The 144,179-nt window shown below is 37.3% G+C and overlaps 5 protein-coding genes across 12 annotated transcripts; 4 read left to right on the top strand and 1 right to left on the bottom strand.

Moving 5' to 3' along the window:
• Window positions 1-52,987: 52,987 nt before the first annotated feature.
• Window positions 52,988-90,157, top strand: LOC306845162 (serine/threonine-protein kinase N2). Of its 2 annotated transcripts, none has more exons than XM_079377798.1 (22): window positions 52,988-53,406; window positions 66,785-67,085; window positions 71,602-71,756; window positions 76,240-76,363; window positions 76,459-76,613; window positions 77,647-77,860; window positions 79,240-79,425; window positions 80,366-80,475; window positions 81,986-82,129; window positions 82,231-82,306; window positions 83,230-83,395; window positions 83,687-83,807; window positions 84,973-85,094; window positions 85,207-85,282; window positions 85,466-85,557; window positions 86,393-86,569; window positions 86,672-86,734; window positions 86,821-86,897; window positions 87,000-87,142; window positions 88,434-88,541; window positions 88,739-88,819; window positions 88,917-90,157. In XM_079377798.1, the coding sequence occupies exons 1-22, from the start codon at window positions 53,386-53,388 to the stop codon at window positions 89,118-89,120; spliced, it is 2,916 nt and encodes a 971-aa protein (XP_079233924.1). In that variant the 5' UTR covers window positions 52,988-53,385; the 3' UTR covers window positions 89,121-90,157. The 2 variants fall into 2 exon arrangements, with proteins under 2 accessions (XP_079233924.1, XP_079233923.1); XM_079377797.1 differs by having other exon boundaries at window positions 83,687-83,813.
• Window positions 90,158-92,768: 2,611 nt separating this feature from the next.
• Window positions 92,769-101,185, bottom strand: LOC306844679 (kynurenine--oxoglutarate transaminase 3-like). 7 transcript variants are annotated; one of them, XM_079376986.1, is made up of 14 exons: window positions 100,790-100,830; window positions 99,806-99,860; window positions 99,669-99,733; window positions 99,443-99,587; window positions 99,216-99,365; window positions 99,023-99,109; window positions 98,809-98,937; window positions 98,618-98,738; window positions 98,443-98,519; window positions 96,102-96,191; window positions 95,831-96,017; window positions 95,672-95,745; window positions 93,322-93,408; window positions 92,769-93,127 (listed from the first exon to the last, which is right to left on the bottom strand). In XM_079376986.1, the coding sequence occupies exons 3-14, from the start codon at window positions 99,725-99,727 to the stop codon at window positions 93,071-93,073; spliced, it is 1,263 nt and encodes a 420-aa protein (XP_079233112.1). In that variant the 5' UTR covers window positions 99,728-99,733; window positions 99,806-99,860; window positions 100,790-100,830; the 3' UTR covers window positions 92,769-93,070. The 7 variants fall into 7 exon arrangements, with proteins under 7 accessions (XP_079233112.1, XP_079233110.1, XP_079233111.1 ...); XM_079376984.1 differs by lacking the exon at window positions 99,806-99,860 and having other exon boundaries at window positions 100,790-101,185; XM_079376985.1 differs by lacking the exons at window positions 99,806-99,860; window positions 100,790-100,830 and adding an exon at window positions 99,922-99,984.
• Window positions 101,186-105,359: 4,174 nt separating this feature from the next.
• LOC306845227 (volume-regulated anion channel subunit LRRC8C-like) lies at window positions 105,360-114,455 on the top strand. Its single transcript, XM_079377899.1, has 3 exons — window positions 105,360-105,596; window positions 109,164-109,305; window positions 110,843-114,455. Exons 2-3 carry the CDS (start codon window positions 109,168-109,170, stop codon window positions 113,081-113,083), a joined length of 2,379 nt encoding a protein of 792 aa, XP_079234025.1. The 5' UTR covers window positions 105,360-105,596; window positions 109,164-109,167; the 3' UTR covers window positions 113,084-114,455.
• A 7,349-nt stretch (window positions 114,456-121,804) lies between these two features.
• LOC306845226 (volume-regulated anion channel subunit LRRC8D-like) lies at window positions 121,805-129,253 on the top strand. The gene is made up of 2 exons (XM_079377898.1): window positions 121,805-121,943; window positions 125,923-129,253. The coding sequence occupies exon 2, from the start codon at window positions 125,925-125,927 to the stop codon at window positions 128,448-128,450; it is 2,526 nt and encodes an 841-aa protein (XP_079234024.1). The 5' UTR covers window positions 121,805-121,943; window positions 125,923-125,924; the 3' UTR covers window positions 128,451-129,253.
• Window positions 129,254-131,923: 2,670 nt separating this feature from the next.
• Window positions 131,924-137,505, top strand: LOC306844676 (DBIRD complex subunit ZNF326-like). Its single transcript, XM_079376978.1, has 12 exons — window positions 131,924-132,091; window positions 133,030-133,076; window positions 133,202-133,274; window positions 133,544-133,901; window positions 133,972-134,141; window positions 134,335-134,396; window positions 134,492-134,573; window positions 136,022-136,169; window positions 136,267-136,366; window positions 136,529-136,659; window positions 136,772-136,867; window positions 136,952-137,505. The coding sequence occupies exons 1-12, from the start codon at window positions 132,087-132,089 to the stop codon at window positions 137,045-137,047; spliced, it is 1,368 nt and encodes a 455-aa protein (XP_079233104.1). The 5' UTR covers window positions 131,924-132,086; the 3' UTR covers window positions 137,048-137,505.
• Window positions 137,506-144,179: the final 6,674 nt, after the last annotated feature.

Below are 144,179 nucleotides of genomic sequence, written 5' to 3'. Positions count from 1 at the left end.
AGTGAAAATGCTGAAAAGGATGTAGAGGGAAAAAAGGTTAAATGCAAGTAAAAATGCTTCAAAAATGTATAAATGTATCATCGGGTTGTGCTATCCGTGCTAAAAGGCATATTAATTAGATTTAGATTTGATCGGTGTTAATTTAAGAACATCTGAGAACTTTTCCTCCAAACACATCCTTTTCACCCAGGCTCTGCTGATGCTTGCCGTCACCCGTGTTAAAAGAGCTTCATCTCAGAATGATAATTATGCAAATTGGTGGCTGGAGGTAATGGAGAATGAACACACCCCTGCGCAAATGAGACAATAACTATTCCTGAGGAAAAAAAGGAGAGAAAATTAACATCTTATTTTAAAGCTGATCTAATGACGTTCAGGTACGCCTTGATCAAAGCCAAAACACACTGCTGCGAGAGGCTGATTTTAGCTTCAGCACTTTATCTGACTTCCTCTATCTCATTCAAGCACAGGTTCAAAAATTTGTGAATCTTAAACACATACTTTTGTAAAAGTTTCAGGTATTTTTTGTGCCCTTCATCAAGACCAAATGCAGATCCCATGTATTAATACTGATGCTGGATACAATGTTTATTAATCCATTTTCCTTGTGAACAAACATCTATCTATTAATTACTATTAAATCAATTCCTAATTGAATTTAATGGAACAATGATTTAGAAATTTTAAACATAACAAATTCTCCTAGTCTGGTCTAAAAAAAAAAAAAACACTTTAAAGGTTCACTATGGAACTTTGGCCTCTCTGTCCCCATCTGTGGTCAAAACGTTACCTGTAGAGCTGGACATTTGAGCTTTGGCACTGCTTTTTCGTGGATGAATCAGATGGTCAGAGGTACTTTATCTTTTTCTGTTTGTTGACAAGAAGTAAAGTCATAAGGACAGATTAGATAAAATTGAAATTCCCTACCAACTCTCAAAATAAAAATCGCTATTGTAGCTCTATCGTGTTGAACTGGCAATCCAGTTTACTTAAAAGGGTCATATAACGTTGCTAAAATAACATTATTTTGTGTATTTGGTGTGTAATGCAATGTTTACGTGGTTTAACGTTCAAACACATTATTTTCCTCATGCCTTATATTATTGTTGCTCCTCTCTTCCCAACCTTTTTGATTTTTACTATCAAGTGTGTTGTGATTGGCCAAATACCTCAAGCGTGTGATTACGCCCCTTACCATATTTGGAATCACACAGCGTCTCCACGACATGTCAGCGGCAAAAATACTACAATGAGAATAAAAGTAATGCCTTCTTTCAGTTGCATAGGTTATACATTTGGGCTGTGTTATGCAAATATTCCCACACAGTGATATAGATTTGTGGGGGCGTGTTTGAATGAGGTGTTTTAGGAAGGTGTGGACGAGTCTTAAGTCATCACTTTTGGTTTGAGTCTTCAATCTTTGCGACTTTTTTACAGATCTTATATATGCACGGACAGCTTGTAACACTCCAAAGACAAAGGAAAACATGAAATCGTGTCATATATGACCCCTTTAATAATACAATTCTGTCATTTTTTACAACTACAACAAAAACGCTTCCCTAGTGCAACTTTAATGAATATGTTTCACTTAGATACCACTGTGGAATATCAGCAAGATGGACTACAGGACAGAGGATCCACATAAGCAGAGAGAGAAAGAGGTAGTGCAGGTGTATATGTCCCATACAGCTCCCGGCACTGACTAATTGGTGCAGTACTCATGCCTCAGCAAGATGAGCACCCTGAAGCCAACAGCTCTCAACACACACAGCTGACCATATCCACTATGATGACCCCTTCACTGAATCACGTGACTGAAAGTGTCACCAATTACTTGGCAATAGGTCAGTCCTCTGACACAAATCGCAGAGATATAGATATTTAGAATGATTCTTAGTGGTGTTTACAGGTATAACACTTTCTCTAAAGTGTAAATCGCTTGATGTGGCCATGATGTTGAGTGGCTGGAGAAAGCTGAATCTTCACAACTGCACGAGGGCTCCGTTGATACATTATATATTTAGACTAAATGAAACCATTAGGCATGTGATCCTGATATAAGTCAAGTGTGGCTGGAGTTGGAATGCAGATTTAGAAATAGCTTGTAGTGAAAAATAAAATCTTCTGTCTCCTTAAAGCAGGAAAAGAGTGAGCATGCTAGTGTCATTTACCAACAATCCCAATAACCAATGTATATTAGACAGACAGACAGATAGACAGATAGATAGATAGATAGATAGATAGATAGATAGATAGATAGATAGATAGATAGATAGATAGATAGATAGATAGATAGATAGATAGATAGATAGATAGATAGATAGATAGATAGATAGTGGATGCTTTGCTTTTTACTTGGGCACCATTTGAATCACTGGGCCAGATGAAATCCTAAATTAATGAAAAATTTTAATAAATTGGCAACTCAAACACCAGAAAATGAGAATTTAAATCCCCATAAGATACCTTCCTAACCAACAATCCTTCTCTCGCTTTCCATGTGCACACCACAAAAACAACACTCACCCCTTCAGTTTCCAAATAGATAAACTTCACTTCACATGTGAGTTTTTACATGTGTCCACGACATCTTTATCAATGAAATCATAAATGCTAATAGAAATGCAGGCCAACACAACTGTAAAATTGTTGATTGCTGAGACAGTACAGGTGCTTGCTCTCTGTTGTTCCAAAAAAACAATCGCAGTATCATTTTGAATCAGAACTCCTTCTGATGACTGTCATTGGCTGACCTGAGCCAACATGAACAAGATCAGAGAAACACTCTTTCGTGGTGGAAACTTGAATTGTCTCCAATCCTACTTATTTGTGTAAGGACGGCATATTTGCAAGAGCCATCAAATTAATTTTGTTAACATAAGTTACCATAAGTACAAGATTAAACTTGTAAAATGTGGTCATGTTCTTGCAAAACTCTTAATTACAATTTATGCACTCCAAATGTTCACTCTGAGAGTTTCTCTGTGTATCCAACCACTCATCCGGGCAAGTGACACTGGTATTGCTTTTACTGTAAGTCTATCGTATCCCACCACAAATTTCATACAAATGAAATTAGCATCACCTTGTGCCTCATTTATCAAAATTTCCTAAGAGCAGTTTTTTCTTTCTTTCCTTCCTTCTTTGTTTGTTTCTTCAAATTCTGTCTTTTACTACTATATTATTACTACTATATGACTGTATTACTACTACTGTAATATTGTTGCAGTGTTCATCTTTTTTCTAGGCTGATAATTTGGACATTACACTAGTGAAGGTATAAAGATACAAAATTATTTCAACTCAAGTGTTACAGTAATTTATTTGGTAAAGAGCCATGTAGTAAGTAGGTTAAATGTAGAGCCAGTAGCATATTATTCATAACATACTGGACAATATATCATTTATCAAATTAAAAATATATCTAATCATTGGTATCATCCAAAAACAGCCTTAATGATACAAAATCTATATTGCACTTTCACCACCACCCTGAGAATTCCACGACCCATCTTATATCTTTAAGCTGCAACTGAACATGGGGAATTAATTTTAATCAAGTGTCTTGTTACATTTCTAAAACAGCCGCCCAAATCCCATCCTATAAAGTCCTACACAACAGCTCATCATGAAAGGAAAGAGGGTTTTGGAAATGAGGAAGAATGTGTCTTTGTTTTGCAGTGGGATGATGAAAGGGGGTATTTCTTCTCAAAAATATGAGTGGAACAGAGGAACAGGACAATCATGAAAGATGTGTGTGAGTGAGTGAGTGTGTGAGTGAGTGAGTGAGTGAGTGAGTGAGTGAGTGAGTGAGTGAGAGAGAGGGAGAGAGCAGCAGAGAGTGGGACATGTTAATGCAGTGTAATTTTTTCTCCTTCCCTCCCTCAGCTTGATCGATAGGCAGGGGTAAAGTGCTTACAAATTACCAAAGGCGAATGCAACTCTATTAGCACGCAAGTGGATTTCACAACATTCGTCAGTCTTTTCATTTCTCTTGCACCACTCACTCTCTCTTTTTGCACTCTCTCCTTTGCACTCCCTTTCACACTCTTTCTTCTCCATGGAAATCCATTTGCTAAAAGGCTCTTTTTTTTCTACCTGTCATAACCTCGGACCATTTCAAAAGGCTGTGTTTGATCATAATTAGCCTCAGGAAATATAATTCTAATATGATGCCTTTTAAAAATCTCACACCTCCCTACAGCACTTTCAGCCAACCATGCAGAAACACACAGCTCTTTTTCAAACATATATATATATATATATATATATATATATATATATATATATTTGTATCATTCATTGCCTTTATTGTATTGTAACATTATTGGCATGGATGTGCTTTATTAAATGGAAACGGTCCTATGAAAACACAACAAAGCCAAACGCAAAGGATGGTAACATCACACACACGCATATACACTCGCTAATTCTTTAAAGTTTCATTCATTAAAGCTTATTGTGTGTCACCACGGCTAAGCCCTTATTACCGTGCGTTTAGGAAATGAGGCAAAGAGTGGAGGAATAAGAGACCAATCAATAGCGCTTTTCATTTCGCCTCTAATGGGTCGCCTCCACTTTTTCCCCCAGACGACGGAGAAAAAAAGTAAAAGAAAACATGGGAAAGATCGGTGTAACAGCCATAAAATGTAATTTCTTCTTAGAGGCACAGACAATAATGTTTTCTGCCCCCCTCTGCATATTTTAGTGGCATTTTGCTAAATTGAGTATGGATTTAACATCAAAGGTTTCATGAATTTTTCAAATGAGATATTAAAGTCAATATTTCACAAGGCGGATGTTTCAATTCGAGATGCTTACACAATAATGCAAGGAGCATTTGCACTGAGAACGTGCAGACAAAGCCACATTAGTTGAGCCCGGGAAATTATAATGAATTCAGTGGAGGGAAAATAAGGGATGGGGGGGAAAAAATCAAACCAAGAGGTTTCCATTTGACAAATGGCAGTTATTGGATCAGAGAAACTCTTAAAGGTCTCTGCCGCACAAAGTGCATGGAGTTTCTCCAGGTAAAGATCAGACTGAACTACACAGATAAAAGGATGTAGAAGGACTGATTTACAAGTCTGTCAGGCCTCTCAGTAGAGTATTAACCGCTAGGCCTTTATTAGTTAACTGAGTAGTGTCCTCTTGAGGCTTGATTTCAGATGGTTTGACTGTCCATCAAGCCTGCTGACAGTAATTAGGACATGGGAGAAGTCTACTGACAAGTCTCAGCGGTTTGCTCAAGGCCTAGTATTTTATTTCACTGTAGGACATTTTCAAGGCATCAAAGAGAGAGCGCAAGCTCACGTAGTGTCTAGGTTTTACTTGGCGTTAATGTTATCTTAAGGTTTATGGGTGTTTGTGTCAAGCCCCCTTCACCGTCTTTACAAACAAGTGCAGTTTGTACCTTCATATCCCGTCAGTCCTCAATCCAGCATAAACCGAAGACTTTGTGAAGAGCGTTTTTCCCCCAAGGCTGGGTACAGGTGGATCTCTGAGGCTGGGAATAATGGTCCTCGCTAGGTTCCGCTGAGCGTCGTCATGCGTGCCGCTTCCTCTGATACAGGGAGACAGTGCTTAGGCATGTTTTAGCTGCCTCCGTGTGATTCTCCCCAGGGAAAGGCTGTCGTGGTGTGTGTCTGAGGGACCGGCTGAAGACAGAGACACTCTGCAGTCTGCCTGCCCCATTAGACATGCATGACTCAGCATCAAGCTGTGGTATAATGAGCGAGAATGGAGTTGGACAATAACCATCTTCAAAAAGAACAACTTAGCCTGTTGGTTGGTCTTGTTTGCATGCATTGAAGACTCTGAGTTAGTACTGATAGTTTATAAGGACAGAATATGGATTTGACTGGAAGCGCTACTTCCCACAATTTTGGGTCGTGGTCAAGTATTTTCACCAGGAATTTCAACAGTGATCTACCAAAGTAGTCAGTTATTTGATATTTAGGTCTATGCTAAATATTTATTCTATTTTTTATTTTATTATCATTATTTTATTATATTCTATCTTGTTTTCTAGTATAAATATAAGTATAAAAATAATACAATGTAAACTTACTTGAATAGCAAAGTTGTGTAAAATATTAAATTTTTTTAATGTTTGTGTGCTCATTTGTTTTAGTTTTTTTAATGTTTTAAAGATTAAATGTTTCAATATTTTTACTGGAAAATAAGACATTTTATATTTTTAATAACTGACATATTAGTTCAGGGTCAAATGAAGAGCATGCTGGGGGTCTGCAAAATATTAGAAAATCAGAACATGCTAGAAAATAGAAAAAAAGAACATGTTAAAAAAGATAAGAACATTTTAACTCTGCTCCAATTATAATTATATAAAGATATTAAATTAATATGTTTAAAACAATTCTTTTTAACACATTTACAGAATTTGATGATGTTATGGTTTTATTCTGTTTTAAATATTGCTTTTATTTAATAATAATAATATTAATAATAATAATAATAACCATTAGATTTACTGGGGTAATTTTATTCTATTGACAGTCCTAGTCTGTAGAAACAGAAATATATCTACATAATATACAAATATGCATATACTGAAATATGCATTTAAATAGAAAATATTTCTTTTTTTTAGGTGTATACACACAAACATTTATCTGAAATAGAAAAACTTTATAAACTTTATAAAAAAGTATATTTCAAAATATTAAAAATTCTTTATTGCCACTCTATATTATGGTTATTGTTGGCTCTTTGACAAATCGCTTTTTATTCGCTTCGAATAAAAAAGCTAAATGCATAAATGTAAAAATTTTAATAAATTTGCCTTGGTACAATGACAACATAAAGGACACTTATTTAATTATGAATAGAAGTTTCCTTTACAATAGTACACTTTTTATATTTTACTAGCGGTCCTTGAGGGAAATCACCATATTTGGGGGTCTTCGATATTAAAAAGTTTGAAACCCCCTGCATTAGGCCGTAAAGAAAATGTCTCAACTTTTATTTTATCAAAGTGCTGAGAATGGATCTTTAAGAGTTAAGAAGAAGTTCCACCTGTAGAAGTGAGATAAAAGATCACCTTGAGACTCAAGATAAGTGATCTTGATGAGTTTAGCAGAATAGCAGGCCTTGCATTTTCATTAAGGCCGTAACGAGCTAATTAAGGCAGCAGAAAGTGATCACGGCACAAGCGGATTAGAAAGGAAAGTTTCCCCTCTTCCTGATCAGTGGGGGTGCTCTTGAGGGAGCGACCAGCAGGGTGCAGCTCTCCCTGAAATCTTCTACGCCTCATCCTTCATCAGCCCCAACTCATCATGTCCCATCGCCGGCCCGGTTACACCTGAACACTCCACTGCTGCCAAACACCTGGCTCCATCTCCTTCTGTCCAAATGAAAAATAAGCATAATCTGCTTTCCTCAGGATCCAGCAAATGAGGGATTTTATGACAAATAGTGTGGGGGGTATTGTCTCTATGCAGAAAAGAGAGAATCATGCAAGGGCCAAGAGAAAGGACAGCGTGTAAAAGAAGCAAACAGAAACAGGTTCCCCTTCAGGAACTCGAGCTGCGTCTGAAGACGCTTAGGGAACGCCTTCAGCGTGACCGCGCTCTGAATCATCTGTACAATCAGTCCAATGGAAGGGCGAGGCGTCACGGGCGTGTGACGTCAGGACCAGGAAGCTATAAAGGCACGTGCGGCAGAGCCGGATTCAGCTTCTGTCATTCAGCAAGCGCTCTGTGTGTTTGTCAGTCCGATATTTGTTTTGTGAGTCTTATTTGGTGTTGTTTGTCAAGATAAAGCACTATGTCCAAGGCCACAAGTAAATCAAAGCATAAGGGCGATCTTGGATCACACTTCAGGCTGTGTGTTCCTTCCTGCTCTCGTTACAATCACGAGCGGGGATAAATACAGTTTGTGCGTGTTCTGCCTGGGAGCGAAGCATGCGGAGTCGGCTCTCGAGGGAGCTATGCACGCTTCGCTCCCGGAGGGCTCTCTTCGAGAAGGGAGCCTTTGCGAGTATTCCTCACGGTGCTGGCCCTGTGGCTGCCGAGGCAGAGCGGCGGCTGCACTCGTGGAGCTCACACATGAATCAGGTGGAGGGGATGAAGACGGGCGAGCCCCTATCTTCTCCCTTTCCCATCAGATCCAGCGTCCGCTCTCTGTGTTCGGAAGCCCACCCCGCGGTTTCTTCCCCCAGAGAGAGAGCTCGACGCTCCGCTTGTCTTCCTCCGAGGAGGTGGACGTGAAAGACGTCGATGAGCTTTGTAAAGCTGCAGTATTTGCACAAGCATATTATGAATGACGACATCATTATATTCATGCTGTCAGCTCTAAGATAAAGGGCTGATTGTGCTTCTCCCCACCGTAAGATCTCGCGGTTCCGGTCCGCCACTGCTGAGGCATGGCAGCGAGTGAGATCGCGGGGATCACAACATGGATCTGGCGGATGGGTTGGAGACGGGTTCGCCCTATCTCCACCTGCATTCCCCAGATCTAGCACTCTCGCTCAGGGCTGGAAGCCCGCAGTGCGGTTCTTCCCCTTTGAGTGAGAGCTAGCTGTTGCCGAGGCGACCGCGTGCATTACGTCATTCTCATTCTTATTATGAATCCTTTTCATATCAGACCGTGTTCACTCGTCTGGTTGTCTTTCTGCATTTAATTTTTGAGGAATTAAATGATGTATTCATCTAACTAGGAGAAGTTAGATGTGTATATATGTATACACATACATATATGTGTATATAGGAGCCTCTTGGGACTTTTCTCGAGTGAGAGCACGATGCTTTACCTTTCTTCCTCTGAGGAGGTTGAGGTGATCAGCAGCCCCAACCGTGTTCCAGCTCCTCATTTAGGGAGCATCACCTCTCGTGCTCCCGATAATATTGGAGTCAGAGTCGCGCTCCCAGGCCAAAGGCTTCTAGCAGAAGGCGGATCTGCAGATCGTCATTCTCGCTGGATAGTCTTTGGCTAAAACGTCCTGCTGCCTATGACCCTGGACTTCTGAGGGCCTGCCCCTCTGGGGAAGAGTGGCGTACATCGCATTACACGGTGCCCGTCTCTCCTCAGTGCCTTTGGGAGATCGGTCTGCCAACCCTGCTGTGTTCCAGGGTGCAGCGGTCTCCAGCGAGCGCTTCTCTCAGTTACTTCCGCCCGGAAACGTAGTGGGAACTGAGAAGCTCGCCACCCCTTCAGGGGTCTCTAGAGCAGCTAGTTCGGCCGTCTCCTGCCGGTGTGCCGTTCCAGGACACCGAACTAGCCGCTCTGGGTATACCAGAAGCCAGTCTCGAGAGCTATTGCCAAATGTGTCTCCATGGGTCCTACATACTGTAGAGAGAGGCTACAGAATCCAGTTTGGTTCTCCTCCGCCTCAATTCAATGGGGTGAATCCCACTCAGGTGGGCCCTGAGCAGGCTCTGGTAAGGGAACGAGAAGTAGAGTACTCTCTTGAGGAAGGAGGCCATCGAGGTGGTCCCTCCTCGCGAAAGAGAGTCCGGGTTCTACAGCCGGTACCTCATAGTTCCCAAGTAGGATGGAGGATTGTGTCCCATTTTAGATCTGCATCAGTTGAACCGCTCAGTCAGCAGAGTGAAGTTCAAGATGCTCAAAGTATCTCAGATCAAGTCCGAGGACTGGTTTGTCACGTTAGATCTAAAAGACGCATACTTCCATGTCTCCATCCTTCCCATTCTCAGGAAGTCCCTGCGGTTTGCTTTTGGGGGCAAAGCTTACCAATATCGGGTTCTTCCCGTTGGCCTTGCACTCTCACCCCGCACTTTTACATAAACGATTGGTTGATTCTAGCTCAATTGGAGCAGCTGGCAATTCGACATTGAGGTGTCGTTCTCGCGCACTTGAAAGAGCTGGGGTTGAGACTGAACGCCAAGAAAAGTGTGCTTTCTCCAGTACAGAGAACCACTTATCTAGGCGTAGTGTGGGATCCGACCACGATGCAGGCATGCATTCCCCTGCTCGAATTGTGTCGATCCTCACGTCTGTCAAGAGAGTGAAAGAAGGCCAGTCACTCACTAGCAGTTTCAGAGACTGCTGCGTCTGAGGGCAGCTGCATCCAATGTGATACTTTTTGGCCTGCTGTACATGAGACCCCTACAGTGGTGGCTCAAGACCAAGGGATTTTCCCAGAGGGGAATCCACTTTGCATGATCAGGGTCTCTCGACGGTGTGTGCGAGCCCTAGACATGTGGAGGAAACCTTGGTTTTTAAATCAGGGCCCGGTGCTGGGAGCTCCGTGTCGCCAGTTATCGTTAGCGACGGACGCGTCTCTCACTGGTTGGGGAGCGTTCATGAGTGGCCACCCTGCCCGCGGTCTGTGGAGTGGCCGCCATCTGACATGGCATATCAATTGGCTGGAGATGCTGGCCGTGTTTCAAGCACTCGAACACTTCCTCCCAGACCTAAGAGGTCACCACATGTTGGTGCGCACCGACAACACGTTGGTGGTCTCATACGTAAACCACCAGGCCCGGGGAATGGATGCTTCACCCCGAGGTGGTGAAGCAGATATGGAGCGTTTTTGGCCAGGTGGACCTGTTTGCGACTATAAAGTCAGCTCAATGTCCCCTCTGGTTCTCTCTGACTCCTCCAGCTCCTCTGGGACTGGATGCTATGGTGCAGACTTGGCCCGAGGCTTCGTCTGTACGCTTTTCCCCCTATCGCTCTGCATTCTGGCGAGAGTGCGCCGGGACGAGGTCAGTCTACTACTGGTAGCGCTGTTCTTGCTGGGCCGAGTATGGTTCTCAGACCTGATTTCTTTCCTCGACGGCACTCCATGGGAGATTCCCGTCAGGAGAGATCTCCTCTCACAGGCGGGGAGCACTATCGTCCACCCTCGCCCAGAGCTGTGGGTGTGGCCACTGAGGGGGCACAGCTCATAGCTACCTGTCTCTCAACCGAGGTTGTCGGTTTAACCCACTCCACCATTAAGGTGTACGTGGCGGCCAATGCGGCCTACCACGTTCCTGTCTGTGGTCAGTCAGTGGGTAGACACCCCCTAGTTACACGTTTCCTCCACGGTGCGCTGAGGCTTCTGACCTAAGAGGGGTCTTCCTGCTACTAAGCAGACCCTCAGTAGGTGGATAGTGGATGCTATTAATATTGCCTATGAGTCCTCTCAGCTCCCCTCGCCGATGGGAGTCAGAGCTCACTCAACCCGAGGTGTGGCGGCCTCCAAGGCCTTCCTAGCAGGTGTGTCTATGCAGGACATCTGCAACGCTGCTGGGTGGTCCACGCCCCTAACTTTTGTAAGATTTTATGACCTCGACATTCGAGCCGCTCCAGGCTCTTCTGTCCTCTCGTCCTAGTACACACTAGGCAGGGACTTGTCAGTCCCGCCCGTGATGCCCGTGACGCCTCGCCCTTCCATTGGACTGATTGTACAGATGATTCAGAGCGCGGTCACGCTGAAGGCGTTCCCTAAGCATCTTCAGACGCAGCGTCTCGTTCCCTTCGGGGAACCATGGTTACATATGTAACCTGAGACGTTTTCCTCACACGGATAATTGCACTAATGAAAGAAGATTCTGCTAACTCCAGTTAGCGCGCGCCAAGAAGACTAGCTACACATACACAATAATGAAATGAACAGTTTGCTTAGCTGACATACCCCAAAGATGGAACCAAAAACTAGTTTTGGTGTTGTTGTTGTTTGTTTGTTTGGTTTTATTTTATTATTTATGAACCGCAATATTCATTTTGAGTGCTCTCTACTTTATATTCATATGTTAAATATAATTGTCTCAAATAAAGTATAACAAGAGCATTGTGTTATAAAGCTTTAATTTATGAGCAGTATGAAAAGAAAAGGGTTGAAGCAATTTATTACTTGTCTTTAATATTTGTGATTGTAATCTGTAATTTTACTGATTACTATGTAAATGTGTTCTGCCCAGTAAATGTCTGTAAAAACTGGAATAAATTAAGTTAAATAGCCCATCATTCATTTCCATATGCAAGTAGCCTGAAGTACAAAACAAACTGATTACCAATTAGACGGCACATAATTTCTCATTCTTCTACAATTAATATCAGTGTTTTCTCATTCGTCACATGGATTTGGCACACTGTAATTAGTTTCCCATTTAACTGCCCCATTCAGACACTCAAAACTGCATTTTTAACTGTAAAGCTGCTTAACTAAACACTTAACTAAACAATAAATGCAACATACCTCTATCTACATTTCAACTCCAAAAACCTGTATATGCACATACAATTCACTGTAGTTTCCAGCTTAAATGAACACTAGTGCCCATAAATCACCAACAACTATTATTCTTTTGCACACAAATTATGATTATAGGAGCAGATCATCAATTAATAAGGACTTTTTTTTCATTGTGCCTTGCACAACTAAAATATAACCTCAAAATACTTCTACCATAAAGCATGACTTCTAAGCAAATACATTTTAATGTTTGCGTCATATTTCCTCCCCATATTTATAGCTTTTCTAATGTAGTATTGCTGAGTAGCTCACCTAGTACAAGTTGCACTTGCGATGCAAAGCACTTTGGCTAAAATTAGATGGTTGACAATGCATTTTTCATCTTACAATTAATTTTGTTAACACTATCAGTTAGGTTTAGGGGAAGCATTTAATGTAGGTATGTTATTTTATAACATGAAAGAGCATTAAAGGGATAGTTCACCCAAAAATCATTTACTCACCCTCATGGCCTTCCAAATCCATAAGATCTTCCAAAGCCTTTAAAACACAAATTAATCACAAAATTATATTTTAATGAAACCTGAGACGGCTCTGTCCAGATAACCAAAACATAAAAGATCCAAAAAGTTCATAAAGGTGTTGTAAAATGAACCCCTATCTTGTGTAGAGAAACAATTGTTTAATATGATGGGCAGTTTTCGTTTAGGCTTTTAAATATTTGGGTTTGGAAATGACATTGGGTAATATAAGTTAGCTCCAGTCATCTGGCATTTTGTATCCAAACTACATACAACAACCAACACAATGAAATGTTGTTATATTCACATTCATCTGTTTCTGAGAAAAGTTTAACTTGCTCTTGTGCCACTCATCAAACATTTCACTTTAAAAATTGCCACAAAATGTACAAGCAACGTAATATAATTTTGCAGAAATATCACAACAGGCACATTTTTTCAATGAACCTGGGTTGCATAAATGACAAAGAAAGAATTAAATATAACCATATTCATTTTACAGTACACTGAGCTAGGAAGCTGTACTGTTCATTCAGAGAAACAAGGAGTTCCTTGTATTACTAACTTAGGTCCTTCTGATTTGTTCTGGTGGCTGAAATGACCTTGGAACATAAACCACGATACCCTCATTCCCCCTTCAGTCTCACACTTCATTATATAGTACCAAACAGCAGCACTCTAATGAAATTACCCCAACAGAAACAGTCACACAAAGGGAAGTGCTGGGGGACCTCCTTCACAATTGTCCACGGCAGGGGGATTTTTCTGGAAGCATGTTTTAATAGCATGTGGGGTGAGCGTGCTTCAAGTGTGGCCATGCCAGCTGCAGCCCAGTAGGAAGGAAAAAGCGAATGACATCGCTGAAACGATGCTCATGTGAATTCCAGTGATTCGGGAAGGGAATACAGATCCAGGAGGCAATGGCAAATTAACTGCCTCAATAGCTTGATGGATGTGTTTCTTGAAACTTAATTAGACTGAAGTTCACTTGGGATAAGTGGGTGTTCCATAAATGTCTGGTAATTCAATACAAATGACATATTTCAAATCGCGTCCAGTTCGCAGGCAGCTGTCACACTGAGAAAACAAAGCGATCTGATGTCTACGGTCAGAGCAAAATCTTAACTAAACAATAGAATTAATATCGCATGCAGCACGGGAGACTTGGGTTTTACGCTATTGCTAGTGGTCATTATACATAGCACTTTAAAAAATAAACAGGGTTATGCTTGTGGTTTATTCTGGAACAGACTATGAGCACGTAATATCAGCTCCATCTCGAAGGGTTGGGCATCCATGGAGGGAAAAAAAAGGGACAAAACAATTGTTAATGTGTAAGTGACAAAGTGACTTCAGAAGATGTATTATGCAGCCTCTGAAACAAGCGACTAGGCCTTAGATTAAGACAGCTTTAATGAAGTTAAACAAAGCGGCAGGATTAAAGCCCAACAGACTGTGACGCCTTTATTGGATGAAAAAGAAATTGGGAGATCTAAGATAAATATATATTAACTCGAAGACGACTGGAGAGGGAAAACAAACAAACCAGGAAAAAGCATTTTGGTCCGTTTAAAAAGTGCTGACAACCTTAAAGGCCGAAGAATTTTCATAGCATAAACTTCCATCTTGGGAAGAGAAAAGCATCCACCGCAGGATTCATTTAATATTTAATAAATTAGAAACAGTGGCTGCTACTAATTAGAATTTGCGCGTTTACAAATCAGCCCTGATAGCAAAACAAATTATGAAATATATGGGTGTTATACGGCCTACCGAGGGAAAATAAGCTGACAGACACAGTTAATGGGGTATTTCGAACAACAGGCCTGTCAGAACACATCACACAGCTAATCAAGTTAGGTAGAGACAGCGATAGAAACTCTATTTAAAATATTGATATGCCACTTGGAAAAAAGCTTTTCCCCCTGCAAGTACATTTACTTAAACACTTGCTTATTGCTCACGAGTCATTAGTCTCAACCCTTTCCGTCTTTGAGAACAGAAAGCACTGTGATGAAATGAATGGAAGTGTTTTCTGTGTTATCGTCCTATCAGGACAGATCTAAGCGCCTGCCACTCCGGTGCCTCCATTAGGTGCACAAAATGTATGCTGCAGAAACTGTTGGTCTATTTATTATCAAATTATATCCCAGGCCAGCGCTTTTTGGTAACAGCCACAGAATCGCTGTCAGGCTAAAGTGAATTAATACACTCTGAGGAACAGCGGTTATTTGACGATCAAGGCTGAGATGAAACCAGACGCTGTTTTGCATGTAAGAAGTGAGCGTCATGTGCAATCATACCTTTTGGAGGCGCAAAGACACTCTTGAGGTCTGTGAAACAGCTTCTTTTCAGCGCTGGTTTAGCTCTATGGGTTCTGACATGGTGACAAAGTTGTTCATCTTGGCTGTGTTTTTGTACTAATGCAATTTTTACAGTTTTTCTACCTGAATCTGATGGAACAAGGCAATGAGGACTCCAGTCTTTTGGTCTAAACAGGAAAACATTGACACTGAGTGTGCATTATGAAAATTTCAAAAGCTTGTACGGTAGCATAGAAAATAACTACAGTATTTCTTGGAAACAACTGCTAATATAAATTATCTACTTTCATAATAACAATCAATATTAACATAATTTGGCAAGCATTGGCCAAATGGTCTGATTTTTCATAAATATATGACATCATTCCTCTTACCAGGCCAGAAAATTAGACCAAATGACGTGATGTTCACAATGAGAAAATTAAATTAGTTTTTTCCACTATCTGTCTTCCAGAGGTCAGAATAGACAATAATGGCTTACATGGCTGATAGAGCTCAAAACTTTAAAGGTGCCACAGAATGCATTGATACAATATTTTAAATTGTTCTCTGATATCTACATAGAAGGTATGTGGCTTAGGTAAGGGCAAAAATTCTCCAGAAACAGTTTTACTTGTCCGTTTACAACCCTCGGATTTGTCTCTAGAATGATATTTGTCCCTAGGTCTGATATTACCTTATTTGGAAGGGTCATGAATAATAATGTTGAGCTCTGCTCTGATTGGCTCATTTCAGTAGCTCACACAGCAAACAGATCTCTACTGTCCGGTGTGAACGATGGAGAGATAGCCATCCAACCTTATGTTTTAATTTCTATTATAAAAAAAAAAAAACTGCCTTTATACGTCAGGCTTTATGAACAGTTTGTCACTAGGGTTTTTCAATTACTATGCCTTCTTTTACAGTTCACAGTTTGGTCACGTCTTCACCTGTGGACATCTGAACACAATGTTCTTATCTATCATTACCTACCAGCCCAGCAAATCTAGATTGTGCACAGTATATCAAAACGGAGACAAAAGATTAAAGGAGACAATGCCACAACACATTTCTGTTTCAAAGGCCATTATTTGATCTCCCGTTGAGGCAGATAAAAAGGTTTGCAGAGCAGAGAAGTCCTTATATAGAAGCAAGTCTGTCCTTTACAGCCATGTAGAGCACTAGTAATATCAGTGATTATCATGTCCCTGTAGAAATATGACAGCACGTCCACTTAAAACAGCAGGGCACTCCATACTTGATGGGTGAAGAAGAACACACAGAACCTACTTACAAAGGAGCCTGACAGAGGAGCATAAGGGCCACATTTAAGGTAAACGTTGTACAAAGTTAAAACTAGACTTTTGTTTTTGCCTCATACTTTGTGCGCAAGTTGTGCCATGGCCTGCCTTTGCAGGCACAAATAAGAAAGATTGTGTTAGGTGCTCCAGAAATTGGATGAGCTTATCAAAGAAGAACTTGGAAGAAAATAAAATAAAAATGCCTATTGATTTTCAAAAGATTAATAATCAATACATGGAACCACGCATACATGGAACCATCTTTCTGTCTGAAAAGGCTCAAAGTCATACATACTATTTTTTCGGTATGTAGGTGCAAATAAAGAAGATCGTGTTAGGTGCACCAGAAATTAGAAAAGCGTATCAAAGAAGAAATAGGCAGAAAGTAATAGCCCAAAATTTTTCATAACAACATAACTTATTTTTATATGTTTTAAAATGTAATTTATTCCTTTAATTGAATAAATCTGAATTTTCAGCAGCCATTACTGCAGTCACATGTGTGACGGTGCACACACGAGGAAGATACAGGAACACGCAGATGAGGATGTAAACTCAAATAACAGTCTATAATCAAATCCAAACAAGACAGGGCAAGACAAGGCAAGGCTGACACAGACAGGGACACCAGGGAGTCACGAGTAGACCAGACCACACGAAACTGAACAGGCAGGAACTTAAATACACAGGCTAATTACACAAACACAGCTGGAACAGAATTAACTAATAATCACACTAAACAAGGACAGGAAACAAACCAAATAAGGAAACATGAGGCGGGAACACATGACACACATGACAGAGGACTGACAACATGTTCAATCAGAAATCATTCTAATATGCTGATTAATATTTTTGTGGAAACTGCATTTTCAGGATTCAGTGAAAAATAGAAAGATATCCAAATTTAGTTTCCGTTCAGAATTTATATAAAACAGAAGTTTTTGTAACATTACAAATCTCTTTACTGTCACTTTCAATCTATTTAAGGTGTCCTTCCTGAATTAAAGTATTAATATTCTTTAAAGAAAAAAAAAATCTTACTGACCCCAAACTTTAGAACGGTAGTGTATGTAGTGTGTGTTTATACATAGAGTGTTTATCTAAGCAGTGAATCTCAGTGACATCTAAGCAGTGAATCTCTCAAATTCAGTGATGGTGATTTCTAAAGAGACCTTGTTTAAAAGTATCTGAGAGGATAATATAGTCCTTGTGCCATCAACACTGAGGCCACTGTTTTATTTTAGCGATAAAAGACAGAATAAATTTTGTCCCAGAACTCACCCAGTACTTTTTCAACAAATCACATACGAGCCACCACGGATCTCTAAAGGTGATCGTGTGTCCAAGACACACCAGTACACCTCAGTCAGTCATGTGATTATTTTACCCACCATGTTGAAATAAATCTCTCACACCTGACGTTCTCAAAAAGCCAATGTTTTCAGCCACAGAAAGAGAGAACGATAAAGATAAAGCAAAATAGAGAAAGCTGAAGCATCTCATTCACTGAAATCCACTTCCCATCAGAGGCTGATAGTGACTGTGTGCATGACAACTAATGCCACTTTGACAGCTAAAATCAACAGCGAGTTCATTCAAAGGTCACTGCGAGCATAAACTTACATTACCATTTTAGAGAAGACAACACAACAAAAGTCTTTGTTAAATTGACATATTTACTCATTTCATTTCATTATTCTTGTCACCATGTCACAAATTTTACATTTTTTCCAAATTCTTCAAACGGTGCTGCTAATGCATCCACAGTGCAAATCTCATTCATTGATTTAGAGTAAATTATCAAGCCAATGCCCAGAGCAAACATCACTACTGTACTGTTCAGAATAGTAATTACAGCTTTTGTGTGCTGTTTTTATTATATCCAAGTTTCAGAATGTACATAATTCTGATGTTTAATGTTCATAGCTCCAGAATCTATTCCTGGTGCATGTGGTCCAATGAAACATGTCAATAGAAGATAAATGTTTTAAAACATGAACAGCACTATGAATGCTTGACCTCTCTGTGAACAAGATTTTATGTTGGAGTGCCCTTATTACACATGTATTTACTATAGTAATAAAAGTAAACATTAAACCATCTACATGTTATTAATTAATAATACTCAGTACTTATTGGTGTAATTACACTGTAACAAGGACTTATAATATAGTGTGAACGTGATGGGCAAGAAAAGAAAAGAAAAGAAAAGAAAAGAAAAGAAGATGATTCACAATGATCAAAAGATGAGAATACTGACAGTTCAGTGAACATTGCGGCAAGCACCACCTGCTGGTAAATGAACTCATTGACTCACTCTACTGCTGTTAATAATCTCTGACATATTCATGCATTCTACTAACAGTTTACAACTCTCCCTTGATTAAAGCATGGTAATACAGCAAATAAAAATGTATTTAAAATCATGACAGTTCACATTTTAAGTTAAGTTAAATTTGATGATGCTAAAATAATATTGCACAACAGAGTCACAGTGAAAAGCTGTACAGGCAGCACCAAAGAAAGAAAATGTGTGTTATTTATGACATGAATTTAATTCCAGAAATATGTACCAATACATATGAATGATTTCATTACAAATTTGAAAAATTGTAGAAGTTCTTACAAAAGTCTACGGAATCAAAGTATGAGTACATATAGTAGTACACGTTGTATAAAAAAACAAAATAATCAATATAATTATTTAGGTATTGAATTTTATTTTATTTTATTTATTTTTTTCTTCTTTAACTGGGGTCATCTCTCTGTGATGATTTCCTGTTTTGTGAAACCTTTATTATTTACTATTATTTGACATACTTTGACTTAAAAATACATTAATTGCTTTTAATGTTCATCATAGAAGGGGTATATTCAAGTTATTGTCAGTATGAATTGCATTTTAATATGTTTTAGTGTAAATTATGCGGGGAGGAAATCATGCTCAATTATATCCTTTTTATAATTTTTTACTAGTGGCTGACAACAAAGCTCTTCAAATAATCTTTCAAATATTTAATGCCATGAACCTCACAAAACCAGACTTGGGACGCACTTATCTAGCAGACTGGCACCTTGTCAACACAACTTTGTTTCTCTCCTCCTGTAATACCATAGAAGCTATAAACTAGAGCTTGTTATTCTGGGGATTTTGGAAATGTCTTGCCACTCTTACATGCAATATACATTAAATGGTCTGAGGCTGAACAAACTACTAGGGGTGATCAAAATTTTTCAGCCTTTGGAGATATTTAAGAGAAGCCACACACTGAATTGATTCAAATGCTTCCCATTTTTACAAATCACAGCTTTTTGAGCTGTACTCAAAAACAGCTTGAGAGCTGAAACTGTGTGTCTGCTTGATTTCCGTAAAATGAGGTGGTATCTTGCTTCCTATCCCTCCAGACCACAATGGGTATGCTATATCTGCTAAACATTGGCAAAACAGTATAGCTCAACTGTTTTTGAGCGATCACTTTCAATGTCCACCTTTTGTCCTCTAAGCGTAGCAGTCTGTACTGTAAGATGAGCTGCTTTAAAGTCACAATGAAACACAAGTAGCAGCATATCTTTTCTTCTGTATTGTGACATACATCAAAGGTTAACAGAATTTCGAAACAGAAAAGTAGGGTGGGGACAAGATTTTATGCTTCAGTTTTCGATTTGAGTAGATGCTTGCATTACACTAAAATAAAAAAGCAGATGAATGTATAGGAGTGGAGTTTAAGAGGACTAAATGATTGGAGAAATCTTGCACACATAAAGAGAAGTCAAAATAACCCAGCATGTGTTCTGTCCAATATTTACCCAGCGCTGGGTTGTTTTTAACCCATGCATTTTTGAAAGTGTACAGAGTTCATGTTCCATAAGCACATATTATTACCTTAAGTGTATATAGAGCAAATGGTACATATTAGTATACCTATTGAAAGGGTAACACCCCAGTGACAGCTTTTGTACCCTTCTTTCTTAAATTTAATGTCATGCTGACTTTAAAACGGCCCCAGTTTCACATTAACTTTCAGAAAAAATACCTGCAAAAGTCTTATGAGAAACTCTTTAGTCTTCTAACTCTTTTTTTAACTCTTTTAGTCTTTTGGTCTCTTCTAGCGGTCTTCTAATGAAAATGACCGAAGTGATTTGGAGCGCTGGCATGTAGCATGATGAAATATGTATCATTAATACAGAATACTGAAAAAACATACCAATGTTTTTGCTCCCTTCAGAGAATCTCCTGATTAGAACCCTAACTTAGTGAAAATGTTCTTCATATGCAAGTGAAGACTTGAAGACTTTGGAGTTAAATAATCAAAAATTCCCTTGATTCTGCTGATGGATTTTTTTGATGTTTTGAAACTCTTTTGAAACTGAAAACCACGAAAAAAGATCAGGGAGTGAAAAAAATTTGAATGAACATCAAACATCTAGCTTTAAAAGACATGGAGTCAGGGCAACTACAGGGACCTCACAATGTTTCTCTTTTAAAACAGCTAGGGAAGGGCAAGGGGAGGAATCACACACAACATTCATTTAAAGGGCACATTTATTTGATTAGCAGCCATGTAGTGAAGCCCCGGAGAGAGAGAGCCGGCCCTGATCAAAAGGGGAGAGCTGGGGCAATAATTACGGCACAAGGTTCTCTTCTCTTTTCTCAGGTGCCACCCTGGCAACAACAGGAGAGAAAGACTGAGGCACTAATTAAGTACAAGACGAAACGAGACCTGCCACTACAACATTGCAAGGAGATTCGTAATTCCCTGCCGTAAGGGATTCAGGTTTGATCGCATGTGCAAACATACCTACTCTATGCTAGCACACGTACGCAGACACGAAGGCCTGACTAACGCAAGGGTCCCGCTGTACATACTTAACACACACTGTTGCATTACTATGGTGATCCCGAGCGCTCAAGGAGGCAACTGAGTTACCTTTAAATGTATAGCATTGAACTAGATGTTACTATTTAGGTAGAACATGTTTGGGTTTCTTCTGGCTTTTTATTACAATCTTTTATTTCATTACAATATTCTTATATATATTTATCTTACCATTTTGTTCACATTTAAACTAACTTGAAAACATGAAGTAATTTACTTTTAATTATTTTTCAAAGGTCTTTAATGTATATCCTACATTTTTTAACTAAAGGCCCGTTCACACCAGGAACGCTAACTATAAAGATAACGATAAAGATATAGTTGTAAAAATCGTTCTCAATATTGAAGGATAGCAGAGTCCAAACCACAACTATAACAATAAAGGCCTAGAGAAACGATATTGTTGGAATCACTTTCAGCATGATTTTGTCCGGCTGATGAACGATAAAAATATGGACAGCCAATCGTAATCAATCCTGCTGTCACGAGCTCAAGAATTTAAAGAGGTATGCATGTGCTGAGAATAAACAGACGAGATTGTCCACTGGTGTGGACGCTAGTTATCTTCACAGTTATTTTTATAGTTATCGTGCTTGGTGTGAACGGGCCTATAATCATTTTTAATAAGTTTCAAAAAATGATGAAACAAAAAAGTTTAATAAGAGTAAACAATGTCAATATTTTATTTATTTGGTTAGTTAGTTAATTTTCCTTCCCTTCCAAAAATTCCACAGTTGTGGCATCATTTCCAGCACATCAAAAAAATTTAGGCCAGTTAGGTTTTTTTTTCTTCTTTTTTAGTATACGTATTTACCATGGAACCAACACTGGCAGTTGATGCATTTCTATTACAGATTTGTGCAAATCTTTTGTGATACTTTATAAATATTGATTAAAAACCATTGCAAAATGGCGGCGTTTCCATTAACTGATGTTATGCGACTAAAACTTTTTTACTCTTGTGATAAGTCTCGGCACTACCCATTATTTTTTATCAAAGGAGATGTATGCGTGTATCTTTTAGCAAAGTAACATAGATAGCCTCCAAGTATTAATGGAAAGGAAAGCCCCTTATACTTGAGAGCGGCCACATATGAGGTATTTCTTGGAGGTTATAGTACATTAAAGAATGATCACATTAATTTTAAGTAAGCCAGGTGACCAGTAAATGCGAAAAAACATTCCCATTGCAGTTTTGTGATATATTCCTTTTTCAAATTGCCTGAAAAACCTCCTCATGCCCGTGTAAAAAAAATGTTTTACTAAAATTGATAACCATTATTAGTGTTGCATTTCCAATCAAACAAATTTAGTCTAATTATTCTAAAGTTTTACAATTATTTTATTTAAAAAATATATATATATATATATTATATTACAATACATTATTGTATTATTATCTTAAAAATACAGTATGTATTTAAGATATATAAAATGCTAAATGTGAAATAGCAAGAAAAAATATCAACCATTTTATTAAAATAATTTCATGTCCACCACAATAGACACTACAATATGCTAGAAAAGACAAAGAAAATCACCCGTGATGTATGTATATTAAGTCAAGTCACATATAAGAGTATATTTATAGTGCTTTATACAATACATATTCTTCAAAGCAGTTTTACAGTAATAAACAAAAAAACTGTCAGTTGCAATATTTCTTGCATTATGAAAATACGAATTCAAGCTATGTTTTCACATTACTCTTGAAGAGTATATTTCAAGCTTTATACTTTCCCGCTCTCAGAGACACAGATGTGAACATTTTCGAGTTGTTATTTCCAAGTTTCAGAGTGTGACCTGAGCTGTTACAATGATGACTCTTCCAGTCTTCCACTGATAAGTAAAATCCGGCCTCATACAGGTGAGACTGTAAAAGGCATCATTATCCCACCCTGACAGAGAGGTGAGGGACGTGGAGAGACACATAGGTTATCAGTGTCTGGACAGAGTTTAATTTGTGGCTTCCTGGAACTGCAAACAGCAAACCCTGAGTGAGTAATACAGTCAGGAGCTGACATCAGGCTATCATGTTCATCATTCCACTACCACTGACAATGACACAAAGTTCATCTATTATTAATGCAGAACCTCATGCTCAACAAATTGCAGGAACTGTGCGAGTGTGTTTGTGTTGCAGAATATATGTGTGAGAGTGAAGGTTCCAGGGACAAATAAACTACCTCCTCACACTTGCTGTACATCTGCACTGTTTGATACAAATTGCTGTGATTGGATTGGCGAGGCATGGTGGGCCAAGATGCCACAACTGCACTGGTCTGAGCCCATGAGGAAGAGCATTTTGTCCTTCATCCCAGAACTGTCTTTCGGCCTCTCCCCCGCGTGCCAACGTGTCAATCAGCAATAATTGCTATCCTGGAGGAACAATATCAAGCCTTGGAGCTCTGACCGCACGGATTCCTTGCAACACCTAATCTGTTAATGAGAGCCGCTCTGCTATTTTCAGCCCCGCCGCAGACAGAGACGCCATCACTGCCGTCGAAGAGGAGGAGGAGGAGGAAGGACCCACACAGCTAACAGTGACAGCAGAGGACAAGAGGACCGACGCTGCTGAGAAATGCAGCATCCAGCTGCATAAACCCACTCTCGTCATCAGCACCTACAAAAATGTGCCTCTCACCAAGATAAGACGTGTTTCTTAATCTAGGAACCAGTGTACAATTTTTATATTTAGGAAGAAGCCATATATTTTTTTAATTATTGATATTTATCCTGGTCCAAATATATCTATATTGTGTTCAGTAAATTGTTCATGTATTTTTACCTCAAAGCAACAAAGTTGTACTGTAGCTTTAAGGTAAGTTATGTGTGACTTGACTAATAGTAATAGTAAACTTTGCATCCAGTATAGGTAAAAAAAAATATTATACATTGGTTTCATTAAGATACTGAGAGGACTAGGAAAGACTTGGAAAGACTTGAGGACAAGGAAAATATAGGGGTCAAATTACTGGAGGAAAATATAGATTTCAAAGATAGTGATCAATAATTTCCTAACAAAGTTAAGCACTAAAGATGCCCCACAAAACTGTGGAAGAATTTGTGAAAGATAGCAACATTTCCTATTTCGATTTGATGGTTGTAATAATGCCTTAAACATGCCAACAAATAAACTGTTGTTGTTTTTTTCTATCAGAATTTAAATCGTAAAATGAGAAAAAAAAATGTTGATATTAAGACTCAAAAATCTAAATTCTGTAATCACACTGTCTGTGACATATAAAAGTCAATTATTTTGAGACATGTCTTAGTGTGGTTTATTTTTCCCCATACATTGAAAGTCAATTGCAACCAAAACTAATTTTGTTACCAATTTTCTTCAAAATATCTTCTTTTGTTTTCTGCAAAGGAAAGTCAAAAAGGTTTAGAATGAGGGTCAGTAAATGTATTATTATATTATCATTGTATTAAATGTATTATAATTTATAATTTATTCATATACTGGCATTTAAACCATGCAAATATTTTGCAGTGATTCAACAATCCCTAATACAGGGCAAGTTGTGCCACTGAAGTAATTAATTTCAATGGTTTTTGCTATAAAAGAGGACAGTTTAAATAAACAAGTGCCACATCTCAGCCCACACACTCCTGTTCACACTCGAGAAGTCTCTGTTCAAGTCTCTTCAGAGCGATGCACAGAATATATTTAATTTCTCTAGCTCTTTGCATCCTTTTCTACTTGTACTGGTGATCAATAGATGTTTTATCAACTTATTCAAGATTTGAGCAAATACAAGCTCTTTCTATTTTTCTTACACTCAAATTTATAGTAGTTTATAGTAGTAGATTTATAGTATAGATTTAAAGTTTACATTTAAAGCTGTTTAATCAACAAATCATTGTCCTTTAAAACCAAAATAATTGTATTAAATGCTTGAAAAAGAGAGAAAGGTGACAAAAAGACAAAAGCTCACGGGATCCTCAAAGCTTTTGCTTTCCAACAGAGGAATAAGTACAAGGCACATGAAAGAGCTACACAAACAATCCTTAATGGAACAGATACAAGGCTTTTTAATTATCTAACTCAATCAGCGAGAGACCAGTGGATCAATGAATCCCCATTACACTGGCTGGTGGAGCATCAAGACAGGGCCAGTTTACATCAGTTCAAACGGCCAGCCAGGCTGCAGCTAAGTGACAGATTACTGTTTGTGGCTAATCTGAGGCAGTCACAGCGCTTGAAAAGAACACATCTTTAATTCAGGCGGTGAGGCGAGTGTGGACTGCTGGCCCTGTCACCAGGCCCAAACAACATCTCTGAAATATGTATGGCCCCTGACCTCACACTGGACATGATGCCATGTGATGTGGAGAATTTGGGTGGAAATGTAGTCATTTCTGTTCCACAAATTATAGGCTTTGGTGAAATAATAAACAGTTGGTGTGCTTTATGACTCAGGTTTTGCAAGCTGGCATTCACTTGATGTTAGTGCCCCCACTTTTCATGGAAACAGTATTTAAGATGTGTATGAACAACAATGCAATACATTTACTATTGACACAGATTCTTGCTGTTTGCATAAGACATGTGAATTGTGGGTAGCTCATTAAAGGGACAGTCCAGACCATTTTGATTCCCATTCACTTTCATTGTATTTTTTGTCCATACAGTGAAAGTCAATGGAAACCAAAATGGTTTGGTTATCAACATTATTCAAAATAGCTTATTTTATGTTTTAGGTTCTTTTTAGGTTTGAAACAACATTAGGATGAGTAAATAAAATATTTTATTTATGTATTTATTTTTGGTGTACTAGCCCTTTAAGACACTACACAGAAACTTCAAACTTGAAATCTAAGCAATAACTAAAACCTATTTTGATGTCACATGATACTTTTTTGTGTAATTAGTTACTGTGGATAGCAAATCTGTAAATGAGAATTACCTGAGCATAAAGGAAATACTTTAAAGTCCATATAAATTCAAAATGTATATCATTTACTTTGTTAGCACACATTGCCAAGCCTGAGGTGAATAATTAATCAGTGTTAAGTTAATACACAGAAAAAAAATTGTTTATCATGGTAATGTTTAATCAAAATCTAAAAATTAGCTTCTGCTCTAGAATGGCATTCCTTCTCTGATGACATCCGTTTGATATCTTGGACAGACTCCCCTCCAATCATTAAGTTGCTGCGAATGAGAGATGGAAGAGGAGTGCTAAAATAAAACCCCACCTATTCAATATTTCAATATTTCAGTTTTAAACAGAAATAGTTCCCAATACAGAAGTCAAGCAACTTCCTGTTCATGCAGACTTTAACATTTCACACTTACATAATTTAGAAGGGAAGTTAGCATGCACTTTTGTGGGGTTAATCCATTAATGCATTGACAGAATTTTACATTTAGATGCTTAGCAACAGATAAACATTCAGAAATTTAACAGTGCCTCATATGATGCAATTTGTTCAGTCACAGAAACAATGCACATTTGTTCCTGTGATGGCAAAGCTGAATTTTTAGCAGCCATTACCCAAGACTCTGTTAAAAGATCTTTTAGAAATCATTCTAATATGCTGATTTGGTGCTCAAGCTCATTTTCAACATTGAAAATATTTGTGCTGCTTAACATGGAAACATGATAATTATTATTTTTTTATATATAAATAGAAAGTTCAAAAGAACAGCATTTATTTAAAAAATATATATTTTGTAACATTATAAATGCCTGTACTATCACTTGCTGAATAAAAGTTCTTCAAAAAGAAAAGAAAAGAAATCTTTGACAGCAAAACTTTTGAACCAAAAAAAAAATTAATAATAATAATAATAATTGTGCTTCATTATCAAAGATTTTATATTTTATCAAAAACCTGACTTGGTACATAACAGCATGATTCCTCTGACTATAATACTAGTGCTCTGCTACTGTGCAGTATTTCTTTTCTCTTTGTACATGCTTTTAAAGAGGTATTATTTAAGCCTTTCCTGATTAACAATTGTTTGATAGAGGGAAAAGGGGAAGTGGGGGTCCAAAATCATCAGTAAATAGAAATTGACCACCATCTGTGTCACATCATCTACCTCATTATGGAAGGCTGATGACCATTGATCTTTCTCAACACACTCTGATCTACAGAAACAAGAGGGAAACAATCTCATTTCCTCTCGTGGGTCAGGGTCACAGTCAGATCATTTGGAAACGAAGAGAGCTTAAGTGCGAAAAATAACAGAATATTTCAAATCATCCTGAACCACAAGACATGAAGAATTACTGAATGTAGGCTAAAATATGCTTTTTAACATTTGAAAAGATAATATTGAGGGATTTTTCGAACGAACCCCTTTCCTCTGAATACCCTCTCATTTCCTGATAATATTATGAAGCCACGCATTGTTTCTGTGGGATTAAAATTACCAATGGAAATAGGTCATCATTAGTGTGCTTGTGCAATTAGCAAAAAGGCGTGAAATGGTGAAGAACAGCTGTGCCGTGGCTTAGTGTGGGATGCGGCTGGCACAAGATAAAGGATGTGCGATAAATAACCTCATTTCATAACACCACATGTCAGCTGGGTTCATTTACAATCTACCATCCAATATGACAGATACAGACTAGACATGCCTCTCCTTCATCAGAACGCATTGTGCCAAAAACTGTCTGATGAGATTTTCTAGCATACCACTGATTTGAATGGAAAGCCAGTTTGGTTTAAAACGACATTAATCGTCAATTGAATATGGCTTGGAAATATTTGTGATTGCACCAATCATTGCATCACCTTCATCCCCAAAGAGGATTTGCTGTACATCTCGCAGTGTCTGGGATAACTGCAGCGTCATTTATTTCCAACGATTCCTATTCCTCAAAAGTTCACGCAAACCTATTCCAGAGTGCAGGGGGATTTTAAATTAATTGACTGTACGGTGCTCATTCTGGAGACACAGAACTTCTAGCCAATTTATGTTGCCTAAAATAATGCACATTTTAAAGAGGTGTTTTTGTACATGGTTCATAAGAAGCCAATTAATTAGATGCAGTTGGGCCACACTTTCTTCAGACAGCGTGAAAGAGCTCCGTGTTCGCATCTCACCCTCTCCATAGAGGCCCGTTGTTTAATTGTTGGCAATTTACCCTCTGGATCGTATTTTCAACGACAGAGACTTGAGTTTCACTGTGTCGATCATGTGTGGAGAGCATTTTCTTCACAGCGGACTGGAGTCCCAACATGTCGATCATGTTTGGAGAGAAAGCAACTCGATATATTTGTGCAGAAAGTGAACATCCACAGAGTGCAGTTCGAAATTTCACTCGTTTTGTCTCTCTCACCTCCCAATTAGTAAGTGTAACATACAAGAATATCGTTGAGGGATTCATAACTGCTCTATAGATGGCAATAGCGCAGACAGATACCCAAACAGCCGATCACGCTGGCACCTTTCACGTCTCATTTCCTCTCTCTGGAGCCTTGGAAAGAAAGGAAGACACTGACAAATCTAAAATGAGAGATAAATTAGAGTCAGATGTGGCTGGTGTTTTGTTATTATGATGAGGTTAGCCAGTATCATATTTTCCACGTTTGAAATAAGGCAGTCTTGTCTAGCGAATGGAAAGCTCAGGCAGAGAAGTCGTTTGTCATTCGTTTTCCGCCACATAATTATTTTGGGTCGCGTCGATTGAATATCTGATTCGGCTAATGAATTCGGAGGATTAATTTCACTGCAACAAGGCATCAATTGTTTCCAGTAAAGGGATGCTGAGTACAGGGACGCCGCACAATGTTTTTTGTTCAGTAAACTGATCATACACTGTTGTGTACTAATGGTGTTTGTGGAGGGCCGCATTGATCTGCAAGCTCTCTACTTTGCATTGTCCAAACGATATCCGAGATGCCGATGAGTAATAGCAAAGCATGGTCCCGTCTCTCCACCGCAACGATATGTTGTGGCCAGGTACTAATAATTCTGGATTTGCAAAGTGAGTTTCATGGGACTCGGTTCCACTGTGGGCTGCTGGTCTGAAACCTCAGCGGTTGATGTTTGTGTTGTTTGTGTCGCTTTCCATCACTAGCCTAGACGAGCGGCTTCACTGGATATGACATAACAGGTAGGAGGGAGAGGAAAGTTCCCGACATTCACTGTGTAGAAGGATGGTTACAGACAGTACTGTATCCATTTGAATGAATAGCAAGTATCCAGGTTGCAAGAGACAGTATACAGTAAGAATAATTCTTCAACTAAATTATTATTTGCTTCAACACATTTTATAATAAATACAAAAGCTTCTCCATGACTTTAATCCCATAAGCGTCACTAATGGGTTTTTTTTCAATGGGAAGAAATGAAAAAAGTGCCCACTTGAAATGATGTGTGGAATATGACCTTGAAGCTTTAATTTAGAGCTGAAACAAACAAAACTTTTACAATCTATTATTTCATATTGTTCTTTAATGGCAAGGTTTTCATATTTTGATGCCAAGGACCCCTAACTAAGATGATTCCCTTCCCTTCCTAAAACACAATAAATGTATGAATATAATAATAAAATACATAAATTTATTTTATTATATTTATTATAGTGCTGTCAAACGATTAATCGCGATTAATCGCATCCAAAATAAAAGTTTTTATTTACATAGTATACTGTATGTGTGTGTACTGTGTACATTTATTATGTATATATAAATGCACACACATACAATATATATTTCAAAAATATTTACACGTATTTACATTGATGTAATTTATATTATATATACATATAAAATATTTCAAATATAAACATATACATGCATAAATATATGCATGCATGTGTGTGTATTTATATATACATAATAAATATACACATTACACAGGCATATATTATGTAAACAAAAACTTTTATTTTGGATGCGATTCATTTGTCAGCACTATATTAATATATATTCTACTAATATACAATATTAAAATGTAAAATTTTATTTTTATAATAGTGCTGTATTATATTGTTATTTTACTATAAAGCTCAAATAATTTTTTTTAAATGTTAGAAAAAAAATCATATTATCAAGTTACCAGCATGTGGTTTTCAGCCATATAAAATAATTGTGATTAATCTCATGATTTCTGACAAGTCTTTAGAAAGCAAGCGCTAATTAATATTGCACATTATCATGTTTATTTTGACAGCCCTTAAAAAAAGTAAAATACCTGTTTTATTTGTTCATTTGTTACCCATGTAGAAGACAAAAAAAAGTGTTCCCTTTTGGTTAGGAAAATGAGAAGTACGTGATTTTGTGATTGCAGGAAATTGAATGGAAGAAATTTCAGTGATATTTTTATCCTGAAGAAAAAGAGGGAGAGCGAAAAGACAAATAAAGAACAAAAGGTAACATACTGGTCATCTTTTAAATTCAGTGCAACATGCTTGCTGATTTCTAGTTATGTTATGTTTTGCAGTAAATTCAAATCAATATATTTTATAATTATCCCAGATATACCGTATGCTCATATTTCCTGTATAATTGATTAGCATTGTTTTATTCAATAAACATTACACACATCCTCAGTACTACTTCTGTACAAACAGATCTTAATAAACATGGGAACTAACAAAATCACTCCAGTCACATTTTCAGTCAATTTCACAGCTCTTCACGACCCTGAATGTGCATTCTCAGACAGACAGCCCACTGGGGAATCAGTCTGTGCTGGTTAGAGCCCAGAATACAGGCCATATACACTCAAACACAAACCAGAAGAAGTCTGTTAGTAATGAAGAAAAGACTTGAGTTCCTTGGGCAAACTGATTCCACACTGAAAAAAAGAAAACTGGGGAAAGCAGAAAAACGCAGCTTACTATCAGTTTTTTTGGATCTGTGTTGGATGTGGGAGATGAGATCTGGGTATTGAGTCCATTAAAACCAGAGTATCTGCAGATTTTTCCTGTTAATTAAGGAATATCACACAAAATGAGGAGAAGCACACTCGAGGGGTAACTCACCCTTTGGAGTCTCCCAGTCTTCATTCAGCTTTTATTACAGTTTACAGCTGTTATTCAGGTCAAAAGTACAGTTGAGATGACTGACCATTGCAACCAGTGGCAGATTCCATTATGCATTCCTGAATTTTAATGTACAACCAGTTCTGCTCCTGGTGGGCCACTGTCCTGTAGATTTTAACTCCAATCCTAATTTAACACAATTAAACCAGCTAATAAAGGTCTTCAGGATTAGTTGAAACTTCCAAGAAAGTGTGTTTTTGGCAGGTTGGAACCAAAATATGCAGGAAGTTGGCTCTCCAGGAGCAGGATTGGACTCCTATGATCTACTGTAAATAAAAAAGGACAGTGGAAAGCGGTTGACCATGAGACTCAAGATGTTGGATAGAACATTTTGGACATTTCATGCACACTGCCCAGAAAAAAGATGGTTTTAGATTTCAGATACTTAGTGTTATTGCATTTTCATTTCCTCCTACGACACACATCTCATCCTAATTTTGTTTACTGTCAACCGATTTCTACTTGTGAAGTTTGTAAGAGTAAAGTTTGGGCTTCCCATGAGAATACTGGATCAGCCAAACATTTCTTTAGAGAACTTACCAAATTTATGCCAGCGTAGTGCCAGCGTAGTGTAGTGTAGGACTCATTCTACAACCACAAGTGTACAGGTTTTTGTCATTGGTACAGAAGGACAGCCTCCACACTCCTTGCTTCTCCAAAAGACAAAAAGAAAAAAGAAAACAATTAGTGTGTTACATAAAAAGGTTTCACCGTACTACACAAATCTAACCTAACTGCAACCAGTGCTGACCATTCGGCCAGATTTGCAAGGCCTATTATAGAAATTTACAGTAGCCTACAGTCTCCTTTCTATGCAAGCATATAATACAACCTCATACAATATGGTCTAGTTTGATGTGTATGGTAACACTTTAGAATAGGTAACACTTGTTAACTATTAACTACAACTTTTCCCTCAATAAATTCTTAATTTGCTGCTTATTAATAGTTAGTAAGGTAGTAGTTAAGTTTAAGGAATTGGGTAGGATTAGGGATGTAGAATAATGCATTAATATGTGGTTAATTAGCACTAATACATGGCTAATATTCTAGTAATATGCATGCTAATAAGCAACTAATAGATGTAACCGTAAAATAAAGTGTTACCGTAATTAGTAATACAACAGTTAGTTCTGGGTCTCATTTTTGATTGGTCAAGGTGTGCTAAAAGTGTTTATATCGTCAAGCGCACATGTCATGCAATTGTAAAAAATAATTCTATAATTAAAAAAAGTTTTTAATGAAAAATAAATTTTAAATAAGCCTAAAGTTTTCTATTACATTTATTTTATATCATTTTCATTTTCACTTTGTGACTTATTTATGCATGGTCTATCAAAACATCTGCATAAAGCAGGGATACTCAAATCTGGCTCACAAGATCCACTTTCCTGCAGAGTTTAGCTCTAACTCTAATCAAACACACCTGAGCATGCTAATCAATGTCTTCAGGATCATTAGAAAATCACAGACTTTGATAAGGATTGGAGCTAAACTCTGTAGGAAAGTGGATCTCGTGAGCCAGATTTGAGTATCACTGGCATAAAGAAAATCGTATAATGTGAGAGATGTTGTCTATAAGATGTTGTGTACATATAATTGGCATACTTCACGGCGTAAAAGAATCCTTGTCTCTTCTTTAACCTTTTTTTTTCTTAATTGTTCAGAAGAACCGATTCGCGGAATTAAGCCAGATTTTCTCATCACTACAGTGGCGTGGTGTTCCTGAATGAATCATAGTTTTTGAAAGAATCAGCTGAGTAAATTAATTAATAGTGGCTTGAAGAAACCCGCAGAAAAAGAAAAGAAATACCCACCAATAACGCACTAACTGAAGCTCAGAGTGGAATTTTTTTCCACTTCACGTAACAAAAAGGCATTTCTTTGTTAAGAACATCCACAATAAATACATAAATACAAGCAGCATGCATTTAAATAAATAAATGGTCCGGGGCGCGAGGGGCGGCGGCTTCCGCTCGCGGCTTCGTCCTCAGCTGGCCACGGCACTTCTGGGGGACTCTACGGCCCGGCATCCTGGCCCGTCGGCCGTATCACGAGTGCGGCGTCATCTGGACTGCGGGTCCGGCGGCTCGCGTCTCTGGCGGCGGCAGGAAATCCCTCAACGCTCCCTTCCTGGACCCACGAGGACACCAGCGTGCATGCACAGGGGAAGAGACCGGTCTCCCGAGGAGAGGCGCGCTCGGCATTTAAACGGCGGCGGTGATGAGGCTCTATTCACATCAGGTGCACCTCATCACACGCCACCAGCCCTGGCTGTTTCAGCGCCCCTCCTCTCCCACACACCCACTCCCGTCGGGAGCCTGGTGAAGGGCGGCGAATACGGGACGGGGTGGTGATGATGGACAGGGGGGAGGCAGCCGACTCGTCACATCCCCCCCCCCAAGCGAAATCCCCGTCCTAGGGTCGCCGCCCACGCAGGAGTGCTACCTTCCTCAACCAGGCTCCAGCGGTCGGAGTGGGCGGGGCAGGGATTCCTCTCCGGGCAACGCTCCCTCTCGCACCACGCCGGAACCCGGACAGAGAAAGCGGGTATTAGTTGACAGCCTCAACCAACCACGGGGTAATGATGACAAAGACTGAATGTCACTTACCCCATTGGTGGCTGGGAGGCTGTCCCCGTCCTTCCTCCGTCCCCGTACGGGCTCGACGGCTTCTTGCGAGCGAGAGGGGATGACGTCATCAGATGTTGCCCAACTGCGCTGTCTAGGCTCCGCCTGCCCGCATTCTCCACCACTGTGGCGGGAGGAGCAAACAACAGACACAGTGGGCGTGGCGTCAAGCCTCGGAGAGGTTTTTTATTAAACAAAATATTTATCGTTTGGCTCTGTTCGAAGGCGGTCGCATTTTTTTTCTTTCCCTCCCTCCCTCCTGAACTTCCCTGCTTGCTCTCTTGTATTGTCCTGTCCTTCTTAAGAGACTCTCGCTGCACTATTTACAAAACCGAAATTATGGATCTGATCAACTGGTCTCTAAATGCAATTGACACCATCTTCTCGACTAGGAAAGCGGGATCTGGAGAACCGGAATGTCCCGCTGGGACGTTTGCTGCTGGCTACACGATGGACGCATGGGAGAGATGGCGGGTCGTGTGTCTGGCGGCTCTCTCCGTGGAGGACATTGAAGACATCTTCTTATTCGGAACAATGATAACTGGGTTTCTGCTATTTGGATTAGGCGTTGCCCTAAATTATCAGAAAATTAAGGAGACGGGACTGGCTATCCAAAACCTCTCACGGCTGCCCGTCATGATGGAGTCTGTGGGCAGAGCGGTCGCCTCGGAGACAGAGGCGATTAACCGCAATATGGATTTGATCACGGCTAAGCTCTCGGATTTGGAAAGGAAAATTGGACAAGCAGATCAGAATGGACAATGAGAATAGCTGTGAAACTGGAAGACAGCTGTTCGCACTAAGACAAAACAATCTTATCTCTTTCTGGCTTCCCACAACAGAACGGCTTGGCAAGGCCGCTCTGGTATCAACTCTCCGGTGAATACTGCAGGGAGACGCTCTTTCTTCCATTCCCTCCTCCCAAAAACACCTTGTTATTGTCGGGCGCTTGTGCTCTGTCCAAGGTCGTTTCCATGGCAATTGCTATGTCGCATCACAACCTGCGAACTGAGTCGACTGGTTTGGAGTGCTGGCGAAACGGATTTCAAGGCATACGAACACACACGAACTTACACATACACACACTCATACACCTCCCTACCCCCATCCCACGCCTTCGTCGCTTCATCCTGTCAGGTGTTAACGGGTCCGTGTGTTTGCGCTGTAATGGCTGCTGGCCGGATGGCTGTTTCGTCTGAACTAGGATTACTATGCAAGTTATGTTCCTGTGTTGACTGTGCTTTATGCTGAGGTTTTTTGTCTGTTCTCACACTGCACTCTCGTCCAAGAACGTAGTGTGAGGACACTTTTTTTCTCCTCTCTTTCCTCATGTTATGCTGTATTTCTTCTTCTTTATTGCATTTCGTTGCCTTGTACCTACATGTGCAATGACAATAAATTGAATCCAATCCAATCCAATCCAATCCAATTTAAAATAAAGTGTCCAAAGGGGGAAAAGTGTCCAAAATAAACAGGGATCTGGTGTCCTCGTCGTGCTGCGGGGCTAGTGAAGGAGGGCAGTGTTCAGAAGGGAAGGGTCCAGGGAAGGGGCGGAGTCCGGTGGCCGCACGCGCTCCCCTCCTGGTCCAGGGCGCGAGGGGCGGCGGCTTCCGCTCGCGGCTTCGTCCTCAGCTTGCCGCGGCACTTCTGGGGGACTCTACGGCCCGGAATCCTGGCCCGTCGGCCGTATCACGAGTGCGGCGTCATCTGGACTGCGGGTCCGGCGGCTCGCGTCTCTGGCGGCGGCAGGAAATCCCTCAACGCTCCCTTCCTGGACCCACGAGGACACCAGCGTGCATGCACGGGGGAAGAGACCGGTCTCCCGAGGAGAGGCGCGCTCGGCATTTAAACGGCGGCGGTGATGAGGCTCTATTCACATCAGGTGCGCCTCATCACACGCCGCCAGCCCTGGCTGTTTCAGCGCCCCTCCTCTCCCACACACCCACTCCCGTCGGGAGCCTGGTGAAGGGCGGCGAATACGGGACGGGGTGGTGATGATGGACAGGGGGGGAGGCAGCCGACTCGTCACAATACATACATAAGCAAAAGCAAATAAATAAAAATAATAATAATGTTTTGTTTTGTTTTGTTTTGTTTTGTTTTGTTTTGTTTTGTTTTGTTTTGTTTTTTTAATGGCACAAAACTTGATGCAACTTTTTTTTTAAATCTACATTTTTCTAAATAAATTTAAAAAAATTATAATAATAAAAGATAAAGAAAGAAACGGCAAACTTAACAATGTGATTATCAAAAGCAGGTATTACATTCTTTTAAGCTTATACTTATGCATACATGTAGGAACATATTTTTTTAACAATAATAAGTTATTATAATAAATGTGTCTAAATAGATTTTGTTCAGCTCATAAAGAAAAAGATGTTCTTAAAATCCCAGTAGGCCTACATGTTTTGTTTGAACATTTCTGCTAGATTTTTTTTAGCTTGGTATCCATTCTAAATTCTCAAACCAGCACATATCCAAAAAAGTGCATTGTTTCATGTATATATATTAGACCAGTTCTTGAACTATTTCAATGTAACAATTAAGAATATCAGACTCTTTGCTTTATTTTAACATGACTGGAGTGTGACATTTGTTCAAGGGTTATGCTCAAAGACATAACACAGGATTGAATTAAGAAAGAATGGAATTGTGTCAATACAAAACAACATTGGCATGCAGTATGATGCACTGTGACTTGCTCTCCCCTGTGAGCCGTGCGTTAGTCTGCTGCGATGCATGAGCCATTGTGAGCATGGCAAACGTTATACCAAAACAAACAGCATTCAGGTTACAGGCCAATCGATCTCCAGTCATTAGCCATGTGCGTGTGGCGCCACTGGATGACCAGCAGAGCTTAGGGGTAACCCAACCTGTCCCTAATGAGACAGCACCCCAGCAAGCCACAGATAATTGATTCTGGTCAAAAAGGCTTTGTGTCACAGGAAACGGGACAAAATCTGGAGGCCAAGGTGGACGCAAAGATTTAGAGCAAACTGATAAGAGCTCAGGACAGGACATAATCTATTATTCATCCCTCTGTGCTGACATTCCTGGAATATGTGGCGCAAAAATACTTTTTTTTCTATCTAAAATTACTGGACAGAAAACATTTTATGCATTGTGAAGTTAAGTGAATCACTCTTCTCGGTAACAAAGGTAACACTTGAAATAATTTCAGTGTGACATACATCATTCATAAAGAAACTTGGCTAGTTCCAACTGAATATATTGCCCATTAGCGCTACACCATACCCATAACTCTCGGCTTGTCTTTGCCTGACTATGTAGAGCACACGGACACACTGTCTACTAATAAACCCCGAATGGCAATGAGGAGGCGCATAGAACAAACTGTCAGACCAAATTGGAAATCATAAAGTATTCTATAAATACAAGTTGTGTCTTGTCCTCACCTAGCCTAATTTATTCCATTTTCTACATGGAGTTAGTGAGTCCTCCTCCACATTAGGACAGTTCATTTACAGTTGGAGTCTAGTGAGGACTGGTACATTACCATGGGGCAGAAGCCGGATCTCTAATAGACGGGAAGAGAACTGGAGGGCAGTTCCCGCTTGTGGAATACTGATGATTAAGTCTGTCCTGGGTCCTAAGAGGAGAGTAAGTGCTCAACAGCCAGCCCGAGCTGGAACACGCTTGTGCAAGCAGGCAGTGCAGAAGACTCAATGAGATAATGATGTACCTGTCCTCCACTATAACTCTAATCATGTCTCACCTCCAGATCAGGCCTTTATAAGGTCACAACTAATTCGCTGCAAGGAATTAGATATCCTGTATTGTTTTAATGAAAGGTGCATTTTTAAGAAGAAAGAAGAGGAAGATAAAAGGAAAATGGAAAGAAGCGTGCTATAGGCGGAGCACAATTATCTACCACAACTTTTTTTTTCATGTAAGCTAACATGTCTAAATATATGGGGGTCAATGACAAAGAAGAGTCTCAGTGATAAAGAAAGAAAAACGTAAAAAATATACACACGTGCCATATTTTTAGAAATGCACTCCTTGTATCAATTGTTTTTTGTGGTTTTGAAAAAAAATGTCAAATTTAATTTTAATGACTAAAAATGTCACTTGGGGGAGCTATGAAGTAAAAGGCAATAATATATTTTCCATACACTTTGAATAAATGTTAAGTGTACACAAATGAAATAAATGTGTAAAAAAATTGTTAAAGATATTAAATAAAAAGGAAAAAAAATATAGTAAATATTATATTTTCCTGATGATTTGAATAAACAGGGTTTTTTGTTTTAAATTGTTTACCTGGAAACACATCACATGACAACCTGATATTTTCCACATCTGATACTTTAACTGACTTGTTAACCGTAACACACAATCACATGGTTTTCATGGGGGAAAAAAATACAAATATATAATGTAGCTAGGTCTTTTAGGTCAATAATGTAGAGATTTTTCTCATCACTGAAGAGGTAGTGTTCATGTCGTTTTATTGTACAAATTGCATTTTAATGCACATTTTAATAAATGAATTGATCAGACAAAAATGAGCATCACAGCATTGACCCTTCCCCCTTTTACAAGCGAAACATTAGACAAACAAGCATTAGGCCTAAGATATTGCACTGGTGGGAATGAGTGTCTATTTGTAATGAATGTGAAAGCCAGTCAGAGTACAGAAGTAGGGTTACACTGCCCAATACGGTCTGAAATTACAGCCTTTGCGCAGAGAAAATTAATGAAGTCGACAAACACTGCAATGCATGCGACCAAGCTTTAACGAACATCTGTGATGGTACGTGGCTCTGAGGGGAATTCCTCATAAAGGGGCCATATGACTAATTTTATGTTTCTTCCTCCTATTACCAGACCTTTAAATAATAGAGTAAAATAAATAGCATCCATTAAACTGATCGCATTGTGCTAACTCAAATTGTGTTTATTATGCTAATGGTACATGAAATTAAGAAAAAGACCTTGATGTCAGGAGAGTTAATTAATGGACTTTCTGAGAAAGCGCAGAGATGTAATTCATTTCGGGGTAAGCGAGTCTCATTTGCAGTTGCATGGGTCCGAGCACTGCTGATTGCATGAGTTATTCTTGCAGATGTGCCACTCACAGCGAATTCTCTTCATTAGAAATGAACACCTCATTATATAAAGCAGCTAATTAAACATAATATAGCCCTGCAATGACTCATTAATACACGGCTCCTGTACATAACCGCTATGACTTTAGCATTTCAATGCATCTCTATATTTAAGCAAACAATGTTATTAAGAACACTAATAGAGAGCTCAGCACCTTTTTCTCAATCCGTTTTATTGTTTTTTAATCCACCTGACATTTTTCTTCACCAGGTGCACCTGTTATGGTTTCAGTTCACATTCAGTGAATTTGTGCAGCCTTGGTTGTTAATGCACTACACATCTGTTCTTCAAGGGACTCGTAATCAAATTCACTACAAATCATAGTTAGGATATTGTAATTATAATAATGTAGGACAAAACAAAAGAGATTGGAAAACCATCCAGGCCACTCTACTGAATCTCAGTCACACAAGTTCCAACTTACCCCTTCCTATACAAACACACACTTTATACCATCACTAAGCCCCATAATTCATTGCTAATTAGAAACGCTCCAGAATACACACATGCTCCAAGAGAAGGGGGAAGTCATCAATCGAGCACTCTAAATGTAACACTTTATTCCACTTTATTCCAGTGTGTGTTTGTGGGCACAAAGACAGCCAGCCATTATGCCACTAGTTGGCGACAAGTGACTGTCATTGAATCATTCATTCAACCAATCATTTCAAATACATTGATTCATTGTAAATGATGTGTTGCTCATATATACTGGCCAGTTTATCATGTTTTGACTTCATATGCAACTGTTTTACTTGCAGAGCAAAACTAGCCCTGCAATGCTGTGCCTAAATTTACTCAATGACAAAAATACACATGAAAATTATTTTGCTGATGCTTCACACCCAAGGCAACTTTTACTACATTTATAGCAGTATAGTCTCCATTGAAAAACTTTTTCTCCTCTCACTAACTCTAGCCGACACCATCCGATGTAAGAGGTATTAGTGTGAAAACACTAGTGTAATTCTAAGTTTGTACTGCTGTGGTTTAACATACACATATACTTAACCTATGATTCATAGCTTTCATTGCTCCTGGCACAATGTTAATTAAAAAAAATATAGCTGGTTCATATCAGCTCACAATATACATGTCACATAATTAAAAGCGTTCAATACACCTTGTTCAAACAACACTCACTTCCCAGGCTCTGTTTTATGGAAAAAAAAAAAAAACATTTATTGTCCATACTGTGAATCCGCAGGAGACAGTTCAGAAAAGGCCTCTCGGTGGAGGTTCAACTCTGTCTGCTTCTGTAACGCAAAACCTTCCTGAAAGTCTGAAGAGCTGACAGTGGCTTGACGTTGAGCTGTGTTAATTACTGTAATGGCACACATACTCATTAAGACATTGTTTATGTGTCCTGGGGCCTCATGGAGTCCAAGTGGCGGTCTTGCTCACTCGTATGCCACCGTGCCATTTTGTTCATCATGACGACGATGGCCTCGTTAGTGTAGACAGCTGTTCCTCCCAGCCAAAGACAAGGCCATGGCAGCGAGGGCAGGCTCCATTGAGTCAGGACAAGCAGCGGCGCAACTCGGGAAAGGGGAGGACATGTAAGCGTGTGCCCCCACTGCATCAGAAATAGCAGCATGCCACTAGGCGGGCTAATGTTAATGAGTAATCAGAGGAAGAGGAATAGGAAGAGAGTGCCTTAGGACACATCATTCCCACAACCCCCACCCTTTTCCCAAGATACCCACTTACTAAGTCCATGTGGTGGGATCCCACAGACCCTCACCCTTTCCTAAAGCAAACATGAATGCTACCAGAATTGAGGATTGATGCCAGAAGCATCAGCAGTGGAATTTGTATCTCACACACAAATATGCCCATACATTGCCTTCAGGCGTAGCCTGAAATATTATATTTATGAGATCCAAGCACATGAACGATCAAGCGAAGTTTGCATTCTTAAAAATAAAGGTTCCAAATGGTGCTTTCTGAAGGAATGTAACAGAACCATTGTGGGTTCCCCAAAAATTTGCTTTCTTAGAATGAAGAGCATTTTAATAATTCAAAATAACCATTTTTCACCATATAAAATTTAAATGGAAAGGTGCCTTGAATGTTGAAGATTCTTCATGGAACCATAAAAAAAACTTTATTTTTAAGAGTGTGTATTTACTACTTGGAATCCTAGATGATCCCTAAGTAATGACTTTGGAAGGGGCATATTGATGTTAAACATGCTGGCAAAGAAGTCTTGTTAAGGAAAATTAGTGATGCAAAGTTTTTTTTTTCCTTGATATATTTTAATAATATCGAGATGCTATGTAAGAATGAGCTTATGAACAATAAATACATTTAAAACAATAGTTCACCCAAAAATGAAAATTTGCTAAAAATGTACTTACCTCAGGCAACCCAAGCTGTAGGTTTGTTTTTCCATCTGAACAGACTTGGAGAAATGTATTATCACATCACTTGCTCACCAATGGATCATTGAATGGGTTCCGTCAGAATAACTCCAACCAGCTGATACTGTAAAAACATCACAATACTCCATGCATGAGCAATCCACATGACAATTCCTATATTCACTCACCTTCCAATGTGAAAAAAGTTTTTAAGCATGCACAAATAAGCAAAAGAGAAATGACAATATCAATCTATGTAAAATATAAAAATTTAAAATAAAATATAGCTAATTACAATTATAGTAAACTTCACTTTTTTAATAATAATTAATCAACAACAAATGCTCATCTCGGAAGCAGCAGCTTCCCAAGTGCACTTAAAGGCAGCAATAGGTTCTGGCAGAACATGCTCTTGATTAGCTCATCAGAGAAGCATTCTATGCCTACTCATTAACCTTTGCATTAACCTCAGGTGAGAACATAGGTTTATCCTCTACTCCACTGCAGACAGCAAAGGCAGAGGATATTAGAAAGTAGCTCTATGCTCCCTCGCCAAAATACCACCAAATCTGGGAAGAACTCTCTTTCACTCACTTCCGTCTGCTGCTCTGAATGCCAATCAGCACTTACCAACCTCCATTTTTAGAAGCTGGTATAGTAATCAAACCAGATGACGGCATTTCTGCTCTCTCGCTCTCTCTCTGGAAGAACAGTAATGAGGCAAAGCAACACAACTCCCACAACCTTTGGATTTCATCACACTTTCAAACTGTGAAATAGGTTCAATTAGGAATTTGTTTAAAAAAAAATGTATAATCATTATCAGTTGATGGTATTTAGGTACAATTTGTCTGTGTCCATAAAAATGTGGCGAAGGCAAAAAAAATAAATAAATAAAAAAGTCTAGTTATTTAATTTGAGTGTGCTAAACTATAAAGCTTTAATTTCACTATCATCTCTAGGATCTAGCTGAAACTGGTATTATTTGTTGGGCACCCTTCTGTTGCTGCCACAGAAAGCCTTTGAAAAACAAATTCCAGTGAATAAAGGAGAAAAAGATTAATTTGTCATTAAGGCAGAGCCTAATTGCAGTCAATTCTGAGCAAACTTAAATTCAATTTATGCTCATTAAAATGAATATGCAGTGCGTTTCTCCCCATCATTGCTTTGAGCTCGCAGATGATAACAAGGGAATAACTTCATCCTTATTAAATAGCGGGGAGTTTATTTGGCCCTATTGTAGCCGAGCCACTTTGATTTTGGCACAGATGGAAGAGAAGAGCAGCTGGAGGAGAAATCAAGTTGAAACCAAGCCTCGGAAAATTGACGGAAACGTGAGCGTAATAATATTTAATAAGCAAATTCGCACAAACAATGTCGAGCGAATAAAGTAATCTGCAAAAAAACACGCAAATGTCATTTGCATAATTGACACTGGTCCCCCCTCACCATACCGTCATCCCCATGCAGCACACCCCATCCCCCCCATAAATGAATAATGAAGATAATAAAAGATGTTGCTAAAATTGGGCACAATAACAGCAAAATTTCATCAAGGCCCCCGCGCTCTGATTAATCTGCTCTTGCAAATCAGCACAGTGAGGAGAGAGAGGGCGGGAAGCGCGTGATTAACAACGCCGGGGACCGTTGCGCTGGGCACGCTGCCCTGCGCGCGAGCCGCCCCTCCGCGCGCAGCTGCTGCGCTCGCGCTGTCTGGCGGTGCAGCCGCCCGGAGGAACATGACCAACTTTCCGCTGCCGTAATTTGTAATGTCGTTAACCCCTCGCGTACCGGTCCGTGGTTTAAAGCCTCATTAGGCCCTTTCCCGTTTCGTATTCCACCTCGAGCGCACCTCTCGCTTAAATTAGCCGCGGTGTAGCCTACCTTGGAAACAAATGAGGAAACCCGAGGCTTTTTTTTCTTTCTCTCTCTCTCTCTCTCTCTGTTTATATGGGGGTTTGCGGTAGATAACTCGAGGCTGGTTCTTTAAATGATTCAGGGAGTGATGAAATGGAAACTAATTTAGGTTATTAGAAACTGGATTACAATTCGTCTGATGTTTTGTTGGCATTAAAGATTATGTTATTACCGCGCTCTCGTTGATTTAAAAGTGCTTACACAGGCTGCTGTGTCCTTCAAATCATGGAGGCTGTATGAAATACTGTTTGAGTGTAATAGAGCATAGGTGTATCCCTGCCATTTAATTTGATGAGTAAACACAGCATGAAGCCATAGGCTACACAGACCTCCTGTGTGAATGCTAAAGGAAATATGACTGGACAAGTGTTTCTCTCCCTCCCCGCTCTCTTGGTCAAGAAGCTGACACTACTGCCATCATTTAGATAATAACTGTGCTCATTTACTAATGTTTATCAGAAATGAAAAGCAAGCAGAGTCGTATATTTTCTCTTTTATACTCCTAATTAAGTTTAAGCTTTAATAGTCAATTAGCTTGATTAAATTCATAACTGGGGAATACAGTTTAATGTGGCTGAATTGAGACTCGACATGAAGCGTCATTGTCCATCCCCTGCAAAACTATTTGCATATTGTCCCATATTTTTAATGTATTTATTTTTAATTACCTCACTTTACAAGGACATTTCTATATATTCTAGCATCATTTTTATTCATCATCAATTTAAATTAGTGGCATTTTTGTGATTAAGTGCTGAAATTATTGTTAATGGTTAGTTGGTAATTGCAGTAGCAATAAGGTTGAGTTATGCATTTAGTATCAGATAGATCCCAAGCCCCCCTCCTCACTCTCCACCCCATAATCAAAAAGACAACAAATGAAAAAACAACAGATGGGCGATGAGAGCACTCTCAATGTGCGAGTTCTCAGTTGCCATTCGCCCAAGTGCTTCAACACATTAACATAGATTAACATAGAACACACATTCAGAGCAACTCTATGAGTCAGATATGGGAATGAGACTTCAGAGGAAAAATACTAAATCACTTTCACTCTGTTTCATCCTCCCACTGATTGTCAGTCTGCGATTTACTACGACAAAATATTTAAAAGTGTTTCAGATGTTCAGTGAGCCCACATCAGTTCCTTGAGATATTAATAAAGATATTAATATCTGTGACAATTACACCCAAGACTCTTCTAAAACAGAGAGGTTCAGAGGGAAATGAACCTCCGGTTGCATAAAAGACATTCCAGGTGATACAATGTTACAAAAGATTTATATTTCAAATAAATCCTGTTCTTTTGAGCTGTCCATTCATCCTTTCTAAAAAATTGTATCAGTTTCCAGTTTCAGTTTTTTAGGAAAAAAATATTTTCAACATTAATAATAATACAAAAATGTTTTTGAACACCAAATCAGTTTATAATGATTTCTGAATGAGCATATGACACCAAATCCTGGATTAATGTCTTCTAAAAATTCAGCTTTTCACAAGAATATTACATTTTAATATACATTAAACTAGAAAACAGCTATTTTAAAATTTTAATAATATTTCACAATATTTATTGTATTTTTTATCAGATAAATGTGGCCTTGGTGACCATAAAAAAAAATATTTTAAAAGATCTTATCTTTGCTGTGTGTGTGTGTGTGTGTGTGTGTGTGTGTGTGTGTGTGTGTGTGTGTGTGTGTGTGGTTTTTTTATATTATCACTCCAATAAATGTATATATATTTTTAAATATGAATATACTGAAAGTAACTCAGAGCTCAGAGCTGTGCAGAACAATATCAGTGTCAGTAACGGTTGGACCTCCAGGTTTATCTGTGCTGTTATTTCTGCAGGTGGATCTGACCTCAACTCTGTCCATTGTGGCATTAACACCTTTGACATCATTAGCACTATAATTCCTCCACTCACTAGTGTATTAGTAAAAGCTATGAACATCTGTGATGTTCATCTGCACACAAAGCACATGTATGAATGACACTTTCCCTTATTTAATGACAACAGTCTCCCTCAAGCACCCAGCAAAGATCACTCATGACTTACTATTCCCGCAAGCCAGCCAGTCAGCCTTGTAGCCTTACTTGTAAATTCTGTACAATTAGTGGCCTCTTGCATAGCCGGAGACATCATTTGATTTTAACCTCCTCTGTCCAATTAACAAAATGTAGGTTGGAAAATAAATGGCAGACGCTGGGGCAAATTAATTATGTGTCCTGCAAGATGTTAGCCAGCGAGCACCATACTGAGCTGCCATTGGAGGCGAGGGGGTGTGTGTATGTGTGTGTGTGTGTGTGCCATATGGCTTGTGTGAGAACGGACATCATTCGGGGTGCAACAGTGAACCCCCTGGATGTCTAGCAGATCTTCTCACTTGGATTTCTCACTTTCGATTGGACTACATGCAGAATTGCTTTGTCTCTTTAAAGAAGAGCAACATTCTATTTTGTTTGTTTGGAGAGAATGTGAAAGTTGAAAGCAATTATGAAAGCTTTTCCAAATCTGGGTACCATTATATTGTTTGTTCTCGTATGTCCTTCCAAAATTCTCTTTCTGCAGTATTTGTTTCATTTGTTTCATTTCCACAATCAATTTGTGTTACTCACTGTGCAATATCGCCCTCTAGAGATTAAATTAAGAATGTTATAAATCATATTTCTTTGTTTCAATCAGTATTTGTTTTGTGTGTGTTTTGCTCTGCTTTTGTTTTATGTTTTGTTTTGCTTTGCTTTTGTTATTTGCTTTTAACTCTAATGGTCTGAGAATGTTGCAAAACGTATTTCTTTGCTTCAATCAGTATTTGTTTTGTGCGTGTTTTGCTTTGCTTTGCTTTTGTTTATGTTTTGTTTTGCTTTGCTTTGCTTGTCTTTATGTTTTGTTTTGCTTTGCTTTGCTTTTGTTATTTGCTTTTAACTCTAATGGTCTGGTTGCACATTTCTTTGAAAAACATTTGGGGCAGAAACCATTTTCACTCAGGAATTGCTAGTAAATTATGACAATTAATTACAAAGTAATCACAAGTAAAACATTAAATAAACAACAACAAAAAATGAGGTAGAGAAGTTGAAGTAGAATTTTTTTTAAAAACTATTAATCTTAATAATCTGAATTTTTTTAAACTTTGAAAAACAGCCAAAGCTGACATTTGCATAAAAGGAATCTCTACAGTATGAAACCATAAGGGTGGAGAAGGTGTTATATTTTTATTATATAATCAATGTGCATCCATTGAGGCCAAATTAAACGGACCAAACAAATATTTTTCAAGAGAGGAGGCCTTTCAGAGCTTTGCCTCAGCATGGAAAACATCAAAATGCATTAATTCCCCTGGCAGCTGAATGCACTGAAACAGATCTGCCTTAGTCTAAATATTTGATGCAGTTTTTGGTGGTCTGGGTTGACTCAGTGTGTATAAACATGAGGTGTGTTCTGTGCGTCATGGCTCAGGTGGCGGATTTGTAAGCTAGAACTCATGAATGTCACAACATCCTTGTTCGTACACTGGTCCGTACTGTGCTTGATAAACATAACTACTGCCATCTGCTTCAGACTGCAAAAGGAAATGGAAGAGAAATCTGTGATTACACATTGTGTTCTCAACCATTTCAAAATATGGCACATACAAAACTGGAAAAAGACTAGATCAGAACAACAATAGCTTATTCAGCCCACCCAAGGAAGTAATCATCCTGTTGAACAGCAGATGGGTCAGTGACAAAAAAGAAAAAGAAAAAGAAAACTCTGTTTTAAAACACGTGCTAGAAATGTATTGGACTCTTGTTAGTTTCATATGCTTTTGAACAACGTTTATCAGATTTTTTTCAAGAAACATTTAAACATTTAGACTTGTTTTGTTTGTTATGTTTTTGGGAATTCACACCTCATAACATTTTACAACCTGAACTACCCTTGCCTTGTGATAAAGGATACAAAGCCAAATTATCTGTAGGGACCTTCTTTATGATATATTTTTCTTGTTTTATGGTGGTCACACTGCATGACTCTCGGCAGAGAAAAAAAAAAGAGAATTGATTGTCAACTCCAACTCAAGGTTTTCTTTTCAAAAATTTAATTACCAACATTGTTTAGAATTTCTTCTTTTATACAGGTTTGGAATGACATGAGAGTGAGTAAATCATAAAATAATTTAATTTATTGGGTGACTTATCCACAAAAAAATAAATAAATGAAATGAAATAAAATCTAAAATAATCATACAACAATAAAATACATTATTTTCTACATTCAATTGATTATTAAAATTAGCTTTAAAATAATGTATAAAATATAAATTCTGTCAAAAAAAATATTTCTGGAACCTTTATATTAGCAATAATACTATCAATAAATAATAATGTAAATCTGTCTATGAATTACAATAATTATAATATCCATAATATATTTTATGTTTTATATCAATAATATATTATATATTTTATACTTTTTTCTTCACAGATACAATTGTATCTTGACATTTTTGACTTTATGTAACTAAAATGTTAAAATGATTTTTTAATGGAAAAAAAGATTTTTCTTTGTCAGCTTATAAACACATTGCAAAGTGACAGGTTTTGCATGTTGTAATCATTTGTGGGATTTAATTCATGTTATTAACGCGTTCAAATCAGAAATATCTCAACTTACAGGTAAAAAGAAACATGAACAAGGAGCTTTATCTGGTAAGCCAGAGCTTGCTTACCTTATTTATGAGCATCTGAGGTGACACGGGTAATTATTTACATTTGTTATTTGCTCTGGTTAATATGGAGATTAAATTAGGTGCTGCTCCCTTTAACCCTGACATTGACAGCTGTGCTGTTTTAAAGTTGATCCCTCACTCGCATTCACAGGAGATTAAGGATTGGAATGGCAAACGGTTTGAATGTGTATAAAAATTGATATCTGGGATAAGCTATGGATAAATGAGCTGGGAAAATGGTTATGAAAACCTCTGGATGAATGGTCAACACCTGCTGTGGTTTAAATGTCTTTTTTCCTATTGGTGGTTGTTTTGCTTCAGCTCTTTGCCAGATGCAACATTAATCCGAATCAAATTAGAATCACTTTCATTTGCCACATGTAGAAGAATGTTAAAATAAACCAGAAAGGTGTATAACAAAAAAAAAAAAAAACTATTTTCAATAAAAGCTCAATTAAAACAGCGTTTCGGGTGCTATAAAATGACACCGGATTATAAAATTATAAAATGATTATATCGGATTATAAAATTACACCCTAAATTCAAAAGTTTAGAAACATAAAAATAGATTGTACTTCACATGGTGTTTGCAGAAGGCTTGTTACAATGTAAAAATCATGCAAACTCTATAATATAATAAAACAAAACCAAATGTGATATATGATGTGCTCTGAGAGAACATAAATACATATCATGCTCTTCCTGCATAATGTAATTGATCATGATGAATGCCTTTAATTGTTTGGTGCAGAGACCGTCATCATTCTATTCAAGCAGGCTGTGTGTACATCAGTTGGGGCAACTTTGTCTTAATTAAGTATCTATGTGTGCATAGATTTCAAATGGGGGGATGGGATGGAGTGGATTTGGTTCAGATTATAGTGTAACAGTTCTGACGGTAAATGCTAATATAGTAGAGTTAAGTAGAGTTTATGTATCTGAAAGATATCTGAAAATTATTATGATTGTTTCTGTTTCGACGCTGCAAAGGGTATATAACTGAATAGTGTTTCAATGTAGTTACTATAATTTATGATTTTGGTTTTAGTTTATTATAATAATCCTGGTCCTGAAAACCAAGTTTACAGTAGATAGACTCATTGTTGACATACTGAGAGAAGATAAATGGAGGAAGCATACAATCCTGTGTCAGGGTGCAATTGCTTACTGCATGATTGCAAGCAGGGCATCAAATCTATACAATGTGTGCTTTATATCACAAAGTGTAGATTTAAAGGAATAAAAATGGAACGCCCAAAATTGGAAGTCCACATAACAGAAGTCAAAGGTCACCAAAAGGGTTTGATTACTAACAATCTTCAGAATATCATCTATTGTGTTCTGCAGAAGAACGAAAGTCATACAGGTTTGAAATGGCAAGGGGGTCACTACAGAATTTTCATTTTTGGGAGCACTATCCCTACTGCTTTAAATTTCACAGCCACAAAAAAAATTTGTTGATAAATAATTTGACTCTTTATTGTCTGTTATATTCAACTGAGTATTAATACTAAATCAATACCTGTAATACTATAAGTATTACCAATATTTTTGATTTAATAGAGGTAAATAATATGTTTAACAGTATAAATACAAATGTAAGAATTTGTTGTTTTTTTACTTTTATATTAATAAAATTCATTTAAAACAGCTAAAACTATAACCAACTAAATCTTAATTGCAATATTACAAATTACCACTAGATGGGGTAAAATACACGGTAATACTGGACAATTAGCTGTAGAAGTTTATACCATGAAAATTCAAGGCAAAAGCTTTGTATAATAATAATAATAATAATAATAATGATTGTAAACAATAATAATGACATATCAAGAATTATTAATTCATAAATCAGTCATTCTTGAGAAGTGGGACAAAACAGGGTGCAAAACTGAAAAAAATAAAACCTTGTACTCAGACAAATGCAACTTATGTATCTTATATGTACTAGGCTACTGAGCTATGCTTTGATACAACCTCACAACTTTTATTTTTTTAACAAAATGTGCTTTTTACCTTGGACTTTGTAGCTAATATCATTTCAACTTTTAACATTCTCATGTTAGCAGACAGATTACACTTTCACATGTGACCAACAATTCCACAACAAATATAAAATAGGCCTATCATAATGAAATATTATCAAAATATTCAACTGATGGAGGTGACACATCTGACGGTGGTGACGAAAACCTGAATTTGTAGTATTTTTAACTATCAAATACATTGAATCAATAAATTAGTGTATTAAAACATACTCAACAGTGAGTATGTTATTGTTTATAAAGCTTTTATTCAAGAGGCACATTTAAGCATTTTGATATATTATTGGAACACAAAATCTGACGGTGGTGACAAATTTGGCATTTCTTTCACAAAACAAATGGTGTTCTCGAAAGTAGCCATTTTTTTCTGTTGATACTAGATGCTAATAGAACCTGCTTCATGAGAATAAAATAATCTAAATATTTCAAATAATTTCCTCAGAAATTGGAAGATGGTGTTGACAAATCATGGTTGTGACCAGGAAATATTAAAATGAGGATTTAAAATATTCTAAAACTTTAAAACTGACCAGAGTTTGTCTGACAGTGATTTACTCTGCGGAGGAGGATGTGGCAAGGGGTCCTTTAGAGTGACAGCTGCCCCTGATATTCCCTGACTTTATTACATTTTAATTCATGTCTGACGGTGTTGACAAAAATTGGGCAAACAAGTTTGAAACCTTATGAAACATGCATGTGTCACTGAAAATCAACCTTGCTTTGATATGAGATATTATTAAGTGTTACTTTTGATAAAACAATCATTATTATTATTATTATTTTTGTCCATGTTATATCATATGAATGATTCAACCCTCTGTGGACACACTGTTTTAGATGTAGTGAGAAGACAATAAGTGTCATAGATTTATCATAATAATGATCAAATTAAATTGAAGGGGGTAATTGTGTTAAATACATTCTATTATTTATCCCCATGACATTTACAATTGAAAATATTTTTAATATTTAAACCTGATAGCAGTTACATTTGCTGGACATGTTTTGTCCCATGTCTCAAGTATGACTGAAATATCAACTTTGTGTGCATTTTTATCATATTTATATGAATATAAAGAAATATAAAGAAAAATACAAATAAATACTTAAAAGATTATACAAAACTATTAAGGCTTAAGGTTCTCTTCATTCATAATAATATTAATAGTTTATATTTCATAATGTCATTTAATACAGCTAAACATATAACCAAAAAAGGTCTATGAAAAAACTTAAGTGTACAGTTTACCACTAGATGGCGTAAAATACATGGTAAAAGCCAGATGGAAGTATTTAGTCCTCCAATGGGAATGTCTGATGAATATAGCCTAGGATTCAGCAGTGTTTATACTCAATGCATGTGCTGCAGCACAGTTTAATACGAGTCTGATCATATTTTGTGTGTGTGTGTGTGTGTGTGTGCGTGTGTGTGCGCGCGCGCGCGCGCATGATGCAATGTTTCAATCAGTCTCTCAAACAGCCGTTGAGAATGGCAGCTCTCAGTCCATTTTTTGAATCATACTAAATTATGTGGTTCTTCAATGTACCTTTATGTGTTACTAAAAAAGTGTGGAGGGCAAAATATGTAAAAAATTGTACACATCTAAAACCCTGCATTGAATGTTATCCCTATTTGATGACCACACACATCTCTCTCAGGTATGACAGTATTGTAAGAGAATCCCTCCTTCACACACATATGACGCATCTCTGAGCTTGCTTGATCACTAGTCATGAGTCATGAATCATGGCCAACCTGCTCACATTGCAACAGAACAAAATCAATTGCTATTACTACCCAATTGCCCCAGAGACTGGTTTTACTGGTTTTCCCTTGTGTATGTAGAAAGCTAATATTGCATTTATGTTCGTTCCTCCATAAAGCTGATAAAAGCATCTTATTACAAATTGATTAGAACAGCGAATTCATTAGAACTGTATGTAATGCATGATTTCTCATATAGCAGAGCAGTGAGTCTTTATATTAACTGGTCCATCAAAGTCTATGATACTCGGTCATTCTAAATGAGGAACTCCCGGGATGCTATATTGCCATTTCATGCTTTAGTCCAATATCTTAACCCCTGTACTGAGCATATTGGTGCAACCTATTATAAAAGCAACAGCAGATTATCATGGATGATAGAGAAACACATGGTCTTACACAGGAAGCTCAATTGTTACCACAGGAAGTGTCTAGCTCTTAGCTCCTTGGGAGCTGGGAAGTCAGAAAGCCAATGGTGGTTTCAGAGGTTTCAAACAGGAGATGGTATCAACCAAATTCAAACCAAAGATAGAACAAAAAGCAGGCCGAACAGATTTATGAACAATGTATTGAGGTATCATAATAATTTATGTAAACTAAAATAGCATTCATCAAATAAAATATAGCTCATTAATAAAGAGGAGAGAAGAAAACATGATGAAATCTGAGAAAACATGGCAAGATTTGCACATCAAGATTACAGTCCTTACAATGAATGCATTATGATTTGTTCTTATTTCATCATGTAGCTGTCAAACCTAAATGATTTACATACATACTATATTTGTGTCTAAAAAAGCAGAAGAGAAGTACTGCTTAAAAGATATTTTAAAAAATAGGGTGATAAATAGGCCTAATATTAATTCACATGTAAATATGCTACTATATAGCTTTATTTATAATTAATAATGAGAATGCCATTGTATTATATCATAAGAGCCTATTGTAATACAATATAGGCTACTGTATTATCATTATTAAGCACTATTTACATGAATGCACCCTGCTTTACATAAATCCCTGTATAAATACAGCCTATAAAGCACCTATTCCTACATTTTGACAGGTTGAAGCCTACAGAAATGTAAAATTGCAAATCCACAAATGCAGAGGAAATACTCTCTGATGTATTTCTGTAATTTTCAAACATTAGGCGCTGATGTAATCTGATACGAGGTAAATCTACAAGAATGATTTGAACTCTATATTTGGCAGTGTGCATGGACACTCATGGGAAATAGAGTTTCTGATCACATGACTGGAAGTGTAGGATTTGACTCCAGCTGGGAGAGCGGAGAAGAGGAGCGTGTTCAACAATACACGCATTCAAAACACTCGCATTTCCACGGCCGTGTGCGTGGATCTGTCACGTATTGGTTTCCTGAAACTTTTAAAGCTTTTATATAATTGCTTTTTATATATCAAACAAGGCTATTTCGGCAGCGTCATGGGAATTGGGAAGTTTACCGGCTGCGCTATGGAATAGCCCAAGTCGTGGATCCGATGTGTTTTTCTTCAGAATCAGGAAGAAATACGAGCTAACTAGGAGAGAAGTGGAGAGGTTTAACTTCTTACTGACATTCCTCCTTTTTGCTCCCTTGAGTTTGATTCAAAGTTATTAAGAGGCAAGATGGCGGCCGATCCCGTGCAGGTGAGAGAATTATTTAATCTCTTATTTACTGACCGCGCGCTTCAACACTGTCAACTCACTTTGATCGCATTACCTTCTAATCACTACTTTAACATTTCAACACTGTTCTTAAGCATTAGATAGTGACTTTTAACTGTGTCTGAAAGGGTTAAATGTGGCCTAGAAATATTGACACATAGACCAACTGCTTCAATCCCAGCCCATTGATAAACTATGCATTTTTACTACAAACGAAGTGTATTATATGTATAATAATATTGTATTTACATAACTTCAGTAGCATTCGGAACTGCGGTTACTTAATGTTTTGTACCTCTTTGTGCTGCTTCGCATAATGTTGCTTAATTTACTGTTTCTTCAACGTAATATTTACGATATATGTTAGCCTAACTGTTTGAAAACAAAATGTTTCCTTTTTGTATACTGTCTAAAATGCACTAATAATGCCCTTTCGTTTTCTCAAAAACCCTGTGAGCTGTTTTCATGAAGAAAACATTAATATTTTAAAAAGGAGTGTATATATGCAAACGAAATAATGTAGAGCAGTGCCTGTGTGGTGAGGGGAAATCTGGAGTAAAATCTATTATTAGTAACATATCCTGAACGATTCCACCCTGGCAACTCCCTGAAACACTGCTGAATACTGTATGAGGCAATGTCAGTGTTTGTTTGCCTGCTTTTTATTAAACACGTTTCTAAAAAACAAACATTCCGTTTAAAATTATATAGCAAGTTATATGAAGAAAATGTAGTAGGCCTACTAAACTTTACAAACAACTGATGTCAAACGCCAGCACTGAACAATATGCAAGTTTTGATTTGATTCAGAATTAATTTAGAGAAGTATGAACTGGCTTTTTGCAAACTGAAGGTCATAAATTGATATTTTGACTTATGTAAGGGTTTTAGTCCAGCTGTTGCCTAATTTGATGGTCTTTCCATCATTAGTCATGTAACGTAATTCTGTGTCTGATTTGCATCTGTTGATCTCTTAAAAGGCATATTTCCTCAAATAGTATGTTATATTGTGCTGTTTTGGCTTTTTAAACTAGTTCAACCCTTTGTTTATTTTAGTTGTGTGACATGTAGGTTTTGTACTGTCACAGTTCTCAAGAGACAAAATGTGATTTAAGTGAAAACAATACAAAGTAAAGAAAATGTCAATGGTTGTGAGTCAGGCCTTTGTGAAAGGATCATTTCTAAACTCGTGTCATTTTGTTGCTTTGTTTGATTGCTGTGTTTGGGTTGTCTCCTCCCCACCTAATTGCAGTGAGGCTCAACTGAAACCCAACAAGTTAACTGATACTCTTGGCTGGAGTGTTGGACCGGTATCCTCTAGCCCAGTGCTTCCCAAACCTGTCCTGGAGGAACCCCTGCCCTGCACATTTTGTATGTCTCCCTAATCAGACACACCCAATTTAGTTCTTGCAGTCTCTACTAACGAGTTGATGAGTGGAATCAGGTGTGTTAGATAAGGGAGACAAACAGAAGATGCAGGGCAGGGGGCCTCCAGGACAGGTTTGGGAAGCACTGCTCTAGCTCTTATCTGCAGCCAAATCACTGAAGGAGAGAGAGGCATTAGCTCAGAAATGCCACAGTCTTTGGGTAGGAAGTTTTTTTGTGTAGCTAAGGGAAGAGGATGTAAGGATAAGCACATTTTATTTTCTTTAAAGATTAGTTTAGATCATTGTCAAACACACTGGCATAAGCAACTGAGGGCACACTTCCTTGGAAAGGAATTTCACTGCAGGTTTTGGGTTCTTCCTTTCTTGTTACTGTGAATAGTGCTTTGTTCTTTTTTTTCTTTTTTTGTAATTTATTTAACTATAATACAATGTATTTCTTGAGAAAACAACAGAAAACAAGCTGTGCACTCATTGTTGTGACAACAATGGTTTACATAAAACATGTTATTTTTTACCGACAGAACTATGTTAAACATGTTCATATTCATGTCTTTGGCCATTACGTCTCATTGTTTTGTAAAACCTTTGGTTTTGGTTTCAATCCACTTGTGCTCTGGCTGTATGCAGACTTTATAATATACACACTAAACTCATACATAAGCTTACATGCATTAATATTGCAGTTCCAATTCTACTGGGTATTTTCTACTGAGTACTCCTGTCCAATGTGCTATTGTAGCCCATCAAAAAAAAGGGCCTATAGCTGTACATAGCAGTTTGCAGAATGCATATGCTATAGGAAGTTATAATAAAGAAGTACCTCAAATGGACTTCTGTACTGATAAATAATCAGCTGAAAGTAACAGGAAAGGGTAATGTTTCATCTCAACATTGATACCAGTTCATTTCTATCACAGATTGCTTGCAGATAAATTTCTAGTTAAACCAAGTACCTGTATAAAATAAGTCTCTTTTTTTCCCTAATTCCATGGCTAAAAGCTCATGTAAAAAAATGTCCTAAATCTAAAATGTCGAATACTAAAAAATATTTGATGGCTTATGGGTCAATCTGTAGGCAAATATTTCCCCATGGGGAGTGAAAATCTCATGTGAATAGTAAATAAATATTAATTCACTATTTTTTAGATATTTTAAATAATTAAATACAACTATTACTACTAGTAATAGTTTAATTACTACTATTGCTACGAAAGCATACATCCCATCCATCAATTAGTCACAGACTTGTCAAGAACCTCCCAGTTAAACAGGATTGGGCAGATTGATCAACGTGTAGAATGACAAATAAGATTTTTAAGTCATTATTGTTAGTTTGTTTTTAAATGTGGCATTAAGGTGGAAAATCTGTCTTTCTGTTAATCTGTTTACTTGGCAAGTCACCTGACATATGTTCCCATTAAATCTAGTTCTATATTTCCTGACTGGTCTGTGCTAGAGCACAAGGTGTATTGGCTTATGTGTTTGCTGTGAGTGCGAGTTAACTACAGAATGGTAATGGAACAAATAAGGTAGTGGGTTAGAGGAAAGTCTTTTCACTGGCGTGGGTGCTTGGGGTCATGGTAAAACCATAATAGGATGAGCTCTGAGATAAAACTCCCAGGATGATGCTCAAACCCTCATTGGCTCTAAGCTCATTCATGATTCTCTTCAGTGGGTGGAGTTTCAGAGAACCGTCCAGTCACTGATGTCATGGAGGCCCAACATAGCTCTATGGAGGGCTTCACATGTTGGGACTCCTTTCCCCTTTACCCATTTTGTACTCTAACTTACAAAAGTAAATCTAAACACATGGACGCTAGAACTTGGGTATTTAGCAAATAATAATATAGCAGTAATAGTTTATGAAATTTTATAAATTGTCGTTTAGTATTTTTTTATCATTTATATTTAATATATTATAGTTATATGCAATAACAATGACAGTAATATACAGCAATATTAACCTGCAGTATTAACCTGAGCATGTAATGCAAAATATTCAATTGATTAGACTTCAGTTTTGATTCACTTAAACAGAGTTATGAATCAAATACTAAAGTTTTTTTTTTTTTTTATATATGTTTATAATGCAATTTAAATAGATGCATCACTAAACAAGGAGAAACCCTGAAACTAGTGACAAACTAAAATGGTCTAGGAAACTCGTTGATGCATTAAAATCATTGTAGTTTTAATAATAAATAATAAAAATAAACAATTATTATAATAAACAAAGTGCTGCACAGAATATAATAGCGGCATTAAAAGAAACACTGGCAAATACAATTTCAGTAGTTTTCTCATAGAGAGGAACAAGAATGTCAAGGGGAGAGAGTAAATCTGCAGTATCGGTTTCAGTGTTTTTCTCTCTGTTCGCTTCACTATTGTCCAGTTGTGGATTTCATTGAAGCAACTCTGACCGCACTGAGGAACACCAGCTTCAGAGATTCCTCTTATTTAAATACTTATTGTACAGTTAAAAGGTTGATCTACACTAAACCCTACCCTAAGCCTAACCAATAGTTTGATTAGGCTTCAAATTGACAATTCAAAATACAATTTCAAATTTTTTCATGCAATGCTGTACCAGGTGAGCTACTGAGCAAGTTTACTACATAAAATAAGCTCTACATAAAGACCTGTGACGCACATTTAAATGTATTCACTTACTAATCATTCACAGCTGTAGAAGTGTTTTGAGGTCATAACATTGTGCAAGAAACCACACTAAAAATGCTTTATTAATCTATAATCTGGCCCTGTAATCACAGAAGTGTGAAAAGGAATTAAAGTTGTTGGTGTTTTAGTACCTCTAGTGTTCATTTCAGCTGGAAACCGCAGTGAAGTCTTGGTATAGTACCTTTTTGAAGTTTTGCAGTTTGCTTTAGTTATCTGATATCTTGTACAGGTAGCCTAAATGATCTTTCTGACCTCAGTGTGCCACAAGCCATTTGGCAATCTGCTGTCTGCTGTGTGGGAGTTAGGTTGTTATGCAATGTGGCCACTGTGTTCCCTGTTAGTGGATTTGTTCCACAGACAGGTCCTTCTCTCAGGGTGGGGCATTTATTATGGGAGAAAAACCCAACCAAGAGTCTTGGCCAATGTCTTTTTGTTCTTAATTTCTTCCTTTCCTCCTATACAGTTGCATATGTGTCACTGACTCATGTTCTTGGCATTGTCTTTCTTCAGCGTCAATTCCTGGCTTCTCTGTTAGCTGCATTACTTTCCGTGTTCAGCCAGCCAAAGCATTTACAGGACTCGCCACAGACGGGACACAGACGTTTCCCTGTCTCTCACTGCTATATATCAGAAAGCTGAGGAGGAAAGTGAGGTTGTTCTCCAGCCACACTAGGTTCTTGGCTCTTAAAACCAGTTTACATCTTCCATTTCTTCCTTATGACCCTTAAGGTGGTGTCACATTTACTTTTTGGCAAAATCTAATAATTTCAATAGAAATCCACTAAATCACAAATTTCACATCAAGGCAAAAAATTTCCCCAGGCGGATATCTCAACAGGCTCACACACAGGGCTTGGTACTGGTTTCTGAACAATTACCAATTATCTGTTTTAACAAAATTACATTACACACTACCACAAAGTTTATTTTTATTTTATTTTCAGTTTATTTTTTCGTATTTGAGCCACTGCACAAAGGAACAAAAATAACCAAATCAATAAATCAGTGCACTTCCACATTCAGTTCTGTACAGAAACCCAGGAAAACATTTCCACGGATGAAACATGAAGCTAAAAAACATATGATTATGACAGTATATGATTTGTATGTGATTTTCATGAGATTCTGCCTATTTTCATTACGATAGAGGATGTTTATATGACAAATTCTAAGCAGGTGTCTGAGCTGCTCCAAAGCACCTGCTTGTTTCCATACAGCATGCATTACATTGCCGTGGCTCATTGTAACAGGAGTCAGATTTCACTGATCACATGAAGAGAGGCGCTTTCAGTGTGAGTGCTTTGGGTGTAGAGCCTGGTTTTGCCGCATCAGCACGAGTGCGAAGATGCGCACGGCAACAATGGCGTGAATATTTGTTGACAGACGGAGGATTAGGTTTTCTTTTACGATAGTAAAGTAAGAGACCACTTCTTAAACCAGAGAAGGTGAATGTGTTGGTTTTCTTGTGGAAAAAAAAAGAATAAGTCTTAGAGCCCTGAGTGCGCATGAATGGTCATGCAACAAACATTTTGGGTCGTGTAGTGTGGACTGAGATCTTTTCTGAAATGCCAGTATGGACGAGGATCCTTTTTATTTGAAAACACTTTTAAAACTAAATGCACTAGTGTAAACAGTCTTACATTTATGGAGTTGTGACTCTTACACTCCACAGCATCACGTGTGAGCCACGTCTCTTGTCTTAAAGGGTACTCCACCCAAAAATGAAAATTTGAGAGAAATTTGCATTTAGTGGATACTCTCCAAAATGGCGCTACGGTGATGCGGAGGAGACAAATTTTTGAATAAAGTAATTATTTTTGTTTTCTTTGCTTACATAAAAATCAGATTTAACCACTGATGGCAGATGGACTATTCTGACGATGTCTTTCATACTTTTTTGGGCCTTGACAGTGTTAATTCTTTGGCAGTCAATGGGTCACAAGCCTCCCGGTTTTCATCCAGAATATTTTAAATTGTGTTCCGAAGACGAACAAAGTTTTTACGCATTTGGAATGACATGGGGGTAAGTGATTGATTAATGACAAATTTTTTGTTTTGGGATGGAGTAACCCTTTAACAGGTGTAAACTAGTGTTTTTCCTTGATGCTTCACCAGAGCCAATCACCAGCACTTGATTTTTTGATACTCAATGGTATTTGATGCAATTCGGTCAGTGTCTAAAAAGTATCAAACTCGATACCCAGCCCTAGTCACACACATTCGCAACGTTGACCAACAGAATGCTGTTTGGTTTTAAAGTGACTTCTGTGTACACTGTGCTTCATGGACCTTTTTTGCCTTTGAAATCTAAATTTTGATAGTGTGACAGCACCTTTATGCTAATGCGTGGAGCCCTGACTCCTGGAGGTTTTTAAATAACACAGCAAACTGAATGAGGGATTGTTGGTGTCTCTTGCTTTTTTTTTCTAGCATGTGAACGGATTTAAATTAGTAATAATTTGATGCATGGTTCTGATTGGCTGAATTTGAGGAAGGCAGCTGGAATTGCAGTATGCTTGATGTCTTTGACTCTCGTTATTTTATGACCACCATGACCTTAGTCTGAGTCGCCATCATTCAGCAATAGATTTACAAATGGCTTATCCGACATCAGGCTTACCTTGAATGGAACTCTTCCCTGCCAAAACTAGCTTAAACCTGGACTGATTTCCACAATTTAACAGGCTCCCCTTGTTAGAAGAGCTTTGTGCTGCTTTAAAGTTTTACATTTAGTTTGGCAATGTATATTTTTGGAGAGTTCTGGAAGTCTAAGTTAGCTTGAGGGTTTTGTGCTATTAAGAGAGAACAATGTTGGGGTCTGTATGCACAGCTGGAATCGTCCATTTCTTGGTAAGAACCAGTTCTATATTGTGTGGTACATAGTCTTTTTATTATACACACATTTTTAATAACCCTTCTTTTTTCTCAAAATTGATTCTGTTTTGATCCAAACAGTCACAAATCACAAGGAATCGATTTTTTTTTAACAGCTACAGTATGGGTGCAAATAGTCAGTGATATTCTGTTTAATATTCTACATGGAAGCCTAAAATAAAATAGTCTATGCATGCATATTTACCTAGAATCAGATGATTTCATTCTGTGCAAATGTCAAAATGTTTCCATATACTGAATATCATGTAATGACTGTCATGAGGTGCTGTGCTTGTGTAATTGCATAGTTTTAACATTTGTTATTATGCCTTGATCTCGATTAGAACTTACTTTTCAGTTGACTCTCACGAAAATATTTTAATGAATTGAAAACAATGGAAAAAAAAAAATCTACAACTAGGGTTGTGCCGATAGACGATACTATCGTCTATCGACGATAGTCAGTCATATGGACGATAGCTAAAAAAATGACGATAATACGACTTATTTTCTAGATGTCGTTTTTATTTAATTATTTTATTATTATGCAATTATTATTATCAAAGTACAATTCATTGGCCCTTGCATAGTTTCTCACTGTCATCGTCGCGTAACCGTCACCCACCAGACACTATTATGTAATGCAAATTATGTATGATTTTTAAAATATATTTTAAAAATCATACATAAATTTATCAGTGTTAATATACAAAATTATGTAATATCAAATTTTTGTTATTGTATAGTTATGTTATTTTTGTTGTTTACACTTTATGCAACTAAAACAAAACGAAAATAATGCCGTTTTGCCGTTTTTTTTAACATGGCTAAAATAACAGCTGTACAAGAATGATGTCTCTTTATAACAAGCAGGCTTGACATAATTTGTGAATGAAGGAAATTTAGTTTTAAAGTCGCTTGTAATACGTTTTCAAAGAGGAGTGATTCTCTTTTAAAAATCGTCATATGCATTCATTGCAAGCCGCAAATGTATGATGCGTATTCAGAATAAATGCACAATAGTCAGTCGGCTATGAAAATGAAAAGTAGGTTTATTTCAAACTCCAACTTGTTTAACATATTTAACATAAAAGAGTGTTTATCTTGTCGCTAGTAGCCAAACACGTTTCAATAAACAAAAAGCAAAAAAATAAATAAAAAATAAAATAACCAAGAACTAAAATAATGCAATCTTAGTTACATTTGCTTACAGATTTAAAATAATATGACTGTTTATGATGCAAGAGTAATGCTTCCGTCTACAGATTTTTTGCCAAAAAAACAAGCTGGTTAACTTTTTCTGGTTTGAGTAGGCTGCGAAGGGGAGTAATTATGTTGCCGGCTGCGCTAAACACACGCTCTGAAGGGGTGCTAGTTGCGGTAACACACAGGTATTTTTTTGCCAGGTTTGCCATTAAAGGAAAACGGCATATATTTTCTTTCCACCAGTCCAGTGGCTTGTCATCACCATCAATTACTTCCTCTTGTAAGTAAGACGTGATTTCAGATTTTGCTCGCTGGTCTACAGGTGTGGATGTGGACACAGACGGCTTTGCTCTGCCAAGAAGACGACCCAGTGTCTTCTTGATCCTCTTAGCCGGCTGTTTCTCACCTGATGACGTACCTGCCGCATCTTTTTCTTCTTCCTCCTCCACTCTGATGGGTACAGGTGGCATATTTTTTTCATTCCAGTATGCCACCATCTCAACCTCAAGCTGTGATTTGATCACATCAAGTTGTGCGGCATCGATGTGGTCGCCCTTATAGCGTGGGTCAAGGAGGGTAGCTTTGCGCATTAGTTGGAGGGTACTGTCGTCATATTTCGAGTCGAGTTTCTCCAAAATCCTCCGTTTAATTCCTGCCGTCATCTCCACATCAGTCTCCTCCTCCTTCAGGATATCCTTTGTTAGCTGCAGCATGGGCAGCAGAGATGAGACTGTCACGTAATTTTCAGCTGATAATATATCAGTAAATTCTGCGACAGGCTTCAACCCATCCCTGACAGCCTCTAGTACAGCAATGTCCTGCCAGGTCACGTTTGGGAGTGTTCGACGGCTCTTGTCATCAGCAAAAACCCTTTTGATGGCAGGAAGCTGTTCCAGAATTTTTACTAACATGGCATATGTTGATCCCCAACGAGTTGTACAATCCTACAATAACAACATATTAAATGACAATTATGCGTCGATCGTTAATGTTGTGATCATTTAAATTAAATAATATTATATTTGATTTACAAAATGTAATTTTTCTTATTTTTCCCTAAGATGGTTGTGCCACAAGATAAATATTAAGCAAATAAAATATAATAATTTATGTACCGTTATCAGCATATGTTGAGGTAAATTTAGCTGTTCCTGCGCCTTGCGGAGCTCTCGTCGCCTCTTCCAGCTGTGAGAAAATGCCGCGTTAATATTGCGACAGATTCCAAGAGCTCGATCAGTTTTTGTTTTCTCCTTTTGTAGTGAATAATTCACTGCCACATTCAAGTTATGGCCAAAACAGTTCAGCCATGGCCATCCGAGCCCTCGTATGGCCGCAACAATATTGGCCCCGTTGTCAGTTGTAATGCATGAAATTTTACTCTGTTCTATGTCCCAGTCATGCATGGCATCTGACAGCGCCTCAGCCAGTACCTCTGCAGTGTGATTGTCCGGAATAAATGTTGTTTCCAGGCATTTTGCTTCTAGCTTCCAATCCTCCGAAATATAATGGACTGTCACAGACATATAGGGGGTCATGTTTATGCTTGACCACATGTCTGTGGTCAAAGCAACAAAGTTAGCAGCTTTCAGATCTTTAGCAATGATGTCCCTAGTTTCATTGTACAAGTTTGGGATAGCTGTTTCGGTGAAGTACTTGCGCCCCGGCAGCTCGTACTGTTTATCAAAGGTTTGGAGCAGGTCTTTAAAGCTTGCTTTCTCGACTGTATGATAGGAGACCATTTCCTTCGCAATGTACTTCGATACAGCTGCAGTGCACTGAGCCCACCTTTCACTGTTTCTTTTGTACTTTGTGCTTTTTGCAAAAGCTCCGATGATTGATGGCTGACTTCGATCTTTGCTAATCGCGCCTTCTCTTGGCGCTAGTTTAGCAGCCTCAGCAGGATGGTGGCCACGCAAATGTACGTACATGTTTGTGGTTTGTGATTCTTTTACCGGCACAACCTTCGAGCAAAGTCTGCAAACTGCCTGCGTGACATCAGCGGGCTCACCTTTTTCATCTGGTGTAAACCCGAAATATTGCCAAATAGGCGATGTGGCATTTTTCTTTCCCACCAACTCCATCCTCCTTGTCAGAATGATAGACTGTCCTCATTTCCCATGTGTCATTCCGCGTGATAATTAATAATTACGTTAATATTTAAATAAAAGTGTAAATAAAAAAAGTAGACTAATAAGTAAATAAATGATCTTATAAATAAGCAAACAAATACATAATCAAACATTTGCCCCTCCCCCCGATACTATCGTGTATCGGCGATCTTACAGGCTGACGATAAGACGATATGACAATTGGCATTATCGCGCAACCCTATCTACAACTGCACAAGTTTTTTCCATTTTGCATAAATGCTTGTCTTGACAGCAGGCAAGTCTTCATTAAACTTCACTGGCTTCCCGCAGTAGAAAGGGAGCGCAGTTATTCCGATTAAAATACATGTTTTGTTACATTAAATATACACATTGTTTACATTTAAGTGTATGTTTAAAAATGTAGTTCTATTTTTTTTTATGAGAGCAGTACTAACTCTAAAGAAATTGCTGTAATGGGATATAAATGTAATCTAATTACTATATTAATAGTGAATGTGTGTGTTTAGTCTATGCTTTTGTTTTTCTTTACTATGGTACATTTTAAAATGTAAAATGTAGCCAATTTTCACATAGCATGTATAGCACACAGCATATATATAGCACACGTAAATACATTACTATATTTGTATTCATAGCACGTTTTTGGAAGACAATATTGAGCATTTTATAATAACTTTAAAAAAATACTGAGGATAAAAGTTGGCTTTTTATAAACTTGATTATTTGATTAATCAAAGATATAATCGAAATATTAATCAATTATCAAAATAAACATTGGTGAATGTATTTTTTTTTCTTTCACCACCACTAAAACTTATATGATTTCTTTTGGATATAGGCTATAGCTTTACGATTTATGGACTGTTGCATTTTAAAGCTTGTGGTGACCTTCTATGTTGATTCTTCTTTTTTTTTTTCAGGAAGCCTCTATTTTTAAATCACAGCAATTGAGTTTTTTCGCTCTGTGTGGTCACATCTAGTTGATTTGAAGCAGTTGGGCTGCTCAGTCAGTGATCTCTGTGTGCTGACCCCACCATGCTGATAACACGCGCTCTGAATGCCAAACCCTGTGTTTGCTGTGTCTATAAATCTTTCTCAGGAGGGGTCTTCTCATTCACCACGCAGGCATGTTTGTGTGAACTTTGAGAATCATGTTGTTGTGAGAAGGCTGTGCACTGAACTGACCTAAGGGTTCTCAGTTGAATTTTTTTCATGTATGATTTAACCTTTCAAAACGAACACTTGCATCATCCAAGAGGTTGTTGGATGGATGAGGACAAACTGTCCTAAATGTCTTATAAATGGTGAATTGGTGCAGATCTCTTAAAGGGATAGTTCACACAATCATGTATCACCCTCACATTGATGAGTTTCTTTCTTCTATTGAACATAAAAAGATATTTTGAATAATGTTGGTAACCAAACAGTTGCTGGTGGCCGTTGGCTTCCATAGTATGGAAAAGATAATATGGAAGTCAATGGGTACCAACAACTATTTGCTTACCGTCATTCTTCTTTCAAATATTTTCTTTTATGTTCAGCAGAAGAAATAATTTCCAGTTACAGTTCAAAGGTGTCCTTGTTACAGTGTAATTATATATTCAAGTATGGAGAAATATTAATTAACTAAATATACTTACTATATGGTTAGGATTAGGGTTTGTCTTAGGGTTACTTGCATGTAATTATCCATAGTTTATTGTTATTATAGCATGTGACAAGGACACCGTAAAATAAAGTGTTACTGAATTTCCTACATGAGATTTAATGTAGCAGGGTTGCTTGACATTATTTGACCACTTGGCATTTTTTCTGTCAGTGACATTCATTTTTGATGCCTGATGCTTGGCATTATTTCATTTCGTCAAGTCAATTCACATTTATGTAATAGTGCTTTATACAATACAGATTGTTTCAAAGCAGCTTTCCGGTAATAAACAGGACAATAACAGTATTAATATTGCAAAATTCATGTTCAGCTGTAAAGCAGTTCTGCAGAAGACAATAGTGACATTATTTAGCTCAATTCTGATTCAGTGTGAAGTCAGTTCAGTTCAATAATCGTGTCACTGTCAGTATGGCTAAGGTTATTAATTATGAAACCTCTTCAAATGCAGGTCTACAGAGGACAATGAGTTCATTATCAAGCTCTGTTTAGTTCAAATTTGAGAGTTCTCATCCAATACTGGCAGTACAGTGAGATTGACTATTTTTTTCTGAATAGTTGTCTTTTAAGCCACAATTGACCAAGCCAAAGACAGATAATTTCACATTTTAATACAAAAAGATAACTTTGCCCAAATCAAAGTCATGTGGTGCATTCAGGGAATAAGTAAATAAATAAACACGAAAATTAGGCAAACCTTCTTGACTGTTTGTCAATCAATAAGTCTCTTAAAATTTGCTTAAAAAAAATATAGCTTAATATTTTATTTATATTTGTCAGGCTGACACCATAGCCTTTTGGGCAAACATATGGCACAATTGCACTTGCTCCTAAAATTAAGTCCTGTCTCATGATCCTTTCATGATCCAATTCCCCTCACTTTTCTCCAAATGTTTCCTATATATTTATTATAAGTAGTAGTATTAGTATTATTTTACATGTTTGTTATTTTTTTTATAGTTATTTTTGGAGTCATTAAAATTACACTTTCCTTAAAAATGGTATAAAAGTGCTTTCAAATGAAACCAAATCCTGGTTTACAGGGTATATTTCTAGAAAATTTCAACTAGATTTTCTTTTTTCTTTTCTTCATCGTGTACAGCTCTGTTTGTCCCTGACCCTTGTGCTTAGCTGAAGGAGTTGCATTGTTCTTGCGAGATCTCTGGGCCTCCTCAAGCTGATTAGCTGCTGCTTTATTCCGTTGCATAACAATCTGAACAGGATCATACACTCTACCTTGCATGTGAAAGTGAATTTGCATCATTCTGCAGCATAGAAAGGATATTGCTCTCATAATGCAGACAACTTATTCTGAGAACTTGCTATTGCGTTGCATCGTGAGAATGATGCTTCATTCCAGGATGCATTCCATGTCTCTGAATGCCTCGGATAATTGTAAACATTTCTGCTATCTCTTTCTCTCTCCTGCTCCTCAGAGTGATACTCAGGGTCAGATGGTTTCAGAACGTCTTGGTCTTGGCCAAAATCTGGACCTCTCAGACACCATGGTCCAACAAAAGCTGGATGAGATAAAGGACCAGATAAAACGAGAGATCCGCAAAGAGCTGAAGATCAAAGAAGGAGCTGAGAACCTCAGGAAGGTGACCACAGATAAGAAGAGTCTGGCTTATGTGGATAACATGCTTAAAAAGTCCAACAAAAAGGTGGAGGAACTGCACCAGGAGCTTCAGGAACTGAATGCACACATAGTGGTGAAGGACCCAGAGGAGGTTGTAGGTATGGCTGTTTCTTTAGCTTTTCGATTTATTGTAGATTTGTTTTTAATCACTGACAAAATTGTACTTTAAAAAAAAATACCATATTACTACTACTAGGTTTTTTTTTGGTTTTTTTTTTTTAATGGATTAAAAATTCTATCTTGACATTTTTCAGCCAAATGTTTATTTGCACTGTAATTGCTTGAATTTATTTTTATTGATTTTAGTCATTTAATGACAAACCATCATTTCTAAGATTAAAAATGCTATAAAAGTCTAGTTAAAAATGTTTTTCACTAAATGAACATCAAAAGGAACAATATTTAATCATAATCTTATAGATGCACCAATATACCAATCCATAGTAATAAACAGCCATATTTACCAATGTTTATAACACTTGGGGAACAAGTGAAAACAAAGGTTTGAATCAGTTTTAAATCAGGTAGGCAGATAAATTGAACCAATACATGGAAATGAATCACTTACCAACTCTTTTGCGATTGTTTGCTGCTATGGCCAAATTAAAAATAAATTAAAAAAATCACTGAGAATATATATCTCAAGCCTTCCAAAGGGCGCTGTGGTAATAAACTGGTTTCATGGCAATGCCATGTTTTGGACTGAGGTAATACCATAGCTTTCTTTGAACTATGTTGAGGTACATTGTAAATAACATGGTACATAAATATTGTTATCATCAGTATAATGGTATTCATTCAAGTACCATGTTATTACCATCTCATGCTGTTACTGTACCGTGGTACCCTGTAATATACTGTTGAAAAAAAAAATCACCACAAAGAACAATAATGATTTGCCAGGGGTTTAAGGGATTATCCAAAATAGAAGGTTTTGCATTTGAGCTTTTGGTTCTACAAGAGGCTTGCAGTTGAATTTTGATATTGTTGTTCATTTGAACCATGAGTTAGCTACAGAAGGAAGAACACTTATTTTTGCAGCTGTCTTCATTTTCCTGTGAACTTTATTATCTATAATATTATGATAGTATAATGTGACTCAGAAACTGTCAAGTTAATCATAAATGAATGCAAAGAGGCAGTATGATAAAGCATGAAGTCTTTCTGTGTGTGTAAGTGTTGCATTATGCTCATGGCATTGTGGTTTATGATTTATATTATAGCGTGACTCTTTGTGGACTTGGAGAACATGATGAATGCAAACTCATGATTACAAGGCTGTAATTTCTTTGCTCTAGTGCTTCAGGGGACCTCTGTTGTTTGAAATAATGTCTTTTAGTTTCTCTGAATGCACATGCATGTGTCTCGCCAGCTGTATGCCTTTTCTTAGTTAAGACCCGTTCACACCCAGAACAATAACTAAAATTATATTAGTATCCACACCAACAGATGATGACATTTGTTTATTCAGCACACACTTTAAAGTAGGAAGGGTTTTGATTGGCTGTCAATGTTTGTATCATTTATAACCTAAAAAAAAATGCAATGTGAAAGTGATTCCAATGCTATTGTTAATACACATAGGATATACTTGGTGTGAATGGATCAAGCCAAAACATTTCTTGACTCCTTTTTGTTTTTTTAATTCAAGGCATGTTTACTGTATGGTGCATTCAGATGCACGTTTTATTGGTCATGCAGAAGCAACCTGTGGCCTGTAGCACGAAGCGAGATGAACAAATTCAGAGTTACAGAGTAAGTTTTGAGATGACAAATCCCAATAAAGCCAGCCTGGTTTAGATCAGGTTCACTGGGCTCGCAAAGCTCAACATAAACATTCTCTGTCAACTCAGAGTTTGATCCAGGGTTTGCGATTAACCAATCCACCTTCTTGAGCCCGAAAATTCCGAGTTTGATCCAATTAAACCTGAATTTACCTGGGTAAACACCCAAAACTGGCTTCGTGCTACAGGCCACTGCTCATCTTTAAGAGAGGGAGGGTGATGGAGGGATTAGAGAAGAATTAGGACAGGAAGCATGTCTTTCCTGGCACTTAGCGTTGGGGAAACCCATGGCAAATGTAAGACTTTTCCTGCTTAGTTCCACAAATGCTTCATTGAATCATTGTACTGTGTGTTTATAAAAGCAGCAGTGTAATGGTATGTATTTATGTACGCATTTATTTATTGCTGCAATCCATTTTCAGCTTTTCAGATAGGAACTAGTTCAATTGCAGTAGGTTGCATGTTGATTAAATGCATATAATATCTCTTGGAGAGTTGGTTTGCTCTTTTCTTGATTCAGTTATTCACTCCCAGACTTCAGCAACTCTTCTAGAGAAGGTTATAGGAATACTTTAAATCTCAGTATAATTAGCGGAGTAATTCCCATTTGCATTTTATATGTTATTTATATATTTGTTTTGAATTTGTAATACTGAAGTCGAAAGTTTCACTACTTCAGTTCAAAGTGAATGCTTAAGTTACTTCATGCCTGTTTAGATTGTTTATGCATTCTTTGGAATTGAACCCATGATCTTCATATTGTTGTTAGCACGGCTCTTAAGGGTATTTTGTTTGTTGTTGTTTCATACTTTTAATATGCGGTTTTATCCTGATTAAAGCTTTAATACCGAATGCTCGCCCATGTTTAATGCTTCTCATAGCTTTCTGAAAAATTGAAAAATATCAACATTACACACAAACTAACATTTAAAAAAAGTTAAATCGTAATCAACCGCCCCTTTAAATCAGTATACCAAAACAGTAAAGGAAGGCTATATAAACCTGTCCGTAACACTTTTTTGCAATGCAGTCGGCTGGTTTTGTGTGCTGATAATTTAACAGGACATGAATGAGAATTTTTCTTAAATTATTGTGCAGAATACATGAAACAAAATGTGAAAAATGTATAAATGTTACTGGTGAACATCTCCAGTATTTCCATAAGAGAGTAGCAAAAAGAATAAACATTTATACAAGCATAATCTGAATTCTGACTCTATGTATGTGTTAAAAATAAATCTGAAATAATCACTTTGCACTCAATTACAAAAAAGGAATACATGGGAATTCCCAGCATATGAATCATGCAGGGAGGCGTCTTCTGCTTGGAGGAATTAATCGCATTCCTGTTTGGTCTATTTCTAACAAGGTCAAGTGAAATATTTGAAACCTGTCAAATACTTAGGTCTGTGCATTTAAGCCTGGTTTTAATCACAGGCCTTTTTTAATAGTCAAACTGCAGCAGTATTATCTAGCTTGTCTTCATGCAATGATGACTGGCAGTAATTTAAAAAGTTTCATTTATATAATTGCAGGGAAATATAAATTTGCATATTTTGTGTGTGGGTAGTTGACACAACCTATCAATGGGCCTTTTTTAATCGAGATCAAGACAAGGAACAATGAATTTTGTTTAATTGTATTTAAGGTATTGTAAGTGGTCGTCAAGTTTTTCACAATTGTCATGTTTTTAATGAATTTGAAATGGTCCTGTGTGGTGTGACACATCCGCCATTAAGCAGTAGTACAAAAAGTCCATATAGTCCTTTGATATCAGGTAATATAAGCTGCAAGTCTAATTCGCAGTATGATATTTAGTATTGCATGTCACAATTCAGCTATCAGTTTTCTGGTGTTACTGACTATTATTGTTTTATTAATATTAATGTTTTGCCTTGGTCCTCTATATGTCATGACAGAGCTGTCAGAAACAGGGCTTCCACCTTACGTTTGCAGGTGTATAATTTGTCGTTGGTGTTCTTGTCAGGACATGAGTAGATGATCTCATCGTTCTGAACCTCAGCTAATCATAAAACAACCCTGAAGTGCATGGCATATAGTGTGTGTGTGTGTGTTTCAGAGCAAAAAGGGACAAAATTAGCCATAGGTTATTTGTTAACTTGATCAAGTTCTAAATTGCATGCATATTTTAATAGTTTAGGTATTACTTGTTTTGGTAAAGATGAAGCAACTTTAATGCTGGCAATCCAGTTTTACTCTCTTCTTTTAGTTTTTCTCCTAAGGTGTTTTTGCGCATGTTTGTGTTTGCTCAATCTTGTGCAAGTCTTTCCATGATGGCCTGGTTGTTCTCACAGAGAGTCTTTGAGAAACTGGCTCACTGTCACCCGAGAGAACATTTGCATTTTTCCTGCCTGCACAAGTCCTTCACTGGGTGTCATTATATCATTGTCATTTCTGTTTATTACACAACTCCTCAAATGCTGAAAAAAAAGAAAAGCCATGTTATTTCAGAATTACTTATGACGTGGACCGGACTTTATTTAAAAGCCTTGTTTTTATCCAAATGTTTACAAACAAAAACAAAGATTTTTGCTTAATCAAACTTTTAGCATCATCTGTCACATCAGCCACACTTTATTTTTCAGTGTAGTTGTTTGTGATTTATTATCATAAAAATGACACTGTGCTAATGCTATCTGTCCTGCATTTAGCATTTTCTACCTGCTCTGAAGGATCAAGTGTGGTTTCACTAATCTTGTGTGTATTTCCTGCCCATATGTTTAGTCACATTTCTCCAACATTCCCAACAATGTATTGTTGTTTTAGTGTTTTATTAACTCTTTGTTGATTTGTGTTTGTCCAATATCAGAGTACCCGCTAACCCCAGACACCCCCAAGAGTGAAGCACGGATGTCCACCAACAGTAGCAGACTGGCCGCTCTGAAGAAACAGGCCGACATCGAGCTCAAAGTGAAACAAGGAGCGGAAAATATGATTCAGATGTATTCCAACGGCTCTTCCAAGGTAGTAGTTTGTCTTTAGAGGATCTGTGGTGTGTGGTTTGTAGTGGTGTGCGATATATATCATTTGCAATAAAATAATAAATCAAATAAATAAATCAAAGTATGGGAAACACTGGTAATGTATATTGAAATATCGTTTAAAATGTGTTTAGAAATCATATCACTGTTATTGAAAAAACATATATCGCGTTATGTATATTGAATTATTGTCCAGCCCTAAATACAACCACACAAAAGTGTTTTGCATTAGATGTAAACAAATTAAAATAGTGGCCAGTAACACGCTCTTTCTGAAACCATCATTTGTGCTGTGCAGTGGGGTAGCCTATGTGAATAATGGCAGTAAAAAAAATTAACCACAATTCTTAGCGAATAATGGAAATTGCATGTAAACGGGAGTAAGAGCTTTGCTCTTGACATGTAAACATCATAATGCATCATAAGTCCTTTCTCTGATTATTGGAAATAATCGCATTATTCGTGCGCATGTAAACGTAGTCAATGACTTGCTGCCACCTGCTGGCAGTTTTAATTTCACATTCAAAGTGATATCTTTTATTATTTAGATCATTTCAAATATCAGTATTCAACGTTTTATGTTTAATATATCAAAATATTTATGCATTTGTAATCGCAGGTTAAATGCATTCATGTCTTGTAATAAACGCCACTTCAGATGCAGCCTCTGTGCTTATTTCATTTGCTTGGTAACAGCCCAAATGTCTTATTATTTTAATTCACTAATTAAATGTAAGAATGTGACTCAAAAGATAATGGGCACTTTTAGAAAAAATGGCTTTTATAGAAGTAAAAATGACCATAAAATGTAAAAATCAGTTTAAACTTATTGGAAAAGATTGAATGGAACCGCTGATGTAGCCTATTGTAGTAACGTTGTCTCTGGTATTCTGGTCTGTGAGCGTATATGCGTGCAGGGGGCGTGGCTTTAGACGGCAATTGCAGGGAGGTTGGGACGTTCGCTTTCAGGGCTATCAGGCTAAAGTTAGCATTTTCCAAGATCTCCTACTGCACCTTTAATTAGTTCTGCCCCAAACTCATACAACTGGTTGAACCAATGTTGCAGTGTTCAGCTGTTAAGAATGCTTTGATGGAGCCACTGTTTACATTTTTCAGTTAAATCAACCTTAAAGTGTAAACTTGTAACCTCGACATATTAAGTTGGAATAGGAAAAATATTTAAAAAATACACTTCCTCTTTATATTACACTACATACTGTACTTTTCTTTTACTCCCAGAGAGGATAAGTCATTTGATCTCTTAAAGATCTAGGGAGACTAGATTCATCCCAAGAAATGAAAACGGATGATAGCAAACATGTTCCCTAAAATTGAGTGAAATCTCCTCTCCTTTTTCCAAAAGAGGTAAAGGAAGCCAAACTTGACTCATTTATACACATATACCAATGTCATGGTTGTAACCCCCTAGGGTGCAGCTGACATTAAGGAGAACTGGAATAGAACAGTTGAGCTATGTTTCTCCACCCTCCCCCTCAGGAAATCAGGCTTTGGTGCTGTGCATGTAGTGTGTCTGAAAACATACATGTAGTATCAGCAGAATCGCTCTCATGGTTTGGCTTAGCTTTGGTCTAAAGTGTCTGACCCTCCTTTCCTCCCTTTTATCAAGAACGACGCTGTTAATTAAAGAGGCTCTGTGGCTAAAATTAGCATCTAGGACTCACAAAGGAGGTCTGTTAAATCAGCACAGTCTTCGGGGGAATATACGGAATGATAAACACAGGGAGACAGAACTGAAGACGGTCTGACTTATTTCCAGATGTATGAAAAAAATGTACAAAAAACCTATGGCACATGACTTCATTTGACTCACACTGATTAAGTGTTACTCCTACATTTCTTCTGGCCCATGACTGCTCTGTTTAAGAGCTTTAAAGCTGCATTTTTGTGCCGCTTGTGGCACCAAAGCGAATTGCTAAATCTGTCTTTCAATACTGGGCCAAACAGGTATTCCCTTCCCAAACTCACACCATTGGTTGGACTGTGGGGAAAGGAAAAAAAAAAAAAAAAAAAGAACACAAATCAACTGGTATGTGTTAAAGTGGTGAGTCCTGCATGCAGGTTCCCAGCTACTTTAGACATCCGGAGGAAAGGCCTCTAAGGTAACGTCAGCCTCTAATGGCTGCTTACAGGAAGTTTAGTCCATAGAGATTCCTGACTCAGTCACTTGATTTGAATGTTTGGTGTGACGAGGAAATATCCCTTTACACTTCAAACGAGTTTTGGATGGTTTTGTTTTTAATTTGTGGGTTTCACTTTTAATAACTTTAATATGATATATTAAGAATATGAATTAAGACTAAAGTCATGCTATAGCCTATTGTGAATACTAAAGAGTGTGTCAGGCAGCCCCTTCAGCTGTGACTATATTCACAATGGAGTATGGCCTCAAGGACCATTTTTTATAGAACAGTCAATGCATAAATATTTTCCTTTTTTACATTAAGAAAAAAAGTCCTTTATAGGGTTGTCAAAATTGACAGGTGTTTGAGGGAAGTTTTAGGCTGCCTAAAAAAGCAACTTAGTGTGTTATATACAAAATAATGTGATCTAATGTTAGAATACTTAGGGCTGTATACAATTGTTGTCCTTTCACTGAAAGATATAGTCCCTGATATGCAGACAATAAGAGAATGTAGTGTATGAGTAAATCTGTACATTATTAATAAATGGCAAATTGAATGGAATGAATGCATTCCATTCAACAAACTATATGAGGTGAATCCAGTAGTAAATGAAAATTACTGTTATGAAAATAGATATGACCAGGTTGATAAGATGTTGATTTAGACATTCATTCATTCATTCATTCATATTTATTGAAAGGGGAAGAGAACCCAGTTTGTCACTTTTGTAAGAATTTTTGATGGTAAAACACATTTTAATTGAAAGTCCAATATTAAATTATATTAAAGGGTTAGTTCACCCAAAAATGAACATTAGCCTGTGATCTATTCACCTTCAAGGCACCTGTAGGTGTATATGACTCTTCTTTCAGACGAATCCAATCGGAGTTACATAAAAAATTGTCCAGGCTATTCCAAGCATTATCATTGCAATGGGTGGGTGTTTCTGTTCAACAGTTTCTGCCTCACATGGCTCTGGGGCCTCCTGCAGCGAATACATGCGTATTTGTAAGAACAATAATCAGATGTTTTCAAAAGAAATAAACACTTTTCTCTCACTTCTGCTGACTGTTGTACGCAGAAGCTATTCCGGCGGATGACGTAGGACGTATGCCTCTGAAATATGCTAGTCTCGCGAGTTTGTTTACAGGAGCAAAGGAAGCAAAGTTTCCTTACTTTAGCAAAGGAAAACCAGTCTCCTCTTGGCTTATATCGAAATCTACTGGCATTTTTCTTTACAAATCCTCGGTTTGTACTTCTAATTCATGACCAGTATTTTGTTTTGTTCTCTCTCCGCGTTCCTCACTAATCACGCTACACCGACGCTCTACGTCATCCGCCGGAACGGCTTCCGTGTATGACAGTTAGATGAAGTGAGAGAGAAGTGTTATTACGTTTGAAATATGGATATTTTTCATACAAAAACGCATGGATTCGCTGCAGGAGGCCTTTATTCACGCCCCAGAGCCGTGTGAGGCACCTTTTATTATGGATGCGCACACTTTAGTTGACGCGTTTTGGACTGTTGAACAGAAACACCCGCCCACTGCAATGATAGAGCTTAGAATAGCCAGGACAACTTTTAATATAACTCCGAATGGATTCGTCTGAAAGAAGAAAGGATGGCTTGAGGGTGAGTAAAACACAGGCTAATTTTCATTTTTGGATGAACTAACCCTTTAGCGTTTTTACTCAGACAATATGACACATTTTTAAAAAGGTCTCTCCTAGAAGAAATTTTGAATTTTTATCACTGATTAAATTGAAAAATTCTATATGATTTTTATTAGTACTATTGTTGTTACTTGTTACACAGTAATATGTTTTGAAATATATAAAGCGATCATTACTTAATATACATTTAAATAGAAAAGACATGAAACATTGATTCATGCACTTAAGTCTGCAAGATTTTTTTCATGTTTTTTAAAGCCTCTAATGCTAACCAAGGCTGCATTTGTTTGATTTAAAAATATAGTAATTTTGTGAAATATTACAGTTTAAAATAAATAACTTGTGTTTAAAATAATGACCGCAAAGTGAAATTTTTAGTAGCCATTATTCCAGTCTAAAGTATCACAAGACCTTTTGGATTCTTTTAATAGAAAGTTCAATAGAACAACATTTATTTGAAATAGAAATGGAACCGAAGTGTGTGTATATCTCCTTTTGTATTTCTATTTGAAGGTTTATGAACTATGGATCTGAAATAAGTAATACTTGTCATTACAAAGTGCTATTTGTGCACTTTTTATTCCTCTGTTCTTTTCTGAACTCTCCTCCTGTTTTTTTTTTTTTCTCCTCCTGTGGCTTCATCTGTAGGACCGCAAACTGCTCGCAGCAGCTCAACAGATGCTTCAAGACAGCAAGACAAAGATAGAGTTCATTCGAATGCAGATTCTCAAAGCCAGCCAGACCAGCGAGATGAACTATGAGAACAATGATGGTATGTGGTGTAGCAGATTTCCTCTAATTATATCTGTGATTTGCAATTTAAATGGGCAGGAGTGTGGTAATAAAACATAAATATGATGTTTGAAGTGACTTCAAGCAAGCCTATAATCAGTCCTCTGGACTTGAGGATAGAAGAGCTTCGACATCACTTCCGGATAGAGTCTGCTGTGGCAGAAGGTGCCAAGAATGTGATGAAACTGCTGGGAACAGGGAAGGTGACGGAGAAGAAAGCTCATTCAGAGGTCAGATCCATTTCTAAATTATAATGATTTTTATAGTCGTTTCTCATCTTTTTCCTGTGCTCCTCATATCTGTATCCATTTAATGCAGTTATTCATTTAACTATATACTTTTAATAGCCTACATTGCCTCAAGGGCCAAATGTTTACAGCTTTTCTCACTTTACACCATAATTGTGGTATGACACAGAGTGGTTAAATGGTCTTTAGAGCCATCATGCAATTGTTTTATTCCTGTGTGAGTTATACTCAGTTTTCCTATCTGTTGGAGGATTTTAAAATGTCCTCTTTCTTTTCTTTTGTAATACAACACACACAATTTTCACACCTACTGCCTGACAGAAACCAGTTTTCTTTAACAACGCTAAAGAAAAAAGATACAGGGAAAAAGATTGAAGCTATTGCCGCATGATAGGAGTCAATCAGAATACTACCTGATGAAAGAATGCTCTCTGCCTCTGAATCAAAATGTTTATTTGAAGTTGTTCCTGTTGCTCATCTGGTAGAACAAGGTAGAAAAAGAAAAATGGGTTCACTTTAGGGCTGCATGATATTGGAGAAAACTGATATTGCAAAGTGTTGTTTTTCTGCAATATTGCAAATATAAAAAAAAAGAGAGAGAATTTTTACCAGATGATTTGAATAGCTCTATTTGGAAACAATTAAATGAACTTGTAGGCAAGTGCAGTCCCATAGAAAATAAATTCCGAAAGCTGAAAAACTGACTTTATGCTGAAGACATTTTAATGGGATTAAATGGTAGGGTTTAATTATTTGGAAAAACAATGATTTTTTTTTTTTTTAAATTTATTGTGATTTATAAAATTTTAAAATTATTATTTTACATTAAATATTTTAAGTATTAAAATTATTATTTTATAATAATTATAAAAACATGATCTACAACAGTTTCTGGAATAAAACCATTTGTCACAGAGAAATTTAAATCCTTATTCTCTGAGGCAGCACTGTCACATTCAAAATGAGAGTATTTATGTCTGTATGTATTTGTAAGCATTGTCCAACTTTCTTGCAGGCACAAGCCCGTTTGAATGAGTCCAGTCAGAAGCTAGACCTGCTGAAGTTCTCTCTGGAGCAGAGACTCAGTGAGCTGCCCAAAAATCACCCGAAGAGCAATCTGATTATGGAGGAGTTAGCGATGGTGTCCTCCCCACCTCTCAGTCCCCGCCAAAGCATCATGTCCACCAGCAACAAGTACAGCACTGTGGCCAAACCAGCTGCTCTGACCGGTAATAAAACAATTCATAGTCACACGGTATTTACTGTTCACATTATAGATTGGTTTTAGAAATTAGACCGCTTGTAATGGGGTTAAAACCTATTCACACTGGGAGAAAAGTGCAAAAGTGAAGTGAATCACAAAACAATCCCATTTTTAATCAAATATTTGTCAGAAAACCAAATTTACTCCAGTCCAACAGGTGGCACAATGCATATTTTAGATTCTGTCGTTCATAAAATGCAGAGGTCCAAAACCAAAAATGAGATATTTTTAAAGAAACCTGGGAGATTTCTGTCTCGCCATTGAAAGCCATTCCACCAAAAATATGATGCTTTGGAAATTTCAAAAAGAGCTCATAAAAGTCATCTTTATGAATTGAGGATTAATTTAGTTTAGGCTTTTATTCAAATAAAACATTGATCATTGCACATCAGATATAGCCATGGAAGCTCAAAAGCGCTTGTCGCAAGAGTAACAGTGGCGTTTGTTGTCACTTGTCAAGCAAGTATGTTTGAAATGCCGTTGACCATGTTTGATGTGCTCTATGCACGTGTGTTGATCAGTATTTATATGTGAATTAAAGGCTAAATTAAATCTGTTTATCATATAAAGGCTTGGATTAAAACTCCTAGTCATATGGTTTACTTTTATCTCCTCTTTATGAACTCCTGAAGCATCAGTTTGTTAAAACTAAAAGAAAAAAAAAAAGAAAGCAAATGGATTCCACTATAAGCAAAATTCTTCTTCATTTAGCATTCGGTACTAGTTGGTAAAATAGCACCCCCAATTGTACTGGAGTATGTAGGAGCAATTCCAAAAATCCATATGCTTATATAATTGATAGATATGTTTTGGCACTGGTAGAAGAAAAAAATAACCCATACATGGGGAAGAAAAATTCTTCCAATGTTCAGACAAATTTAGTCTCGGTTAATAGATCCACGGGAATTCGTTGTTTCAATTTATAGTCTTGTTCACTGCAAATATTATCTCCCAGTGTGAACAGGCTCTTTAGTCCTTTATCACAACACATGGTACTGTATAGCCTCATTTGAGAAGGGCAACAGCTGTCTGGGTATAGGTATGTAGGAACTGCATTCAACATTTCACACTGTGTCAACAACACACTTGGCCCCAGTGGTCCCCTCCCCAACACACAACTTTGACCTTCACTCTGAAGGAGAATGAGAGGGCTTACGTCACCATTATAGACTCATAGTGCTTTCCATATATGGCTCTTTAACCACTGCATGTGTCTTGAAATAGACATTTGCAATTGTTTGCACTCTTATTATCTTGTTAATCAGAATAGATGTGTTTGGTGATTTACATCTCAGATCACGCAGCGTTTTGGCTCTGAGTTGGGTTTCTGTTGTAAATCCACAGGCACATTAGACGTGAGGCTCATGGGCTGTCAGGACCTCCTGGAGAACGTCCCAGGTCGCTCTAAGACAGCATCTGTTTCTCTGCCCGGCTGGAGCCCCAGCGAGGCACGATCCTCATTTATGAGCCGAGGAACCAAGAACAAATCTGGCAGCAGCCGAACGCTCTCAAAGTCTGATGATCTGTCCAGTTGAGTGGCTTTATATTTGTTTTAAATGCTTGTTGAAAATCCAAGTTAATATCATTCATGAGAGTCTTGCATGGCCATTGTGCTTCACTGTTTCATTCTGAAGCAGAGCAAATCGGGTAATCGCTGTAAATTAAACAATTCAGACACATTAATCTACATTTATGTGAAACGATTTGCCATCTTCTTTCATCTTCGCTCATTGTCTCCACCGGTAAATTGATTTTATTCTATAACGTTTGTTAATTACACTTGTTCTGACTTGGAGTCTAAATACACTACCGTTCAAAAGTTTGGGGTCAGTATGTTTGTTTTGTTTTTTAAGATATTATTAAATTTTTTATTCAGCAAGGACAAAATTAAATTGATCAAAAGCGATTGTAAATATATTTATAATGTTATAAAAGATCTCTTTCAAATAAATGCTGAGATTTATATTTTTCAAAGAAAAATCAGCTTTCACAAACATATAAAGCTGCACAACTCTTTTCAGCTACGATAATATAAATAGAAATATTTCTTGAGTACCAAATCAGCATATTAAAATGATTTCTGAAGGATCACGTGACACTGAAGACTGAATAATGGCTGCTGAAAATTCAGCTTTGCCATTACAGAAATACATTACATTTTAAAATAGAAAAAGTTGAATTGTAAATGTAAATTTCAGAATGTTACCGTTTTTGTATTTTTGATCAAACAAATGCAGCCTTGATGAGCATTTTTTGACCCCAAACTGTTGAACAAATGTTTTAAATTCTTTGTATATGTATTTTTGTTATTTTGATTGTATGCAGACAGACATGTTTGGGGAGTTTTTTTTTTTTTTGTATTTTTATATAACACATTAATCAATGTATTAAATACACATCCCTAATGAACTTATATTCATGTTTTTGTTCTAAAGTAATAGTTAAGAGATGTTTTGTACTATTATGACAGATGAAATCAGTGCCGTTCTGAAGCTGGACAATACAGTTGTGGGACAGACCTATTGGAAGCCAGTTAGCAACCAATCTTGGGATCAGAAGTTCACACTTGAATTTGACCGGGTAATGGAAGAAAAATTGCATAAAACACACTTGTCAAACCACAGTCTTATCCCATAATCCTCTTGACACATGAGTAGATGGGCACACATATGCACACATGCTCTCCATTCCAGCCTCTGTCAATTAACTTTGGAAATGTTAATCCCAGATTTGACCCAGTTCTTATAGAAACTCGGACAAGGCGGATCAAAAGTCATCATTCGTAATCTCTTCACTCTCACATATATAATTGTCCCCTTTCTATGATGCTATGTGTTTGATTCACACTCTTGCACAAGCAAACGTCAGTTTAATTTTAACGTTCATATGTTTACAATAAGCATTAGTTCCCGGTTTTGTTTTCCAAACTTGTCCTTTATAATGTATCTCCATTCCTCCATATTAAGAAATGGGCTGATTTTGTATTTGCTTTTAGGCGCTTGTTATTTTTCTGTTGATAGAATATCTCAGGTTTCTATTTGACATCTCCCAAAGGAGCAAGGGTTAAATAAGAGTTAATTAAATAACTCCTTCAATAACTTCATTAGTGATTCCTGTAAACCTGATATAGAGGCTTGCTTGCTATGTTATTTTATAAATTTTTGAGGGTCGATTATTATTTACACACGTCTATGGGTTTGGACTTGCTTTTGACTGTGTGACAGCATAAGCGTTTAATCTCATGACAGGCAATGTGAGAGCTCTAATCAGCAGTTGTGTAATGGCAGACAGACTCTGAAAAGACCTGTAAAAGGCCTGTAAATGTCAAACCGTTGGCTGTGAACTGTAGTAAAACTCATAAGTGGTAACTGTTGGGCGTTTTTACTTGATCAATAAATTAAAAAAAGAAAAGAACTTGACTGTGGTACTCTCTCAAATACAATTTTAAACTGGCATTCAAAAAATGAGTTATAAGTATCATTTATGTTTATATAACATTTAAAATTTTAATTGAGCTGTCTGCGCCGATAGCCTCGTGACAGCGCACCAACATATAGCGCCATTGTGCTACGGGCGTCCAGATTTTGAAATGGACCTTTCCCTGAATCTGCCCCCCCTCTCACCCACTTCGTTACTGTTCTATGAAAATAAAGTCAAAAATGGCAAAAAAAATAAATCGTTATTAAATATATGTATGTATATATGTATGTTTTTTTTTTTTTTTTTTTTTTTTTTAGTTCACAATATTTGTCAATATTTTTTGTCAATTTTAAATATTATTATTTTTATTTTAATATATTGATAATTGATTGCTCAGTTTTATTTTTTATTTTGACTGGCACTTCTATACTCCTCCATATACATTTATTTGGTGGTGGTTGAGGAGAGATTATTATGATTATAAAAAAGTGCTTTAGGTGTCCAGCAATACACAAAGCGCTATATAAATTCCTCATTCATTCATCCATTCAACTACCCATAGCTTTCTAGCATTCACATAGTAAACCCTGGAAACCACTCAATACAATATCGTAATGAAACTTTACAGAATATTACATTTTTTTACATGTTTTTTTTGGTTGACCTGTAGTCTCGTGAGCTGGAGATAGCTGTGTACTGGAGAGACTGGCGCTCACTATGTGCTGTTAAGTTTTTACGGCTGGAAGACTTCCTGGACAACCAGCGTCATGGCATGTGCCTTTACCTGGAACCGCAAGGAACACTGTTTGCTGAGGTACTTTTAATTTTTTCATCAAGCATAGCATGCAATATACAAATTTGATGGCCTTGTCGGAGACATTTATATTGATATTCTCTCTACCTCTTTGGATACAGGTTACGTTTTTTAACCCAGTTATTGAGAGGCGACCTAAACTACAAAGGCAAAAGAAAATCTTCTCCAAGCAGCAAGGTAAGGTTATGAAGTGGCAAATATGCCTCAGTGTTGAGAAGGGTTGACATGTTCACCTAAACAGATTAGATTAAGCAGCCTACTTTTGACACAGTACTGTGGTTCAATATTGCACTGCTGTGGGGCCTGTGTGTACACAGTGAAGTCAGAATGAACTTTGACCTTCTTGTCTGAACTCGTTTGAACCATTTATAGACAAAGAAGGTGAATAGCTCATTTAGAGACTTAAGCTCTGTTTCAAAATTGTCCCACAAATAGTGCTCTGTGTGTCGAGTGAAAAGTTTCCGTTAGCATTTTGCTAAGCTAACAGCACAGTGCTGTTATAAGGCCATCTCAAGGCTGGTTACATCAATATGAATCTGGCATTTAAATTTGGTCTGGTTTTCGCATGTGATTTGTCTGTTCAGACTAATGCCTAAAAACTACAGACAGGGCTGAATGAACATGTAAATTCAGTTTCTGACAGTAGCAGTACACAGTACACAAAGCGCTGCGCAACTTTCTGTTTACATGTTTTCAAACAGCTGTTCAGATTTTTTGATGTTTGCTGTGGTGCTTATCAAAGAACAATACAAGAGTACAGAGACGAGACAGTCTGTCATTCAAGTTTAAATGTTTATCACACTGCATTTTCACACAAAATATTTGTCCTGGTGTGAACAGGCTTTCACAACACATATTTAGCCATTCAGGATTTGCTTTCTTATTGAGCTTGTCACAGAGCATTCTGGGATTGCATTGTACATGAAGGAATAAATGCTATGTTGTCTCAGAATTTTGCTAAAGTAAGGTATCGCATGTCTACAGTACATTAAAAAAGTGTCTACATAAATGGCATACTAGGTTTTGGAACTAATATTATCTGCTGTTCAGATGTTTGCTTCCGCTTTCTTCATCTCATACATAAACCTTGTTCCTCTCAGGTAAAACATTCCTGCGTGCCCCTCAGATGAACATTAACATCGCCACCTGGGGCAGATTGATGAGAAGAGCCATTCCGTCAATCAATCCTCAGGTGGCTGATCTAGGCTCAGCATTGAGCCCTGAAACGGTACCCATCGGCCACCCAGATGCCCACTCTTTACCCAGGTACATATGTGTTCAAATGCATTCCAGCTCATCCAGCCAGACTAATTTCCTTAAAAAGAGCATCTGGTAGCAGAAAGCCCTCAAATTATTCTGCAGTCTTTGATAAACAATGACTAATCTGTCTTATTATTTAGATAATGAGATGACTTAACATTCCTGATCCATATCCCAGTGTATGCATTCCATAATGTAGCTTTTCTGTAAATCTCCAGACCCCCAAACAAAGCTGCTGGACTGTTTAAAATGGAAACTGGCATGTGGTCAACTTTTGATTTGTCTTCTCTCCTTCAGCGACCCCACTGTGACCAAATTAGACTTTGACAAACCAGCCACCCCTCCCTCAAAACGGCACTCCATCGAAGTTGAGAGAGAGGAAACTGCATCACCGGATAAGATCCCAGATGGAAAAGAGGTGCAGGTACAGGAGCAGTTGTTTTAAAGGAATAGTTCAGCAAGAACTCGTGCTGATCCAGACCCATTTGACTTCTTCTTTTTTTTCTGTTGGAATGCAAAAGGAACAGTTGAGCAAAATGTTGATGCCATTCTTTTCCATACAATGAAAGAGGATGGGATGAAAATGGAATTGGGATGGAAAGCTTTGGGTGATAAAGTAATTTAAGTTGTTGTTCACTGATTATCTTGGCAGGAGGTTATTTAAATATACGTGAAGGTGAATGAGATTTGGCCACCTTCATTCATCTTCACATTTTATTAAATATGGCATGACAAGTTCTTTCAAATGAAGTTTGCTGCCAGATGTTGTTGGTTCTGTCTTTTAACAGATGATGTGTGAATGTGATGTGTTCAAATTGAACACGCATATATTCGTGCTATCTTACCAAAAGTCCAAAGATGATTTGAAAAATCAAACCAAGCTTTAAAAAAGCAACTAAACAACTTAAAATCCAGATATTTAAAATTTGAATGCACCAACAACTGTGATTTCTGCTGTAATGGGATTTCTTGCCCTGAAGAAGACATAGAAATGATTAAAATCTTAAAACACTGTGGGCATTTTATAACAAATATATTTTTTACAGTTACGCTAATCTCTAAAATATTTTATTGGGTAGAAATGGTGAGTAAAGATTTTTTTTTTTTTTTTAATCCTTATCCTTTTTAAAAAATATATATCCAGTATCACTGATGACAGGAAAAGTCATGTAAATTCATTGGTTAAAAATAATTGGATGACTGAAGATCCTGTAGCTCTTAAAACCTCTGGAATTGTAGTTACTTATTTCAGTCTATGGACACTTCTAGTGCCTGTAAATAAAGATAGCTTGAGAACCACTGGCATATTCAATAATATAACTGGATGAATAAGATTACAGAGCTACAGCAAAGTTGCCCTGGTCACCATTCACATCCTGCCTTTCATGTCCTTCTGTGTTTGAGAAAAATTAGTCATATGGGTTTGGAATATAATGATGACAAGTAAACAATGACAGACTCTGTTTTTTTTTTTTTTTTTTTTTTTTTTTTTGTCTGAACTGTCCCTTTAAGGCAAGTGTTATTAATAAGGGGCGTTCTCTTGAAGTACTTCAAAATTACTCTTAAATGCCTCTCGCCTACAGGATGCCCTATCGACCTTTGACTTCCTGAACAACACGGTAGCTAAACCAGATTATGACAGTCTAGTTGAAAATGAGCAGCCTGGCCTGGAACTGACTGCAGTTCAACGAAAAACTGAAATAAGGTACGATAGTTTTTTCCCCTTTTTTGGATGACTGACATCACGGCTACATATAAACAGCATGCATATGTTAACGGTAGTCAAATGCTCAAAAAGTGTGTGGTCATGCCTTTAGGGAAGAAGAGGAAGTTCAATTCAGTTTGACAGACTTCAAATGTGTAGCTGTTCTGGGCCGTGGCCACTTCGGAAAGGTAAACTTAAACTTGCTTTGACATATACACTAAGGCAAGCTCTGTAAAATGTGCAAATGTGTCATGAATGTACAGTATATGAACCATTTATGTAATACTAGCAGACTGTCTCTGCATGCTCCCACTTTGGGATGTGGCTCCTGCAGACAGTTTCATTGTCTCATCCCTTTAATTATTCAACAGGTTTTACTTGCTGAGTACAAGACCACTGGGGAAATGTTTGCCATTAAAGCTTTGAAGAAAGGTGACATTGTTGCAAGGGATGAAGTAGACAGGTAAAGGCTATGTGTGTTTAAGTAAAATAAAGGAACAACTTCATGACGATGCTTGGAAGCATTTGTAGAGGCATCGGTTGTCATATACTGTGGGGACTGTTCTGCTCCTGTTTTACTTCCTGTTATTATTAAGGCCAAAGCTGTACTCTAGACATGGTGGAGCCACCATGCATAGTGTTTATTTAAAATATTTTTTAGTCAGTATTTTAGCATGTCACATTTATTAATTTTAGTCCATTTTATTTGGACTAAAATGCTGTTCAAATAACATTTTAGTTGACAATATGCAAAATAGTAAAAATGTGTTTTATAAATGTATATGCATTCATATAAATATTTATGCAATAATTGACTTTTTATGAACTTAATTTAGATTTAGTCCTCATGCTAGCAACTCTCTAACTTGCTGTAACTTTTTTTTTAAATCTAGTTCTAGGCTACAATAAAAATAATATATAAAATAAATACAAACTGTTATATAATCTACAGTATATACACATGTAATGCTACATACATGACCAATAGCCACTCTTAACATTGTGTGCATTTGAGTAATTAACATTCCACTTAAAACCACTAATGTTTAGCTTATTCCCTTATAATTACTATGCATGCAGTTAAGGTGTCCATGATAGCTGACAGACAAAGTGGAATGATTCTACTTTTAAAAATGCATTTGTCACACTGGAGGACAATATGTTGAAGTAGAAAGTCTTAAATATAGCAATATAATCTCATATACATTTGTGCCGGAATTGTTGGAGGAAAAAATTAATGGCCTTGTTTTGTGTCAACTGTCCTTTTTACTCCTACATTAATTAATATCTATCCACAGCCTCATGTGTGAGAAGAGGATCTTTGAGGCAGTGAACAGTGTTCGGCATCCGTTCCTGGTGAACCTCTTCGCTTGTTTCCAGACCAAGGAGCATGTGTGTTTCGTCATGGAGTACGCAGCAGGAGGAGACCTGATGATGCACATTCATGCAGACGTGTTCTCTGAACCGCGCTCTGTGTGAGTGACTGAATTTACTATTGCTGCTGTCACTTTGACATGATCGTTTCCCAAAAGTTGGATTTCCATCTGAAATAACTTTTTTTGTTTTTATTTCCTCAGTTTTTATGCTGCTTGTGTTGTCTTGGGGCTGCAATTCCTGCATGACCATAAAATAGTGTACAGGTAAGCGTCAGTTCTGGATGTAAAAACAGAAGACTTTATGAACGTTTTATGAACCACATGTCACTGTCATGAACTTTCTACTGCAGGGATTTGAAGCTAGATAACCTTTTGCTAGATACTGAGGGATATGTCAAGATTGCAGATTTTGGTCTTTGCAAAGAAGGTAGATAATGTATTTGTATTACTAATGTTACTAAAGTTTGTGTGATTTATGTGTTATTTGTCAGTAATGTGAGTGTAACTCATTCCATCTCCCTTCATGTAGGAATGGGCTTTAAAGATCGTACTAGTACGTTCTGTGGCACTCCTGAGTTCTTAGCACCGGAAGTTTTAACTGAGACGTCATACACAAGAGCAGTGGACTGGTGGGGTCTGGGAGTTCTCATCTTTGAGATGTTGGTTGGAGAGGTATGATGGATGGATACTACTTTGATCTGCAAAGAGAAATGTATGAAGAGTACGGTTAATGTTGTTAACTTGAACTTGACTTTAGAACCTCAGGCACTTTAGAACAGTTAAGGACCCGTATACTCAAAACGAAGTTCCGTTTGTTCATCATTTAGGGATAAAACGAAAGTTTGAAATACATGAGCAGCGGTATACTGTTAGCGAACATCACGACGCCACCCACTCTGATCAAAGCAACGTTTGAATTAATATGTAAATGTGCTGCACGCTTTCCTCTTGGTAACAAAATAAACACAACAAAGAGGGAGAAAACGGCAAGCATTTCTTAAAAAAAAAAAAAAAGCATCTAATCATAGCGACATGGTTATGTTTGTATGAGCTTTGCAAATTTGCGCACTCGTGAAGTTGTCATGTGTATTTACATGGCACTTTATTAAATATATTGCTTAAAAGCAATCAGCAGTATTAAACGTGAAAAACAGTCAGTGTCTTATTTCATCAGAAGCACAACTTTTATTTTCACCTCCAAGGAGTCAAGAGACTAAATGAACCCAGTGGAGAGTTCTGCGTGAAAGAAGGCGGAGCCTCAGCACACACCTCCTATGTCGTAATCGTCACAGACTAATGGTAGTATAAAGGTGTTTTGAAGCCGTTTCGAACTCACAAAACAAACTTCATTTTGGCCGGATTTTGTTCGAAATTACGTCACATCAGTTCGTTCTTCGATTTCGTTTGAAGTATATCAGGGTCTTTAGTATTTCACTGGTTTACAGTCCACAGCAATCCATCCAACAGAGTTTGTCAACCTGCCTGATGTAGACCAATGGACCATTCAAACAGAACTTCAGACATTCCATCTGTGCTATTTGACATCTCACTGTTTTTCAGCGTCTCTCTATGAGCACCATGTTTTTAATACAGTGTGTCAAGCAGTTCAGAGTCTCTCAAGTTTACTGCATTCTGTTGCTATTTTGTTGGTTCTTTTTAAAGTAAGACTGCTTCCCATGCATTCATTCTCAGTGGTTTTGTTAGGTGTGTTTGCTTGGTTGCAAACTAAAAAAAAAAAAACATGAACTTGATACTTCAGTCCTAAATTGACAATTTACATAATTACATAATTTAGTTGACTACAATAATTAACATTTATTATAATTAGTATTTAAGTAATTTATTATTGCAGTTGATCTAGTGCCGATAGGCTCATGTTCATTGATATGGAAATAATACAAAGGCACTTTTATTTATTTTCAATACTTTATTATGTGAAATATTAAAATTATTTTAATTACAGTCCCCGTTCCCTGGTGATGATGAAGAGGAGGTGTTTGACAGTATTGTTAATGATGAAGTTCGCTATCCAAGGTTCCTCTCCACAGAAGCCATTTCCATAATGAGAAGGGTATGTTTGGATGTGTCCTGCTATGTTTAAACAATTTTCCTAGACTACAGCTCATTTTATTGTTTACGGCAATCCTTAAAATCACAACACAGCTTTATTAGAAAAGACTGTTCTTGTTTGTAATGACACTTTTATATTCTCAAATTAATTTACCAGCAAACTGTTCATAAGCTTTAAACATTCTCTTCCTTATCCAGTTGTTAAGGAGAAATCCAGACCGGCGCCTTGGTGCAGGGGAACGAGATGCGGAGGAAGTGAAGAGGCATCCGTTTTTCAGAGTAGGCCATCTGTTTAACCTTTTTTTTTTTTTTTTTTTTTTTTTTTTCAGATGTCACTGAAAATCTCCTTACCACACATTTGTTTATTCTTCCTCAGAATATGGACTGGCCTGCACTGCTGGCAAAGAAGATCCGCCCCCCATTTGTGCCGACCATCAAAGACCGTGAAGATGTTAGTAACTTTGACGATGAATTCACCTCGGAGGCACCGATATTGACTCCACCTCGTGAGCCAAGGTTTCTGACAGTCAGCGAACAGGAGATGTTTGCAGACTTTGACTACATCGCTGACTGGTGTTAACCCATATCCTCATAAACCCTGTTCACACATGCTCAACACTGAACCAATCGAACAACTCCCTCTCTGTAGGACACATTGGAAAAGAAACTGATTTCCCTCTATGCTCTTATTGTGCCATTTAAAGGATTGGCAATAACCTGTTTTAAGAATCAAGAATGAAGTGGTTGAGTCTTGGTAGCCCAATGTGGCATCTTTTTAATTGTCAGAGCACTGGGACGCTGATTGGTGACCAAACTTGTGAGGAATCAACAGGATCAACTGCAGCTTTCCTCTCCATTTTCCACACATTTTCTCTGCTTTTAAAAGCTGAAATGTGCCTACTGTCTTCAGATTTTGGGAATTTCAACACGCAACTGAAGAACTGAACCTGGCCAAGACATCAAATTTCAAATTCTTCACTCCATAATAGGAGCATCTTACAAGACGAGCAAGCTCAAAGAGAGTTTTCTTGAATTATTTATTTTCTTGTATTCCCTTGAATGCCTTAAATTCTTTACAGGGCTTCCAAACAATAACTATGAGGTACAGAAAACCTACCAAAGCGTTCCTGCCAAATGTTCTTCTACCCATTTTATTGGAATAAAAAAAGACCTTGGCCAAGAGCACGGATAACTGAACATGAATTTTATCAAGGCAAAATGAGAGAAAGCTCCAATTTAATTGATCTTTTGAGAATTTCTTTTAATTTCTATAAAAGTATCCTTGTACTCTAATCAAAAGAAATGTAAGTTATAGTTTTATACTGTATTTTTAGAATATTAGCCATTTGGATCTGCTGTATGTTATGACAATGGGTTGTAAACATATATATATATATATATATATATATATATATATATATATGAATTGTAAGATTATCATTTTGGAGAGGGCAGCTCAAAGTTGAGAGCAATTCTGAACTTTTCATATGGAATGTAAAAATGTATATTCATGAAAACGCAAAAAAATTTATATTTTTGGCATGTGGTCATGCCAAACTGGCTGTATGTTTTATTAGTTTACATTTTTTTTAAAGAATATTTGTAGCTTGTTTCAGATCTTTGTAATTTTGCAACGATTTCTCACAATTTTTGGTTGTATGTCAACATTAAACCACCTTTAATAGAAATGGTTTCATAAGTCTGTGATCACCATTCCTACTTGTTCGACACATTTGTTCCTACAGTGAACTCACCCCTCTCTGAGCAAGCTTATGATGGACTCCTGCCAACAATTCCACTCAAGTGTATCACTAAACCTTCCTCAAATAACATTCTGTACACCAACTAACACCTGGTTTCTGTCTATTCCTCTTGGTAAGAGCTTCAAAGAAGAATGTGCTCCAAGCAAACTAATGAAGACACCCCTATTATCAACCAAGTACGTTTACATGCACTTTTAAGTTATACTAGAGTAGAAATAAAAATTGTCAGACGCTAAATGGATGTTTGACGTCACTAAATCCACTTAAAAAGCTGCCAAATACAGCGTTTTGGACGCAACCCCGATTCATCTTTGCCATAATTCTGACATTATTGGCGTGCCATACCGAAAAACGTGTATTTGACTGTTCGTATAGGCTATTTGGTTACGCCTTTTGCGCGAATATAACTGCACAATTAAACGTGTTAGTGGGCTCTCTGTTAAGACATAAGATGGATTTACTAGTGGGCGAATATGTTATGTAAATCTTACTACAGGTGGAAGATGACTGATGCACCTGTCTGGTCAAACCCGACGGTCAAGTTTTCGTACTCGCTTTAACAGTCTTTTTGTATCTCTGGCAGATGAAAACCGGTCTAGAGAGTTTACTAATAAGCCAATTTTGCCGTTTCCTTCTATGGGTGGCGTTTGATAAATTCTCAGTGAAAAAAAAAAAAGCAGTTTTGATGTTTGAGTCACCTCAACTTGACTGACGGGGGAGAAGAAAAGTTCTCGCTCTGCGGGTCTAACTGGTCCTGTATGGGTGTGTGTGTAGAGTCACTACATGAGTAATACGGGTTTCCCATGGAAAGCAATTAGTTTTACTTCATCCACTCCGTGAACTTTCATAACTCCCTACTCTCTGTGTTCAAGATTAAGGTTATGTGTTTGAACAGCCTCCTCCGCACAGTATCATAAACGTGAAATACTCCCACTGTGCTGTTCTTAAAGGAAACCAATTATTTGTTGAAAAATGGTTTGTGAAACAGTATGCATTATCAAGCATGATTTGAGAACGTCCCAAAGAACATCTTTTCCTTCAGCGGAAGCTAGAAGGTCTGACCATTTGCACAAAACAGCTCGCATGGTAAATGTCAAAATGTACTTATTTGATTAGTGACATTGAAAATTCTTAAGTATTTATTTTTTGTGTCATAAGAAATCTTTTACAATAATAAAAAGGCATGCAATGACCGCTTTAAACTTTGTTTCCTGTTTTTATATTAGATTAAACCAGACTTTTAATCTAGACTTTTGAACTACAGTGTAAATCTGACCAGACGTTATTTGGACAATGTCATAAAAATTGTAGGGTACATGCTCTCCAGGGGATAGTTAGGACATGGGACAGATTTACAGACAGGAAGAGGAAAGGGAAGCTGGGAAATAGGTTGGAGAGGCTCCGCCCTTCACTTTGCTGGTGCTTCAGAGTAACTTTTATCTGCAGAAAGGAAGTGAACAAATATAGGAGGGGATTTGGGTGTCACTGATAAAAGACTTTAAATTGGAGAAAAATAATTCAGGCAATTTACCCGTCTTTTAGAACAGTCCTGTGGATCCCATCTATTTCAAGACAAGTTTTTGTATAAATACTCCAGATCCTTTTGTATTTGCTCCTTATTGTGATAAATATATTCACCTAAATTATTAGTGAGCACACACTGCTTAACTCTTTGCATTTGACTAAATGGGCATTTGCTGTTAACAGAAAAAGTACAAGAGGTTAAATTCAAATTTACTGACCAGTAAAATAGGCATATAATTAATTTAATTTTAGGTTCTATACTGAATATTTTCAGGTTGAATGATGCCATCTTAAGGTTGACAAATGATATTGTCTTGTGAAAAAAAAACCTACTGGTTCTATTAACGTGTGTGTGTGTGTTTTCGTAATATTTTAATTTAATTTTAGCTCAGTTTGTTTATTCACAGAAATTTACAAAGAAAAGTGAAGGTCAGACTCAGTCCTGTGTCATCCACAACATGCTGCTGCACCTTAGCTTTGAGCTGTACACTGTGTAAATATTATTTACTGTAAACTTTGCAAATCAATTCAAAGAAAAACACTGGACTTAATAATTTCACACTTCTGTATGAGTGGTCAGTGTTTGAAAATGACCTCAGAATTGCAGCCAAACCAAATACTACAATGTGCTGCATTTAACATGCTGTTTCAATCATCCAGGGCCTGACCTAAAAGCACCTTTTACACATTTTTATTTACACTATTATTATTTAAAGTTTGGGGTTGATATGATTTTTTTGCTTTTTTGAAGAGTTTATTATGTTCACCTAGGCTAAAAATAGTAATACTGTGAACTATTACAATTTAGAATATCAATTTTCTATTTTAATATATTTGAAGGCGTAATTTAGACGTGATGAATTTTCAGCAGCCATATTACTCCAGTCTTCAAGTATGCTTCAGAAATTATTTTTGATAGAGTACACAAGAGTAGACAAGGTACCTTTAAAAAGCCAGACAAACATGGTGACTTCCCCACATTTGATTTATTTTGTATTTATACAAGCATTAAATTCAGTAAATTTAATACAACTAGTAGCCGGTGACAAAATATTAATTTAAAAATGAACATATAATTCATAATCCCAGCAGTTTTGTTGACTGATGACTGATCCTGCAAACTTTAAATACAAGCTCTAAAAACACTTCAGCTGCAGTTTAGGTTATTGTAAGAGGATGCAACAATATCAAATTTAAGTTAAATATTTTATCTGACCAGTACTGCACATGTATTACTGCATTATCAGCCTTTGTTCCAGCTCTTCAGAATGGCCTCTGCTGCATCCAAGGTGCTTTCTTGCTGTAGTAAAAAAACATTAAATACCATCAGCACTAGTAAGGCATTTGATGTCAGTTGTTATTTTAAAATTATTGCTGAAACATTCAGACAGTTTCAGAAAGGAAAGATGGCAAAATATTTAGCTATGCTGTCTTTAGATAGCTGAATAATCTTTTGTATTTCCTGCAAAAACCTAAAGTTAACCCACTCCTTACCTTGATAAAGCACAAACGAATGTATTTCTCAAACTGCTTTACTGAATCTTCCCCCACAAAAGCTGTTACAGGAATCGCAGCCAGTTTCTTAAAAAAAATAATCATAGTAAACAAACAAACAAACACATACACATACACACATATATATATATATATATATATATATATATATATATATATATGATTTCATTTATTAAGGGAAAAAAGCTGTCCAAACCTGCCTGGCCCTACATGAAAAAGTAATTGCCCCCTAATTCTAATAACTGGTTGTGCAACAACTGCAATTAAGCGTTTGCTATAACTGGCAATGAGTCTTTCACATCGCTGTGGAGGAATTTTGTCCCAGTCTTCTTTGCAGAATTGTTTTAATTCTGCCACACTGGAGGGTTTAAGCATTAATTAACTGTTTAAGGTCATGCCACAGTAACTCAATCGGATTTAATCGGGGCAATTATTTTTTCACGTACGGCCAGGTAGGTTTGGACAGCTTTTTCCCTTTAATAAATGAAATCATCATTTAAAAACTGCATTTTGTATTTACTTGCGTTACGTTTGTATAATATTAAAACTTGTTTGATGATCTGAATCTTTTAAATGTGGCAAATATGCAAAAAAATAAAAAAAAACAGGAAGGGAGATATATATACACACACACACACACACACACACACTCCCCTCCAAACGTATTGCAACAGTAAGGCCAATTCCTTTATTTTTGCTGTAGAATGAAAACATTTGGGTTTGACATCAAAAGATGAATATCAGACGAGATTTGCATGCCGGCTTATATTTCCAGGTATTTACATCTGGATCTGACACACAACTTAGAAGATATCACCTTTTGTTTGAACCCACCCATTTTTCATGTGAGCAAAAGCATTGGAACATGTGACTAACAGGTGTATTTTGTTGCCCAGGTGTGTCCTATCACAGTGATTATTCAAACAATAATTAGCACTGAATGTCTACGCACAGTTTCAGATTTGGGTTTTGCAACATGAAAACCAGAGAGCTGTCTATGGGTGAAAAACAAGCAATTGTGAAGCTGAGAGAAGGAGGAAAATCAATCAGAGCCATTGCACACACATTGGCCATAGCCATTTCCACCATTTGGAATGCCCTGAAGAAGAAAGAAGCCACTCGTGTACTAAGTAACAGACATCAAACATGTAGACCAAGGAAAACAACTGCAGTTGATGACAGAAACATTGTGAGAGCTGTCAGAAAAGACCCTAAAACAACTGTAAGATCAACAACAACCTCCAGAGGGCAGGAGTGAAGGTATCACAATCTACTGTTCGCAGAAGACTTCATGATCACAAGTACAGAGGATACACCAGAAGATGCAAATCACTCATTAGCAAGAAGAATAGGAAGGCCAGGCTGGAATTTGCCAAAAAGTACAGAGATGAGAGATGAAAGTTTTATGGACTGACGAGACAAAGATTAACCTTTACCATAGTGACGGAAAGGCTAAAATTTGGAGAAAGAAAGGATCTGCTCATGATGCCAAACATACAAGCTCATTTGTGAAACACAGTGGAGGTAATGTCATGGCTTGGGCTTGCATGGCTTCTTCTGGGACGGGCTCATTAACCTTCATTGATGATGTAACATGATGGCAGCAGCAAAATGAACTCAGAAGTCTACAGAAACATTTTGTCTGCCAATTTAAAGAAAGATGCAACCAAACTTATTGGGAGATCCAAAACACATCAGTGTTGCCCCTGAGTTCATCAGGGCAAGAAGTGGAAGGTTTTAGACTGGCCAAGTCAATCTCCAGACTTTTACCTGCTGAAGAGGAGACTGAAGGAGGTAACCCCCCAAAACAAACAACAACTGAAAGAGGCTGCGCTGAAAGCATCACAAAAGAAGAATGCAAAAGTTTGGTGATGTCAGTGGGTCACAGACTTGATGCAGTTATTGAAAGCAAAGGATTTGCAACTAAATATTAAGTCTTTCACTTTAATCTATAATTCTATCTGTTCCAATACTTTTGCTCACATGACAAATGGGTGGGTTCAAACAAAAGGTGATATCTTCTAAGTTGTGTGTCAGATCCAGATGTAAATACCTGGAAATAAAAGCCGGCATGTAAATCTCGTCTGATATTTATCTTTTGATGTCAAACCCAAATGTTTTCAGTCTACAGCAAAAATAATGGAATTGGCATCACTGTCCCAATACCTTTGGAGGGGAGTGTGTGTGTGTGTGTGTATATATATATTTATTTTATATACATATATATATATATATATATATATATATATATACACACAATTTTGAAGACAATTCTGTACGTTTTACTGTGCTTTGTCTTATTTATTCCTAAAATCACAAAACAGAATACCTTCTCCTTTATCATCCATTTTACAAACTTGTAGTCATATGGTTCATCATCTCCCATATGTGACAAGTCCTGATCTATATTCAACAGATAAGACAGAACAACACTAATCAGATTTATTGAAACGGATATATTTAACAAACGTCACTTCAAGCCACTTACGGAGTGCTGTGACATCCACTATCATGAAGTATCCTCCCTCCGGGACCACTGGAGTCATGCCAGTCTGTCTCAACATGGCTGCCATGCGGTCTCTTTTCCCTTGCAGCTCTACTGCCAGAGAGGTAAAGTAGCAGTCGGGTTTACCCATCAGCTCAAAGTCCCGAAGAAGGCCCTGGCCAACAGCATCCTACAGTGCAGTACAACTGTGTCAGCAACACGTCGTCTAGAACAGTGCATTGTGTACAGCTATATAATAACAGACAAAACGTGCCTGTAATGGGGTCGGACATGTATAGAGACTGTTCTGCATAACAGTCTGGAGGTGTTTGATCAAGTGTTCAGGCCCGATTGACCAGCCCAGCTGCAAAAAAAAAAAAAAAAAAAAAAAAAAAGAAATAACATTTGATTTTGAAAATGTTGGAATTATTTGTTTATCACCATTTAATTCCAAACCTGTTTGCTATTTCTTTTTTTTCATGAAATACAAAAGGAGAATGTTTTAAGAATCTTAAAGCATCTCTCTACCATACAATGATGATGTGTCAAGATCAACCTAAAAATGCAATGATTTACAATATCAAGCTTCAAAAGAACCGCAAAGAAACATAAAAGCGGTTCATATAATTTGTGGACTATGAGTCTTAATAAGCCATACAGTGGCTTATAAGAGGCTTTAAACAGAGAAATATTTAGGTTGTTAATTATAGTAATTATAATAAATCTTCGCCATTGCTTGCCCAAAAACCAATATAGTGTAGCAGCCTTGGTTCCAGAAGTATTTGTCCCATTCATTTTCCCATAAGGACTTTTAAAATGTCTTCAATAAAGAGTTGCAATACAATATTACAATCTTTGATTTCAATGGCTCAAATTACTTAAACACTTAAAGGTGCTGTATGTAGGATTGACATGGTTGAACTTGGTATTGCAGGACAAATTTAAAATATTGGAGTGGGTTTTTTTTCACCCGGCCCCTCCTCCTCAGACTGGACGCACATGCAGGTTGCCATATTAACGACACCAACAGGAACAAGGGAACATGACAATGAATGACATGAAATACGCTGTGTTTTCCGCCAAGTGGCAACCCGGGGTGCCGGAATACAATTGGGTAAACTGGCAGTGGGCGGGTTTCACAAACCAAAACAGAGACTGACATTCTGGCCCGGAATGCACATTTTCAAAGGAGAATAACTGACTGTAGCATTGTTTTTCAGATAAACAAATATATGTTAACTTAGCATGTTTCTTAAATATCTGCAAACATATTATGGTATTTTTTTGCTTTAGTAGAGTCAAACATTTACATACAGCACCTTTAATTGGCTTTAATTAGTGCCCTGTCCAAATACCCACACTTTTGGCCGTTGAACTTGACCACTTATATGACATATTTCCTGTATTTGTCCCAAGTGTTCAAGCGAGCATGAAGACCACAACTGTGTGTAGAACTTTTCATTACCTCATGGGACACACTTACAGTGTTGTAAAAATGCAAGTGTTTATAGAGATGTATTTTTTTGTTTCAATACTTAAATTTAAAATTAAATTAAAATAAAAACAATTGTAATTGTGGTGCTTCTAATTAAGTGATAAAAAGAATTTGTAAATGTTGTACAAAATAAATAAACTTATCTTTGCACCAATAATATATGCAACACATTGTTTTACAACCAAATTATTTGTAATATCTAATTATTATTAATATTTAACTTAAATTGGAAAGGTTTCAGTGACCTTTCGCGAGATCCAGGAAAAAGTTTTACGATTTATTCCAAAACATGATGCATGATGGGATACAATTACACTAAGCCTTGAATATCACTCCGGAGCAGTATTGAAGATAGAGTGAATTTAGTGTGCGTTAAGGGCACTGCGCTTTGGCGTTTTTTAAAACCTGGGACAGTCTTGCGCACTTACTTCCTGTCGCATGCATGTGCTCTCAAGCGACCAAGCCCACAAGTGTGGGTATTTGGACAGGGTAAAAAACTATAATTGCAGGAAGCAAACAATGGATAAATAAAAATATTTAAGTACTTTAAGAACGTAGGGAGTTTGACTCTATTACGTGTTTAAAAGTGCTTCATGGGAGTGGGTAGGCAAGTGGACACCAGGAATTCTTTTGATGCAATTTGTTTCGAAACTCCGATTGAATTTCAGCTAATGCAAGTTTTCAAAAGCATTTCAAAAGCAAACTCTGCATTTAGACAACAAAATGAAATGAAATTATGTGCTTAAAAAAATAGTAGGTCTGTTTTAAAGGTTTATGAGTTATCCTTAAAAATCAATTCCTCTATGGAGAAAATCAATGGAATTTTGGAACTTGACTGTTGCACTCTATGGTGATCTGGCACCAAACTTGCCATGGTGCATAATTTCTTAATCTGAAGTTTGAATAAGATTTCATAGCTCTTATCAACATAATGTTGCTTTTATGGATTTTTGTTCCTTGTTGGGAGTCTTTAAAATCTTAAAAATCATTATTCGGCAGAGAAAAATAACAGCAGGATGGTTTGAATTGACAGGACGGTGAGTAAATAATAACATAACTTTCATTTTTGTATGATTTACTATTATAAATATAAACAATGAAGACAATAACAGTCAAATACCTTCCATCCAGTGACGCTGAATGTTTTTCCTGCACTGCCAATAGTGATGGTTCTGTCCCACATTCCAGGGAGGGTTGCTGTTAAGAAAGAATACAGCAGAATCAGCACATCTTTATACTATTGTAATCCACTGACATGAAAAGATAAGGTGCTCCACTGGAGAATTATCACATACCTATCTTTACATGCTCATGGCCTTTATATACGAGCCATTCATATACCTCATCACTGAAGCATAAGGTGTCATGTTTGATGCAGAGATCTGCAATAGTTTGCAACTCACTCCTACTGAATATCTGGAAGTGGAAGAGAGCTTTAGAATATTATAATGCATTTGGGATCTAAATACAATATATGTGACCTTACTTTTCCAATAGGGTTATTAGGAGTGTTGATTATGATAGCCTTGGTCTTGGAGTTGAATTTACTAGCAAGTTCTTCCTCGTCCAGAACCCAGTCAGCACTGCTTACACCGGTTGCTGCTGATGATGACTTCTGCAGAACAGGTCAAACAAGTGTTATGTTTCATGAAAAAATACAGTAAACACTACAGCAAGCAATATTCATCCTGCTAACCTACCAATCGCAAAGGTATTAAAACCGGTTTCCCCCCAGCCATTTTCACCATAGGAACATAGCAGTCAAAAAAAGGTTCTATAATAATAACCTGAATTGAAAAACGGAGGGAAAAAAGAGCAGAGAGAATGCATAAGTCATAATCTAGTGGATTTATATTTTGAAAGTACTACTTACAAGTGCTAAATATGCTTTACCTCATCTCCCTCCTCAACCAGAGCCTGCATAGTGCTGAACAAAGATCCATATCCACCTACTGTAACCAGTATCTCTTTAAACGGATCGAGCTGACGGTCATAGACCTTTCCATATACTTTTGACAGTGCTTTAACCAGTGTCGGGTGGCCCTGAAAAGAGAAATGTAGCTATTTGAGTGATTTTTCAACATAATACAGGACAGTCATAAAGTGTGTACAGAACATACAAAGCCACGCGTGTACTGATTCAGCCGGTCCACCATTGCAGCCTGAGCGAGACCCTCTTTCACATACGAAGGAGGAGGAATGTCTGGGTAACCCTGTCCAAGATTGACAATGGAAGGGTCTGCTGCCACTGATGTGAAGGCCACCCTAAAACACAACAGACACTGTTAGGAATAGGCCTATTTAACACATGTCAGTGAGAAAGTGTAAGTAAATCTCTATTCTTACCATACATTCTTGTCCAGACCTTCTATCCTTTTCGTATTCTTATGTTTTATGGATGCCATCTTGTACTAAAAAAAGTTAAATAACAAAATAAAGGAATGTCAAAGAGAAAATTTTAACTCGGTAAAACTTGCACTCACTTGGCAGGATGTGAAATTTCTAAATCTATTGGTCTGTAATATGCGTGGAGCAGATCTGAAAACACGAAGTAGATGAATAGGATTCATATCTGGCGTATCAAATATTCATTGCTCACTTCAAAACATTGCAGTCACAGATATAAGACTCCTTTCAGTTCATTGGTTGCAGTACAGTAAAGGTATCTTGTGTTTGAAGGGAGCAGATTCGGCCTGACGCAAACGTCCTACGCCTTCTAAAACGGACCAATCAGTTTGAGTCGATACAAGACTCTGTTGAATAGTCTGTGTTTTGGAAGTGATTTGTCCTGCTATGGTGAGGTTCGTCGATAATAATTAAGTTACGTGATGACTTTGCTCTTCCGCAACTTTTGAAGGAAGATACCGAAGTCCGCAAAAGCTGTTTATATATTTATGAACTAAGTTATCTTCTTCGCAGTGACTCATTTGCACGAATCAGTTCTTCTTAATTTCAAATAACTTCAAAAACGATTCAGTTACTGAATTTCAGTAACTCTTTTATAAGATTTCTTTTGCAATATGTTTACTTTATGATATTTATTTGTATTAAAATATATACTTTTTTCTCTTGATAAACTGCTTCGCACCGTTCAAGGCCGATACTGAACGAATCGTTCAGACTGCTTTCCTGAACTACTTCAGAGATCCAACTCAAAAATGATTCATTCGTGAATTAGATATTGGTATTAGGCTAGAGGTAGTCGAATTTGTCATTTCTGGCCTTCGCGACAAACAGGTCAGGAAAAAAAATTAAAACATGCTCAAAAAAATTATTAGTAGATTACCTATCTATCTGAAGCTCTAAGTATAAAAAGAAAGAAGCTTTACCTTTCATCATCGAAACAATGAACCACATTGAACGACAAAACAAAGGGTTCAGCAGAGGCGTAAAACAGGCGGCTTTATTTACATTTATTAATCAAATGAACTAAAAATACCCTTTCTGACAGTAGCAGTTTTACTCACGTTTGTAATGGTCTCGCTTAATTTGATTGCACCTCTATTGAAAGATCCTGCAGGAAAAAATGTGCCTCGAGGAGGAGTTTTATGTCTGTAGTTTGAGTTAAATGAATCATTCACAGAGGCCAAGAACCCGCTTCTATTTTAGACAATATATTACTTCTTGCATATGTTACCAATTGTCTAATGTCAACATAAAGTTCATACGAACGGCCAAAAAATAATTTTTATAATTTTTTTAAATTAAGTTTTTTTTTTTTTTTTAATCAAAATCGCGTTTTTTTTTCATTTGAATGCAAAAAGTAAAAGAAAAAAGGAAGAAAGAAAAAAAATATATAAATATGATATGAAGCTATGTTTCAATGGCTTTCCCCCCACCCATGTTGCAGTGTCAGCCAAATCAAAGGTCCTGGTTTGGGCGTCTCTATAAGCTTTCTAAATTTGAACATTTGTCGACAAGAATTTTAACACAGCAGATGGCGCTGTAATCACAGATACGTGATGAATAATAGCTTAATATATAATAATAGTTCATATATAATTAACACCTCAAGATTTAAGATCCCAAGATTTTCGGAACAAAAGTTTTCGTTTTGATCATCTCAAGACAGTGAATATTTTGCTTCTTAGACTTTTAATATAGTTTCATGTCATGCAAGTATTATTTACAGGTTCACTGAAGTAAATGCTAATCCTGCTAACCAAGTAGAAGAATTGAAAATAATAGCCTATGTCTTCACAGTGTTTGAATAATATCCTTTCAAATCCTTGACATTTCTAATTTTGAAATAAACTTCCCAGCAACTGCTAGGGACAGCATGTGCTGGAGATTCTATTAATAAACTGGCTGTGAATAGAATCTCAAAAGCTTGCTATTTTAGCAGTCTAGTCCATCCGAAGTCTGGATTTCTAATCTTTCTAACACCATTTTAAACAATTTTGTTCTTATTTGAATCTATAAATTTATATTTGACTTTAGCTTTAATTAAATTTAGCTTAGATAATTGTTCATATTCTTTAATTTATGGCTTCAATAAATCAGGGTTTTTAATATTTTATAGACTCAGTGATCATCACTTAGAAAATAAAAAAACTAACAATACATCATTCTTATTAATTCATTAGTCATTCAAATAGAGAAAAATATCATAGACATTTAAAAATACAACTCTATAGGCTACATATTGTATCTTCTCCCTATGCAATACCTTCACAGTCCCCCAGGGGTCCATAAAACTCTGACATTAAATAATAGATGATCTCAGTATGTGTGCCTTTTGGGGCAAATTATTCTAAATGAAGGGGAATTCATATTGCCTGTATTTTAATTTTTCTCTTAGGCATTTAATATTTAATTGGCCTCCAATCAGCACTGAATAGTTTCAGTAAAAAATTGAATAGAGATCACTTACAGAACACACTAGAGCGCCTTGAGTTTTTGGGGGGTTTTCCCATGTGGTGTTGTTCTTATAAACCCATGATAAATCAAATAATAGAAGAAATAACACAAGCGATGCTATTGCACATTGTCATGTAATAATTTTGTTTTGTTAATGTTGTTTCATAGGACGTTGTGAACACGGTTGTAAAAAGATCACCATAAACCAGTAAATTTGACCTTCAAAAAGGCTTGTCCCTGAAACACTATTAATATTATGGCAATATTTTTTTTTTCTCCATATGCCTTCAAGTAGTTTGGAACTTTGCTCTCTCTCTCTCTCTCTCTCTCTTCAATATGTGCAATAATAGTAGGGTAAAGTATAAAAGAGCATACATTTATTTAAAGTAAATTCAAAATATCTGTTTTTTTAAACACATTTGAATATTTTTACCATCCTTTGAGGTAAATGGGTAAGCCCTAAATACCTAATACATACTATTAGCACAAAACATGTTCAAAAATACTTTGTATTGTAAAATATTAAAACTTTACAAAACACTTCAACCATTTGCAATTTGTTCATTGAAATGAGCAGCAATTATGTTTATTTGAAACGCTAGCATGCTGCTAGAACAGGGGAGTTTAAGTCAATATGTTTAGTATGTTCTTTAGCCCTGGTGAGATGTCTTCTTTTCATCACTTTTAAATTAATACATTTACAGTATGTTTAGAGGAACACTTTATATAACAATATACAAGATGCCTGTTCTTAAACAGCATATTTACGTCACAAGCATTGACTGACCTACCTATGAATACATCTTCCTGATGCTGCTGCCATAAGCATTATAAAGGTGGCCAGTTTTGGCTTAGTTACCCAAGCTCTAATACACCTCTGGACGAATTATTTCCATTTTACACAAGTGCTGTGGCTCACCATGGACTACAGGAGCATTGTCAGGGGCTTAAACCCAGTTGTTCAAAGTGAGGACACAAAAGAAATTCAGTTGAGCTGCAGGGTGTTCTGGACAGGAGATAGGATGCACAGATAGCATTTATAGTTTCTTGTGGATGTTTAGAAACTCATAGGCAGGATCCTTTGACCTAATGTGGTATGGGAGTAGAGTGGTACTGCTGATGTCAAGAATGACTTTGCTTTCATATTTCATCAACTGGACAAGTACATCATCTACTGTTCCTGGGGAGGCAAAGAGATTTTCAGTGTTCCTGTTATGGATCAATTAAAAAAAAAAAAAAAAAAAGCCTCTGAGCTTAAGCCTCTGGGGAAGTTAATTCAGAAGGTATGAAATTCTAAGGGTCAAGTAGACATCCACCTTATGTTCAAAAATGCTTTTTTTTTTTAAGGGAACTAGAAGACTTAAAATGATAGATTCCATATCCCAGCCTATACCTCAGAAACTTGCATAACAAGGTCAAATCAAAGACTACCTTCACCTGCAGACCAGATGGCCTTGTCCAAGGTTTTTTTTTTTTTTTTTTTTTTTTTACAGAATTGAACAAGATCCTAAAATTAATCCTAGTCTGAAAAACCTTTGAGACCTCTACATTTCTGGAAACATCTTATCAGTGGCAACTACACCAAATACATCCCTGTTCACACAATTTTTGAATAGAAAACATGAAAATAATTTTTGAAAAGTATCGTTTGCATTAGGCTTCGATGTCTAAGATATAGAAGTAAACATTATAAGGCACTCTCACATTTTCAGTGTTTATTATGTAAGTTAATCAATAAGGCCAGTAGGAGTCATTAAACGCATGATAGCAGTTCTTAGAAATGACAGTAAGGACCAGCGTGGTAGAGTATGCCATGAGTTTAACAAGGAAAAACACATACTGATAAAAAGTGTACCTGAATGCACTGAAAGTTGAAGTGTAGGGATCGTTCACTCAATTCTTTCACTATTTTCTCACCCTCACGTTGTTCCAAACCTGCTTGCTTGTCTTTTTGGAAAGATATTTTGATAACGTTATTTTGGAACCATTGACTTCCATTGTATGGTTAAATAAAAAGACTGAGACATTTCTCAAAATATCTTGTCTCAGAACTCAAAACTCTAGTCCCCATCACCCAATGAAAAAAAAAATTATATAATTAATGTATTTTTCTCTATATACTTGACCATGTGTGTTACAAAACTTTAATTAAAGAAAACCCATCATTACAATGTCCTGGAGTTTTTAAGAGTAGTCCAACACTACAATTCTTAGATCTTAAGACTATATTTGGACATTTCCACCTGCAAAAAATAAATCACTTGAGTCATGAATTCTGTCCTTGACATGACACTCTTCTGTGAAATACTGTCTGGTCTGTACATTTACAAGAGAGATTATGCAGCTTATCAACAATACAGTGACAATTTTATCATACACCTTTAAAAAACTAATTTTAGTCATGTATTGTATATATTTTTCTATTTAGAACTCTGTGCTTTATATTGATTATTTCATGATAGTTTCAGATCGAAGTGTTCTAACTCATTTCCAAAGAGACTAGCCCTGTAGATTCTCAGCAGAGCTGATAAAATGTCACAGCCTTACAGTGAATAGGCTTTTAGTTGAGGAAGACCTCTGCCGTCCAAAGTCAAAGAGGGTTTCCGTAGAACAAAGAGGGAGCATGCAAGCAAGCCTGAGGCAGATGGTGCAGCCAATCATACACGCTGTAAACATATGATCTAGTTCAGAGGCTGTGGAGACAGTGGGATGACATACTCAAGTTAATGTCTGCTATGGCTGGTGTGGAGGAAGATGGCAGTAATGAATAGCTTTTGTGGCTCCTTGGCGTTAGTTTCCATTCCTCATATCTTTTTAAAATAGCCTAAATAGGCTACTAAAAACACAAAGTACTAAAATAGGCTACACACAAAGTTGCATTACTCATATTTACATTTTTTTTATTACATTTCTTGATTTGTTGTTTAGTAGTTCACTCTCTATGTAATTGTATGGGTTATTTAATAGCCTAATAAATTCAACCCTGTGTGAATTACATTGCTTGATACATTTATCTCCAGCTCATTCTCCCATCTTTGTTAGGTTAAACAATTATTTTCTTTGTAAATTCAATTTAATTGATTCTAAAAATTGTTAAAACCATAATTAACTTTAGCTTGACGCACAGGAAATGGCTTTATTTGCTTAGTTAAAATAGTGGGGATGTGGAGGATATGCCCCTGAGAGTTGCTTTAACAATGAGGTGCGTATGGGTCATGGACAGATGTAGCACGACATAATAACGCGCAAAATCTAAACGGAAAGTGAGAAAGGCGGTTCTGGGAACGCTATTGGCATGTACTGAAGACCCGCCCAAGGTAACGCTGACTGAGAACCGCAGCCACAAAGATATGCTACAGTCCCCGCTAGAATTTTCAGCTGTGAACGGAGAACGCGCCTTCGATCCATCTAAAGGTGAGCCAAACCCGGGACCGTTTCATTCGCGTTATCGGTGTTTAAGACCAAACGTTAACATTGCAGATGTTTATGTTGGATAATTTCATCTTCATGACGTAATTGTGGGACAGTCGCTGAAACGCGCTCGGGACAGCGTTGAACTTTTCAAACCCCCTCAGTGAGAAAAACGTGGCACAGTTGTTTTAAATGCGTGTTAATGGAGCCAATTTACCAAAACAAATGCTTCAGACGAAAGAAAATTGATGACCACGAGGAAAGTGTTGATGTAACTTAGTTCATATTAAAATTTTGCGTCAGTAAAGTTCTTAAATGTTTGTATGATTTTTATTATATATATATGTTTTTACTTTATTTACTATAGTATGTCTATAGTGGACAAACAGGCCTCTGTTTAAAATACATTAAAACTTAAAGTAGGCGAGATTCAAATCAAATGTGCGGATTTAAAATGAAATAAAATCGAATGAGTGAAAGAGCATTGTTTTTGTTTTGTGAGTGGAAATTAATGTTGTTGTTTTTTCGATTTCCGTATTTAGCAGTAGAGGAAATCGTCTCCACGTAACATTACAAAACATATCGTCCGTGCGAATGTTAGCCATCTGAAAGTGAGCTCTCCTTCATCCTGCTAGTGCTGACTGATTGTGATTCAGACGTGCAACGTTTTTTCCACGACTATATTTGAGAATCACCCCATTTCCTGGCAGGAAGAGCTGCTCCAGGAGATGGTACAGATCTCTACTGAGCTGAGTTTAGCAGGATACTTAAAGCTATTAGTTTAAATGGCAGATCTGCAGCAATGCATGGACCCCTATCCATTTCTGCACTGCTTATTTCTTGTCTATCAGAACTTGTTGGATTTTTCTGTCTTGCAGCGTCTGAACATTGGATATAGTGCATATAGTGAAATTGTATCTTTTTAAAATGTATACATTTTTTTTATAATTTTGTTATAGGCTTCTCCTGGAAGTGTAATTTATGTGCATTTTATAAGTTTCAAACCTGTATGAGGAATATATCTTGCAACAAACTCAGCCAGGAATCAGGAGTTCCAGATACTTGAACTGCTGCAGCTGTTCACAAATGTCCAAATATTTTGCACTGCCTGAAGAAGGCTGCCTGTTGAAGCATGTTGCATATACAGCAAAGTTCTTTTACCCCTGGGTTCCGTTTTTATAATGGCTGTAGCTACCCATTCTGTGCATAGAACACAGGCAGATTGCATCTAAATATGCAAGCTTTGATGCTGTCTCTTTTCTGCAGAAATATTTATAAAAGTACAAACTGTGGATACTGGAGTATATTTTAACCTGAATAAGACCGATTGTGTTTACTCTGCCGCAAGCACCCTTGAACGGTTAACATTTCCAGAAAGTACACCACTTGAGGATTTATGATCAGCTGAGGTTAGGTTTGCCTAATTCATTTGCTGACCAGTTTGTGATGATTAAGCTATTAGTCTTGTACACTTTCCTGTAATTGTTTGCATACAAGTTTGGCTATTTATATTTTATTTTAGGGCATTCACATTTAGACTAAGGCCTAAAGTGTTATTTCTTTGGGTTGACCTTGCATGTGAAGTACATAGGGGATGTTTTCGTTTATCAGGGCCCATATTTATAAAAAATCTTAGTGCCGAGAGTTGCTCCTAGTAACAAAAATCTTAGAAATGTGGGTGTTTCCTCTTAAAATTAAAGAAAAGATCCTAGTAAAGAAAAAAGTCATTCAGAAAGCATCCTTAACCCTTAAAAGAGGTCTTAAGGTCCAAAATTGTTAGGAGTACGGACGAGGACTTTTAAGGGGCTTAAGAGTTTCTTTAGCAGTGACCCCGCCTTCTCGCTAAAATAAAAGTTTTTGTCTTTTCCTCCATCAGAGTTGCTCTCAGATTGGTCCTGAATCACTTTTAAGCTAAGACTCCTAGTTAGAAATTAAGCTAAATTAGGATCTCTCTAAAAGGATTCTTAGAATCTTTAGGAATACGGGCCCTGATGCTATGATCAGAGAGAGCAATTTTGGCTGTTTGACTTAAAATGGATATCAGGTGCAGGACTACAACTGGGTGCTTGTCTGCATTTTGTGAAAGGTGCCTTAGTAAGTCTACTCATTAGTAGTGGTTTAAATGATGTTCAGAAGATCTAGTACTACTCTCCTTCCTCGTGGCATTCTGTGTTTTACTACTTTGTTGTGCCAATGCTCTCCATCTGTGCAGGCCTTTTATAGGTACATATATAAACCTCTTTTTGGAGTGGCTGACTGATGCAAAGTGAAGCATATGCAGCGGTAATCTCAATAATTAATAAGATCGGTGGAATATGCTTTGTGTATGATATGATGCAAGAAGTGCAGCTCAATAGAGATTAGACGAAGCCTGGCAGACTGCCTACATTAGGAATCATTAGAATGTAAGGGCATATTATTCTGGTCTTCATGGCAGTGTTGTCTTGAATACTTAAGATGATCCAAATTCTTATCCAGTGACTTTCAGGATTCATAGGTCATTTGAATTGCAACTCAAGATATTTTTATTTATATTTTTGCATCTTTTTTCACACTAAATTACAGAAGGATTTTTGTTTTGTGCAATTTTATTTTGCATATTACCTGGATGTTTGCCAAATAAATAGATGCATGGATTTGAATATATTTAATTAGTTTTGTTGTGGAGACTGTGAAGGGAAAGAATATTTAGCTAATGAATGAGCAGCCCTGGACAATACAGTGTTGCTTATATAGCTTATTTATTTTAAACATCCATCAGTTTATATTTAGGCTAGTGTAGTATTGTCAAAATTACCGGGATACAAAGTTGGTACTGAAATATTAAAAATGTCACAATACCATGGCTTTCAAATGCTCCCATGCGTACAGCAGGCTAGTTGTGTGCTTGGCCTGTGAAGAGCATAAAAGGGTTTTGTTTAGTGTTTTTTTTTTAATGTCATGCATTGTAGCCAATCACAGGCATGACTGTTGAGCTCATGAATGCAGTGGCCAATCAGAGGTATTTAAGCATCTGCTCAGTATCAGAGTACAGTACAGTGCTAGTTTTGCACACTTGTGAATCCTTTCAATATAACCAACAAGTGTAAACACTGTGTAAATCAGAGATTCACTGTTTGGGAAGCCTCTTTGATTAAGTATTTTTATTTGTATTTTTTTTTACAAGAGTGGTGAACTGAAGCGAATTTGAATAAAAGTTGTATTGTTTTTTTATGCTCCATAATTTTTCATAATTACACACTGCAAAGTTCTGGGAGGAATAACTGTATATGAATGCAAGAATGAAATTAAAATTGTGATGAATATATAATGTTTCTTTTGACTTTGATTAATTGAAAAAAAAATGAAAATGCTGTGTTGTAATCTACAGATCATTATTTACATTTATTATGAATAACTCATTTATTTAACTTTTGTTTTTTCAAATCGTTAAATATCTAAATCCAATATTTTTTTATAGTACTGAAATTATCAAGAACTATGAAATAACTCTAGGCTAGCATATCAGCTGTTTTTAGTTAGCATTTATGCGTTTCTTCCAATTCCTAATTCTTCATTGTGCCTTTGCAGGAGTATGATTCCAGTGACTGAATTCCGGCAGTTCACGGAACAGCAGCCAGCGTTCCGGGTTCTGAAGCCATGGTGGGATGTGTTCACAGACTACCTCTCTGTGGTCATGCTCATGATAGGTGTGTTTGGATGCACTCTGCAGGTAAATATTACAATTCTTCTCCTTAAACCACATACCAAAAGAACATTTCATTATTTTTTAGAGCTGAGAAGCTAACATCTTAAGCAGTACTAAGACATACAGTCTTCATTGACCAACAGCAATGGAATAATTAATGACTTCACACCATAGATGGATTTCATCTGTGCATGAACAGCCCACTGTTGGGCAGTGTGTACTGCATTTAGAGGTGGGAGTTTGCTAACGGAATAAAAACAACAACTAAATTCCAGTCACCCCACACAAAAAGATTTCTCCTTCCCCTCATGGTGGCCCCTCTATAAACACAAAATGACTCCTGTAGTCTAGCTTCTCAGCCTCATAAACTAGTGGGTGGAGCTTCAAGCAGCATGCTTGGCCTTCAGTTTCAATTCCTAGATGATCCTAATTATTTTTAGTCTCAACAAACAACAGGAATCCATTGTTAGGGTGGGAATATCTCCCACTGTCCCTGGAGGTGTGCATCAAAGAGAATGGCACAATTACATGAAGCATTACAATTTGTGAATTACAATTGGATGTTTGTGATGATCCCACTGAAGGCAGTATTAATTGACCTAATTAATGCTTTTACTAACGTCATGGCATAATCCTGTGGTTCTGAGGGGGGAATAAATAGCCTCCTCTTTGCTAAATGACCATGTTTGACTGGGGGCACTTTGAGTGGCCATGTAGTGCATAATGCACATTTTATTAGCCACTTGGGGCTGCTGCGCCTCACATCCATTTTACTGCAGAGATGCTGTGTTCAGAGCTGCTGATGCTTTATTAGCAGGCTTTACTCAGCAGTCAGCCTGTTGTGGCAAACTATAGTGCTGCGTAGAGCTCTCACAATCTTTTTCCTCTTTTTTAGGTTTTTCTTGCTTCTCATTACCTTTCCAGACAGAAACCACATAGCAATTACCAGACAAACTAAAACTGTTTTACAGGAAAGGGGGGGGGGGCACACATCTTGAATCGAACTGAACAGAATGCTTTTGTTTACTGCTTCTCAGTTCCAGTGAGCGTTTTTTTTTCCTGCCTGCTGTGTACTTTAACAACATTATTTAAGTAAAAACTGAGTAGCCATTGAGCACCTTTTCTTGCTAACCCAAAGGTAATTCCTCTCCCTTTTGAATTCAAATGGCCAGTGTATTCATTTCCCATTTGACGTCACTGACGTCAAAAGCACTGAAATAGTTATCTTAAAAGAGATGCTCCTCGTCAGATACTGTTACACTGTTCCCAGCAATCTATGGGTGGTGTGGAATTGTAATTCAGTACATAAAATGGCCTCATCTGCTGTCTTTTACACTCTTGAGGTTTATTTATTTATTTGCTCTCTGATGTGTGCATTTGAGGTTCTTTAGCTTTCATCTTTAATAATTTTATATCCAGAAAATACTTGGGGATATTAATATAATCAGAATGCCTGTACATGGACAGACTCTGTTTTCCCCCAACTACTTTTTATGCAAATTTCTGGATGTCTTGTTTTGATTGTGTTGATATTGATAGCTACACTCTTCTGTCCTTTTAGGTGATGCAAGACAAAATCATATGCCTTCCTCAAAGGACATTCTCGCCAAACCAGACAGAGCTGATGTGCCCACCTCCTTCCACAAATCATGAATCGACAGTGCCTGTCCATGAGTTGAAAGGACTGAAGATGAATTTGGATATTCAGCAGTATAATTACATAAACCAAATGTGCTATGAAAAGGCGCTGCATTGGTATGCTAAGTACTTCCCTTACCTGGTTCTCATTCATACTGTCATTTTCATGGTGTGCAGCAATTTCTGGTTCAAGTTTCCTGGCTCTAGCTCTAAAATTGAGCACTTCATATCCATCCTGGGCAAGTGCTTTGACTCTCCATGGACTACAAGGGCACTCTCGGAAGTATCTGGGGAGAATCCTGAGGAGAAAGACAATAAGAAGAACAGTGCCAGTAGGTCAAACCTTGATACACCAATTGGCGAGGGCAACCTGGAGAAGACTCAATCTTTAAGATCCATTCCTGAAAAGATCGTTGTTGACAAACCAGCACCAAGTGTCCTTGACAAGAAGGAAGGAGAGCAAGCCAAGGCCTTGTTTGAGAAGGTCAAAAAATTCCGCCTGCATGTGGAGGAGGGTGATATATTGTATATGATGTATGTCCGTCAGACTGTTGTAAAAGTGCTCAAGTTTATCCTTATAATTGCCTACAACAGTGCTCTGGTGTCAAAAGTTAGGTTCAGTGTTACCTGTACTGAGAACATGCAGGACATGACGGGTTACCGGTACTTCTGTTGCAATCATACTATGGCCCACTTGTTCTCTAAGCTCTCCTACTGTTATTTATGTTTTGTTGGAGTTTATGGACTTACATGCCTTTATACATCCTACTGGCTGTTCTATATCTCTCTCAAGGAATACTCTTTTGAATATGTCAGACAGGAGACCGGAATTGATGACATCCCAGATGTAAAGAATGACTTTGCTTTCATGTTGCACATGATCGACCAATATGATCCCCTATATTCCAAGAGATTTGCAGTGTTTCTCTCAGAGGTGAGTGAAAACAAGCTGAAACAGCTCAACCTCAACCATGAGTGGACAGCCGACAAGCTTCGGCAGAAGCTGCAAACCAACAGCAATAACAGGCTAGAACTACAACTCTTCATGCTGTCTGGTCTCCCAGATACCATCTTTGAGGTGACAGAGCTGCAGTCTTTGAAGCTTGAGATTATTAATAATGTTACCATACCAGCAGCCATTGCCCAACTAGAGGATCTCCAGGAGCTTTCGCTTTACCAGTGCTCACTCAAAATCCACAGTGCAGCCACCTCCTTCCTCAAGGAGAACTTGAAGGTGCTGCGAGTGAAGTTTGATGACGCCCGTGAACTTCCGCAGTGGATGTATGTGTTGCGGAACTTGGAAGAGCTCCATCTGATTGGCTCTTTGTGTTCTGATGCATCAAAGAACGTAACCCTGGACTCTCTACGAGAGCTCAAAGCGCTGAAGACGCTGACACTGAAGAGCAACTTCACCAAGATCCCTCAGTCCATTGTGGATGTGGCCAGCCATCTACAGCGCCTCCGTATTTGCAATGATGGCACCAAACTGGTCATGCTGAACAACCTGAAAAAGATGGTGAACCTAACAGAACTTGAGTTGGTGCACTGTGACCTAGAACGCATACCCCATGCCATTTTCAGCCTGAGTAATCTGCAGATGTTGGATCTGAAAGAGAACAATCTACGCACTATTGAAGAGATTGTCAGCTTCCAGCACCTCCGTAAGTTGACCTGTCTGAAGCTTTGGCACAACGGCATCGCTTTTATACCCGAACACATCAAAAAGCTCAGCAGCTTGGAGCGCCTCTACTTCAGCCATAACAAGATCGAGATCCTACCTTCACACTTGTTCCTGTGCAACAAACTGCGCTACCTTGACCTTTCCTACAACGACATCCGTTTTATCCCACCGGAGATAGGCGTTCTCCAAAGCCTTCAGTACTTCTCTGTTAGTTGTAACAAAATCGAAAATATTCCTGATGAGCTCTTCTTCTGTAAGAAGCTGAAGACTCTGAAGCTTGGCAGAAACATGCTGTCTGTCCTCTCACCAAAGATTTCTTTCCTGGGAGTACTGACTCATTTGGAGTTAAAGGGTAATCACTTTGAGTTCTTACCAGCTGAACTCGGCTCTTGTCGCACCTTAAAGCACAGCGGACTTGTCGTAGAAGACATACTGTTTGAGACGCTGCCTTCAGACATCAGGGAACAAATGCAAGTAGAGTGATGACTGCTGTGCTTTAATGCCAAATATTGTAATCTGACTCCTTAAGAGGCAAGACTCCAGGGGCCTGTTTCATAAAACAAGTTTACCAAATAAGCCAGGCTTATTTCAGTAATTCTGACTTATTTTCACTTGATTTGGTTTCTGAAAGCAAAATTACCATAACTCAAGCTCAGTCACTGTGGCAACTTATGCTGGCAAACTAACCTGGTCAAGAGCAGGCTAACTGTCAGGCTAAGCTGAGCTCCTCTAACACTGACCAATAGGAACGCATCAATATTACCACTGACTCTCTCACATACAATCAGTTGAATTTATTATCGGTCCAAAAATAAAAGTATACAGAAAATACACCTTAAATAATCAAATAAATAAAAAAATGGGCTATAACCAACTGTATTTAATGTATTGTGCCCAAAATGTAGGCTAATGACATTTTAACATTGTGGCTACTAGTGCATTCAGTTGATCAGAAGTTTCTAGCCATGCAGCCTTTCTCTCTGAATTTATGACAGCTGTACCTATGGTTATTAGAACATTAAAACATTACAATTTAAAATGGCTCTTTAAAGCATTAAAGCATAAAAACATAATCAAAGGTGAAAATCACTGAATTAAAAATTTAAATAAATAATAGAAATCATAGTACATTTTAACTGATAAAAGGAACACACATTTAACTCATTTGAGCTATTGCTGTATTAGCCAGCTTACATTTGATTAACAGTTACTGCTATCATAAAAATACACTTAAATGTAGGATTAAAATTCTATTTGTCACATTTAATGTCCAACAACACATTTTTAGCAAAATGTATATTTTATTCAGAATTCTTGCACTATTATTCTATCCTGCTCCGTCTGTGTAGCGCGCATGCGCGCCGCAGCGATCGTTCACTCGCGTAAGCCTCGCCCACTCCTGACAGCTAAATGGATACATTTGCATGACTTTCTGACATTTACAGAGGAAAAATATACCTGTGACGTGTCAGTTATGCACTGAGGAAAACACAATGTTTCAAATGCGTTAAACAGCACAAATATTCGCTGTTTGCCTTGGTGGATCGAATTGATCCATGATCGACATTAAGGGCTGCTTCAGAATAAGCGTGTTCGTCACATTATCCTGACTCATTGAACCTGGATCAAATTAGTCAGATTGCGTTAACTTGAATTGTCCTTTATGAAACCGCTTTAGTCCCGATTGATTTGTTAGGTTATTTCAAGTCAGGTTTTGGACTTTAATCCCCGCTTTTCTTAGCGTCTTTTATGGAACAGGCCCCTGGTGTTCCATCCTGTAGTATGCATTGTGATCTATATGGGTGAGTACTTGCAATTTCATGTTTAAAGCTGGACTTGTGCTTTAATGCAAAGAGAGAGAGAAAAATCTAGGGATGAATACCTTTTAATGCCTTACATTGTATATTATGGAAAAGTCATGTAAAATGTACACATTTTAAGACTCTTTATCTTAATTTTCTAAGATTTTTTTTTTTTACATGTAAATCATAAAAGTAGACAATTTATGACAGATTAATTTACAGACAGTGTGTGTGACAGCAATTTCATTGTATGCTTTCACTGACATTTGCTCTCATAATCCATTAAGCTTTTACAGGTCAAGTACTGTACAACATGTTTTGCACTGGAAATGGCGATATTAGAATTTGCACTGGAAACTTTAACATTCCTTTTATTTGACTTTTTATGTGTATATAGGACTTTGCAAGGATTTGAAGTAGAAATGATAGAGAAATAGATCATGTAATCATTTATACTAGTAGTATTTTTTTTTTTTTTTTTTTTCTTCCTGCATATTTGGATTATTTTTAATTATTTTGGAGAGCAGGATCCGTATGCATGTGTTCTCAGGTAGACTTTACATGTTTTTCTTTGCATTACTGTTTTAATGTTAAACAAGTTTGACTGCTGTTGGTAGTAGATCCTGCAGATAAAGGTAACCGCTTTTCAGTATACCTCTTATGTACTAGCTGTACCAGCTTCAAATGTCGGAAGCATTTCTAAAGGGGTCTGCTTTTTTCTGCTGTGGTTAGCTTAGTTTAAACAGTACTTGACTTCTCTGGTCTAAGACGGAATGCAGATGCAGAAGGCATTTCTCTTACCTTAACTTAGCCATTCACATTTTTCTTATAAACCAACAGTGTACTATAAATAGCCATTTAGATTTATTCATCATATTAGTCAACAGTATTTGTCATTTAATCTTGCATTGTACACTGTTTCTATTTTATGCAAACTGAAGCATATGTACAAATGCATTTTAAGAAATGGATTCTTCTATAATGTCTATAATATGCAAACAAATCTCAAGGTGCACTAAGATAAATCAGGTAGACTTTACGTTTCCATAGTATTTTCTCCCAGTTACTCATTGGCGAATAGATTACAAGTGTACGTCTTGTCTTGAGGTCATGTACATGGTAATTACATTGTCTCTGATCTTGTGGAAGGTGACTCGTCTGATTTACTGAGATCAGCATGTGACCTTTTTTTTTTTTTTGGCACCATAAAGTGTCATTGAATCAGTGTTTCATGTATGAATTCCAAGACACTGGTAATACACATCTTTAGCTTTAACCCCCTGGCCCTCTTCGGTCATTTTTGACCGAAAAATTTTATATTTTGACATTTTAAAAACCTTAGCTTCATCAGAATGAGATGACACTTGGTGACTTCTGTCACATTAGCAATATGAACACACAAAAAAATCATGGACATGATTCGGATATGTTAAAGGGTCAAAAAGAAAAAGTCACACTTGACTTCTTCGCGGTCAAAAATGACCGCCATAGGAAATTAATGGGAAATACGAAAAAATTTGAAATGTCAGTGAATCTTTTGGTGGTACAAACTACAAATCAGTCACTGGTCAGAAAAAAAGTGTGCAGCAATCAAGGGGTGACTGTCTGGAATATCAGGAGTGCAAAATAGACACCCACACACGCAGAAATTAGCTGGTAAGACAATTTTAGGGTTGGTGACTGCTCGTGCCTCAACGGCTGGTCCCTCCGCGGCTTGTGCCTCACCTCATCTAATCTTTTAGAATGTCTAGATATATATCTAAATGCAAAACCTAAAAAAATTAAGAAAATTATGTCTAATAAACAACAGGAATCCAAAAGCCTCTGTATATATCTATATAGGGTGCTAATACAAGAAGGTTACGCAACATTACAGTTGCGTACAACATTACATACGTTTTTATTTTTTAATGCCTTCAGATGGCCCAATTCTCACTTCAAAAAAATGGATTTTAAATGCCTTCACTATTTTAATGTGAAATATTGCATTTATTAAAAAATAAATAAAAAAATAAAGAAATTATTATTTTTTTTTAAATGCATATGAATTCCAATAGAGAAAATATCTCATTAAAATTGTATAAATATTGCATAGCATCATAAAATTCCTTCAAAATCATAAATAATAATAAATAAATATTATTGAACAAAAATATATTACATTGATTTTCCTGAAAAAAAAAAAAAGTTACATTTTCAAGGCTTCGGTCACTTGATCGTGAAGAAGGAAAGTGTGACTTCTAAACGAAGAGGGCCAGAGGGAACATTAAAACTGAATACTTGAGCTGTTTGGATTACCTGACCTTTGTGTGTTTTGCATGTAATCCTCTAGTAATATCTACACAAATGGCTTTGGTGCACTTAGGAGACTTGTCTTGGGTTAGGAAGGTCAGTTCCTGTTCTGGTCTTATGTCTGGTTTGCATGATATAGGTTATTTTGATGTGAATGCCAAAGCTTCTGTCAGTGTGAACATTTTTCTTTTAAATCTGTGCATTAAATGAAGTATATTGATTTAGTTTTTTGCCATTTCATAAAAGTGCTGACATATAGTGCCACCATATGCCTTATTTTCCTGTTTTGTATAATTTTCATTCTACCAGTGTTTTTGATTTGTAAAATAGCATAAATAAAATTCATTTTTGTCCATTGTGTTGAGTTCAGTTGATGTTTTGCAGTATTGTGCAGTAAATGCAAGCTAGATTTGAGTCTATGCAATGACTGATAATTTGCTGACTTCCTAAATGCATGCCCACACCAGAAAGTCTGACACATTGCTGACATTAAAAATGCGACTGCAAACAATACTTTATTTATTTCTAAGGGATGATTTATAATGGTGAATATTATTCAAATATGTCTGGGTCATATCTGTTAAAATACTCAAAATTAAATGGACACTAAAATTCACATGTAAGTACATAATTTACATAACTTTAATTGTGTAACATGCCTTAAAGCCAATAATTTAATTTGTATTGCATGCTTCACTGTGTTTTTTTATTTTATTTAAATATTTGTTTTTCAAGCACAAAAAAACCCAGCATCCCATTCAAATGTACGTTTTCATATGGTCATTAAGAGAATGATGCTGTGTAAATCAGTTATAGGCCTAATATCATTCATACGAAAGAGTATTATTAATGTCTGCCAGAGCAATCCTCTGTCTGAAAGAGGTATGTGGGTGTTGTCTCCCATCTCATCTCATGTTCCAGCACCAAGTAGGGATCAGAGAGTGTTTCTTCGGTCACATGATCAGCTGTGTTGGATATGGCTATTGATAGCTGAATCATGGTCTGGTCTACAGTAAAAAAACAGAGAGGGAGAATACTATAGCTTCAGCCAGTTTCAAAGGCATTACCTCTGCCTTGCATGTGGTTATTTAATACAAATTCTGTTACATTTGAAGGTAATATTTGGGGATTTTATCAGGGAAGGAGAAGATCTCCTCTACCTGTACAAAACTTCAAATGAGATGGCTACTAATATTTTGTAACAGTTTTGCAGTGTATAGTGGCATGTCTTCTAACTTTGACTAAAGCGGACAGCAAATGCCTTTATATAGAACATATCTTTAATTACCATCCTGAAACACAACACCATGTACAGATCTAAGGCAGGCAAGTACTTGCACCCTAAAATAGAGTACTACACTCTTTTGTCAACAAGATGGAGATGTTTAACTCTCGTCTGATCCCGTGTCACCACTTAGTATAAAAGATTCCATGTACCAAATGTAGAATGGCTCACTCGTTACAAATATGAGCTTCAACAGGAGGTCCACGCCTAGAGGGACCACATCGGTACTCCATGCAGGTGCACCCATTATTATAATTAACTGTTAATATTTATATGCAAACTATAAGAATATACTGCTGAATGCAAAAAAAAAAAACCTTGTTGCTACTGGATGACATGAGTAAATTCATTAATCTGTTGTCTGAAAAGTTTTTGCAGGTCTGTGATGTGTGTTGCATTCAGAACAAGTCAAGAAGCAAGGAAAAGTTGTGCACCAGACCTCAGGCCTTCATAAACCTGACAAGCTGATGACCCTTGGACAGTGTGATCTTGAAAATTTGCCCTGAGGAGAAGACTGCTCTCTGTTCAACCATGAAAAGTCAAGGTGCAGCAGCTGTCAAAGTGGAGCTGTGGATAGAGGCAAGAAAAAGGGGAAAGCCTTAAATTTGAATGCAAAATAGATCAGCTGTTCCACAGCCTCTCTCATATAATCTATAGAAACAGATTTAAATTGTCATTTTAAAGACAACATCACCAAAGCTAAAGCTAAGCTAGTCTTTCACAGTATTCTCTTTAGACTGGCCTAGCTGAAGAGTTCGAGTGCCAAGAAATGACTTCATGTACCCAGAATTTGCCTGTGGCACATATCGGAATGTGGGATTCACCTTGTCACACTTTGTTTCAATCAAACTCAGAGTTTTCTGTTAGGTTTTCTGATGTCTGTGCTTTGTCTCCCTCTGTGTGTGCAGGTGGCTAGTCACATAAAATAACCACACCAATGACCAAAACTAAATCGTTCATGTGGCAAATAAATACAAGCAAAACCCACAGAACCTGGTTGTCCGGTGGGGAGGGGAAGGCAAAGTCTGTTTAATCTTATTTGCAACCATATGGTTCGCTTGTAAAACAAAGGATTTGATTTACATATAAACAAGACAGCAAGCTTGCAAAAGCATGCATGAACATGACATAAGGTGAGCCCCCCCCCCCGGTTCTTTTAGTGTAATAACTACACTTTGTATTTGCATCTTGTTTTGATTTTTATAACAGCATAATTGTATACACTCACCTAAAGGATTATTAGGAACACCTGTTCAATTTCTCATTAATGCAATTATCTAATCAACCAATCACATGGCAGTTGCTTCAATGCATTTAGGGGTGTGGTCCTGGTCAAGACAATCTCCTGAACTCCAAACTGAATGTCAGAATGGGAAAGAAAGGTGATTTAAGCAATTTTGAGCGTGGCATGGTTGTTGGTGCCAGACGGGCCGGTCTGAGTATTTCACAATCTGCTCAGTTACTGGGATTTTCACGCACAACCATTTCTAGGGTTTACAAAGAATGGTGTGAAAAGGGAAAAACATCCAGTATGCGGCAGTCCTGTGGGCGAAAATGCCTTGTTGATGCTAGAGGTCAGAGGAGAATGGGCCGACTGATTCAAGCTGATAGAAGAGCAACTTTGACTGAAATAACCACTCGTTACAACCGAGGTATGCAGCAAAGCATTTGTGAAGCCACAACACGCACAACCTTGAGGCAGATGGGCTACAACAGCAGAAGACCCCACCGGGTACCACTCCAAATCTCCACTACAAATAGGAAAAAGAGGCTACAATTTGCACTGAAGACTGGAAAAATGTTGCCTGGTCTGATGAGTCTCGATTTCTGTTGAGACATTCAGATGGTAGTCAGAATTTGGCGTAAACAGAATGAGAACATGGATCCATCATGTTTTGTTACCACTGTGCAGGCTGGTGGTGGTGGTGGTGTAATGGTGTGGGGGATGTTTTCTTGACACACTTTAGGCCCCTTAGTGCCAATTGGGCATCGTTTAAATGCCACGGCCTACCTGAGCATTGTTTCTGACCATGTCCATCCCTTTATGACCACCATGTACCCATCCTCTGATGGCTACTTCCAGCAGGATAATGCACCATGTCACAAAGCTCGAATCATTTCAAATTGGTTTCTTGAACATGACAATGAGTTCACTGTACTAAAATGGCCCCCACAGTCACCAGATCTCAACCCATTAGAGCATCTTTGGGATGTGGTGGAACGGGAGCTTTGTGCCCTGGATGTGCATCCCACAAATCTCCATCAACTGCAAGATGCTATCCTATCAATATGGGCCAACATTTCTAAAGAATGCTTTCAGCACCTTGTTGAATCAATGCCACGTAGAATTAAGGCAGTTCTGAAGGCGAAAGGGGGTCAAACACAGTATTAGTATGGTGTTCCTAATAATCCTTTAGGTGAGTGTATGTTAAGTATTATTTGCCTAAGCAAAGCAACAAACTCAAAAAGTATGGAGTTTAACATTTAGCTGGTTTACCATGGCCCGGTTTCACAAACGGGGCTAAGTTTAAGCCAGGACTAGGCCTTAGTTAAATTAAGAAATTTGAGCAACTTTTATAAAAATGCTTTTGAAGAAAACATTACAGGTGTGCATCTTGACACAGAACAATGACACTGGCATATTTTAAGATCTGTCAGAGCAAGACATTTTCAGTTGAAACAGCTCAAACATGCATTTAATCTGGGACTAGCTTAAACCTTGTCTGTAAATATCAGGTGTAGAGTTCAGCCAACTTTATTTTAGAACTATGCATACTTAAACTATAAAATGTACTATATACTATATAAAATGTAAATTATTGGAATCTGGCACCAAAATCATGATAGATTTCCCCAAATACTAAACATAATTATTAGGTAAAATCCCCCTTATTATACTGACTACACACATCAGTCTCAACCATTCAGTCCTGTTACACAAACAAGTCACTATACAAAATCATTCTGAATATATATAAAGATAAAAAAAAAAAAAGTAAACACAAACCAACAATCGTAGCATGCCCCTTCTGCGTGACAGCGTAATTTAAGCTAAATTTGCAGCTATGTTACTCATTAATCATGCTGGCATACTTTGTAATAATTTAACATTGCCGGTTCAAACCTGATTTAGTACCCTTTTCGGAGAAAGTGGCTTCAGACGTGTAAGAGTTCAAGTGTAACAAACTGGGTTTGGTTGCTTAGTAACTTCTGAACACCGGTCAGGTGTTTCGCGCGTAAATCCTCCCGTAAACCTTAGCTCCGCCCACATGCACTTCCTCTATCTGACTACGTTTCTGTTTATCATAGATATTTCTCATTCATCATTTCATACGCGTGGACATCGTAGAAGCGTTGACGTTTTTAAAATGACAGCTTTGGTTTGAGGTATGTATCAGCCTGTAAATGTGTGTTTGTGGGGGTTTAAGGTGGCGGATATGCAGTGCAGAGAACTGGTGCAGACTGGTTGACTCTGCCGCTGTGCGCGCGGCACTGAATGTACCATAATAATGAGATGAGCGGGGACCCTTACATGTGCATAAAGCCCTCTCGGGTAAATGATTAGTAAATTGTCCTTTTGTACCGACACTTTTTCCGCTTTAACACAACGGTGTCTTCAGACCTCCAACGGTTTCCTTCCTGAGCGGCGTTAATCTGCGCAGAACCACGAAGACATGACAAGACACCGGATTGCGTTCCTGGGCAATATTCCAGTCCGTTCCTGTAAATCGCGTTCTGCCCGCGGTTTACTACGCGTTATTGGGAAGCAAACCGCTGTCGTATAGATGTCGTGACCCGGTATAGAAACACAATGGCGTGAATGCGCTCAAAAGGACGTCTCATGCGCGAGTGGACCTCATATTTGTCTACAACAGTGTCCCCATCACGGCAAGGACAAGTGGATGAAATGTGTTTCAGATTCTCAGGAATTAAAGTGCTGCATTGATGACGTTTGTATGAGACAGTAAGTATATACGTTATGCTATTCTGAAATATTACAAATAGCCGAGTATCTTGTCTTGAGGTTGTGTTTATGAAGACTACCAGCGTAGTTCAGAGCAGCCAAAGCAAGATGGTTTGGGCACTTTTTGAAGGAGACTGTATAAATTATATTGACTGTTCAAACAGTTGCGTAAGCTAATATATAACTAGTGATGTGAATTTCAGGTCTCTTGTAAGAAGTTACCAATTTATCCAATTTCTGGGTAATGCACATTACATAATTTGTTTCATAATATTGAACACTATTGCCCATCATCAAAATTTTATCCAGCAGGACAACGGTTGTACTTGACCAGTGCTTACAAGTTAAAGTGTTCATTTAATATAAAAAAAATAAAGTGTATATTTAGATTTAGCAGTTTCTTTTGCTGTCATTTTTGAGACCCATTTGGGGAAAAAAAGAAAGGGAAAGGGAAGTGGTGTGTGGCCAAGTATGGTGACCCATACTAGGAATTTATGCTCTGCATTTAACCCATCCAAGTGTATACGCAGTAGTGAACATACACCCGGAGCAGTGGGCAGTCAATGCTGCGGCGCCCGGGGAGCAGTTGGGGGTTCGGCGCTTTGCTCAAGGGTCTCACCTCAGTCGTGGTATTGAGAGTGGAGAGAGTGTTGGTTATTCACTACCCCCACCTATATCCCTGCCGGACCTGAGACTCGAACCCACAACCTTCGGGTTAGTCTAACCGACTCTCTATCCATTAGGCAACGACTGCCCCATAAAATATTTGGTAATATTGGATTGGCCTATTTATATGCAGAAGATATTTAACATTTTTGGTTGACCTACCTTAATATTATTCTTGATTTCTTGATTTTGATTTCACTTGACTTGGCAGATGTGAACAGATGTTTCTACACATATACATGCACACATACATAAATTCATACATTATTACAATAACACTTTATTTTAACTCTCTGATCTACAGTAAACTGTACTTACTGGGACACAAATAGTTGCGCCAAAACTGAAATCTGCAGGATAACATGACTAGACATGATTGGTTAACAGCATTGCCATTTAAATTTTCTGTTTGAGACACAGCAAATGAGAATAACAGCTGCAGCCGTGACCTAGTTATGGGGTAAAAGCCCAGACTGAGGTTAAATAAGGCTAGCTGTGATGGTAATTGTGTTTTTTGTGGGTTAAGGTCGTGTTACACAGATGAGGTTAAAAACTGGTTAGACTGGTAAAAAATGAGAAAGACCAGAATTAATTATGCAACTCTGATTTATTAGTAAGTATCCCAGCTATTCTCTCAATGTTATTTTCAAAAAATGTTTGGAAATAAGAAATGATTAAGATAACCTATTTCCAAATGTTTGTTTCCAAAGTTTTGCCCTTATCGTTTTAGGAAACAGCAGTTAATTCAGTTTCAGAGCAAAACATTTGTTTACCTCAAATTTGTTTATTAAGAATGTTTTTTTTGTAGGTTAACTAACAGCTTTAGATAAAAATGTAGATAGAATGCTTTGCAGACAGGTTTTCTAACTAACTCATCTTATGAATTTTTGGTTTTGCTTTATAATATTTAACCCCTTGCACCTCTTTCTACACCTGTCTAGAAATGATAAAACTAGTGGAACAAAGGAATCAAAGGCAAATTATATGTAAAATACATAACACACAGATTACTACAGAAACATATAGCATATAAAAAGTACAAAGAAGTGAACCAGTGGCAGATCTATTAGTATTATTGGTGGGGCTGTTGCTAAATCCAGAAAGTGTTAAAACAGTTGATGCTCACTTACTGAGTGATGTCAGTTCATCAGATGCATGTAAAGTGCACTGGTGTGTGGAGCATGTTGAATGATGAGAGTAGTTGAGGAAATGGACAAATGCTCTTTGGATCTATACCAGTGATAAGGTAATTACCAGGAGTTGTTTGTATAATTGTTTCCTGTCTGAGAATGCTATAAATGCAAGTATAATGAAAGGTACATTAGTCTGAGAGTCTGCATTATGTCATATCACATCATATACTTTATTTGTTTGTTTATTTATTGCTTGCAGTGGAACAGAAAATGCCTATTGTTGACTCTTCAAAACATTTGCAAACAAGCCTGCTTAACATCTCGGCTCCTATAGGGTTAGCGTGTGTAACCTTCTAGCTGTAGATCTTGGGAACTGATGTCTAGCAAATGATTTTGGGTAAGCAGTGGGAAAAGCAATTCTCAGACATTCTCTGATGTCTTGTTGAGTCCTAATTTACCAGTCTTTGAGCATTAAATTTATTAGGTGACTTAATATTATTCACAGTCTTGTTGGTGGCTGTGTGCTCAATTTTCACTTCATTTGATAGGCTTGTATTATTTTTTACTTTAAAGGACTGATTTTTCTTTTTTCACAGTGAAGTACCATCAAAGAAGTGATGAGCTCTACAGATGTTCATACTTGTAAAATTACAGATCTACCAAAATAGATCTACCCTGTTGGAATATCCAGCCAGATTCGAAGTTTTTGAATGCACTGTCTATCTTTGTGCTGTGATAGAATATGCATCTGCACATAATTATGTGCCTTTTGAGAAATCACGTGTGCTTTACTAACCCCATGGCAACACACTAAGAAAGTAGTAATTGTTGTTTACGGCAATCTGACTAGGCTAAATAAGCTATTGTGTAATTGCAGTAAATTAGAGACTAATTAATGTAGAGGGAGCACTTCTGCATATCTATTACTGTAACTAAAGCCAGTCTTGAGTTGAAGTGCACCACTTTAAAGATCTGTGACATACATTATTTGTTTTCCATTTATTGACCGAAATACAAAATTTGATGTATTTTGTACTTAAACATTTTCCTTATGCTTCTTAGATTCTTACATCTTCCTTACAGTTGACATGTTAACATCAAAGGCAGTGTAAGATTTGAACGAAAGATCTGTAGGACAGGCGAAGCACAAGAACAAAGCGCTTGTGACTTGGATGGAATGTGATTGTCTTGCGAAGCAAGTCTAAACTTTGTTTTATTAGTAGATCCTAAAGGCAGTAAATTATGTGCAAAAGGCCTCATGGAAAAATTTAAAGTATTAAGTAATAGTACATGAAATCTGATAACACATTGCTTCAAGGAGAATAACTCAATCATCCAACAATGATTTCATGTTACTCAAAACATTTATGATTTATATAAATAACTGCTGGATTAGCCAAGTGAAATACAAGTTAATTAATCATTGTGACATTCAGTCAATTGCTTCTTGACAGTGAGAAGGTCATTCAATTTTGTCTATTGGATGTTTATTGGTAAGTCTTAGCAATCTGAAAGTTGAGCTCCTCGCGTCAATAGTACCCCTGCAAAATGCCTGAATATTAGAGCAGAGGCTTGCAATTTGATATTAAAGACAACATTGTCTTTGGCCAGGCTCACCACTGCAGTACTATTGTCTTCATGCAGGACAGTAGGGGCCCACTAAGGCTCATAATCTAATAAGAAAGTCTAATGCAGTGCTTTAGTGCCTGAGCAGTGATCAAGCTCTGTGCTGTGAAAAGTGATACAGGACAGAGACACTAGGATGTCTCCCCAAGCGACGGGCCCATTTGTTATCTTTAGTGGTGTATTAGGCCACTCCTTGCATTTGTACATTGATTTAATGGAATATGAGAATGAGATTTATGTTATGTCAAGCCTGCATTTCACATAGCAGGGAGTGTAACGTTGAGGCACTTGATTTGTTTATTAAGTTAAGAACAAGCAAAAATTGAACGTTTTATGTTATATGTAATATAACTTTTTTGTGTGTGTACACTTCATAACTTCACAACACTTATTAAATTGAAAATTAAAGATACTAAATTGAAAAAGATTAGTTTAGTTAGTTTTTCAAAGCTACATGAAGTCAACTTCATATCAATTTTTTTTCAGACACTCTTATTTGTCATTGATAACACGATATACTAAATACTTTTTTTTGTTTTTATGTCTTCATGTAGGAATGTTTACCCTCACAGAAGTTGCCTCTCTAAATGACATCCAGCCAACTTATCGGATACTGAAACCATGGTGGGACGTCTTTATGGATTACCTGGGTGTGGTCATGCTAATGCTGGCCATATTTGCCGGGACCATGCAGTTAACCAAAGATCAGGTGGTTTGCCTTCCTGTTCTGGAATCGTTGGAGGACCAAACCCCTGTGGCCACGGAAAGGCCACCAGAGAAAGCACTTGGCTCAGGGACAGGAGGAGGCCATGTGACATTGGCAGCTGCACCTTTAGCAAGCAAAGAACAAACCGACAGTGTTGTCCAACACTTCCCACAGTCATCTGCTGTCAGGCAACCTCAGCCTATGGGTTTACGAACAAATCTGGATTTTCAGCAGTATGTCTTTGTTAATCAGATGTGCTACCATGTTGCCCTCCCATGGTATTCAAAATACTTTCCATATCTAGCTCTCATTCACACTATTGTTCTCATGGTAAGCAGTAACTTTTGGTTCAAGTATCCAAAGACCAGTTCCAAAATTGAGCATTTTGTGTCTATTTTGGGCAAGTGTTTTGAGTCTCCTTGGACAACCAAGGCATTGTCTGAGACAGCCTGTGAAGACTCCGAAGAGAATAAGCAGAGATTGACTGGAGCCTCTACATTACCAAAGCATCTTTCAACCAGCAGTGAGGAAGGAAGTCCAAATCAGTCCACACCCATGCTCGCAAAATCTAGCATCAAGTTTTCTGCTGAGAAGCCAGTCATTGAGGTTCCAAGTATGACTATACTTGATAAGAAAGATGGAGAGCAAGCTAAAGCACTTTTTGAGAAAGTGAGGAAGTTCCGCACACATGTCGAAGACAGCGACATGATCTACAAACTCTATGTAGCTCAAACAATAATAAAAACTGTCAAATTCATTCTGATTCTGTGCTACACCATGACCTTTGTCACATCAATTAAATTCGACCATGATTGTGAGCCTGAAATTAAGCATTTAACTGGATACTCAAAATTTAAATGCACCCATAACATGGCTTTCATGTTGAAAAAACTCCTCGTTAGCTACATTGTCCTAATTTTTGTTTATGGCATGGCTTGCATTTATACTCTCTTTTGGCTGTTTAGACGGCCTCTTAAAGAGTACTCTTTTGAGAAAGTTCGAGAAGAAAGCAGTTTTAGTGATATCCCAGATGTGAAGAATGACTTTGCTTTCCTTCTGCACATGGTGGACCAGTATGACCAATTGTACTCCAAACGTTTCGGTGTCTTTCTCTCAGAGGTAAGCGAGAACAAATTGCGGGAAATCAGCTTAAACCACGAATGGACCTTTGAGAAACTACGCCAACACGTGACTCGCAATGCGCAGGACAAGCTTGAGCTGCATCTTTTTATGCTCTCGGGCGTTCCTGATGTGGTCTTTGATCTCACTGATTTAGAGGTCCTGAAACTAGAACTCATCCCAGAGGCACGTATCACAGCAAAAATCTCCCAGATGATCAACCTCCACGAGTTGCACTTTTACCATTGCCCCGCCAAAGTTGAACAGACTGCATTCAGTTTCCTCCGCGATCACCTCCGGTGCCTTCATGTCAAGTTTACGGACGTAGGAGAGATTCCCACTTGGGTTTACATGCTGAAGAACTTGAGAGAGCTCTACTTGGTGGGAAACTTGAACTCTGAGAATAACAAACTGATAGGATTAGAGTCCCTCAGGGACTTGAGGCATCTAAAGATCCTACATCTGAAGAGCAACCTTACCAAGATCCCGACTAATATTACGGACTTATCACCCCACCTGATCAAACTTGTGGTTCACAATGATGGTACTAAACTCTTGGTGTTGAATAGCTTGAAAAAGATGATAAACCTTTCTGACCTGGAGCTGCACAATTGTGAACTGGAGCGGATACCGCATGCAATTTTTAGTTTGACCAACCTGCAGGAGTTGGACTTGAAATCGAACAATATCCGTACCATTGAAGAGGTCATCAGCTTTCAGCACCTCAAACGGCTTAACTGCCTCAAACTGTGGCACAATAAAATCATTTCCATTCCATTGTCCATAAGTCATGTAAAAAACCTAGAGTTCCTCTATCTGTCACATAACAAATTAGAGACCTTGCCTACCACTCTGTTCAATCTTCTTAAACTGAGATACCTGGATCTTAGCCAAAACTCCGTTGTAGTGATTCCTCCAGAGGTGGGGTTTCTCCAGAATCTACAGCACTTTGCCATCACAGGAAACAAGGTGGAAGTGGTACCCAAGCAGCTGTTCAAATGCACAAAGTTGCGTACCTTATCACTTGGGCACAATTGCATCTCGTCGCTGCCAGAGAAAATAGGGCAGTTGCTGCAGCTGACTCATCTTGAGCTGAAGGGGAACTGCCTGGATCGTCTGCCCGCACAGCTTGGCCAGTGCCGACTCTTGCGCCGAACTGGCCTCATTGTGGAGGACCACCTTTTTGATTCACTGCCCCTAGAGGTCAAAGAGAGCATAAGTCAGGAAACCAGTGCTAATTTTGCTAACGGAGTGTGAGTGTGGATCAGAAAAAAATGGTAAGATGGTTTTCTGAGTGAACGGAATAAGAATCCGTAAAAGGCAGTGTTCAGTACTTCTGTTTGTTTTTTTTTTTTTTTTTTTTTTTTTTTAAACATTTGTTGTTTTATCCAGGACTGTGGACATGAATGGATGTTCTATGTGTAAGGAATGAGTCCAGTATCAAAACTTATGTTAACATTCAATGTCTTTTTGCACAGGCCAAAACAAACTGCCGGCAAGCCAATATAAAGGTTTGTTAAATTCTTAAGAATTATTCAAATGTTTGAGATGATTATGCCTGTCTGCATGGGTTTTTGTTCTTTTAAAAAGTTTTTTTGTTTTTATCATTTGCTCATGTTACAGTGGAAGTATAATTCAGATCACTTTTGTTTTCTGTTCATTTTCAGTAGCATTCATGTTAACATTTTCACCAGCTGTTATCCGCACAGTCTGCATCACATGCTTTGTGTATTGTGGTGCCATTTAATGATTGTATTTATTGTTTGGGAGAACCCAGAACAACTGACATTTTATTATAAAGTTAGTCACAGCTACTGTACTTGACTATAAGTAGTAAAAGAATAAGTGAACAAGTCTCCCTGGAATTCCCCAAAAAGGAATTCTCATTTGGGTTTAGATAAAAGTGCACTGAAGTAATTTAAGATGTGCTCTAAAGTGTTTAAGAAACTGAATGTTTGCATTGATACAAAGTTATCATATCTCTCCAAGATTCAATCAAACAGTATATTTTATACCTCGGTTATTATCTGTTTGATCTTTTTTTTTTTTTAAATGAAACTGTCCACCTATTGAATTTCTATTAACCAAAATACTTGGAACTGAATAACAATATTTGCTGATGCAGTGCGATGCACATGATACCTTTAGTCTGTGCAAGTTTTGGCAATAAAATAGCCTTTTCCTTTTAACGTCATCTTTTCATGTGGGTTACCGAAGTAATGCATAAGTGATGTTGACCTCTTTTGACTTGTGCATGTTTTGTATATAACGCCATATGATGGGACAGACCTGTAATGTGTATACACTGCATGGTCCTTAATGCTCAAAACCTCCAGTAGACATGTATAGGTAGATTGCCCTGAGATATATATATATATATATATATATATATATATTTCTAACATCATATGTTAGCCTGTAACTGTGTATGACTACCATCTGCTTTACTGTTAGCCCTTACTGGCTAGTAAAAGTAATGAAAATGCTTGCATTGTGTGAATCACTGTTTTAAGTTACCTTGTTGTGTCTGCGCTGTGCATGCCCATGCAGTCAGCTTTTGAGGCAAATGCACAAAACGTGACTTGCCAGATGTTAGGTATCGATATTCACGCCAATGCTGGAATTACGTGTTAGATATTCCTAACCTGAACATTTGTTGTTCCATTTTTCTTGACAAAGTAACAAATCTGTCATAAACAAATTAATAAAACATGGTCAGGATTTAATAGTTGTTTTATAGTTGAATCAAAAATAAAGATGGTTATCATTTACTCATTCTAATGTCATTCCAGACATCTAGACAACCTGTATGAAAGAAGGAGAGCTGTTTGGATCGCATTGACTTTTTAGAATTTTTTATTTTTTCATTTTTTTTATTTTATTTTTTGTAATTGATTTTATATATGTGTTATGTTTTACAGAAGGAAGTCAATAAAGACATAATTTAAATTAGCTAAACTATCCCTTTTAAGGCAGCATGCTATAATAACATAAATGGTTTCACTGTTGCACCCTATAACTCCTGAACCATTTCCTAATTTTATTAAAGTCAGTAATTTGTATGAAGAGGTAAAACCAATAAAAATTTTTTTGTAAAACCAATACATGTTTGATTTTTTTTTTTGTTTTTGACATATTTGCATTTCACAGAAGAGTTGTCTAGTCATTTTGTGGAAATTACACTTCCCTGTTATATTTGTCCTACTGAAATGCTGCAGGGTCTGACATGTAATTGATATCTTTGTGACCCCTCAAGAATCTTGATGTCGTGCCAGATGAGGCTTTAAAATAATTTTTGATACATGTGTGCCTAACAATAATCATAACCACATATGAATCTTAAAGATGAGTTTCAATGTTTTGGGTAACTTTAGATTACTGTATAGGTTTTGTACAGTGTAACCATTTGTTGGTTCTGTTTGATGTTTGGAATGAACGTTTGTTTGTTCAATTATGTAGAGATTTATTAATTTATGTTCCATTTCTATGACCTACTAATAGTTTTACTATGATGTACCTGATTTGAAATGATTCCACCATAAAAAAAAAATACATTGTGTCCATTCAGGTACATAAAACACTTATTGTTCATTCCAAATGAGTACTTATTTTCAGAATAAAGGAAATGTGTTTTATTGTTCAGCAAGCTACTTGAAGGTGTATTACTCTTCAGCCTTGAATGTAGCCTGATACTGCATCCCTTCATGGTTTAGCCTTTCCAGTTTTGATGGAAAGGAGAATGAATTTAGTCTGCTTTGCTCCTAATCACGTTTTATTTGAAAGGATGTTAAATTTGCAACTTGCAATTTTTAATATAATAAATACATTGAAAATATATATTGGTGTCTGTGTTGTTTGAAATGTTAAAATTGTCATTACATTAGTGGTTCTTAATTTTTGTCCTAGGGTCCTGCTTTGCACATTTTGTATGTCTCCCTTATCTTTATTTAGCGGGGGTCCCCACCAGGTCCAGGATTAAGAACTAATACAATACAGCACAAGGAATTAAAAGCTAAGCTATATACTGAGGAGGCAATATAATTTAAGAGAGTAATAATGTGCAATATAACTTTTAATATGTATAGAGTTATATTAACAAGACCCTTTAATAAATAAAATCTCAATATAATTTTCTCCAAGAAATGTCCTGCTAGTTCTCGACTATTCAGTGGAAACCTTGCACAGTGGTTTAGGTTTGAGCTCCCTCTAGTGGTGAAGGACAACGTCTTGAAAGTGTTACAAATATTATTTTGCTGCTCTAAATGTATGCATGTATGAATGAATGAATGAATAACAATCTGATATGAGAAAGGGGCGGAGTTTGGTGGGTCTGACGTTGTTTCTAAGTGGTTATGTACCATAAATGAACATTAACAATTCTCATTGAACTATTCAGTGTGTATATTTACTATATAATGGATATTGTTACTCTCTGACGGGTGTTAATTGTTCAACTGAAGGTGCTGATGCTAAAAAAAAAAAAAAAAAAGATACGGCATTGTCACGTGGTACCAGTAACCTTTCACAGCGCTGATCAGGACAAACCAAACACAGATGTTTGTGATTACTGGAAAAGTCGTGTATTTAATCATTTAGTTTAGATTCATTACATTGCAAGGCTGTATCAATCCGATTAAATAGGCCTATTTTATAAGTACAAATACCTTCAGTGAGACCAAAAGTATTTGAATGGGCCCGCAAGTTTGGTTTGTGAACCACTAGCGCCCTCTGGAGGAAGACAACTTTCATTGAAATGGTTAAGAAGTAGCAGAACTAGTGTCGCAAACCTATGGAATAAAGTTTCCTGACACCGTGGTTTAGTTTGTTTCTAGCGGGAAATGATTTCAGTGACACCTGCTTTAATTTAAGGCGGTAGGACTGATTGACTCGTTTATGTGGTAAGTCACTTTTATTGAAAAAGAATCGGTGAAACTGAAATATTGGTTCGTTTTAAATGAGGACTGTTTGATTGATTTAGGACTGTTTACAATGCCTTGCAAAGGCATTTAGACTTTTGTTTAGTTGTATTTTAATCACTAAATGCTATGGTTTTGGTTTGCATAAATGTGCATAATACTTAATTACAATAAATACATAAATAGCCTAAAAATTTATAAAATCGAAAAGTTTTATATGACAGCATGTCAGGCAATGTAACATTCGCCACACCACGAAACACGCGTTTTCGTTCTATAAAAGTAAGAACTGATGGTGCAAAATGGATGTAAGGTGTTCTGTTTCAATGTCACAAGTAAATCTTGAACAGAGTATCCAAACACAAGGGCAAAATTAACACTGTAGTGTTAATTTTCTTGCAAAGGCCCGTAAATCTAGTAGCTTATATGTGTCAATGTTTGTGCTCTCTACAAGTGTTTTATGACAAACCTGAACAACTTTACCTGGTACAAAACTGTAATATCCTTTTAATGCTGCTGGCATTGCCGAAAAGCTGTTCAAACAATTATTGTGGATTAGGCCTAAACACTCACACATTATTTTGTGCTTTCTTACATAAACCGTATTATACCAAACAGGTTTACTTTCATTGTTAAATTCTGAAAAGAATATGGACCTTTTTTTCACAGAATATGGTAAAGTATTTCTGCAACACTTAAAACTGTAAATTTTAGCTCACCTCCCATTTATGACATGACTTTTTTTTTTTTGTAAAATAAATGGTTGGTTGACTTCTAAATTAAATGCTTTGTGAAGTACCATAAGAAAGCTTACGAGATAGACAGTCCTTTGCTTAATTTACAGTAGCTGTCAGCTAAAATATGGAAATATTTTGTTTATTCAAGGCTTTAATCATGACATTATACAATCTGTTTTAAAGGATTTACGATAAGGATGAAATGTTCTCATCATCAGCTGAAAATTTAGGTAATTTAATCCTCACACTTATATTCCTACAATGTTATATACTGCTGTCTTAGACTAGTTGTTTCTGAATGAGATACATTCCCATAGCATTCTCAAATAATCACTTTCACCTGTCAAATGCCCAGGGAAAAGCTACAGTCAGCCATTATTTGGATCGTTTGCATCCTCTGAGTCCTTTGAGACCAAAGGCTCTGACAGGTAAGAATTGTCAGTGGATCTTCATGTGCTTTTCTGAGGAGGCAACAGAAACAGCCCTCCTATATCAAATGTTGGAGATCTTTAACACATTTATTTTAAAAATAATTTGTTTGGTAATACTTTACAAAAAAAAAAAAAAAATAAATAAAATAATATAAAGTAAAATGAAATGTATAAGTTATATTTTATTATACAAGTTACAAATTATATAAGTTAATAAAAAAATATTGAGTCTTTCTGAAAAGTGCTACCATTTATTTTTTCATCAGATATGGTGCCTATGAATCTTTTGGACTCGGTTCCTTGAACACTGAAGATGCAGATAGCGTTTTAGATCATTCTAATGGAAGGTACAGTGACACCTGTTCATCCACCTGGGGTGCAGACGTCTTGTCAAACTGGAACTGGCCCTTCGTCGTGTCTTCTCAAAGGTCCAGGTCTCTGTTTTCAGACAGTGGCAGAGAGAGTCAATACTCAACATCCAACCTCTCCGATTCCTCCAGCCTGTACTCTCCTTCACACTCTCGGCCAGCGCCGATTGGCTCACGGGCCAGAGACAAGCACCCATATGTGCACAGAAACTACCGCGGAAGAAGTGCTATTTTGCCTGAGGCTAAAGGACAAGATGTAAGGGTACGTCTGGTGTCTAGTTTATTTGAGCAAAAGCAGACTTTCATTGTCTCTTCATCCTCCACAGTACTCTAGTCAGAACCCGTCTATTTGCATAGAGAGATACTACTCAAAATCAGCTGCTTTGGCATTTCGAGGGATCAAGAGGAAGATGATGGACCCAGTACCTCCTTGCAAGATGGTTAAAAAAAAGAGGATAGTAAGAGCAACTCCCAGCATAATCAGCATTGTGGGTATGTGAAGCGCTGCTTTGATAAACCAAACATGATTTCAAAAATGGAAAAATTGAAAAATTGTTAAATTGCTTTACTGTATTTTTCAAAAATACATTGATGCTTACGATGTTTTTTTGTCCTTTTTTTAGGACCACACATTTCAAAGGTAAAAATTCACAATTAAAGATGCCTCAAAATCAGTCCTGTGATACTAGAGTTTCTTTTCTACAGGACGGTTGTATTTCTTCCGAAACCAAGGAAATACATGAAGAGCATGGTATGGCTTTTATATTCTATTGTTTAATAAATTGGAAAAAAAGTTGTATCTCACAGCATAATTCAATGCAAGCATGGTTTAATATTTGAGTGTAGATCTTGGTAAGAAAGTTAGAGCCAGAGAGAAGCGCAGAAGACGACGAGAGAAGAATCATGAAAAATATGGAGATAAGCACAGGTGAACACTGAAATTTCAACTGACTCATTGCTTGTCTAGATTGATTTGCTGGATATTCATTTATTATTTAAATCTATTAAAAAATTACATATACACACATACATATGTGTATATATTTTTATGTATGTATATGTGTGTGTGTGTATCTCAAAAAATTAGTTTTCAAAAAGTGAAACATTCATATATTCTATATTCATTACATGTAAAGTGAAACATTTAAAAAATCCAGTATCTCAAAATATTAGAATATTTCCTAAGATCAATCAAAATAAGGATTTGCTAAACAGAAAAGTTCAAGTTCTTTTAAAGTATGTTCGTTTATGCACTCAATACTTGATCGGGGCTCCTTTAGCACAAATGAGAGCATCAGTGAGGTGTGGCATGGAAGCGATCAGCCTGTGGCACTGCTGAGGCACTATTGAGCCTTCAGCTCGTCTGAATTGTTGGATCGACTGTTTCTCATCTTTCTCTTGAAAATATCCCATAGATTCCACATGGGGTTCAGGTCAGGCATGTTGGCTGGCCAATCAAGCACAGTAATATCATGGTCAGAAAACCACTTGGAAGTGGTTTTGGCACTGTGGGCAGGTGCTAAAGTCCTGCTGGAAAAGGAAATTAGCAGCTCCATAAAGCTTGTCAGCAGATGTAAGCTCAAAGTGCTCCAAAATCTCCTGGTAATTGGCTGCATTGACTTTGGACTTGATAAAACCCAATGGACCAACACCAGCAGACGTTACGGCACCCCAAATCATCACTGACTTCGGAAACTTCACACTGGACTTCAAGCAACTTGGATTCTGTGCCTTTCCAGTCTTCTTCCAGACTCCAGACCTTGATTTCCAAATGAAATACAATATTTACTTTTATCTGAAAAGAGGACTTTGGACCACTGAGCAACAGTCCAGTTCTTTTTCTCCTTAGCCCAGGTAAGATGCTGGTAGTCCTTTCCCTGAAAACGTCTGAGCATGGTGACTCTTGATGCACTGACTCCAGCTTCAGTCCACTCCTTGTGAAGCTTTCCCAAGTGTTTGAATTCACTTTGCTTGACAGTATTCTCAAGCTTGTGGTCATCCCTGTTGTTTGTGCACCTTTTCCTACCAGTTTCTTCCTTCCAGTCAACTTTGCATTTAATATGCTTTGATACAGCACTCTGTGAACAGCCACCCCTTTCAGTAATGACCTTCTGTGGCTTACCCTCTTTGTGGAGCGTATGTGTATGTGTAATTATTATTATTTGAGGCAGAACTTGATGACTTCTGCTGTATACCGTTTAGAAGCTGAGAAATGTTGACTTGAGAAATATTAAAAAGGCTAAACAATTTAAATTTGCTTGCTACTAGAAAATATTTCAAAGTAGGCGTTAATTATTCAAATACATTTATCAAAAAATGTCAAGGTAAATGCACATTTCTGTCACTTTAGCATTCATAGTGCATTGTTTTTTTTAGGTGGGCTTTTACATGTGCTTTTTGCAAATTCCACACGTTTGAAGACAAAGACATTGAGAAACACTTTGGAAGCACATATCACAGAGAGACTCTTGACTATATACGACGGCAAGCCAAATTTGATGACAAGGTCATCAGTTTTTTGCATGTAAGACTTTTTAAATATTTTTTTTTCCCTTGATGTTTTAGTCTGGATTTTTATTATACATGTTGATGTACATTTACCCCATTCTAATATTGTACAGGATTGCATGGTTCACAAGTTTCATAAAACTGTCTCAACTCTACACAAACATAAGTTTTCTTGTGGACGAAGCAAAGATGAATGGGCAAAGATAATGGAAGGTATGACTCCACTCAAGCCAACATCACATAAATATGTATAATGTGATAAATCAATACACTGATGTACATGTATTTTTTAACACTTGATGCTTTGAGGCTTTGTCATCTTGCATATTACAAAGCCAAATATTGAAAGACTAATTAAACTTCTTGTTCTTACAGGGGTGACAGAAGATGACTATGTGAGAAGGATGGAGGTGGTTTACTGTGTTGCATGTGACGTTCACATTCCTGTGGTTTTCAGCTCTGTACAGCAACATCTTCATTCACTCACTCACCTCAAGAGCAAAGTGGTAACATGACTCTGTCCTCACTTCTCTAAATATCCTGAACCATCATTTTCATCTTATATATGGTCTTTTTCTCATTTTGCTTGTATGTTTTGTTTTTTTTCCCCTTTCAAAGGCTTACAAAGAGCAGTTAAAAAGAGACAGCGTGGTCACAGCTAAAGCAATAATAAATAATGATAATGTGAAGGTGCGCTATGAGAAGTACATGAAGGTAATGACATTTGTGGCATATTGAAACATTTAGAAAATAAGGCTTTTGAAACAGTATTTAATGGGATATCTTTTTGTTTTACAGGGAGAAGACCCATTTGCAATCGATGCCAATGACACAAGTTCTGATTCTCAGGATCCTGAGAAATCTGATGAGGCAGAGGAAAATAGTGACTCGTAATAACGGACAAAAGGAGTATTGAATGAAGAAACAAGAGGAAAGGACTTTTTCTATTGTACTTTCTTGTTCTATAACTTCAAATGCTTTTTCACATAACCTTGCAACACAAAAGGCTTAAGAATAATTTTGAGTTCATAATTATTTCACATTGATCCACACTTATAAGTGTAGGCTAGTTTTCCTCTAAAGTGTAGGCATGTTTCTCCTTTTTTTTTATTCACAGTGCAGCCTGAGATGAATTGTCTACTAGGGTCATGTTGTACTGTGTTTGTAGTATCTGTGTGGGTTTGTTTTAACAATATTTAGCCACTGTTCTGAATGCCATTAAACTTTACAACTTTATATTTAAATACAGATGTTACATTTTGTTCCCTTTAATATTTGGGATTGGAAATGTGCCTTTTCACTGTTTGTTTTGAGATGAAGTAATGTTGACCATTAAATTTTCACTTTAAACTAGATGTGCTTGCTGTGAGAATATATTTAACTGCTTTAATTATTCATTTTACCCATTAGAACTCTGTATGACTGTTCTGTAAGAAGAATACTGGCACAAGCTACACTGGAAGTCCCTCTGGAAACCGATAATAACAGCTCTGAGCAACTTTAAAAGGAAATATCTGTATGGGATTAAGTCAAATTGGTTTGAAACATGAGGCTATATCAGTAGGACCACCGGCACTGCATATTAACTTCCTCTCATAAATGTTGTTCATCAACAAAATAGCATGATTGCAATTCAATTTGATTAAAGTTCATTTTCTTATGTGTTTCTTATATAGCCTAAGTGTAAGGAACCAATAAGGCCAGTAGTTTTCAGTACAGTATTTTTACAGTATAAGGTTTAAACTTTAAAGCGTTGACTATATCTGCTAGAACCAATGAGGTTTGAGAACATTTTTTATTTTTTTGAGAACATTAGCCTTTTTTTTTTTTTTCCTTTTATGGTATCAGGTGCGCTTTGAACTTAGCTTATGTAAACAACAACTGGATTTTCTGTCCAAAGGCAAGAATGAGAGTAAAAGGTTTTGAGTGAATAGCGACTAAAATTTAGGTCTGCTTTTCACGCAAAGCGTGAATGACCTTGAGAAAACGTAGAATCACCTTTTATGCTGTATGTGTGTACTTTTTGTAGCATGACAGTCAATCATCATCACCTCAACAACTTGTTTCACGGATGAAAACAATACGGGTTCAGAGAGACATGAAGGTGAGTAAATGGGATTAGTATTTTTTTCTCTCTATTGTTCTGGCAAAACAGTATCATAAAAGCTTTTCTGGGACACACTAGCAGGTACTAAATTCCTGATTATTTTACTGTATTTCAATACAAGCATTTCACTCAAAAATAATTTATATGTCAAATCTTTAACCTGCAGGAGAAAAAAAAAATCAATCTGAGGCAGCAGCTCAATTCTTGGGCTACTTTTAGACTGGGTTTAAATGTAGCTCAATTTAGACTTGGCAAGCCTGCTTGTAATGGTCTTCCTGTGAAGGTCATGATACTAGTTGTCTGAAATCTTTTCTTCTGCTCCAGTGTTTTAAGGGGCCTCTGCCTGACGATTATCAGATCTGACAGAGAGGCCTGTTATGGCAGTCCCATCATACTGAGTTCACAGGTTACTTCAGCCTATAAGAAGAAACATTTGTTTCTTTGCATCATGCTACAATAGTCAGTTTAAAATTCACCGTGTCTGCTGGAGATAGAGGCCATGTTTATAGAATAGAGACATAACGTGTCTGTTTTTGGCATTGCTAACCCTCTAATGAGACTATTTAAAAAGTGACAACCATATTTTTTTAATGATTGTTCACACTGAAGCATCGTGACTCATTATTAGGTCTGAAATTACACAAATTTACAATGGAAACACATTTCACCCTGGACCACAAAACCAGTCTTAATTCACACAGGTATATTTGTAGACACCAACACATTGTATGGGTCAAAATGATCGATTTTTCTTTTATGCCAAAAATCATTAGGATATTAAGTAAAGATTATGTCCAAAAATATATTTTGTAAATTTCCTACCGTAAATATATCAAAATTGCTAAGAATTTCCTTAAAAATTCTTAAGATTTTTTCTTTTATGCCAAAAATTATTAGGACATTAAGAAAAGATCATGTTCCATGAAGATATTTTGTAAATTCCCTACTGTAAATATATCAAAACTTATTTTCTGATTAGTAATATGCATTGCTAAGAACTTCATTTGGACAACTTTAAAGGTATTTTCTCAGTATTTTGTTTTTTTTTGCACCCTCAAATTCCAGATTTTCAAATAGTTGTATCTATTGCCAAATATTGTCCTATCCTAACTATCAATGGAAAGCTTATTTATTAAGATGATGTATAAATCTCAATTTCGAAAAATTGATCTGATATGACTGGTTTTGTGGTCCAGGGTCACATATTGTCCTATCCTATCAAACCATACATCAAAGGAAAGCTTACAATGGAAAGCTCAATACATCAATAATGCATCAATGGAAAGCCCGTATGACTGGTCTTGTGATCCAGGGTCACATTTAAGTTTTTCTATTTGAAAATTTCATATTTAATTCAATGTGTCACTTTTATTTGTTGAGTGAAAATTGTGTCTACACTAAATGTGTATGCAGACAAGTGACAGATTGTACAATAAATGCTTGTTGATATTCCATTAGACAAGACCAAAAAGAGCTACTTTTGGTATATAAAGATGTTAAGTTGCTTTTGAGTCGAGGGCAAATGTTTTCTGTTCTTGATGCCGAATCTCCAATTTTAATTGGGCATTAAACCCAGTGAGAGATTGATTGTAAAACTTTTATCTAGGGTATGGCCTTGGATTTATTTGTGTCTGTGTGTATGTTTATGTGTGTGTGCTGCCCAAGGGAAAACAGCACAAATCCAGAACTGGCACTTTGTAAGCACTTGCACAGATGATGAGCAGTAATTATGCTTTAATGATTTCTTCAGGGCATCTCCCCCTCCCTCGCTCCCTCACTAGCTCTCTCTCTCTCTCAGTGTCTTTCTTCTTACTCACTCCCCCTAAATTAAGACTTATTTTGAAAACATTTGGTGATGAAATGCTGCTTAAGTCCTCTAATTGCAACACGAACCTCATGCGGGCATTTTCGCTTGGCATCTTTGATGTCACATGCCTCTGCCTGGGTACCGATTGGTGCTTATTGGCTGTAATTGGGACAAGTTGTTTTAAAAAGGGCATCCGCCGCATGACTTTGATGGCTGCAGTGGCCTCTCCATTACTCAGAGTGGAGGAACCCTCCCCCAGCATGCACCCATGAGCACTAAGGCCCTGTCACTTATTAAAGGAGGTTGTCACCACAAAGTGACAGATGTCCTGATAGGATCTGGCTGAGACTTTGGCCCCCGCCTGGCTTGTTAGTACACATGGTTCAAGGGAAGAGAACTGTTGGTTGTTTTAATAACTGTTACTTGTATACTTCGGAGGCCTCCATCTTTCCCACCCTCTGTTGCTTGCTCATTCTTCGCCATCTCTCTCGCTCTCCCGTCTCTCTCTTCTTTTTCTCCTGCTAGGAGGTGTTTTAAACCCCTCGTAGCTGCTCTCAGATTCTGAGCTTTGTTCTCGTTCTCTCCCTGAGGTGCTGGCCTTGTCATGTCAAGGGTTCAGTGCCATCCGAATGTTTGTAAAGCTCCATTTTCGCTCTGCACTGCCCCCCTGCTTGTCACATGAAGATGAAGCTGGTGTCCTGGGGTACACACCTAGCACTCTCAGTCCCTCACAATCCCCCATCAAACCTAAGCGGCCCTCTGGAGAGCGGCCCATCCTTTTAGGTTTTTTCCACAGGTAAAATTGTGAAAAACCTTGCAAGGCCCCCGGTTCCCCCGGAGGTAAAATCTATAATGGAGTTTTGATTCAAGCTACAAGGGCCTTGGAAATTGACTGCTTTAACCACACAGCTGCCTTTCAGAAGGTCAGCGCTGCACCGAGACAAGAAAAAATCATTGGCCCAAACAGGGCTGGAAAAGGCCAGAACAGCTCACCACAAATTACACACCAGCAGGGCACCATGCAGAAATGCATTTTTTTCCCCAGCAGTAACTTTTATTTGTGCAGTATGGCTTCTTAAACTTTCACATTTTTCAACATAAATTATTCAGAATGTAAACTTATTGAATTATGGAACTTCCAAACTAATAACAGTTTTCATGCATGCAGCGCTCCACTCTCAAGGATACAAAGTGGTGGGCCTGCATGTGTTTTGATATCCTTTGATGATTGTGTGAGGTCAGAAAGCTGGAGTTGCTATAAAGAGAATATTTTTATTGGTCTCCAAATGTGACTTGTAATATACTTGGGTCTCTATTAGCTGAAAATATTTGGTACTAGTAGCAAAAGACAGAGGGCACTATAGTATAGCGTTGCAGTTTTCAGCGGAAGAGTTTTTTTTTAACATATTCAAAGATTTATTTCAGTGTCAGTCAAGGCTTTTGTCATTTGATGTCAACTGACACATAACTGTTCTCTTTTGTAAAGCTCTTGTTATATTCCATCATATGTCACACTGTCATAGCAGGAGGGAATTCTATCCATTTATTTGGATGATCACTAAATCCAAGCATCAAACAAGCACAATGTTGGTTTTTAATCAATTCAACTGAATCTATTTCATAAACGAAGTGAGTTACATCTGTATGTGAAACCCTAAATGGTATTATACTTCAGCTTTATATTTCACAACTGAAAATATTAAATAATACATCCTCATCCTTCTCCCAAACTATGTGTTGATATGAAGAGTCAAACAAGGCATTCAATTTCCATTGCTGCTGGTATCCAAGACAAACATTGCTTTGTCATCAAATTGACTGAGATAAACGTAGAATTCCTGACTTACAATTCTCCGTCTCACATCACTGATGGCAATTGCATGTTTGTTAGAAGAAATAAAAAAACACCTGCCAAGAGTAGTCATTACTTCCTGCCAGGACTCTTTGAAAGTAAAGCTACCTGACAGTTAAATTCAGCTTCTGACAGAAGCAAACTTGTTGAATTCCCACAGAAGTTAATACTCTAAATACTCGTTGTTGCAATCAGTTAAACATCCCCGGGAGGCTCAACAGAGTTTCCCTTTGAACAAATACCCGAGGGAGGCCAGCCTGGGACAGCGCCAGAACCTACAGGTCTTAACGGCAGGTGCTTCTGGGAGTTTATGTAATGAAACAATTGGTAATTTCTCTTGCAACTGTTGGAAAAAGAGAGCAGAGAAAGAGTTGAGAGTGTGTTTTAAGTAAGAATCTTTATCTGGGCTTAATTTCCCATGCTTGAGCAGAGTAGAGGATTTTTTTCCTCCTTACAGATCTTTTTGTCAGATTCTGCCTACCCAAGATAGACCCAGGGGCACTCTAAGAACATACACATCACCTAGATTTGCCTTCCAGCCCACTTCCCTCTCCAGCGATCGCTCCCTCAATCCCCGACGGCTTCTTTGTGCAGCAACGTTTTAGAAATCAAATTTCACTTTGTCGGGGGAACCTGGAACAGACTCTAATTTGAATAGATTTAATAGAGCATAATTGTTGCAAATGCATAGTTACACATCTCCCCAGATTACTGAAAGTTTGCACAAAAGAAAGCTTTAAAGAGATGTCGAAATGACATCTCTGATTAATGCAGTGCCAGTGGAATAGTGTTTTGATGAGCAATTGCCCACATAAATGTGAAGTAATCGTAGACTTGCTTTAAATACATAGTTTTAGATTCACAGATTTCTTATAACCACACCTCCACTTAATCTAGTCATATTCCCACTTTGTTTTTTCATCTTTATTTACTTTAAAGCACTAACAAGTAATTAAGGGTGACCCATATGATAATGAAAGAAAAAACTTTATTAATAAAATAAAAAAAAAATTTTCCCTTTGAAATATTTCTGAGGAATAACATTTTAACAAAACAGCTTCATTGTTTACAAATCCAAACCATGTCTAAATGCAGAAAAAAAATAAAAACCTGCACCTCATTTCAGTATGTCAATGTCAATAAGTCTCTTAAAATATCAGATAATTTGACATTTTTTTTATGGCAGGTTAAGGGTATTTCAGAGTATTTATTAAAAAAAAATACAGTAATTAACTTGCACATGTGAACTAGATTTATTTATTTTAATTTTATTTTAATCATGGACAGTCTTATGTAATTGCCCCCTCTTTGTATTCTGAGCTTTCATTCTAAATTCTGGTAGGTTAGAATGTTTTTTGTCTTGATTGCTCACTCATAAACACCTCAACGCCTCTGTTCTGTTGAAAGCATTCCTCGTGTTTGTCGCATAGCATGCTGACAGACTTGTGGCCCATTGGGGGATTTAATAGTGCACAGGTTATCATAAGGATGAGTCAGTCTACTGAGACACAAGGGATATGGAAGTGGTCTACAGAGAGAGATGTGGGCTGGGGGAGGGAGTGTTGGTGTGGAGGTTTGGAGGAGACGCACGTAGGTAGTGTATTCCTCCATCCCTCAGCACCTTGCCTACGTTGACCAGAGTGTCCATCAGTGTGGTCTCTCGAGTGCTGTAGGAACAGCAGTGCTGGCAAAAATAAAAAAACACACCCCAAGAAAGTGCTTTTTTCATGGCCGGAATAGGAGTGATGGATTGGGTTAGCATGAGCACACAATGCATTTGTTACAGAAAGAAAAAGAAAGGTCTGGCAGAAAAACCCTCCACTGGAAGTTGGCACTGAAATATGTAATGATGAACAAGAATGGGTTAAAAATAATGACTGAATATTTGGATATTGGTATTTAAGATTTCATGTATCTCATTTGCAAATATATTTGTTTCATTATCAGCATATGTTTGACTTTTTCAATAATGCAGGGGTTGGGTTGTTTGTCCTGTGTCCTTGAATTGATATCTGACTTAACGTGGCCCTCTGTGTTTTGCATGCATCTTCTGACCTTCTTCGCCCATGAAATGTAATTATTTGTGGTTGCTGATAGATGTGAAACACCTTCTCTTGAGATGTGTGTAAAGGCAGGCTACCTGCCAATTTGAAGGGAGCGATTCTGAGAGCATAAAATATGAACCACCTTTCTGTGCAATAATTGTCCCAATTTCCTTTGAAGAAGGCAATCATCCTGGATGTTCACCAAGAGCTTATTT

This window comes from Barbus barbus (genome assembly GCF_936440315.1).
Source record: "Barbus barbus genome assembly, chromosome: 25".
NCBI lineage: Eukaryota > Metazoa > Chordata > Actinopteri > Cypriniformes > Cyprinidae > Barbus > Barbus barbus.
Note: the sequence above shows the minus strand (reverse complement) of the source record. Positions and strands in the feature narration are given on the sequence as shown.

Coding starts and splice junctions, on each gene's coding strand:
- LOC306845162 (XM_079377797.1), top strand. CDS start 53,386: ATGGCGGCCGATCCCGTGCAG. Junction 79,426..80,365: donor AAAGTCTGATGATCTGTCCA/GTTGAGTGGCTT, acceptor CTATTATGACAG/ATGAAATCAGTGCCGTTCTG. Junction 86,898..86,999: donor TTTTGGTCTTTGCAAAGAAG/GTAGATAATGTA, acceptor CCCTTCATGTAG/GAATGGGCTTTAAAGATCGT.
- LOC306844679 (XM_079376982.1), bottom strand. CDS start 99,892: ATGAATCCTATTCATCTACTTCGTGTTTTCAGATCTGCTCCACGCATA. Junction 96,018..96,101: donor CATGTCCGACCCCATTACAG/GCACGTTTTGTC, acceptor ACTGCACTGTAG/GATGCTGTTGGCCAGGGCCT. Junction 93,409..95,671: donor AATGGATGATAAAGGAGAAG/GTATTCTGTTTT, acceptor ATTTTTTTTAAG/AAACTGGCTGCGATTCCTGT.
- LOC306845227 (XM_079377899.1), top strand. CDS start 109,168: ATGATTCCAGTGACTGAATTCCGGCAGTTCACGGAACAGCAGCCAGCG. Junction 109,306..110,842: donor TGTTTGGATGCACTCTGCAG/GTAAATATTACA, acceptor CTGTCCTTTTAG/GTGATGCAAGACAAAATCAT.
- LOC306845226 (XM_079377898.1), top strand. CDS start 125,925: ATGTTTACCCTCACAGAAGTTGCCTCTCTAAATGACATCCAGCCAACT.
- LOC306844676 (XM_079376978.1), top strand. Junction 133,077..133,201: donor ATCATCAGCTGAAAATTTAG/GTAATTTAATCC, acceptor TCAAATGCCCAG/GGAAAAGCTACAGTCAGCCA. Junction 134,574..136,021: donor AAATATGGAGATAAGCACAG/GTGAACACTGAA, acceptor TGTTTTTTTTAG/GTGGGCTTTTACATGTGCTT.